Source organism: Saimiri boliviensis, chromosome 9 (assembly GCF_048565385.1).
Source record: "Saimiri boliviensis isolate mSaiBol1 chromosome 9, mSaiBol1.pri, whole genome shotgun sequence".
In the NCBI taxonomy this organism is placed as follows: Eukaryota; Metazoa; Chordata; class Mammalia; order Primates; family Cebidae; genus Saimiri; species Saimiri boliviensis.
In genome coordinates, this window is record NC_133457.1 from 122,478,640 (window position 1) to 122,617,234 (window position 138,595).

Genomic DNA, 138,595 nt, shown 5'->3' on the forward strand with positions numbered 1-138,595 from the left:
ATTCACACTCTGTTTATGAACCAGAACCACAGTCTCATATTCATTGAAAACCATTTGAGTCCCCTTGGTTAATAGTGTGATAGTGTCACACACTTGGTTAAAGCTGATAGTGTCCTTAAAGGGTAAACTTTGACCTGCCCCATTCCCTTTATGTATCTTTTTCTGCCCAATCTCACTCTCCGGCTGAAATAATTGAATCAGGTCATGTTAACATTGGGCTGAGGGACGAAAGATTGTGTGTATATGTGTGTGTGTATGTGTGTGTGTGTGTGTGTGTGTGTGTGTGTGTGTGTGTGTGTGTGTGATTTTCATTGTTAAGGGAGAGGACGGGTCCGTTAAGGTCTTACACACTTTGAAAATGTTGGTTAAACAAAGTAAAATAAGATTCTTTATTGCAGGACTTCTCAGAGCATTTACCTGGTAACGTGCTCTATGTTTATTCCAGAGCAGTATAGGATACAACATTTCCCAAAGTAATTTGACCACACGACTTCTTTTCTTTTCATGGAGTATCACATTCCACGGTGTGCATAATGTTCTGTGGGAAGAGTGTCACCTAGATGTGAAGGTACACCTTGCCCCGCTTTGTGTTTGGCCATTTCTAAGGTGGCTTTGAAACTAGGAAGGGTGAAAGATTGTCAGCTATGAAAGCCCACACCCTCTTTTGGTTTGGTGGCTCTCAGTGGCTGGATTCTGAGCAAGATCCTGGAGGCAAGAAAATCCTTCTCACATTCCTGGACATTCCCAAAACCAGGGGAGTCTGTTTGGAAGACCTGACCTCCCTGTCCAGGTCAGTAGCCATGGAAGTGGTGTGATCAGAAAAGAGGGGGCCAGCTCAGAGAGCGAAATGCCCACCTTCACCCTCCTCCTCCTCAACCCAAGAGGAGAGGTGCAAGGGGAAAGAGTGCAGAAAGAGAAAGGAGAACAGAAGTTTCCATTTGTACCGGATGGTTTTGTTTTTTTATCTGTTTGCAAATGTTCAGTGTAATGGTTTGAAACCCAGCCGTGTAGCTGCCGCCGCCCACACACAGAGCTGCTGTGGCACTGAGCTTCAGCAGGCAAACCCTACCACCAGCGTCGGCCATTAAACCCGAGCTCACACCAGGGCAGGCTGCACACCTACCCCCGGTGTCCCTCTCCCACCCCCACCGCCCCAGCGCCCTGAACACCCACCACCCTCCACACACACAATTTTTCTTTTTTTAAATTTCCAGCACTCGGTTTTTCTCTAGAGAAGGCATAAAGAGAAGCAGAGGCAGAGATGGGACGAGCAGGGAGAATGCTCCTGCCTCATCGGAGCCACCGGTTTTCGGGAGAGAGCGGCAGACCCCACCTGCCTGTGGACTGAGCACTTAAAGGTGAGAGAGGACTTTGTGATTTCTTTGTGCACCTGGAGGTCTGGGATGCAAGGCCAGATGAAGGGATCTTAATCATTGAGCCTGGTCTGTTGCCTCCCGAGTGATTCTATCAGGCAAGCATGATGGATGATTCCTTCCAAGCACACGCAGTTATCTCTGACACGAGCCCCACTCAGGTCCCCGTGAGATCTTGCGAACCAAGGGGCTTCTAGCCCCTCCTCCCCACCTTTCAGCACAGCCTTGTAAACCTCTGATGTGGATGAAGGTGCTGTCCTGCCTTTGACTTGACCTGTTGATTTCCAGCTGGGGCTGCTGGCCCTTCCTCTCTAGAGTGAGTAGTGACCCACACTTTTGGGGCCATATGGAATGGTCCTTCATCCAAGGGGCTTTGGGAAGACTTTTTCCCTAGTGGCCCCAAGCCCGGTAATCAGAAGCAATCAGACTCAGCTGTCCAGCTAATCTGTATAAAATAGGTTTCCTTCCTAGTAGAAATCAACAAAGTCTAAAATAGAAGGGACTGTAATAGGAAACGAAGCTGCAGAGTTCTCTGTGGAATGCAACAGGCAGGGACATTGGTGTGGAAAATACGAAGTGCAAATTACATGGCTGACAACCATGGGAGCAGGAGAAGGACTGATCTCCTTGCTTATCCAGCATGTCTCTGGGTCGGAGGGAAGCCGAGTGGGGACATCGCTTCTGGAAGGTTTAGACCTTTCACCAAGAAGGAGACGAGAAAGAAAGAACAACAAAGACGGAGAAGAGGGGGAAAAAGACCATAATGTAATGTACATGTAGAAGAGAAGCAGATAAAAAGCTCTAAATTCTGTGCAGTAAGGGGATGAATCAGTTAGTAAAGATCTATTTTTAGTTTCCAAGATCTGCTGTTACATTTTGCCTGGCATTAATTAATGTCGCAGGCATGTTCCATGCACAGGCTCTGAAGGGCCCTCGCGTGTCACTCCAGCTGGAGGTGCCAGCCCTTCTGAATGGGAGCTCTTCAGTCCTTTGGGGTCTGGTCTTCGACACAAACATGTGTCCAGAATGTTCTGCTCTCTGACCTTGTTCCCTCCGGGTGTATCCGTTAATCTCCTCACCCCGGCCCTCGGATGTCTGGCTACTGGCCAAGCGAGAATTGCAATTGTTATGCTTTGTTTTTTTTTTTTTTTTTTTTTTTTTTTTTTTTAAAGGAAAAGCTATACAGCTGACATTGGGAAAAGACAAAAAGATGTTGGATCATGGCTTAGAATTTAAAGAAAATGCTTTGAGGGCAGCTCTCCCACCCCGAGGAAGAAGAATGAGGCCCCCTCATCTCCAACCAAGGCTGATTTTGACAAATCAGATTTCATACCTGGAGAACTTCTTCCAATATAGTTTAGGCAAAGTGTAATATGTTAGCAAGAACTAATTACGTGACTGGGGTTGATCAGATATTGGCTGGAATTGTGTGTGAGGCTAATTCCACCGAAAAAAACCTGTTAGTATTTCAGAGGCGAGGCTGTAAATCTGAAGAGTGGCTGAAATGCAGGCATTATCGTATGCATGGAGCCTTGCTTTCTGAGGGGGTAACGGGGTATTAACAGGCGAGAGTAAGAAATCCAAGGCCGTGGAGCAGCACACTGTTGAGACAGCTGTTTTTGTATGTTTGCACCAATTATTAGATCAGTGGGAAAGTGTGACTACATCATGGACCCTAATTAGAAGCGACGTCCCTTATATTCTGAAAGTTTTGAGACTATTCTCCTATTTACCTAGAGCCTGACAGAGCCATTGACGTGAATTGTTCAGTGCCATCGGTCAAGGCCAATGTACAGCCTTCATTTTAGTTCCTAAGTCATTTGTGGTTGGCCCGTCCAAGACAGAGCACGGACAGTCTCATCAGAATAGGCTGGGAGGGTTTCCATGATGGCGTGTGGCATGGGGCTGGCCTCTCTGTTGAGGAGGGAATCCACGGGGTGTGCATGAGCTCTGAGGACCAATGGCAGAGTCCACGTTCAGTCCTCGGGAAACATCACCACTGCTACATTTCTGATGTTCTGAAGACGAGTTAGAACAGAGTGTGAGAACAAACAGGGCACTGACCTTGGGTTTCATGTCCTGAGGCTCAATTCAATCCTCTCACCCATTCAGAGGCCCTGCAGCCTCCCATGTCAGATCCACATACCTGGTGTGAGTTCTGCCCTCCTGACCACACCCCTGCACCTTGGACACAGCTTACCACATCCTTCCCCAGAGCATCTTGAGCCTTGAAAAGAAGGTGCAGTTGCAGCGTTCTGGGCTGAGAACACCCGAGTTCAGCCCTGGCCAGAGGCCATGAGAGGCGGCAGAGCCAGGGGATGGTGTCTGCATTGGTAATGAGGGTCTCCATCACTTCCAGGCTGGCCTTGTCTGTGGCCACAGGTGTACAGGATGGGTGCCCATCTTGATGGGTCAGACAAGGTAAGGGGCTCTCAGACCCCATCCTCTGTTTGAGACTGGACCAGAGGTGCCATCAGAAAGTCAACTGAAGATTAAGCAGCTTCTTTTGATGCTCAAAACCTAGGCTCTTTTTGCTGCTGTGCAGTTTCTTGCTGCATGTGGATGTCTGATGAGCCAGACGCGATAAAGGGATCTCAGTCCTTGGGCATCTCAGTCTCTGTGGCAGAGCACTGGAGCCTTGCTTTCCAGGGCAGTAACGGGGGAAGAAAGTGTGACTGTGGCTGGAGCTGGGCCGAAGATGGCCTTTCCTTGCGTCTCTTTGTCTAATCTCTGTAATGGCCCCATGAGGTAGGTGCCCTCCCCAATACCATTTTATGGAGGAGGAAATGGAGCCTCACAAATTTCATTTTGCTTTTTGCATTGCATCTTAAAAATATAAAACATTAACCTTACACTTCGTAATATATCCATTGATCTTACAATGAAATGAGATCTCCCTCCTCCAAAAAAATATCTTGAAGGAAAATGGTTCTCTCCTGGGTGAGTGCCAAAAGCCTGGGCTCAGCCTGTTGGAGGCAGAGGCTGCAGAGCCCCTGTGTGGAGAGCGGACGCCCTCCGCAGGGCCCCCGACACATGCCTTGTGTCTGTGATGTTGGCGCTGTGTGGATGGCGGGGCTGGAACTTTCTCTCAGGGCCCCCGGGAATCAGGCAAGGCCGTCTCCACAGCCTTTCTTTGTGGAATGTTCCAGCTGGCCGGTGTGCATAGGGGAAGCTAAGCTGAGGGCTTGAGCGGGGGTTCTCGTCCCACACAAGGTTGGGGCTCTCCAGGGAGCCCCAATGGCTGGACCCCCATCCAATGCCGGGGCCAGGGCAGCCTCCTGCGCCCTGCCGCGGCCCGCCTCTTCCTCTGTGGCCTGTCACGGGCCTCACATCCTGAGAGGAGCCCTAGAAACGGGCTCTGTTGATAAAAACACACATACCCTTTGCCACAGGAAACGTGGCCTCACGTTCACAATGGTAACCACCAGGGTCCTCACAGAAACCAAAGAGGAACAGATTTTAGATTTTTACCTAAATTAGGAAACACATGTTCTCTCTCTCCCCTTCCCTCCCTCTCTCCTCTCAGCAAGTCTCAATTTTCCTCACATGTAACCTCTGCCCTCCCTATCCTCAATTGGGAAGCTGCAGGTTTAGGAAATAGAGACCATGTTTCGTTGAGTTTAGGTAAAAACTGTGAGAAAACAGGATATATGTTGTAATGGAAACCAGTGGGCCTCAGGTCACAGGTAGGGTTGTCAGATAAAATACAGGATGCCCAGTTAAAATGTGAATTTCAGGTGAACAATGAATACTTTGTTAGTGTAAGCGTGTCCCAAAGACTGCACAGGATGGACTTACACCGAAAGATTTATTATTTCTTTGAAATTCAAATTTAACTGGGCAATCCTGTATTTTTATATATTTGCCATGACTAGTAACCATAGCATAGGGCGCCCGCCGCATGAGACTCAGAACCATCCTCTGGGAAGAACACAGAGGCAAACTTCTCCATCCAGGTTAGTTCCTGATCTTCTGAGAACAACAAACAGCCCACTATGGCCGGTGCTCCACACCAGCACACGCTCACATTTTGTGGGCAAGGCGCTCTTCTTGAGTCTGCCCCACGGAGGTGTGTAGTTGTTTGTTGTCCAGGAGAGAAACTGGGGCCCAGAGAGGTTGGCGTGATGCGCCCAAGCTCTCAGTCAGCTCCCGGCCTGTCTCTCTGCATAGTACTCACTGGCTGTGGGCGGGCAGGCAGAGCCAGCTTCAGAGGAGCAATAATAACAGGTTAGCTTGGAAGCGCTCCGTGCAGAGATGAGAACGGCTGTGTCAACACATGCAAATTATATGCAAATACACTTGGCCTGCCTGCCCAGATGGGAGACCCATGAGCACAGCCTCCAGCTGTCCATGGGTTTCCGGCAGGGCAGGGGTACCCGGCTGATAGTGGCTGGGCCCCCAGAGAGGCCCATGATCCTGGTGCACATGGGCTGGGACACACACACACTTGTTCTCCTGGCATGGATGAGGATGCTAGGGGGCTGGTGTGGAGGTGGATGCGTGAGGCTGGAGGGGGTGTGTTGATGTGTGCGTGACCTGCCACCGTGATCCGTGTATTCCCAGCAAGCCACATGGCTTCCATCTCCTGGGATAACCCCTCCTGAGGCTCTAGCACCCATCTCTGGAGAGAAGGACATGGCCCTTTCCCTGGGCACCCTCCTGCTGAGATGCCCTAGGACTGCAGACCTTTGAGGGGACTCATCCTAACCGCAGTGATGCTACCGTGAGCGTTGACCGGGTGTTTATGATACACCCGACCCTTTGCTGAGCGTCTTGTACTTAATTCTCCCACATGTCAGGGGTTCTTGTTGCCCTGACTTGACAGATAAAAACCTTGAGGCTTAGAAAGGTAAAGTAACTTGGCCTCCACTGGTGAGATACCGAGCCAAGATTCCACCTGAGTTCTGCAGGCTGGTCAGGTGAATCGCTGCCAGGTCAATGAGAGACGGCTTTCAACACTGGCTCCTGAGCGTGGACTTTCTGAGGAGAGCACTGTTTTGAGAAGTCCTTCATGAAGATTTGTGGTAGTTGTACCTAAGATTGTTTGGGGTTTGTGCTCTTAGAGTGAGTAGAGTTGGCCTCAAATACTGGTGCAAACCGAGCCCCATGTGTTGGGGGATGTTCTCCGTGAGGGAACACTGAGCCTTCAGGAGACCGGTGGGAGGTGGCTGCCCAGCCCCTCTGTCTGGCCGTGCGAGGGGAAGGTGTCTGCCGAAGGCGAGGCTTAGCTGAATGGTTGAATATGCTGCTGTGGGGCCAGGTAGCCTCGACCACAGGTTGTCTTTGCCGATCTCTGACCAAGTGGTTTGGGGCAAGCTGCTTCACTGCTATCCACCTCCTTTCCTCATCAGCTAAGTCATGTTTGTAATGACAGCACTTCCCTCACAACCCAGCTTGGAGGTTTCACTGGTCAATTGCCTGATCAATCATAATAGTCGTTAGTCATTGCCGTTTGCCAGGCACCAGTTTAGGTGCTAGAAAGAGCTAGCAATGAGAAAAAAGTGCAGCTCTCACTTTTGAAGAACTTAGGAGTCCAGAGAGCTAAGCTAAATCCACTACAACGTGAGACAGGCAGAGAGTCACCTGAAAGTGTCATGGGGGCCTTGCTGCTGAGGCTCGGGAGCGGAGAGATCACAACTCGCAGGGGGTTCGGGGTTCCAGAGGCCTTTGTTGAGGAGGCAGCGAGTAGGTGGACAGATGGATTTTGGGTTTGTGGATCAAGAGGAGGAAGGGAATTCCTGGCTGAGGAACAGCATAAGCAAAGCATAGAGAGCCTGGAGGCCTTCAGTTTGACTGGAGGGTGCACACATCCATCCATGCGTGCCGGTCAGTGGGCTCGGAGCTGGGGAATAGGGTAGAAAGTCCCTGTACTTATGGGGATGGCAACGTTAAGCAAGTAATGATACATTTAATTTTTTAATTGCAGTTGTGATGAGCACCGGGGAATCTGAGCTGGTCGGAGCAGGCGCGAAGGCTCCCGAGGCTTCCCTGAGGACATAACTGAAGGTTGAGTAGGAGGCAGTAGGGCATGGAAAGAGCACTTTGGGCCATGAGTGCAGCTCCCCAGGGGCCCCTGACGTGGGCCAGCATCCAAGGAACTGAAAGGCCAGCAACCAGAAATGGGGCTTGGGAAGGGGCTGAGGAGGTGGGCAGAGGCCGGCCCACATGGGCCCTGGTAGGTGGAGGACATTACCTTGTCCCAGGAGTGACGGGGCTACTACAGGGTTCCAGCTAGAGTAGGGATGTGTGGGTGGAACTTTTTGTTTAAAAAAGATTCCTCTGATGGTGGAGAAGGCTTTGCCTGCAGCAGGGGTGAAGGAGAAGGGGAACTGGATTTTGGCCAGCTGTGGACTGTACAACTTGGCCAAAATCCCCCTTTGCCACAGCCACCATCCTCAGCCCAACACACTCAACAGCTCACTCTTTCCCACCTGAGCAGTGTCTCCTGCACACCCTGTTCCCGAGCTCAGCACCCACCTGATTTTCCCACCACCCTGGCTGCCGAGCACACGTGCGTTGGCCCTCAGCCCGCTTGTGCTGTGTTCTTCCCAACAGAGCCAAATCCTGTGGAACTGGACCTGGAGAGAATAGGAAGAAGCCAAAAAGATCTTAAGCCTGCTCCAGACCCCTTGCCTGACTTTTGAGAAGGTCAGGGTCTGATTTCTGTTTGGCCCTCCTCCCTGGGCTGGGCTCATCTTCCTGGGAGAGCCTCCGCAAGGGAGCGGGAGGTTTGGCAGGAGCGTTGGATTGCTTCACCCGGGGAGTGAGTGCCGAGGCACACAGGGCCAAGTGCTTATTCATGCTGGATGCTGCCCTGGCAGCCTGGGTGTCCCGCTGCCAGGAGCCAATTGCAAGGCTGGACGGACATGTTTGATGGTCCTGGGGGCTCATCAGCACACCCTATGAAGGGCAAATGGGGGTAGGGGGCTGGCGACCCATCAAGCTGAACTCCAGGAGGTCAAGGACAGGGCAGGAGGAGGCTTTGGCCAGCATGGTCTTGGAGAGGGAATTACTGCCCTGCTACTTCCTACTGTGCCAAACTCTTTGAAAAAGCCACAAGCAATTTTTTCTCTCCCAAAATAGCTGAGAAACTCCACTGGACAATTGCTTACCAAGTACCTACTAGCTGGGCTAAGAAAGTGAAATTTTCATCTACTTCTTCAAGGAGTGCACAGTCTGGTAGAAAGCCTGATGTATAAACCCGTTGTCACAGGGCATTGTCCTGTTCAGGTGGCAAGGAGTGACTGTGGTGGCATGGGAAGGGGTGGTAGAAACTCCTGCAGCCTGGGGGGTCAGTCATGCTTCGCTGAGGGTGCTAGAAAGATCTAGCCATGGAAAAAGGGCAGCTCTCACTTTTGAAGATCTTAGAGTCCAGAGAGCTAAGCTAAATCCACTACAATGTGAGACAAAGATTCACCAAAAAGTGTCATAGGGACCCTGCTGCTGAGGTTTGGGAGCGTGGAGATCACTTCTTGAAGGGAGTTGGGAGACCCAGATCTGTTTTTTCCCACGTAGGATTGGGGAAAGACACACGCAGACTGGTGCTTCTCCGAGTATGCACACATGCACCATGCTCATTCACATGGGTTAGTAACCTGCATAGAAGGCACACATCACCCTCTTGGGACAGGACCCAGGTGGTCCAGTCCCAGAGCAGCTTTACGAGCCCCAGACTCAGAGCAGCAAGCAGAAAACACCCTGAGAACTCAAGCTCTCTGCTCAAACCCTGTGAAACCGAAGCAGGCTCCATAACAGTCCTCTGCGATGGCTGCTTCCTTTGTCATCCGCTTTCCTTCCATCCTGCAGTAACGCCAGCGGCCCTCTTCTTCAGACACCATGACAGGTCCCTCCTTCTACTCTGCCCTTGCTGCTTTTCTCAGTGGCTTTCTCTACGGAGACAAGTCCTATGCCACTTGGAACAAAACTTCTCCTGTGGCCTAAGCCGTGTGTCACCTGTCCCCAGCATGCCGCCTGGCTTCTCTCTGGACTCTGCCCATTTTGTGGTGACCCTGACAACTCATGAGCCTTCTGCTGGTTTCTCCATCACCTGGAGGAGTGCCCACCTCAGCGCCTTGGCACTCACCCTACCGTCTGTCTTGTGCCCCTTGCTCTCAGATGTGCCCCGGGCTGAATATTTCTTGTCTCCCAGGTCTGTCTCACAGGCCGCCTCCTATCCTTCGCCTGTGACTCATCATACCACTCTATTCCTTTTCCTTTATTGCGCTTTTATCTAAAATCACTTCACTCATGTATGTATTTTCCTATTTATACCCGTCTCTCACACTGAAATGTCAGCCCCGTTTGAGGGCAAGGGGGCCACTGTCTTATTCTCCCCCAATCTTACAGCCCTGAATGAAACTCGGGATGTGATGGGGACTCAGTCAGTATTTGCTGGACAAGTGAGTAACTGTTGAATACGATTTCCCTGACACCTGGGAGGGATAATGTCTTCTTCTCTCATAGCTTTTTTTTCATTGCAATCTGGCTGTTTGGTGTTTGTCATTGTTTTCTCCCCAATTATCTTAATTATGCAGCACACAAAAGACTATAGAACAGTCTAGTAAAGGCAAAACCTCTCAGAGGTAGGAGGAAGGGAAGGACGAGATTGGACACAGCCAGAACGCTTGTTAGCAGACGGGCAAGCAGGCAAGGCTGGGCACATGAATGCACTCATATTTTTGTCTGCGTGCACCTGCGTCTGTGTCTGCACATACACGCCTAGAGCACCCTGATGTGAATGGGAGCAGCTGGGATTTGGTGTTTCGAGTGATTGGCTGGGCTCTGGTGAGAGCTGGGACTGTTCCCATCTTGCTCATTAGCTGGTAAACTTTTCTTGCTCTGTGATCTTTAGAACAAGGGGGTAGCAAGTTGGTTTTATCTCAGGTGCTAAATCTTACTGGGAATGATTGCCTTGGAAGTCCAGGTAAAGCTGGCTTCAGCTGCCCAACACAGCAAGGACAAGTGCTGGGGCCAGGCCGCACTGTCCACCCTGAATGTAGGAAGGAGGGAGGGGCACCATACTGTATTTGATGTGGCTGGATTAGATAATCCTGGAAGCGCCATAGGCTCTAAAATTCCAAAAGTGTCCCCTCCTTTGGGAATGGTAAGAGATGGGTTAGAGATCCTGAGTGAAAGGAATAATTCTCCTCCTCTGGGAAGGCTTCATCTTCAGAGTCTGGTCTTGAGAAAACCCCTCCTAGAGAGGAAGAAGTGGGGTCTGCCTAAAGGGCACATGATGAGGTGTGTGCTTCCTCTTGTGCTCAACTGAAGACTGAAATTCTCAGCACTTAAAAGCGAGTCCCGTAAAATACTGTATATATTTAACATATACTCTGTGACTTTAGGGATAAGTATGTACCTGTGAGACCATCACCACCGTAAAGGCCATAGACATATTTACCTCCCAAAGTTTCCTCTTGCCTCCTTTATTATTATTATCTGTGGCCAGAAAACTTAACATATGATCTACTCCCTTAGAAAATTTTAAGCACGTGGGCTGGGTGCAATGGCTCATGCCTGTAATCCCAGCACTTTGGGAGGCTGAGGCGGGTGGATCACCTGAGGTCAAGTCTGAGACCAGCCTGGCCAGCATGGTGAAACCCTATTCTACTAAAATACAAAAAATTAGCTGGGTGTGGTGGCGGGCACCTGTAATCCCAGGAGAATTGTTTAAACCCAGGAGGTGGAGGTCGCAGTGAGCTGAGATCGCACCATTGCACTCCAGCCTGGGTGACAGGGTGACACTCTTGTCTCAAAAAACAAAAGAAAGAAAATGTTAGGTATGCAATACAGACACTCCACTGTACTCTAGGCCTCCAGAATTTAGTCATCTCACATAACTGAAACCTTGTTCCCTTTGACCCTCACCTTCCGCGTTTGCCCCCTCCCTCCCTGGTGATCACCACCATACTCTCCGCTTCTATGTGTTTGACTGCTTTATATTCCACGTAGAAGCAAGGTCAGATACTATTTTTCTTTCTCTGCCTGGCACTTAAAAGCAAGTCTCGTAAAAAGCTGTATATATTTAACATACACTCTATGACGTTAGGGATAAGTACGTACCTGTGAGACCGTCACCACCATTAAGGCCATAGACATATTCACCTCCCAAAATTTCCTCTCGCTTCCTTTGTTCCCAGCACTCAGTGAAATAACACTGAGAATAACATCCTCCGGGTCCCTCTATGTTGTTGGAAAGGCAGAATTTTTAAAAGGCGGAATAAATATCTCAAATTTTTTTTAAAAGAAGAAAGAGCTTCTAAAAATCACTTAAAATTTTATTTTTATTTTTACTTTTTATGGGCACATGGTAGATGTATATACTTATGAGGTATGTGGGAATTTGGATAGAGGCACACAGTGTGTAGTAATCACATCAGCGTAAACGGCACATCCGTCACCTCAAGCATTTTATCATTTCTTTGTGTTACAAACATTCTGATCATATTCCTAATTTTCAAATGCACTAGAAGCGATTGTTGAGTGTAGTCATCCTGTTGTGCTAGCAAACCCTAGCTTATTCATTTTATCCAACTACAGTTTCATACCCATTAACCATCCCCACTTTTCCCCCACTCCCCTACTCTCTATCTCCATGAGTTAAGTTGTTTTAATTTTTACCTCCCACAAATGACTGAGAAAGAAGAAAACAAAATTAAAAACTAAAATGAAAACAAGTCCTTCTGGAAGTGCGGGGTCCCCTGTGCTAAGGGAAGAGGGAAATGAAGCCCTGCTGGCTCCTTCCTTCGGCTGTGGATGGGATTCCGAACTCTGGCTTGGGAGGTGAACTGGTTGGCTTTTAATTTGAGCCCTGCCTCCTTCCAAAAAGGATTTGAGGGGACTTACAGTAAGAACATACCCAGAGGATAGACAGGGGGAAATAAAGCCAGAGGGAGAGGTCAGAGGCCACCAAAAGGAAGAGAAAACCAAACCCAGGGAAGGGCCAGGGTCTCAGGCCAGGACTTGGATTCAAGGAACAGTCATCATTTGGTTTCATAAGGACAAAGGATTCTTGGCTTGGAGAAGCAGCTGGCAGAGGCTAATATACAAATCTGTGTTTAAATCTGTTTATTGAAATGTTTAAACATATTGTTTTTGTAAATACATCCGAAAGACACTGATTAGCCAGCCCCCCATCAAGTGATGGATGTGGCAGGGTCCCAGCCTTGCCATTTTGTTCCCCATCTGGTCCAGTAAACTCTTCCTTCTAAAAAAAACAGTTAAGAAAGCAAACTCCTTACATAAGAAACTTTTAGGGATGTGAGGAGGGGGAACCGGCTTTTCTTGTCGTAGTTGAAATATAAACATTTTTTCTTTCTGGTCTGAAAAATGAATCTACAGAAACAGTGGATGATGCCAAAGAAATCACTTCAGGTGCTGGGAATGATTTCATTTTTACACTCCAAGATTAAAAGTCAGTTACTAAGTGCTCAGAGCCACATCTCGTTTTCCGAAGTGGGAATACAACACGCCCTGCCCTCCTCTGGCTTTGCTTCAGTTCCTAAGGCACTTTCATTATCTGTGATGTGGTAAGTCTGTGGCCTGCAGGGTAACATTGGGTGCTGGGAGGCTGTGCGCCTTTCCCCCAGGACGCCGTAGTCACAGCCTGGTGCACGCAGGAAGCCAGCTTGATGGAGCCATCTCCGTCAATGTGACGGGAGTGTTTCCAGAAAGGGTCCAGGGGGCATTTATTTCCCAGTCTGTGCTGCACTGGGAGAGGGTATGAGGTGACAGGTCAGCAGAAGGGAGGGGAGGGCAGGCTGCAAGAAACTTGCTTGTGGGTCAGAAGGACACTGTCTTGGCAAAGTTCTGCCCATTCTGTGCCCACTGAGCCACAGGTAATGGGGATCGTCCATTTTCTCTTTCTCACTTAGCCTTCCCCGGAGGAGTTTCGGCTGGAGAAACCACCCCAAACCCGGGCCATCCCTGTTGTTCAAAGTATCAGACCAATCAGGCCTGCAGACGGCCCATTTCCCAAAGGCTGGCATATAACCCCCTAGGGGCACTTTTGTTTGGTTTTTAACTTTTTACCTCCTTTATTTGACGTAAGGAGGGACTTTTTTTTCCTCTTTTTAATAAACTTTTTATTTTGGAATCATTTTAGATGTACAGAAAACCTCCACAGTTAGCACAGAAATTCCCATATCCCTTCACCCGGTGACCACCCCCCAGCCACATAGCATCTTGTGTGCCCACGGCACATTTGTCATGACTAAGAAATGCATGTGGGTACATTCCCATGAACTAAACTCCAGACTTCATGTGCATGTCACCAGTCTTTTAACTGTTGTCTCTTTCTGCTCTAGGATCCAAGCCAGGGTGGGTGGTAACTTTTCATGTAACTTTTTTTTTAAGTGCCATCATTATGGAGTTACTTTAATGAATATTACACAAAATATTAGCACACCAATTATTATAGCTTGGGACTAATTAAATGACAAAAGCAAGTCAATTTGAAGAAGTGTGTTATGAAAACAAATAAAGGTGATATGTGGTACAGCCCTTTACTTCACACCCACCACGAAACTCACTTAGCACCAAGCAAATCCCTAACAAAGTCCTGGTGGAGCTGCGATAAGGACTAGCAGCAACACAGCCCCCCTTCCACGGCCCAACAGCGCCCCTCTTCCTGTTTGGATGCCGCTCAAGGGAGGGAGGAGGTGGAGAGGAGAGGAACTCTCAGTGGAAATAAAGTTTCCATTGTAATTATTCAGCTGATCCTTGACCCCCATTACCATGGATAATCAGAAACTGACTGGATACATCATGCTTTAAATAAAAACATCACGGAAATGGCCCTGAGGATGTGCAGACAGATAATTGCATGGGTTCGTCCAATGACACTTCAGCGGGAGGCACTTTTCTATACGCACAGAGATGAGAGCAGCGGCACAATGTCACACATCTGTGGAGTGTTCCTTCCTGAGGGGCCTCCCCAGGTACAGCTTCCTGTTCCATGGCAAAGGGCTGGTGATGATCAACCTCTTCTGACAATGGAGAGAGCGTGGGGAGGATGTTAAGGGGAAACAAACCCCAAGAGGGAACCAGCTTCGGTTGAAAGCAGAGCACGTGCCTTCCCAAGACGGCATTGCCAAGCCCCAGAGAAGAGCCCTGTGTTCCACCACCTCCCCTACAGGACGAGGTGTGACAGCACCTGCATTGGAATATAGACTGTGGTTTCGAGCCTTTGGCATCAGGCCCCACCTGGTGTGTAAGTTTGTGGTCTCTCCAGCAAGGTCAGGGAAGTCAGGGGATCACAGTTCTCTGTCATTCAGCAGGTGTGGACTGAGGGCTGGCTCTGTGCCAGGCACCGTGCCGGATGCTGGGTTCGATTGTGAGGCCAGGCACAGCCAAGGCAGAGACAAACACTCCTATAGTCATTCACAGCACCAAGCTCCACAGGCCAGAGAATGGGTAGATCCATAGGAATGAGAGACAAGCTGCCAGGTGCCCAGCCCTGGGGAGCCTCTGGAAGAGGAGAGAGGGCCACCCATCATGGCTGACCTTGGGAGGACTTGGGTCTTCACACATTGTGTTCCTTGTTACATACAAGAGTGTTAGACACACGGAAATAGCCATATATTCCCATGCATTTATTTGACACATACTCTTGGGGCCATGAGTTCAATCCCCAGAAGAGGGTCATTCTGTGGGGAAGAAAGGGTGCGGCCAGGGGCCGTGCAGGAGCCCAGGGAGACTTGACTTATGGCCACTCTTGATCACGCTCCTCTGAGGCCCCAGAGGTGATCCTTCATCCCCAACTATCTTGTGAGGCTGTGTCGGCTCCCCAAGCCCCAGTTTCCTGCGGAGACTCAGCTGCACTGTTAGCCCCGGGCACACCAGGTGGCTCTACCTGGAGTCTGCTCCAGCTCCTCTCACTGGGGCTTCCTGCAATGTGACTGCACAGATGAGGTCTGGAGAAGGGCCCAGGGACTGAACTGCAAAGGTGAGGGCTGTCTTTGCTCCTCCTGACCACAGCTTCTGGACAGGCATGTGGATCTGACAGTGCGAGGCCAGAGGGGCATGGCCAGTGAGAGAGTTATTCTTTCCACCTGTGAGTCTCCCTCAGACACACAGGATCTCTCATGTCTTCTCCTGGTTTTGCTGCTATTTCTTCTAGCTGTGTGAGGTAGTTTTGTTTGAAAGAGCAGTCAGTGCGGACTGCTGTTTCCCGAATGAGGTTTGCTCTTGGCAAGTGAGTGAGATATTTTTTTGTCTGTTTGTTTCCTTCAGAAAAAAAGTGTCTGAGAGAGCAAGTTAACAATTTTTGGAAACTATTTTTCATTTTCTTTGGTGACTGTTGCCACGTGCTTAATGCATTTGTTATTGGTTATGTGCTCTAGAGAGTCTATTTGTACCATGGTGCTTAGAAAAAATTAGGAGAGTGATGGATTTGTTTGCTATATTGATAAAACTCACATACCATGCAATTCACCCTTTTAAAGTGTCGGATTCAGTGGGTTTTAGTATATTCACAAGGTTGTGCAACCATCACTGTGACCTAATTCCAGAACATTTTCAACACCCGCAAAGAAACCCATTACAATCACTCTCACTTTCTTTCTTTCTTTTTCTTTCTTTCTTTTCTTTTCTTTTCTTTTTTTTTTGAGATGAAGTCTCGCTCTGTAGCCCAGGCTGGAGTGCAGTGGCATGATTTCGGATCACTGCAACCTCTGCCTCCTGGGTTCAAGTGATTCTTCTGCCTCAGCCTCCTGAGAAAAGGATTCAGGTGTGTGCCACTATGCCTGGCTAATTTTTTTGTATTTTTAGTAGAGATGGGGTTTCACTACATTGGCCAGACTGGTCTTGAACTTCTGATCTCAAGTGTTCTGCCCGCCTCAGCCTCCCAAAGTGCCGGGATTACAGGCATGGGGTTACATATTGCTACATGGATACATGATTTTATCATTTTTATGGCTTTGTATATTCCATGGTGTATATATGCCACTTTTTCTTCATCCAGTCCACAGTTGATGGGCACCCAGGTTGATTCCATGCCTTTGCTATTGTGAACAGTGCTGTGATAAACATAAGAATGCAGGTGTCTTTTTGGGAGAATGATTTATCTTCCTTTGGGTAGATTCTCAGTAATGAGATTGCTGGGTTGAATGGAAGTTCTACCTTTAGTCCTTTAAGAAATATCCAAACTGTTTTCCATAGGGGTTGAACTAATTTACATTCCCACTAACAGTATGTACGTGTTCCTTTTTTTTCCTGCAGCCTCGCCAACATCTGTTATTTTTTGACTTTTTAGTCATAGCCATTCTGACTATTGTGAGATGGTATCTCATTGTGGTTTTGATTTGCATTTCTCTGATAATCAGAGATGATGAGCATTTTTTCATATGCTTGTTGGCTGCTTGTATGTATTCTTTTGAGAAGTGTCTCTTCATGCCCTTTGGCCACTTTTTAATGGGGTTGATTTGTTTAAGTTCCTTATAGATTGTGGACATTAGACCTTTGCTGGATGCATAGTTTGCAAATACTTTCTCTCATTCCACGGGTTGTCTCTTTATTCTGTTGATAGTTTCTTTTGCTGTATAGAAACACTTTGGTTTAATTAGGTACCAGTTGTCAATATTTGTTTTTGTTGCATTTGCTTTTGAGGACTTAGTCTTAAATTCTTTGTGTAGGCTGACATTCAGAAGAGTATTACTTTGGTTTTCTTGTAGAATTTTTATAGTTTCAGGTCTTAAATTTCAGTATTTATTTCACTTTGGGTTAATTTTTGTATATATTGAGAGATAAAAGTCCAGTTTTGTTCTGGAATTAGAGTGGCATCAATCACTCTATTCAACATTCTTCCCCTTATGGTTAGCCAGTTTCCCCAGCACCGTTTATTGATTAAGGGGTCCTTTCTTTCACTGTTTATTTTTGTTGACTTTGTTGAAAATCAGTTGGTTGTAGGTGTACAGCTTTATTTCTGGGTTCTCTATTCTGTTCCATTGGTCTAGTTTGAAGTCAGGTAATGTGATGCGTTGTTATTTTTGCTTAGGATTGCTTTGGCTGTTCAGGCTCCTTTTTCATTCCATACAAATTTTGGAATAGTTTTTTTCTAATTTTGTAAAAAATGACATTGGTAATTTGATAGGAATAGTATTGAATTGCTTTGGGCAGTATGGACGTTTTAATGATACTGAGTTTTCTAATCCATGAGAATGGAATGGTTTTCCATTTTTTTGTGTCGTGTGTGATTTCCTTCAGTAGTGGTTTGTAGTCCTCCTTGTAGAGATCTTTTACCTTCTTGGTTAGATGTATTCCTAGTGGTTTTTTTTTTTTTTTTGTGTGTGTGTGTGTGTGTGTGTGTGTGTGTGTGTGTGTGTCTATTGTAAATGGGACTGTGTTCTTGATTTGGCTCTCAGCTTGAACGTTAGTGGTATATAGAAATGCTACTGATTTTTATACATTGATTTTTGTAACCTTAAACTACTGAAGTCATTCATTGGGTCTAGAAGTCTTTTGGTGGAGTCTTTAGGGTTTCGTAGATATAGAATCATATCATCAGTGAAAAGAGATAACTTGACTTCCTCTTTTCCTATTTGGATGCCTTTTATTTCTTTCTTTTGCCTGATTTATCTGGCTAGGATTTTCAGTACTAGTTGAATGGAGTGATTAGTGCCATATCTTAAAAATAAAATATTAATTCAAACAAATCCATATTGAACAAAACAGCAACATTTTACATAAAGATAACATCACAGAGATCTTTCACTGGGACCTTCCACCATAGTCAACTGCAGTGGAAATGCTCATTCTGGGCCCTTGAGAACCTCTAGGGTTATGTGTGGAGGCTCTGCAAACACTTGTTCCATCTACATCTCTGGGAAAAAACCACCCAGGCTCTAATTCTTACTTGCCTGCACAGAACAACCTCATCTCCAATGCAGTGTATTTTTGTACACCTACATTTCTGGGCAACAGGCTCTGTTTGTAGGTTGTTAGACCAATAGTAACAATTACTAAAGAGCTGAGCTGTGGCTCTTTTTTTTTTTTTTCTCTCTCTCTGCTTCTATATCTTCCTGTTTTCTAAGGGTTGCTACTGTGAACTTAAGTAATGTATAGGAAATAATTTACTTCCTATTTCTGGGCCATACCAAGTTTCATCTCTGCATGAGTCTCTTCCAGGTTGGTTGAAATGGTGCTTTTCTCAGTTAAACGTGGAGTTGACATAAAGGCCAAGCCACAGGAGGCTGCCCCTTTTATTCTATTTTCTAAGGCTCAGGGAGCATCTCTCTGTTCTCTGAGATGCTGCCTGCAGAGTAGGAACTTGGAGAGAACACTAAAATGCCCTCTCAGCAAAAAGTAGTGAGCTCCCTACAGAGAGTGTGAGCAGGGGCCCTTGAGCTCATCTCTCCTCTGTGGGACCAGCCTGGTGGTCCTTTCTGGAACTATGGGTGTCTTTTCTGGGCAACCAGATCATTGTGTTTGAATCAGAGCATCATTGGCTGAAAATCCTCCACTTTTCATACTTTTCATAAATGTATGTAACATGCTCTATGCCATAAGCATATATAAAATGTCAGTTAAAAAAACTGTTTTACTGTGTTCTTAATGATATATTTATCTTCAAGCACACAGTTAAAATGAAAATGCTACATAAAATTGTGTCTTACCCAGCTCAAGTAATTCTCTTGTGTGCTTAATACCACTGCTGCTTTTGTCAAAATATTTACTGCAATTCATAATGGCTGTCAGAAACCAGGTCTACAATCCACATTCTACTAAATAAAAAAAAATTTATGAGAAAATTTATTGCTTTATCTGTTCCCCCCCAATGATGGACCTATTAAATTAAAAATGTGAATTGGCCGAGAGAGAGAGAGAGAGAGAGAGAGAGAGAGAGAGAGAGAGTGAGAGAGAGAGTGTGTGCGTGTGCGTGTGTGTGTGTGTGTGTATATATATATATATGTGTGTGTGTGTGTGTGTGTTTGTGTGTTTTATTAGCCCAAGGTTTTATAATATAATATAATTGAAATATCAAGGTATTTGATAGAGCTACTATTTATAGCAGTTCTACTAATCAACCACCCAAGGGTAATATTTTTCAATGAGATTTATAAGGGCCAATAGACCATGTATTTATACACGTATCTAGCTTCCCAGTGTCCAAAATAGCAAAGAGCTGGAGGCTATCTCAGATCAGCCATGGAAGCTATGCTCTGAGAGGTAACATGTTTCTCCTTTCTCGTAGCAAATCTTTCTGTAAGAATGAAACCAGAGATGTTATCTACCAAAATGCAATGAAGGACAGGATACAACTTAGAAAAATGATAACATTGGCTGACTGGGAAAAACAGAATCAACGTCAGGGCCAGTTTAAAATAATATGCCTTTTAACCACCCTCTCTTTATTGCCCCAGCTAAGAGCAAGTATTTAGGACCATGGGCTAATATTAATCAGAGACAATGCTTAGACTCTGTGGCAGTGTTAGGGCCTGTGAGATTTGCTTCCTTAGCTGTGCTTCTACTGGGAAGCTGGGGAGGGGGTGGTCATGAAGGAGGAGTGCCATGTGAACAGGATTACCCAAAAGGCCTGCCTAGGGGAGATGGGCTCACCATCAGTGGCTATGGAGTTACCAGCTAGAGAGACCTTTCTTCTGGTAAAGACCATGAACATCATGTATGCAGAGAACCAGGATTGTAAAAGGGAGGTAGGGTAGGCTGTCTGGTTAAGGGGGTAGGGTGCTAATAGACACAGGAAGAATCTACCACGCTTAGACAAATCACATCTATGGTTTTATCTAATCCTTTGAATGAATAAACAGGAGCCTCACTTTTCAAATAAGGAAAACACAGCATGGAGAGTTTAAGTGACTTATTCCAGGTCACAGGGTTTGTAGGTAGTAGAGAAAGGTTCAAAGACAGGTCTTATCTCCAAGGTCTGGGAACTTTACCCACCATGCTGCCTATCTGGGTGTGGCATGTCAGGTAAGACTGAAAGGTCACACTCAGTAATTTCTGCAGAGCTGCTTTGGGGCATAGGTAGGAAGCTTGTTCTCAGCACTGGCTTGTCACCAAGTGAGAAGTCTTTGCATCTTTTCATTGCTTTCCTTGTAGTTTCTTTTTTCTTTTTCTTTTTTTTTTTTTTTTGGAGACGTAGTCTTGATCTGTCACCCAGGTTGGAGTGCAGTGGCATGATCTCAGCCCACTGCAACGTCTCTCTCCTGGGTTAAAGTGATTCTCCTGCCTAAGCCTCCCAAGTAGCTGGGATTATAGGCACCTGCTACCACGCCCAGCTAATTTTTTTGTATTTTTAGTAGAGACAGGGTTTTACCATGTTAGCCAGGCTGGTCTCAAACTCCTGACCTCAGATGATCTACCTGCCTTGGTCTCACAAAGTGCTGGAATTACAGGCATGAGCCACGGAGCCCGGCCCCTTGTAGTTTCTTTATGACACTTGGTATTCATAGCAATGTTGGAGCTTTTCCATGTATGGTAAATGGTAGTATTGTCCATTTTCCTTTGAATATATAATGGTTCATAAGGAAAAGTGAGTTGATATAAAGAAAATGAAAGGAAAATGGTCCGTGCAGAGTCAGTGTTTCTCCAAGGGTAAGCTGTGGTGCTCATGGCTAGAGTCACGGTTCTAGATACACTGCAGTAAATAACATTGATTCACACACTGGGAAAGTTGTGCCTGTTTTGATTCTATTTGTGTATTTATTATTTTTATAAATTAGCCTCTTTGTTTTCAGATTATTGCAGATTTACCTGCAGTTGTAAGAAAAAAATACAGAGAGATCCCATGTGTTTTTTATCCAGTCTCCTCCAATAGCAACATCCTGCAAATCGCAATCAGAATATTGACAGTGATATAGTCAAGATACAGAACATTTCCATCACTGCAAGGATTCCTTGTGGACACCCCTACTCCATCCTGCTCACCCTCCTCCACTACCTCTTAACCCCAAGCAGTTAAAGATTAGTCTGTCCTCCGGTTTTATAATCTGTCATTTCAAGAATGTTATATGAATGGAATCATTCAGTGTGGTGGGTAACCTTTGTGGATTGACTTTTTTCATTCAGCATAATTCTCTGGAGATTCATCCAAATCTTTCATGTGTCAATAGTATGTTTCTTTTTATTGCTTAGTAGTGTTTTGTGATATGGATGTACCACAGTTGGTTTAAATCCGGGCTGATTCCAGTTTTTGGCTATTACAGAGCTTTAGAAACATTCATGTACAAGCTTTTGTGCGAAAGTAAGTTTTCATTTGTTTGGAATAAATGCCCAGGAGTGCAGTTGCTGGGTTGAATAATAGTTCCATGTTTGATTTGTTAACGAATGGCCACACTTTTTTCTGGAATGGCTGTGCCGCTTCACATTTACACCTCGATAATGGCAGCATGTGCGGTATTTCCAGATCCTCTCCAGCATTTGCTGTTTCACTATTTTTTATTCTAGCCATTCTGACAGGTGTGAAATGGTATTTTATTGTGGCTTTAATTTGTATTTCCCAGGTGGCTAAAGATGTTGAACATCTTTTCACGTGCTTCTCTGCTGTCTGTAGACCTTCTTTAGTGATGACTTTCTTCATGTGTTTGCTCATTTTCTAATTAGATTGGTGTGGATTTTTTTTTTTTTACTGTTAAGTTTTCATAGTTCTGTATATAGTCTAAATATAAGTCCCGTCAGCTATATTGTTTGTGAATACTTTCTCCACATTTGTAGCTAGTGTTTTTATTCTCTTATAAGCAGGGGTTTGCAAAGGGCAAAAAATTTTTAACTTTGATAAGTTCCATTTTATATTTCCTCTTTATGGCTCATACCTTTTGTTTCAAGTCTAGAAACCCTTTCCACATCATAGATCCTAAAGATTCACATTTAAGCCTGTTTTAAATATTTTGAGTTAACTTCTATATTAGGAAGATGTGAGGTTTAGGTCAAGGGTTTTTTTTTCTTCTCTTTTCTTTTGCTTATGAAAGTCAGTTTTTTCAGCATCATTTGTTGAAACAGCTACACTCTCTCTGAAGAATTGCTTTCCACCTTTTTCAGAAATCAGTTGGCTGAGGCAGGAGAATCGCTTGAACCCGGGAGGCAAAGGTTGCACTGAGCAAAGATCATGCCACTGCATTCCAGCCTGGGAGACAGAGCAAGACTACATCTGAAAAAAAAAAAAAAAAAATTGGTTGGGCATATTTGTGCAGATTGATTTCTGTGTTGTTGTTGTTTTAATTATTCTGTTCTACTCACCTATGTGTCTATTCTGACAATACAGTCTTGATTACTTTGGCTATATAATAAATTTTCAAGTTAGGTAGACTGATTCTTTACACTTCAGTATCTTTCTTTATACTTGTTGGAGTTATTTTAGTTCTTTTGCCTTTCTATGTAAATTTTAGAATAATCTTGTCTGTGCCCACAGAAAAAATCTTACTAGGATTTCGATAGGAATTGCATTAAACCTGTATATCAATTTAGGGAGAATTGACGTTTTTACTATGTTTAATCTTCTAATGCATGAACACAATATGCTTCTTTATTATTTAGATCTTCTTTGAGTTAGTTCATCAGCATTTTGTAGTTTTCAGTGTATAAGTCTTGTACATGTTTTGTTAGATTTACAACTACGTATTTCCTTTTTCCTTTAATTTTGGTTTTCAATCATTCATAGCTAGTATATATAGAGAGAAAAATGTAATTGACTTTTGCATGTTGATCTTGTATCCTGTGTCCTTGCTGCACTCATTTATTAGTGTGAGGAGGTTTTTTGCTTTTGTTTTTGTTTTGCAGATTCTTTAAGAATTTGTATGTATATAGTAATCTCATCTGCAAATAGGGATAGTTTTATTTTTTCTTTTCCTGCTTGTATTAAGTCTTTCCTTTCCCTGTATGTATTTTGTATTTCTTTCTTGCTTCATTGTACTGGCTAGAACTTTCAGTCATCTTCTAAATGGGAGGGATGAAAGTGACAGCTTTCTCTTTTTCCTGATTTTAGGGAGAAAAGATTCAGTTTTTCACCATTAAGTATAATGAAAACTTTGGTGTTTTGTAGATGCTTTTAATTATATTAAGAGATATCCCTCTATTTCTATTTTTCAAAGAGATTTTATTATGAATGGTGTTGAATTCTGTCAAAAGCTTTTTCTACATCAGTTGATATAATTATGTGATTTTTCTTTTTACCCTGTTAATATGGTCGATTACACTGAATGCATTCCTAGAATCCTTGTTCGAGGTGTATAATTCTTTTCTTATCACAGAATTCTATTTGCTGATATTTTGGGAGAGGTTTTGCATCTGTGTTCATGAGGGATATTGGTCTGTAGTTGTCTTTTCATGCTGTCTTTGTCTAGTTTGGTGGCAGGGTAATACCTAGGTGCTTAAAGTTAACTGGGAAGTTTTATTTCTTTTTCTGTTTTCTAGATGAAACTGTGTCAGTTTTGTGTTAATTATTCTTTAAAAGTTAGAATTCTCCACATCAAGGCCTAGAGACTTCTTAGAAGGGAGTTTCAAAATTGCAAATTCAATCTGATAAATATTTGTAGTGCGATTCTCGTGTGATTCAAATGATCTGTTTCACATTAGGTGGCTCATGCGTGATAGTTTGTGCTTTTTGAGGAACTGGGCCACTTCATTCTAAGACATCAAATGTATGTGAGCTGAGTTACTTACAATAGTCCCTTAAGGTCCTTTGTATGTCTGCAGGGTCTGTGGCGATAACCCCTGTTTCCTTCCTGACATTGATAGTTTGTATCTTCTCTCATTTGTCCTTTGTCAGTTTTTGTAGAGATTCTAAAGACCAATTTTAGGCCAGGCACAGTGGCTTATGCCTATAATCTCAGCACTTTGGGAGGCTAAGATGGGTGGATTACTTGAGGCCAGGAGTTTGAAACCAGCCTGGCCAACATGGTGAAACCCCATCTCTACTAAAAATACAAAAATTAGCCCAGTGTGGTGGTACGTTCCTATAGTCCCAGCTACTCGGGAGGTTGAGGCAGGACAATCGCTTGAACCTAGGAGGTGGAGGTTACGCTGACCCGAGATCATGCCACTTAACTCCAGCTTGGGCAATAGAGCAAGACTGTATCTCAAAAACAAACAAACAAACAAAACAAAAGAACCAATGTTATTCATCTTGTCTAAGAACGAGCTCTTTCTTTCATTGATTTTTCTCTATTATTTTTGTTTTGATTTGACCAATTTCTTCCCCCACCTTTATTGTCTCCTTTCTTCCGCTTGTTCTGGGTTTATCATGCCTTCCTTTTACTACATTGAAGTGGGAAACACTCCTCTTTTCTAATGCAAACATTTCGTACTATAAATTTCCCTCCTAGTGCTGCTTTAGCTGTGTGCCACAAATTTTGTGCTGTCTTTCCTGTTTTCACGTGGCAGTGTATTTTTTGGTTACCATTGGGGCTTCTTCTTTGACCCATGGATTATTTAGAAGTGTGCCATTTCATTTTCCTGTTATCTCTCTGTTGTTGATTCATAGTTTGATTCCATTGTGGTCAGAGAACATGGTTTGTATGATTTTAATTCTTTAAATGTGTTGAGGTTTATTTTATGGCCTGGAATGTGGTCTATCTTGATATAGCAGTCTGGGTCCAATCAGGAAGTAGGAGCCATGCAATAGGCTAAACAAGAGAAGCTTAATAATACTAACTATAATGAAGGGTGACTATAAGACATAAGGGAAATCCATGTGGCACCCTAGGATTGAGATTCAGCTCCCCAGTTGAGAGAGACGGCTTCCATTTCTCCCAGAAAGGGCACACGTGGAAGGAGTCAGACCTCCTTGGAGGAGACGTGATTTGGCCACCGGAGAGCAGAGGAGTTGGCTGGCTTAGCCAGACTTGAGCTTATCTGGAATTGCTGGGAAAACAGTGGGCAACTTTCTGGAGTGCATGTGGGAGGTGGCAGGCAATCTACAACCGAGATGGGGGTGTGTTTTGGGAGTCTGGCACTAGTGGGACAGAGGTCTCCAGAGCTCCCAGGAAGACAGTGTGCAGGCTATGTGTTTGCAGAAGGAGCAGATCCATGTGAGCCCCCCAGCCAAAGGGGGGCTGTGCAAGAGCTTAAGTTTTCCTGTGGGGGCTGCAGACAGGTTACTGCTGGGCTGAAGCTGGAAGGTTGCAGAGGGAGTGAGTCCTGGGGCCTGTGGCTGGGGGAGGCTCCGCAGCATATCTTCATAACCACACTACTGGCCCTCTCCTCGACCCCTCCTGGAAACTGTAGGAAGCCTCTTCCTCCTGCAATGACCCTCCAGTGTTCTCTGTTGGATAAACTTACTGTTGTGCCCACTTTAAAGGAGAAAAGCTTTAAAAGTTTGCATCCTTTATCATACAGCATGTACTGAATGGCATTTTTTGAGCTGAGAGGCAATACATTTCTACCTGGCACAGTCTGTCCCTTTGCCTGTGCAGCCCCATGTGTACCCTTTACATACAATTGAACTTTCTTACAACAACAGAATGGTTCTATATTTCCACCTAACAAGATACATCCATCCTTCTAGCGAGTGAAGTTCTCACTTGTTTGAAATAAGGAAACACAGTCATTGTACTCAGCACGGGCTGTGTCAATTGCTCCTCAAATTCAGTCACGATCTCACTGAATATTCTGTTTCCAAAAGCCTAAATTATAAAATTAACTTCCAATAACTCATGTATAAAAATTTAAAACATGAAGTAAGAGAAAGAAATAGAGAATGATTAGTAAAGATAAAATAAAACTCATTCATATAACACACATAGAGACCATATACAGAGCCCCTCCAGTCCTTGTTTGTGTAACTGATCACAGAGTTGTATTCATATCTGTGACTTCCTTCTTCTACCAGCCATTCCACATCTTCCTTGGCCTCAGCTGCTCTGGGTTCTTTACCTCCTGGAATTTCTACTAACTCCTGAAAAATTTGAGTATTTACTTTTCTCCCAAATCACAGTTGCTCTAGTACGTGGCAACAGGTCCCTTTGAGATGGCATAAAGAAAGATTCACAGTGTGTCCCCGTGGCAATAGCATAGTGTCCTTTTCAAGGGGACTTGGGTTTCCCTTCAATCAAGGGCCTGCAGGCCTGCAAACGGCCTTCGTTCTGAAAACTGGGTGAAGGGCCTTGAGTCTCCACTTGGCGACTAAGTCAGGTTACCTGCTACCACACTTAGAACTTTTCCTGCGGTTTCCTATGATATCAGGTGATGTTCTAGTAGGCTGACTAGTCTTTCCCTCCGAGGGACAACGTGATCAGTCAGCTACTGCTACAGATCTCTGCAAGCCAAAGAATTCAGATTCCTGGCATTGCCCGTTGCTCTTGTAGTTGGCATGCTCACCTTGTCTTTGGCAATTAAGTGATGCCACTTGGTCATCTGCTATTCTAGGACCCCCAATATCCACAGTGAAATGAGGGAGCCTGTCTCCATAGTGGTGTCTCCTAGAGTTCTTCCTGGCCTGGAAAAAGAGCAGTCACAGATCTTTTTGGGGATGAGGTGCTCCAGTACCCTCCTGAGGAGGGGGCCTTCGGAGTCTTCGTGAGGAGTGCCGTTGGGAGAGTTGAAGGTTGCCTGTGATGCGCCTGGCCCAGCAGGCGTATTTACCATAGTCTTTAGAACCTCTCCTCTGTGCCATGCCAGGGAGGCTTCTGCATTTCAGCCCTACTAAATGCAGGTCACCATCATTTCCAGATTTCAGTCAACCAGGCTAGGAAGCTGTTAAAGCCACATCCAGCTGCACAACTAATGCATTAAATTGAGGATCTCTGGTAAGTGCACTCCTGTTAATGAATTTGGTCCAGTGGCTGGTGGTGGTTTCTGCCCTCCTTGGTATAAACCCATGGAGTCCATTCGCACACTCATGTTCCCTAGGTTTCTGCTGACACATTAGCAAGAGCCTTCAGCTCTTCTGGTGCGAGCCATTTACTCCTAGGTCGTAGTGAGCACCTGTCTCCACGGGCCATGCTAAGATTTTGCTCTAGTTAAATCTAGGTAAGTCTAGAGGGAACAGGGCCTGGTTGTGGTGGGTTCTGAGAAGGATCAGTATCCTCTTTAAAGGCATCTACCCCAAATGAAGCCATCATAAGGTTTTCCAGCTCCGGAAGTCTAGCCTCTGTGGACAGTGGAGGGGAAGCTGCTGCTACTTAAATGGGAGGCTCAGAACGACCCGGAGGCCAATGTCATCAGTTTCTCTAGGTCCAGTAAGATGTCCTCACCTCAAGTTTTAGAATCCTATTTTTTCCTGATTAATGCTTAAACTTTCACATGGGAAGCTTGGCATGACTGTGAATTCAGCTGCCATTTTAATTTAGTAACTTGCACCATTAAATATATATATATATTTTTTGAGACCGAGTTTCGCTCTTGTTACCCAGGCTGGAGTGCAATGGCGCGATCTCGGCTCACCGCAACCTCCGCCTCCTGGGTTGAGGCAATTCTCCTGCCTCAGCCTCCTGAGTAGCTGGGATTACAGGCACGCACCACCATGCCCAGCTAATTTTTTGTATTTTTAGTAGAGATGGGGTTTCACCATGTTGACCAGGATGGTCTCGATCTCTTGACTTTGTGATCCACCCGCCTCGGCCTCCCAAAGTGCTGGGATTACAGGCTTGAGCCACCGCGCCCGGCGCAACCATTAAATATTTTGTTGATTTTCAGCAACGTCAGCCCTATAGGCTACAAAAAATAAGAGATTATTTTGGGACTGTCATAGAAGCTGTCTGATTCTCAGACCATGACTTGAGGTAGGAATTAATGGGCCTGAGCTTGTCATTTTCTCTCTGTAAGCGCTCAAGGACACAAAAAGAAATCCATTTCATACCACATCCCATATGGTCATCATTCCAGCCATACAGCAGGAACAGAAGCCGCTTAAGCTTCCAAGGCACATGCTTGAAATTGGCACTTTGCCACAATAGACTACAGGTGATGGCTTGATTAATTGTGATGCTGTTGTATATCACACATTACAAGAGTCACATATCTCATTGGCAAGGAGCTCAGCACCGTGCTCACATCCAAAAGCACAACCACATCAGTCCCTAAATCCCATCGTTAGGGATTAATGGGACCATTCCCAGTGCCAATTCTGTAGACGTCTGTGCCCAGTCAGAAGACAGAAACCACCCAGTTGGTTATGCAGGGGATATTTAGCACAGGAATGATTAGTTACAATGAAAGAGTGACTATAAGACACAAGGAAACTCTATAGGGTGCCCTGGGGTTGAGGGAGAGTACTCAAGGAACAACACGCTTGGAAGGCATTTGGGTCTCATTGGAGAGGCTGTGATTTTAGCCACCAGAAAGCAGAGAAGCTGGCTGATTCAGCTAGACTTGAGATTGTGTGGAGTTGCTAGGCAAACAGCTGACAGCCCTCTGGGGTGCTGCTGAAAAGCCGAGCATGCACAAGCAGAGATGCGGGTGTGCATCTGGGAGCGTGGGCACCAGCGGGATAGAAAGCTTTGGAGCTTGTGGCATGCATAGAAGAAGTGGGGCTTGCAGAGGAAACGGCTACTCTGTGTGGACTTCTGGCCACTGGAGGCTAAGTGCTGGCTACACGCGGCTTTAGCTTCTCTGTCTGGAAGGCTGCAGATGGATTATCCCTGATCCAAGGCTGTAGGCTGCCCAGGGAATACTTTCGCAGCCTGCAATTCAGGCTGGCTCTCTCAGATGCCCCCACATAATGGTTGCTCTAGGTATCACTATATGTACATATATGTATGTATATGTGTGTGTGTGTGTGTGTGTGTGTGTGTGTGTATGTATGTATATGTCTTATCACAGTCTGCTGGTGTTACTATTTTACCAGTTGGAGTGAAGAGTAGAAATCTCACCTTTGTACACTCACATTTAGAATTATCTTAAATATTTCTTCTACATACATTTAGAACTGTTATCAGACAGTGTTATAATTTTTGTTTCAACCACCAAACATGATTAGGAAAACCTGACCAGGAGTGGTGGCTCACTTGGGGGCCCAGGGCCAGAGGATTGCTTGAGCCTAGGAGGTTGAGGCTGCAGTGACCCAGGTACGCGCCACTGATCCATGTATGTACACTGCAGCCTGGGTGACAAAGCAAGACCCTGTCTCAAAACAAAGACACAAAAAAACACCCAAAACAAACAGACAAAAGAACTCAAAAGGAAATGTTGTTTTTATCCACTTTACTCTTTCCATTGTTCTTTTTCCTTCCTGATGTTCCAAGTTCCTCTCTTTCTTTACTTTCTGTTTAGAGAACTTTCCTTCCTTGAGGGTGGGCCTACCGGTGACAGATTCTATTTGTTTCCATTTATTTGAGAATATCTTGATTTCCCCTTCATTCCAGGAGGATATTTTCATATTTTCACCGGATATAAAATTTTGGGTTGACACTTCCTTTCCATCAGCCTTGAAAAATACTGCGCCCTTTTCTGCTTGCCTCCACGTTTCTGATGAGAACCCTTTCATTAGAATTGTTTTCTCCATACCTAAGGCATTGTTTGTCACTTGCTGCTTTCAACGGTTTTTATCCTTAGAGTTCAGAAGGTTGACTAGGACATGTTTTGGTGTGGATTTCTTTGGGTTTATCCTGGGGGAGAGGGGGCTGGTGGCTCACTCAGCTTCCTGAACCCGTAGCTTTATGTCTTCTGCCAAATTGAAGCTCCTGACCATTATTTCTTTGAGCACTTTTTCTTCCCATCTTCTTTCTCTTCTCCTTCCCGGACTCCAATGACATGAATATTAGACCTTTTGTTAGTGCCATGGGTCCCTGAGGCTGTTAATTTTTTTGTCTTTCATCCTGTTTTCTTTCTGTTGCCCGGATTGGGTAATTTCCTTTGTCCTGTCTTCAAGTTCACGGATTCTTTTTCTCTGTCCTGTCCATTTTGCTGTGGGCCCCATTATTTCTGTGTTCTTTTCTCATCTTTGATGTCTTTGCTGGGGCTTTCTGTTTTTTTTTTGTTTGTTTGTTTGTTTCAAGCATATTTGTAAGTGTTCATGGAAACATGTTCGTGATGGCTGCTTCACAGCTGTCAGGGAATCCCAGTGTCTCTGGCATCTTGGTGTTGGCATCTGTGCGTTGTCTTTTTTCATTCAGTTTGAGGTCTTCTTGGTTCGTGGCATGACAAGTGATTTTTAATTGAGACTTGGACATTTTGTGATGAGTCTGGGTTTAGTGACCCTTCTGTGTTAGCTGGCTTCCTTTGCTACTGCTCTGGCTGGGGAGGAGGTGAGTGAGTGGAAGTCCAGGTTCCCCACTCAGCCTCTGCTGGTGCTCGTTGGGAAGGTCCTGTTACGTCCTCGGAAGGACAGGAGCACAGGCTCCCTGCCAGGCCTTCACTGACATTTCCCTGTCTGGAAGAGCTAGGAGTGTCTTGCTATCGCTTCCCACAGAAAGAGGGAGTGGATTAACACACTGTGGCATACCCACACTGTAAAGTAGGACTTGGATGGCTCTCAAAGGTATTGTCCCGAGTGAAAGAAGCTAGACCAAAAAAGCCACATAATGTGCGGCTGCATTTGTAGAACATTCTGGAAAAGACAAACCTGTAGGGACGGAAAACAGATCTGTGGTTGCCAGAGGCTGGAGGTGGAGGAAGAGATTGACTCGAGAGAGGAGGGATGATGTGGAGGGTGATGGTCTTCTTCATTTTGCTTATGTTGGTTGTTACAGAACTGTATTTACTTGTCAAAATTCATAGGACCATACACTAAAGAGGGTGAATTTCACTGTATGTAAATTGCACCTTAAATAAAAAAATACGTCCTGTTGAGAGATGGAGAAATTTGAGGAAATGATCTCTTGCTACCTCTCAGTCTGCAGCCATAGAATGGCCTTGGGTCCTAACTGACATAGCTTTTATGAGTAACCCCCATTCCCCTGTAATATGCATGTGCATTTTGCTTTAGTGCGTGCACTGTGGCCATTTACCTTGTAGTTCCCACATGGGCAGTTTAAGCGTTAACTCATAGAGTATTCTGAATCGTGTCAGCATTTGGGATGCTTCCTCCTACCCTTTCTTTGAATTCAGCGTTGCATCTGTTTGCTATTTTCCTGGCTAATTATTGTAATTATATAAAATAATAACCATCACCAATGCAATATTCTGAATTCATTATTTCACATCATAAACAAATCTGTTGATAGTCTGCTAGGCGATGGCAAATTGTGGTGCTATGTAGCGTTTTATTTTATGTTCTAAGTCACGAGGAATCAAGATAAACCTCCAACTTAGCCAGGTCCATACTCGGAAGAGCTGTCCTCGGCACACACGACAGCCAGCAGGTCACCTCCAAAGTGGCCTTCGGTGGCAGAAGAAGAGCAGTCCTGGATGGCAGTCCTCATCCCTGTGCTGGCTTTGTCTTCTATCCGGCAATAAAGCTTTCGGCTTTGCTTTCTCCATTTGCCGTAGAGGAGAGTAGCAGTCACAGGAGTAATAAAGACAGGCGTCTTGTCATTTAACTAAGCATGGCATCTCTAGTATCCATAATTTCAGGTCATTATGTACCCAGACATTGTTCTCTCCATTTTGCAGATGAAAAAACAAAGGCCCAGGGAAACAGAATACTTGCCCAGAAAGAATTAAAAAAACACTGTTGAGCTAGGCTTCATTTTTTTATGAAGAGAGTTTTACTATGTGTTAAAATGCTCCAGATTCAGTGTGTCATGGCGCAGACGTGCCCAGCATTCCCACCTCGGGGCCTTTGCACTGGCTGTTTGCCTCCATTGGCCTTTGCACTGCTGGAAACACTCTTACCCCAGGTACCAGCACGGCTCATTCCACCACTAGGTTCCCATGTTAAAACCAGGTAAGTCTAGGGCAAACTAGGATGAGTTAGTGTATAGTACACCAGTATGTGAAACAGTGGGTGTTACGGAGCTGACCTTCTTGTTAGGGATGCTCACCTGCCCCATCTCATTTAAAATTGCATTCCTCCCTCCCTTCCTGACCCTTCTGATGTTCCTCCACCATGCTCCTTCTCCCCTTTAGCCTACTGTATTTTTTCCATGTTACTTACCACTTTTCAATATATTATATAATTTATGTTTAAAAACTGTTGCTTGTCTGTCTTCCTAACTAGAATATAAGTTTCATAATATAAGCTCTTTTGTATACTGATGTACTATACCCAGGGAGATCAACTCATTCTAGTTTGCCCCGAACTTGCCTGGTTCTAAAGTGGAGAGTCCTGCATTCTGGGAATCCCCCTAGTCCCACGTAAAACAGGACCCTGTAACTTCTAGCACATAAAACAGCACCTGGCATGTAGTAGATGCTCAATAAACATTTGAGTGAATGAATAAGTATTCAGTAGTTGGAAACTAAACTAGAACAATTGCCTTGGTTTTGCAGTGGTCCTATGCTCCATGTAATGTCATCCTGAAGAGTGTTAATTTATTCTACCACTTTTTGTTTGAAATTGTACTAAATAGCCGGGCGCGGTGGCTCAAGCCTGTAATCCCAGCACTTTGGGAGGCTGAGGCGGGTGGATCACGAGGTCGAGAGATCGAGACCATCCTGGTCAACATGGTGAAACCCCGTCTCTACTAAAAATGCAAAAAACTAGCTGGGCATGGTGGCGCGTGCCTGTAATCCCAGCTACTCAGGAGGCTGAGGCAGGAGAATTGCTTGAGCCCAGGAGGCGGAGATTGCAGTGAGCCGAGATCGCGCCATTGCACTCCAGCCTGGGTAACGAGAGCGAAACTCCGTCTCAAAAAAAAAAAAAAAAAAAAAAAAAAAAGAAATTGTACTAAATAAAACCTACTGCTTTGTTAATGTTGGTGCCCCAAGCACTACCATACAGCCCCCAGCTAGTGAGACCTGGAGAGGCAGACCCTGCAGTGTCCTCTGAGCCAAGGAGAATGGAGGCTCCACGTGCCCACTCTCTCAGCCGGTGAGGGTTCTGCTGTACCATCAGCATCCCGTGGCCTTGCTTTCTCTTTATTTTGCATTCCAGCAAACACTTTGGACCTAAAATAGGTGTCAAAGCGTATGCAAGTGCTTGAGCTGGATTGACCCAGCAAGCAAATGAAGAGAGTTTTGCTATGTGTTAAAATGCAAATCTGGACTGTCTAGGCTTTTCAAAGAAATGGTTGACAAGGCAGAGGGGAGAGACCAGCTGACTACAATAGGCTCAGAAGAGAAGCAGAAGAGACTCTCATCTGAGCTGTGTCAAAGACTGGGCGTTATACAGAGACAAGGAAAGCACAGTGCCATTTCCAGAGGGGTGAAGCAGTAATGACTCCTTTCAATGCTGATATCATTGTCCATTCCAGTTATGCACTCTGGGGAAAGTGGGTTGTCTGTGGAGTCATAGGCTGTAAGGGCAGGTGGTTAGACAAAAATCACCACGGGGCAAAACTAACCCTAAAATTCTTCAGGCAGGCAGCATGTTATTAGGCAGCATGTCATGCTATCCAGTTGCCTCAGCTGCCTAATACACCCACCCATAAAGCCGTGGCTTAGAATAACAACTGCTTATTTGGCTCATGATTCTAGGGGTCAGTATTTTAGGCTGGGCTTAGTTAGGTGGTTCTTGTTGTGGCTGGATTTGTATATCTGTGGTCAACTGCCCAGCCTGTTGGGGACCGGCTGGACGAGGAGGGTCTCGCCTGGGGTTGCTCGGCTCAGCTCCACGTGCTCTCTCATCCTCCTGGGGGCTCCCCTGGGCTTGTTCTCATGACAGAGGTAGAGCAGAAGCATGCAACCTTCTTGGGACTGAGGCACACCATCACTATTGCCACATGGTGTTGCCCATGTGGAGAAAAAGTCTCCAGATCTTGATGGGAGGAGTAGCAAAGTGCCCTTGCAAAGGCTGCAGAAACAGAGGCGTGAAGAAGGGGTGCTGTTCTTTCAGTCTGCTCACAGTACTTCTCAGTACTTCAACTCAGCCAGTTTTTCTTTTGGTCTTCAATTTTGTCTTGTTTCCTTGTTTAATCAACAGGTGCAGCGAGAAGCTTATATTTCTGGTACATGTTGCCCCCAGAATACCGCAAACACTGGAATCGTGTTTAGCAGTAGCTGTGAGGGCCACGTGGGGCTGAGCCTGCTTAAGGGAACCAGGGCTTCAAGCCCCCTCCTTTCACTTGGGCATGACTGAGTTGACAGCCAAGAGCATGGCCAAATTGTTATTTTCTTTTCTTGTGCAACCTGTGAGGTTGAATTCAAGTGAATTAAATTTGCCTGTGAAGGGACTCTGCTATATAAACCTTTGGGAATTTCTGAGAAATCATAGACTAGAACAGTACGGCTTGGCTCAAGTAAGTGAGGAACCTCGTCAGAGGAGTTTCACCTAAAAATGTCTTCCCTGAGCTGGGAATGTCTTCCACTTTAAGCTCTCACTGACCCTGACATCGTGCTGAGACAGCTCTTATCAAAGTCAGGCCATTTCTTTATAGTCTTATCTAAGGATTTAATTCATTCACTCAACAAATATTTATTGAACACCTACTATGTGCCAGGTAATGTGCAGGGCCCTGGGCCATCCTGGGCCAATGATGGATTTTATGCAGTCATTCAGTATAATGGTTCAGAAAGAGTCTCACGGCTTGAAAAAAAAAGTATTAATAACTCAATCTATAACTTTGATATACTAAAATAAAATATTCCTTTACTTTGTCATAGCTGATCAGACTTGTCTAAGATTAGTGGGAGGGGAAGAGGAAACATGTATTTATTGATTCCATCAGGCTTTTACTTTGGACCAGGCATGTTTCCAGTTCATTTGAGTATCACAGGATGCCATGGGGGAGGTGTCAATATTTTTCCATTTTGCAAACCAGAAAACTGAGTCCCAGGGAGGCCGTGCATCCCATCTAAGTCACAGGACTTGGAAGTGGATGGTGGGATTTGGGTCTTCCTCCAGAGCCCGCTCTGTTTTAAAACACTCTGCAGAGCAAATGAAATAAACCCCCAGTCTCCTTACGTCCTCAGCTGCTGTATCCTTTTATCCATCCTCCACCCCAGCATGAAGGACTTGAAGAGGGGGCTCCAGCCTGGAACCCTCGTTACAGAGAGACTCTTCCCACTAGTTGCCCCGGCCCTGGCACCCTGCGAGCTCCATGACAGACTCTGTTCACGTCATAGGAAGACCACGGTGGCTCAGGACACTGCAGCCCTGGGGTCCCCACTGCCCGACCATGCCTCACCCCAGGTCACACATGGACAGCCTGTGAGGATGACTCTTTAGAGAGTCCATCAATGAGAAGTTGGGGGCAGCCCCTGGTGTTACCCTCACTTATGCCTGCTCCTGCCCTGGTTGAAGGCTGACCCTCCCACTGGCCTTCCTCCTCCACACCCATCCCCTTCTCCTACCGTCCAGCACGAGGAGAAGGGTAGGGCTTCCTTTCACATCCTGGATTTGTTTTCTGTGCCCGCAGTAACAAATGACCACATTCTGGGGGGCTCACAGCAGCAGAATTGATTCTTACAGTACTGGAGACCAGTGGTCTGAAATCAAGGTGTATTCAGGGCTACCCTCCCTTTAAAGCTCTGGGGGTGGAGGTGAGGGGGTCCTTCCTGGCCTCTTTCAGTTCCTGGTGGCTCCAGGCGTTCCCTGGCTTGTGGCTGCATTGCCCCAGTCTCTGCCTCTGTCCTCATGTGGGTCTTCATGTGGCCTCCTCCCCACGTCCTCTCCTTTTCTTATAAGGACACCATCAGTCACTGGATTTAGGGCCCCCACTAAACCCAGTGTGATGCCATCTTGAGATCCTTAACTTCGTGATATCTGCAAAGACCCTATTTCCAAATAAGGTCCCATTCACAGGTAGCAGGGGCAGGACTTGGATGCTGTTTTGGAGAATACAATTCAGCCCACTGCACTTCCCTTACATAAAGCTGCCCTCATCGATCAGGCAGCTAGGCCCATATCTTTGCTGTGCCACTGTTAGAGGGGCATCTTCTCTACAGGAGAGTTCTGGGTGCAGGTCCTCCCTCCTTGGAGTGTGAAACATTAAACAAACAGTAAAGGTAATTTTGAAAAACTCTTCACTCTCACGAACAATATCTAGCTTTCTAGATGATCGTTTTATTTTATTTTATTTTATTTCGAGACAGTGTCACTCTTGCCCAGGATGGGGTGCAGTGGTGCAATCCTGGTTCACTGTAGCCTCAACCTCCTGGGCTCAAGCAATCCTCCCGAGCAGCTGCGACCACAGGCATGCACCACTATGTCCACCTAATTATTTTCTATAGAGATGAGGGTTTCACTGTGTTGTCCAGGCTGATCTCAAATTCCCAGGCTCAAGTGAAGATGACCATCATACAAGAAATCTTTTTTACTTTTTATTTTACTTTAAGTTATGGGATACATGTGCAGAACATGCAGGTTTATTACATAGGCATACATGTGCCATGGTGGTTTGCTGCACCCATCAACCCATCATCTAGTTCTTAAGCCCCACATGCATTAGGTATTTATCCTAATACTCTACCTCCCTGTGTCCATGTGTTCTCATTGTTCAACTCCTACTTATGAGTGAGAACATGTGGTGTTTGGTTTCCTGTTCTTGTGTTAGTTTGCTGAGAATGATGGCTTCCGGCTTCATCTATGTCCCTGCAAAGGACATGAACTCATTCTTTTGTATGTCTGCATAGTATTCCATAGTATACATGTGCTGCATTTTCTTTAGCCAGTCTATTATTGATGGGCATTTGGGTTGGCTCCAAGCCTTCGCTATTGTATGTTGCACTGCAGTAAACATACACGTGCAGGTATCTTACAGTAGAATGATTTATAAACCTTTGGATGTATACCCAATAATGGGATTGCTGAGTCAAATGGTATTTCTGGTTCTAGATCAGGCATCCCCAAACTATGGCCCGCGGACCGCATACGGCCCCCTGAGGCCATTTTTCCGGCCCCCACCGCACTTCAGGAAGGGGCACCTCTTTCATTGGTGGTCAGTGAGAGGAGCACAGTATGTGGCTACCCTCCAATGGTCTGAGGGACAGTGAACTGGCCCCCTGTGTAAAAAGTTTGGGGACGCCTGGTCTAGATCCTAGAGGAATCACCACACTGTCTTCCACAGTGGTTGAACTAATTTATACTCTCACCGACAGTGTAAAAGTGTTCCTATTTCTCCACAGCCTTGCCAGCATCCGTTTTTTTTAAAAATAATTGCCATTCTAACTGGCATGAGATGGTATCTTTTTTTTCATATGTTTGTTGGCCACATAAGTATATTCTTTTGAGAAGTGTCTGTTTATATCCTTCACCCACTGTTTGATGGGGTTGTTTTTTTCTTGTAAATTTGTTTAAGTTCCTTGTAGATTCTGGATATTAGACCTTTGTTAGATGGGTAGCTTGCAAAATTTTTCTCCCATTCTGTTGGTTGCCTGTTCACTCTGATGTTAGTTTCTTTTTGCTGTGCAGAAGCTCTTTAGTTTGATTAGATCCCATTCGTCTATTTTGGCTTTTGTTGCCATTGCTTTTGGTGTTTTAGTGATGAGGTCTTTCCCATACCTATGTTCTGAATGGTATTGCCTAGGTTTTCTTGTAGGGTTTTTGCAGTTTTGGGTTTTACATGTAATTCTTTAATCCATCCTGAGTTAGTTTTTATATAAGGTGTAAGGAAGGGGGTCCAGTTTCTGTTTTCTGCATATGGCTAGCCAGTTTTCCCAGCACCATTTATTAACGGGGAGTTCTTTCCCCATTGCTTGTTTTTTGTCAGGTTTGTCAAAGATCACATGGCTGTAGATGTGTGATGTTATTTCTGAGGTCTCTGTTCTGTTGGTCCATATATTTGGTCTATATATTTGTTTTGTTATCAGTACCATGCTGCTTTGATTACTGTAGCCTTGTAGTATAATTTGAAGTCAGGTAGTGTGATGCCTCCAGCTTTGTTCTTTTTGCTTATGATTGTCTTGGCTATACTGGCTTTTAAAATTTTTTTTAGGTTCCATATGAAATTTAAAGTAGTGTTTTCTAATTATGTGAAGAAAGTCTCTGTTAGCTTGATGGGAATAGCATTGACTCTACAAATTCTTTGGGCACTATGGCCATTTTCACGATATTGATTCTTCCTTTCCATGAGCATGGAATGTTTTTCCATTTGTTTGTGTCCTTATTTCCTTGAGCAGTGGTTTGTAGTTCTCCTTGAAGAGGTCCTTCACGGCCATCATATTCCTCATGCCAGCTTAGGCTTCCCTGTTCTGTCTTCCTTCACTAGAAGGAATATCCTTCTCAGCTCCTTGATTTTGGGTGAATCCCTCCATCTCTCAGCACCTTATTCCTCTTGTTAAAGTGATAACAGCACCTCCCTGCTGTGCGGATTAGATGGCTTGGGACAGGTAAAGGCCTTGGGCCTATGGCCTGCACGTGATGATGTCACATGAAGGTCCGCTCCTGGCGCTGTGAAGCTGCACAGCTTAGGCAGATGTCTCAGGCGAATCAAGGTAATGCTGCTGGGTTTGGGAAAAAGGAAAAGAGAAAATTATCTGAATAGTTTTCAGCAGATTCTTCCTATTTTGCATTATGCTGTGATCAGTGCTTGTAGGTAGCGTCTGTTTAAGCCTCGTTACCTCCATTTTACAAATGAAAATCCTGAAGTTAAGGAACTTGCTGAGCCTCACCAGGAAGGAGAAAGTGGCAAAACCCAGGCTTTTTTCTTCTTCCACCAAGAAGACAGGGGACGGGGAGGACTGAGCGCAGCGAGCAGCACCTCTGACTTGCCAAAGCCAACCGGACAGCAGGCTTCTCCCTCCACACATCCGTAGCCAGTTGACCATCTACAGGGAAACCACATCATTTGTGTATGAAAATGAGGCAATTACAGGAGACACTCCTTTGCTCCAACTTGCCTAAGCTTTCTGCACACTGTGTTTGTTTGTAAACTCTCTTCTGGCCTGCTCCGTTATCGTAATTGTTTAAGCAAAACATATTTCATCACTAAATAGAAGTAATTTGGCTGACGTCATAGTGGGAACTAACATGTATTTGGCCCTGACAGGAAGCAGGCAGCCTCCCCTGCTTTCAGAGAGGTGTTGTTTATAACCAGCCACTCCCACCCTCAGAGACCCCCTTCAGACCCTTCTGGAATCTGACAAAAGTTAGGGCTGCTCTTGCTCTCTAGGAACATTCACCTGTGCTCCTAAGGTAAGTTGTAATTTCACTTTGGGTCCTGGCTGGCCTAGATGCACATACAAGTGGGCAGGTGACTGAGAGGAGTCTGAGAGGGGGGCCATTTACAGAGTGTGGGCCTGGTTCTGGGATGTCGGGGCACGCGAGGGCTGGCAGCAGTGGGAGATTGTTACCTACCTTAGAGGAGAGATAACCTAGCAAAAGTCTGTCCTTGAGTAGAGGGACAAAGGCCACCTTGAAGCCAGGCCTGACCTTACCCTCCTGCCTCTGACTTTCCAGCACCTCCCTTCGGGCAAACCTGGCTGGGTACCAGAGGACCAGGGAGCATGTTGCTACAGCCTTGCAGGTACAGGATCTAGGTCAAGGGTGTATCGGGTGAAGACTGTAAGTTAAGGGAGGGGCTCCTTGAAGTAGAGGCTTGTAACACTCAGGTGTGTGCGATCATACGCAGTGGCCCACAGAAACAGATTTTTAAAAATGTAACAGGAATTTGTTTTCACGGTTCTTAGGGAAAAATGATCATCTTTTTTTGGTGATGATTTATTTAGTGCCCACCCTTTTATGCCCAGTTACTACAAGTATTTATTTCTTTTGGCTCCCTTGTTCCTGCAATAGGCCAAACATGACATCATGGTGTATACCTTGCATTTCTTGGCTGGAGAGGATAAATATCTTTTCATATCTCTTTTTAAAAACTTTCAACTTAAAAAAATTTTTTTGAAGTTGATAGACAATTTTTAAGAGTAGTTTTAGGTTTGTAGAAAATTGAGGAGAGAGTACAGAGAGTTCCCATCTGCCACTTTCATTCTGTTTTCCCTGCCCGATACATCTTGCCTGACGGTGATGCATTGGCTGCAATTGGTGAACCAAATGATAGACACTGAAGTCCGTAGTCTACACAAGGGTTCTCTCTTGGTATTGCACGTTCCATGGGTTTTTCCAACTGTATAGTGACACATGTCTGGCATTACAGGATCAGAACAGCCCCTTTCACTCTACCTACCTCTTCATCCCCTCCTCCCCTGACCCCTGGCGACCCCTGATCTTTTCAGGGTCTCCATAGTTTTGCCTTTTCCAGAATGTCATACAGTTGGAACCACACAATATGAAGTCTTTTCAGATTGGCTTCTTTCACTGAGGAACATGCATTTAAGATACCTCTATGTCTTTGAGGCTTGCTAGCTTGTTCCTTTGGATCAGTGAATAATATTCCACTGTCTGGATGTGTGTTTACTGATGTTTGTTTACTGAAGAACATCTTGCTCACTTCCAAGTTTTTGCAATTACAAATACAGTTGCTGCAGACATCAGTGTGCTGCTTTTTGTGTGAATGTCAGTTTCAACTCACTGGGAAATGATACAGTTTCCCTTCCTCCCATGTTTTTTTTTTAAACTTTTTGAAAATTGTGGTAAAACATACATAAACTATAACACCTTAACCATTGTGAAGCATACAGTTCAGTGGCACGAAGTACATTCACATTGCGTACATCCCTTTTAAAGTAACAGTGTTCCAGCCACAAGGCTCTGAAAGGCAGGGTGGGGACCGGGTAAGAGTGTAAGTGGTCCCCATATGGGGCAGAGTGAGTGATGGTGGTCCAGGATGACCAGAAGTTTGGGAAACTTATAACTGTACCAGCTGCCTTAGCACCCAAGTTCCATCTGCCTAACGTGTCTAACAATAGTATTATTAACTTGTCCATGGCCTTCTCTTTCAGGACCCCACATGTAAATTCTAAAAACCTACTTATGGCATTTTCATGTTCTCTCTTTGCCCAGGCTCATGTATGGGTTGCTTCTGCGAAGGAGGGCTTGAGAAATTGTCACTTCTTCTCTTCAAGTTTCTTTCACCTTTTTGTTCCTCTTTCCTCCATCAAGCTGCATATTTGCACCAAAAGCTATGACTGTTTGTGGGGGGAAATTGGGAGGAGGTGGGGAGCTGCACACGTGGCAGATGAGGGATGTGCCAAGTTCCCTGCAGGCGGGAGTCTGGGGATGGCGACAGGGCGAGGACTTGGCATTCAGTCCAGGTGACCAAGGGGCTGTCCTGGACCCTTCCCTCGCTTGTATGAAGAGGTAAGCCTGGTGTGCCGCCTTCCCAGCCCCGGCCCTCGGCTTCCCCATCAGTCCAGTGGGGACAATAGGACTTGCCATCTCCTTGATTCAGAGTGAGCAAAATTATCTGCAGCCTTTTAAGGTTTTCCTGAGAAAAGTGCCATCTCCCTGGAGGAAAGTGTTAGTCAGCTGTCATCTTGCCGGCAGGGATCAGCTGTTCCTCAAAGGCGTCAATTTTGCTGTGATCACAGAACAGGCTGCAGAGAGCACAGAATGATCATCGCGGCAGGTGTGTCAGAAATGGATCGCTCTTTTCCTGCCTTTCTATTTTGAAGCCCCAAGACTCCCACTCTATGGCAGTCAGTTCTGGGCTCCTTTTCCTCCTCCCCCCACCCCCAGATTGGGCTAAAGTGTGTGTGTGGGGGGCACATGACACTCGACCCTCAGCTCCTCAAGGAGACCCCCACTGAGAAACCTCTCAGGTGGTAACCTCCTCAATTCGGCACCGTTTTCCCGGCCACTTCAGGGCCCTCCTGGGTGCTCTAGAATTTGTCCTGCGGCGAGAACTCTGTGTGAGCCTCGTCCTCCTGCCTGGACATGTGCTCTAGGCTGTTGATGCTCTGCATCTGGCACCCCTGTTTCCAGACTTCCCTGGGGAATGGAGCAGGAATTGCCACTGAGGCGGGAGCTGGAGGGACTGACTCCTCCCTTCCTCTCTTCCACGACCTCCCCACCCACAACCATTAGAACTAGGGGATCAGGACAACAGGCTCATACTCATCCAGTTTCCTTAGGGTTTAGGGCTTTGGGAATTAAAATGCCTTTACTGAGTTTCTGTCACAGGAACAGACACAAGCCCTGCCCACCTGTGCCCGACTCAGCATTTCAGAGCCAACTGCAGGCAGCACTTCTGTTCCGATGGCTCCGTGCGGCCACAGAGTCTGCCCTGGGCATTCACACGTGGCTGGAAACACCAAGACACAGCTGCTCCCAGAGGCAGCCTCGATGCCGGCAGCTCCCTCACCCCAGGATGCGTGTTCTACGTCATCTCTTGGTGTCCCCTGGTGGGATGAAGCTCCTGTCACCCACAGTAGGGACTTGCTGGACATTTGTAGCTTCCTTCTCATCCAGCTTTCTCATTTCCCTGCTAGTATTTCCTGGGATCACCTCCCAAATAAAATACTTGGATCAGAATCTTTTTCTCAGGAACCCACCCCGAGACAGCATCCCTTGCTAGAGGCGAGGCATGGAGACTGCTGAGCTGACGGATGGGGGAAGAGACAAGGGGTAGGAGGAAGACAGGGTGGGGGAGGAATCGGTAGTTAATAGTTCAAAATATTATGGCATATCACTGCAAACTGAAATAAATGGAGCTCTTATTCTGTGCTGGGCACAGCACTTGGTGTTTTCACATAATTTATTTCATCTGATCCTCCTAAGAATAGTGCCCCAATGCCACTATTCTTAGAGCCAAGGAAACAGTCTCAGGGCCACCCACTAGCAAGATGGTTAAGCAGGGAAGGAACTCAGGCCTACTGATCTCCTGGGGAGGTTTCTGAAATTCTCAGCTAGTAGAAAGGTTGCCGTGTCTTGAGGTAATCCTTTATCTTCCATTCCTATTAGCTCTTACCCATTCTGGTAGCCATCTACTCATCTCTAAAGGTTCCTGCCTTTCCATCTCTCCTTAAAAACTTATCATGTCTCAGATTGTTTGGAAGCCAGGGGCTCTTGCAGATGGCGTGCTGCAGTGAGATTCATGAGACTGAGATTGAGGAGAGGGACAGAGTGTGGTTGTAGTGGTCTTCTGGGTCCTCCCTTCTGCTCATGGTATGCAGGTAAATGTTGAAGCCAGTTTCAGGATTAAAACAAAACAAAACAAAACAAAACAAAAAACTGACTTATAGCATTTGTCGATTCTTATGGTGTCAGGGCTTCCACTGCGGCCAGTTCAAGCTGTGAGCATGACACTACTGACACTGAGGTTGGTAAGAGCCAGAGGTGTGACATTCCACACCTCCAGGGAGCTCCATACTGCCAGGGAGTGTTCCCACCACACCAGTACATTCCACATAAATGGCCCCAAGATCCCTGAGAATGGAAGGTGCCATAGAATCTTTAGCAGGTGGTGAGCTCTGAGTATGTAGGAGCTGGTATGAACTGGATGTTTCTTCCCCGCACCTCCAAATTCACATGTAAAATTCTCACTCCCCATGTGGTGGTATTAGGAGGTGGGGCCTTTGCAAGGCTGTCAGGTCATGATGTGGAGCCCTCACAAATGGAACGAGTGCCTGATAAAGGGGATCCCAGAGAGCTCCACTGGCCTCTCCATGATGTGAGGGGCAGCAAGAAGATGGTCATTGGGGAAGCAGGATGCAGGCCCTTCCAGGCACTGAGCCTGCCTTAGAATTGGACTTGATCTTGGACTTCCAGTCTCCAGAGCTGTGTGAAATAAATACTTGTCATTTAAGCCACCCAGTCTAGGGTATGTTTGTTATAGCAGGCCAAAGTACTTTAAAAAATTGAGTACCTTTGCTCCATGAAGACAATACCTTTTTAAAAAATTGGGGCAGTACCTTTTTAAACTTGACGTAAAATTCACATAACATTAAATTCATCATTTTAACTATTTTAAAGTGTACAATTCTATGGCATTTAGTACATTTATAGTTTTATGCAACTGCCACCTCTGTCTAGTTCCAAAACGTTTTCATCACCGCAAAAGGAAATGCTGTACCCAGTTAAAGGCTCCTTCCCCGTCCTCCCTTCCTCTGGCAATCACTATAATTCCAGGTTCTTCATACAAATGCAATCATAAAACATGGTCTTTTGTGTCTGGCGTCTTTCACTTAGCCTGACGTTTTCAAGGTGGATCCCTGTCTTAGCATGTGCCAGCTCTTCATTGCTTCTAACGGCTGAATACGCACGACCCCACTGCACTGTGTGCTGCCCTTTGTCTATGCACTCATTAGCTGGTGGACATTTGCGTCATTTTTCTCTTTCGGCTATTTTGAATAAAGCTACTATGAGCATTCATGTACAAGTTTTGGTGTGAACACCTGCTTTCAGTTCTCTTGGGTATATACCTAGGAGTAGAGTTATTGGATCACATCGTAATACCATGTCTAACTTTTTGAGGAACTACCCAATTGTTTTTAAAGTGGCTGCATCATTTTATATCCCCACCAGCCATATTTATGGGTTCTAAATTCTCTATGTCCTCACCAACACTTGTTATTTTATTGCTTATTAGTTTGTTATTATTATTTACTATTGCCATGGTTGCTTTGAAGTCCTAGCTCACTGTGGTTCTGATTTACATTTCCCTAACACTGATGGTATAAAGCAGCTTTTTATATGCTTTTTGGGCATTTGGAGAAAAAAATCTATTCAAGTCCTCTGCTCATTTTTAAATTGAGTTTTTACAAAAATTAACTGGGTGTGGTGGTGCACGCCTGTAGTCCCAGCTACTCGGGCAGCTGAGGCATGAGAATCACTTGAACATGGGAGGTGGAGGTTGCAGTTAACTGAGATCATGCCATTGCACTCCAGCCTGGGCAACAGAGTGAGACTCTGCTTCAAAAAAAAAAAAAAATTGTGTTGTCTTTTGTTGTTGCATTGTAAGAGTTCTTTATATATGGATATATCATGCATATGATTTGCAAATATTTTCTCCCATTCTGTGGATTGTCTTTTCACTTTCTTGAAAGTGTCCTTCGATGAACCAAAGTTTTAAACTTTGAAGTCAAATTTATTTTTCTTTTGCTGTGTGTGCTTTTGGTGTCATGTTTAAAAATCCATTGCTAAATCCAAAGAAGTTATGAAGTTTTAATCCTTTGTCATTTAAGAGTTTTATAATTTTAGAGCTTACATTTAGATCTGTGTCAATTTTGAATTATCCAGTTGTCATTTATTTGTTTTTAATATAATTTATTTAATTGTAAGCTTATATAATGTATATTTTAATTATGGCTGTGTTTCCCACAACTGGCTTGCACAATTTTTGAAACTAACCATCTGCTCTCTTGAGCCAGCATGAATGGTGTAGCTGCTCAGTGTGCCACTACTACTATTTTTAAAAATTTATTTATTTATTTTTATTTATTTTTTGAGACAGAGTTTTACTCTGTCACCCAGGCTGGAGTGCAGTGGCATGATCTTGGCTCACTGCAACCTCCGCCTCGCTGGTTCAAGTAATTTTCCTGCCTCAGCCTCCTGAGTAGCTGGGACTACAGGCTCCTGCCACCATGCCCAGCTAATTTTTGTATTTTTAGTAGAGACAGGGTTTCACTGCGTTGGCTAGGCTGACCTCAAACTCCTGACCTCAGGTGATCCACCTGCCTTGGCCTCCCGAAGTGCTGCGATTACAGGTTTGAACCGCCATGCCCAGACATGCCACTACCATGACACCCTGCTTAGAACACCTTGTTGCTAACGGCTGGAATGTGGATCGTTTCCTTGGGGAAAGGAGCTGGGCGTGGGTGAAGTGTGCTTATCTAGCTCCTTGGGGATGGGTGTCTGTGGAAAAAGGATCTGAGGACCCCTGATTCTCTAGTGACAGGCCAGTCCAGAATTTGCTTCTTGCACCTGGCTTTTCCTTTGTGATATGAAGAGCACAGCTGGACCTCTCTTGCTCCCTCCCCTAGCATTTGCCAAGTGACTCCTCCTGGCTTAGAGGGAACCAGTTTGTCCTAACTCAGTCTGGAGGGGCTTTGGAAGCCCCACCTTTGAGCAGAGTCCTAAGTCTTGTCTTGAGGCTGAGGAAATATTCCTTTCCTGGTGGTGTCACCAGATCAAATACAGGATGCCCAGCTACACTTGAATTTCAGATACTCAGTGCTCCAGGTTTCAGTATAAGCACGGAACATGCGAGATTTGGAACATACTTATATCTAAAGTAATTCTCATGCAATACTTGGGACATACTCATACTACAGAACTATGCATTGTTTATCAGATTTAACTGGGAGTCTTGGATTTTTGTTTGCTAAATCTGGCAAGCCTTTCTTTGGGTCAGTTTTTTTCTTATTGTCTTCATCGTGCAGCAGACTCAGAACCTCAGAGTGGGAAGGCCCTGATTTCCTGTGCATTTTGCAGATCCGGAAACTGAGTCCCAGAGAAGAAAAGGGATTTGCCCAGGTGCATGGAATCACTGTGAACTTGGAGGACCTTGACAAGCTGCATGACTTTTTCATGAAGTCAGCACATTTTCTGAGTGTCTTCTCTGCATGGGGCACTGTGCTGGTGCCCGGGGATGATGGTGACGAGCCTGCCGTGGACCTGTGTAGGTGGCATGTTTTAAGTAAGAGGTAGGATTCAGACAGATCTGGGTCCAAATCCCGCTTTGCTACATGTCAGCTTGCACAGTTACTTCTGCTCTCTGAGCCTCAGCTTTCCCTTTTCTCACTTGGGATGAGAGGACATTCTTGGGGGATGGTCAGGCTTCCGTGGGGTGAAGTGCTTGGTGCAGGTAGGGACGATTGACTGCATGAGGAGAGAGGAGAGGTACCCGTGGTAAAGTACGCTTGTTTTCTGCAGGTTGTCCAGCATCCTGGGCCGTCCAGATGATGTGGAATGGAGGCTCCAGAACCCACCTGCCCTGCCCCTCCTGCCAGGGACCAGCCAGCTCCCACTCCTGGCCCTCCAGGGGCCCCAGGTGGCCAGGCCTCACCTCACCTGACCCTGGGCCCTGTCCTCCTGCCGCCAGAGCAGGGCTTGGCCCCCACTGTGTTCCTAAAGGCCCTGCCTATCCCACTGTACCACACGGTGCCTCCCGGGGGCCTCCAGCCACGCGCCCCCCTCGTGACAGGCAGCCTGGATGGAGGCACCCTGCCGTTCATCCTCAGCCCGGTGCTGCAGCCTGAAGGGCCTGGCCCCGCCCAGGTGGGGAAGCCGGTGGCCCCTACGTTGACAGTGAACATTGTGGGCACTCTGCCTGTCCTGTCGCCAGGCCTGGGGCCTGCGCTGGGTAGCCCAGGCAAGGTGCGGAATGCTGGCAAGTACCTGTGCCCGCACTGCGGCCGCGACTGTCTGAAGCCCAGTGTTCTGGAGAAGCACATCCGTTCCCACACCGGCGAGAGGCCCTTCCCGTGCGCTACCTGCGGCATCGCCTTTAAGACCCAGAGCAATCTCTACAAGCACAGGCGGACGCAGACGCACCTCAACAACTCCCGGCTGTCCTCTGAGTCTGAGGGGCCTGGGGGTGGCCTCCTGGAGGAAGGGGACAAGGCCGGAGAGCCCCCCAGAGCAGACGGCAAGGGCGAGAACCAGAGCCAGGGGATGCGCGAAGGGGCCTCGGAGAGACCCCTTTCTCCGGGCGCCCACGTGCCCCTTGTTGCCAAGAACCTGGATGTGAAGACCGAGGCTGCTCCCTGTTTAGGGTCCCCACTGGCCGACAGAGATGCTCCTTGGGACTCTGTCCCCACAGCATCACCCGGGCTCACGGCAGCCGGCACGCAGCCCTGGCGCAAGTTGCCGGAACAGAAGTCCCCGACGGCCGGGAAGCCATGCGCCCTGCAACGTCAGCAGGCCACGGCCGCCGAGAAGCCCTGGGATGCCAAGGCCCCCGAGGGCCGGCTGCGAAAGTGTGAGAGCACAGACTCCGGGTACCTGTCGCGCTCCGACAGTGCAGAACAGCCGCCCGCGCCCTGCAGCCCCCTGCACAGCCTCTCGGAGCACAGTGCCGAGTCCGAGGGCGAAGGCGGCCTGGGTGCAGGGCCGGGGAGCGCGGGGCCTGAGCCCGGGGTGCGAGGAGCCGGCCTGGAGCTGGAGAAGAGGCAGCTGGAGGAGCGCATCTCGCGGCTCATTTCCCACAACCAGGCGGTGATGGACGACGCCCAGCTGGACAACGTGCGGCCCCGGAAGACCGGGCTGTCCAAACAGGGCAGCATCGACCTACCCACGCCCTACACCTACAAGGACTCCTTCCACTTTGACATCCGTGCGCTGGAGCCGGGCCGCAGGAGGGCCCTGAGCCCCGCGCGCTCCACCTGGACTCCCCCTGACAAGTCTCGGCCCCTCTTCTTCCACTCCATCCCCAGTCAGCTCTCCACCACTGTGGAATGTGTCCCTGTCACCAGGAGCAACTCGCTGCCCTTCGTCGAGGGCTCCAGGACGTGGCTGGAGCCCCTGGAGCCCCGGGATCCCTGGCCAAGGACGCAGAAGCCTCTGAGCCCCAGGCCCGGCCCAGCCCGCCTGGGTTGCAGCTCGGGGCTGAGCTCAGCTGACGTCCCCGGGCACCCCCGGGCCCTGGTCAGACAGGCCGCAGTGGAGGACCTGCCAGGCACCCCCACTGGAGACGCCCCGGTGCCTGAAGAAGACAAGGAGGCAAAGAGAACTGTTGCACGGGAAGCCGCGGGCAGCAAGGGCAGGGCGGGCGGCAGGAAGTGCGGCCAGAGGAGGCTGAAGATGTTCTCCCAGGAGAAGTGGCAGGTGTACGGGGATGAGACATTCAAAAGGATCTACCAGAAAATGAAAGCCAGTCCCCATGGAGGCAAGAAAACTAGGGAGGCGGGAGTGGGCAGTGGGGCAGAATCGGGCCTTCCTCTGCAGAAAAAGGCAGCGGGGAGCTCGGGCACAGTCCCCACCCAAGACAGGAGGACCCTTGTCCATGAGGACATATCCACAGGGGTCACACCAGAGCCTTGGGGAAATCCACCTGCCGTAGAGGCCTCTTTGGTGACTGAGCCCCCTAAGCATGGGGAGACAGTAGCCAGGACAGGAGATGGTAACCGACCCAGGGTGGAAGAGGCTGTGTCATCCCCGGCACCGCGCAGCAGAGACAGTCCCTATTCAGGCAGTAGGAGCCCCCTGCTCTCTTCAAATGGGAGGCTGGAATTGGGGTGGCAGTTGCCCCCAGCACCTGGCTCCCTCAAAGGGAGTGACCTAGAGGCTCCCAGGCCAGTTTTGCCAGACCCCAAGCTGGAAGGAGGTGGGGGGAATGTTCAGGAGACCTGCCCGTGGGCCCAGACTGTCCTGAGATGGCCCAGCAGTGGTTCTGGAGGGGACAAGCTCCCCTCGGAGAGGAAGAAGCTGAAAGTGGAGGACCTGCACAGCCAGGAGCAACCGGAGCCTGTGGGTGCAGAGAGCCCACGTGGGCCCACGCAGGCTGCCTCTCTGCCATCCCAGAAGCAGGATGCTGATCCTGGGGAGGTGCCAGGGGGCTCAAAGGAGACTGCCAGGCCAGCGGCCGAGCCTCTGGAGTCCTCTGGAGCCTCCTTGGCTGCTGTTTCTGTTGCTCCGAAGAGGCTGAGAGACAAGGCTCCCCCACTGCATCCTGCAGCCCCAAGCCCCGGGGAGCAGCGCCCGCTGGCCACTCCGCCTCTGGCTTCTAGAATCCTCCCTGCCCTGGCAGACAATGCCTTTTCCCCCAAGTACCTCCTCAGTTTACCTCAGGCAGAGACCCCCTCACCACTGCCTGTTCCCGGGGGACCCAGGCACAGCCAGGACTCTCTCTGCAGCAGTAGGTGGCCTGAGGAACGGGCATCCTTTGTTGGGTCAGGACTGGGGACCCTTCTGCCTTCCAGCTCAGCCTCAGGCCCCTCCCCAGGTGAGGCACACAGCATCCTGGAGGACCCCAGCTGTTCCAGGCCATGGGATGGGAGAAAAGGGGCACAGCTGGGAGTGGACAAGGGAGACAGGATGGCTACTAGCAGGACAGCAGCCAGGGAGTCGCACGTCTCAGCCTCAGGGGCTCCAAGGGAGACCACCTTCTCCCAGCCCACCCCAACGTGTGAGGCCCATTTGGTCCAGGACACGGAGGGTGACCGCCACCGTATCCATCGCCTCTGCATGGGCAGCACTTTGGCAAAGGCTAGGCCCTCTGGGGATGTCCCAAATCCCTGGGTACCCAGCTGGGAGGTAGGGGAGCCTCCTGAGAATGCCCCAGAAGACCCTCCTTCAGAGTCCCTGGCAGGGCCTGACCCAAGTTCCTCCCTCCAGCCTGGCTCTTTCCTCACTGCCCTCACTCGGCCTCAGGGTGTGGCCTCAGGTTGGCCAGAGCTGGCCCTGTCTTCCCACTCAGGGACATCCCGGAGCCATGACATCCACAGCCTCCACAGCCCCTTCCCCTCGCTGAAGGCCGAGCCGAGGCTCACATGGTGCTGCCTGAGCCGCAGCGTCCCTCTGCCTGCGGAGCAGAAGGCAAAGGCGGCATCTGTGTACTTGGCGCTGCACTTTCCTGGCAGCGGCCTCCGGGATGAGGGTCCGGACGGCCCTCCTGGGAGCAATGGAGGATGGACCCGGACAAGCCCTGGAGGAGGAGGGCCGGTGCAGATGTTCAAGGTAAAGCTGGGCTTTGCCCCCGGGGGCCCGGGGTTGAGGGAGCATGTCGTTAGCTCGCAGGACCTGTCGTGAGGGAGGGAAGTGTGAAGCCATCCCATGTAGCATCTGCTGTGCACTATGTCTGCTTGCTTGTTTCTCGGGGAGGCTGGGGATGCCACATACACAGCAGGAAAGAATACAGGCCCAAATGCAAACCAAAACAGAGTGGTGGAAAACAAACGCTCCACAGGAAAGAATTACTGTACTCGAGACACTGGGTGAGATATTCTCCATAATCAAATGTAAAATTTCCCTGAGCTTCCTAGTGACAGGCAAAAAGTAAAATGAAACACTCCACAGAGAGGCGGTTCTCCGGATCACTCTAAGATTAGAAAGCAGGAAGTCTTCTTGAGAGATAGACTCCCAATAATTGAGAGAGTCATTACCCTGGGGATTCTGGAGAAGGAATTACTGTTGATTGGACTCAGACCTTCCTCTGAGGTTCCTAGGAGCACAGATAAAAGGGGGAATGTGGTGGATGCTCACGGGTGTTCTTACTTGGTGATGAAATAAAGCATAGCTTCCTCTTGAGACGGAGTTCATGCACCTGGTTGTGATGACTGAGGGCTTAGCTCTGCTCTGGGGTAGCTTGGGCCACGGCCACTGAGGACAGTCCTGGAGGCTCAGCTCTAATTTAATTCTTGTGGACAGTGACAAAGGCCTGGAGACCAGAGCCTTGCAGGTTGTTCAGCTTTCTCTAGGTGGAACTCAGAGTTGTGGGGAGTGCTGTTTCATCTAAAGAGTAGCAGGTAAATCAGGAGGGACCCAGAGTGTGGGGGCTCCCAGAGAGGTGGGGTTAGCGGAGTAAAGGAGCTGGTCACTGTGTTCTTTGGCCTCCAGTTAACACTGATGGCATAGGCTTTCCTCTGTGGTTGAGCCCAGGTGGGTTTCAGGAGGTTCTGTCCAGGAACGCTCTGAGTTGCCTGGTTGGCTCAGGCCACTTAGCAATGCAGTATTTCCGTTTTGATTTCTGAAGACAGGCATCCTGTCTGCAGAGAGAGAACGCTTCTGAGTTGTCTTCCTCATGATGCCAACATGCTTGGTATTTTCAGCTCCCCTACCCAACAGTCTCAGGGGTGATGTCCCAGGACCAGGTGTCTGAGCCACAGCAGAAGAAGGGCCTGCCTTGTAGGAGGACAAAGATGTCTTATGGGAACAGCAAGCAGAGAAAACTGAGGATCAACCCCAAAAGGTAGGGCGAGTGGCCACCTCTGTCATTTCCACACGTACCCTCAGCTCACAGTTTTGCAAAATCTCTGGAAGAACTTAAGACGGGATTCAAAAGGTATCTGTGTGCTCCAGAGAAGGAGTTCCTGTTTCCTAGGGTTTAGAGTTTCGTGATTAAAGGACTGAATTCATTTCCCCGTTAGTCCCCCCGCCCCTTACAACCCAATGCCTGTGTGTTTTTCGATGGCACCTTTCTAAGGCCAGAAATCCAGGAAATCTTTGAAATAATTACATTGAAAACACATCCATTCAACTTAAGTCTTGAAGAGACAGTGTGTTAATTATTTATAGCTTTTATTGCTTTCTTAATTATGCAAGCAATGAATGTCCTTTGCAGAAAAATTAGACAATACAGATGAGCAAAGAGAAGACAATAAAACATCCTAGTAATCTCACCACGCAGAGATAATCCCCAAGAACATTCAGGAGAGTGCCCTTCCAGTCTTTTCTTTGCGATATGTGCATGCTTGTGTCCACTGCTAACGAACGGGAGGACCTTCGGATCTTCCTGCGCTCAGTCATTGTGTCTTTCTTGGTTTGTCTTTCTCCTTTGCTCAAAACCTGGCAGGCTGTGCATTGCGTACAAGTTAAAAAACAGATTCTCTAGCCAACCCCTGCCCTCTTTTCACCCTCATTTTCCCTGTGACCTCCTCCTGTCCTGCTCCCCCTCCACCTTAACCCCATTCTTTAATCCGCATTCTAATCCCAGATCCCTGATGCATTCGTGCTCCACACCTCAGCTCTCAGCATTCTCCCCTAGACTCCTAGACTGTCAACCCCCTCCCACCCCCCCTTTTTTTTTTTTTTTTTTTTTTGGATGGAGTCTCACTCTGTTGCCCAGGCTGGAGTGCAGTGGCACAGTCTTGGCTCACTGTAACCTCTGCATTTGGGGTTCAAGCAATTTGCCTGCTTCAGCCTTCTGAGAAGCTGGGACTACAGGCATGGGCCACCACACCTGGCTATGTTTTTTTTGTTTTTTTTGGTTTTTTGTTTTTTTCATTTTTAGTAGAGATGGGGTTTGCCATGTTGCCCAGGCTGATCTCGAACTCTTGGCCTCAAGCCATCCTCTCACCTTGACCTCCCAAAGGGCTGGGATTATAGGTGTGAGCCACTGCACCTGGCCTGTCAGTAATTTATCCAAAGTCTGGATATTCTTCAAGGGGCAATCCAAATTCCTAACTCTCCCCTGTAGCTGCTCAGACCCTCAGTGGCTAGAGATGACCTCTTCTCTTCTGGCTCCCCCTCCCACCTCTATCAATGGTGTGCCGGCACCATGTGTCCAGAGCTAACATTACAGAGCACTTGCTGCGTACCAGGCTTTCCCTAATCACTTTCTGGCATGGATTGTTTCAGGAGATCCCACAAGGTACTGCCCACAATATGGATCGTATTATTAGCCCCATTTTTCTCATGAGGAAATGGTGACACAGAGAGCTTAGATTACCTCCCTAGGGACCCATATTTGAACGAGTCAGTCTCCTTCCATAGCCTGTGTGCCAACTGGTGGCTTGTCTTGTTGCATCCCAGCCTGTCCTGGGCACTCTAGTGGCCTGGCATTTTCTAGATTTTTCTTGCAGTGCCTGAGATTCTGCATTTCTGACACAGCCAGGTGATGGTGCTGGCCTGATCCCCAGAGCAGGCTTGGAGGAGGGGGGCTTTCCTTTTCAGCATCCGTCCTTTTTCATCACTCAGGGTCCTAAGACAGAAGCCCAACTCAAGGTAGTCTGAACAAAAGAAGACCCCCTCCGGCCTGTGTCATCGGGGCCTCCAAGCCTCATCATCAGCCCTGGCCCAAATTTGGTGGTGTGGGAAGGATAGGCTTCCAAAGGAAAATTCAAATACTGCTCTCGGGGAAAGGGGAACGCATTGCATTCAGATGGAGGGGCTGCATGTGGGTCTCTGAGAACTAAGGGACATTGGCCCATGGTTGCTGGTCCTCCCCAGTATCTGACCAACAAGGAGGAAGCACTCAATTACATCTGACTGGCAACTGATGAGCCTGAAGTCTCCAGGCATCATCGGGAAGATGTGGGGAGGTGAAGAGGGTAGGATGCCTCACAAACAGCTCCCACTTTCCCAAGACTTCAGCTTGACTAATTTGACAAATATTTACGATGCACCTGCTATGCACCTGGTGCCCACACCTAGAGGTGGCTGGGGAAGCTTTCTTAATCCAGAATTGGAGATATCTCTCCAGGACATCTTGCAAACTCACTAGCAGCTCTTGGGCCAAACACAGTGCATCTAAGAACCGTTAGGCCAAGTGTTCTAAAATTTTTGACACTACCAACCACATGATTAGAGGAAAAGATTTCTCACAAAAATCTGGATTTCTAACTTTTCTTGAAATATGGGAAGCTTTGAAGACACTGGCCCTGCCTCTTTGCATGGCAACAGCCAGCTGGAGATGAGCAGTGGCCACAGGTGAGAGCAGGGCTCTGCACTGTGCTCTCGAGCTTGCCTCTCCTAATGCCTTACCCTTGGCCAGCCTCTTTCAGTTATGCTATCTGCCTGGACCTTATAGCATTTGAGTTTGCAAATTTTGGTCTCAATAGTGGGTCTTGTGAGAATAGACTGCATCTCCACTCAACAAATCACAGCAAGAGTCCATGGATGGGTACAGGAGGGAGCAGGAGCATTGCAGAACAAGGAGGGGTCTGAACAAGGACTTGAAGCTCTAACCAAGAACCCCTGGCTGGGTGAACTGAGGAGGAATCTGCTGAGCTTTTTAAGTCCACAAACATTTATTGGTCAATCATGATTCAGTCATCACTGATACTTTTGTTGGTTCATGACTGTCTTTTTAGTTAAGTCCAGCTTCAAGGCCTTTGCATCTGCTAGTCCCTGCACCTCCACCTGCACACTCCACCTCTTGCTCCTCACATGACTTGCTCCCCTGTCTCAGAAAAAAACATCAGGACCGTGAAGGCATGGATATCTTTGACGGGAGATATTATTCTGCCCACCACACTATTATTCACCCACCCACACACATGTATTTGTAGCTCTTTATCCATCCTTCTGCTTACCCACCCACATATCTATCATCCATCCATCCATCCGTTTGTCAGTCATCTAACTCTTGTGTTCTCTCCTCAAGAAGGAAGACTACTTCTTGATTCATTTTCCCACTTTCACTTTAGTTGTCTTGATATTCTACAGAAAATGAGATACTGTAGCAGAGATTGCTCTATAGTCCTTAGCTCACAGAGAATGATAAAGTTCATGTATAAGAGTATTGGTTCTCTTCTAAGTAAAGTGGCATTGTGGGAATAGACTGCATATAAAGTATAACCTTATATGTTATATAACAATATATAGAAAAGAAAAATTAAAAAAATAATTATGTTGTTTTATATATTTGGCACCAGCTGTATCAATCTGTTTTCATACTTTGCAAATCACCAGTAATATATCATATGTTTTATATCTTTAAAGTACATATAAACGTATCATACTTTTATCATTCTTCAGTTTGATTTTTAAGGTCCACATTGTGTTTTTGAAGATCTCATCATGACAGGACATACAGATCAAATTCATCCATTCTGATTGCTGTAGAGTGTCTCATCCATGAGTGAGAGTTTGCCCTTCATTCATAAGCTTCTTATGTTTGTGATTTTTAAAGTGATGAATATGATTTATAGGATTCTGTATATATCCTAGATCTGTATGTTTTATTTGCCTGTTATATATACTGTAAACACATTTCCAAGTCTATTACTCGTTTTTTTTTTTTTTTTTTTTTTTTTCTGTTGCACAGACTGGCCTCGAATGCATAGCCATACTTCCTCAAGAACCAGGACAACTGGCCTGAGCCACCTAGGCTCTATTACTTGTCTTTTTAAGCCCATTTATTAATATGTATCCACATAATTGCCCATCTCTTGTCTTTTCACTTGTTTCTTCATGTCACATCTTCCTTCTGGGATTATTTTCATCTGCCTAAATCATATTCTTTAGAATTTCCTTTAGAGAAGAAAATTATCTTAGCTTTTATTACTCTGGAAATATATTTATTTCATCATTGTTGTTGAAAAATATGTTTGCTGGGTACACAATTCCAGGCTGACAGTTATTTTCTCAGCACATCAAAGCTATCATTACACTATCCTTCAGCTTCCTTTTTGTGGTAAAGAAGCCAGCTGTTAGGCTACTCATCTGTCATTTGAAAGTCTTTTTGTCTCTGGCTACCTTTAAGATCTTCTTTTATCCTTTGGTGTTCCATAGTTTTACTTTGATGTATATAATGTATGTTGCTTTTTATTTGTTCCATTAGGAATCCACTGGACTTTTAAAATTTGTGGATTAGTATCTCTCTGTAAAAAATTCTTAGCCATTATTCTTCAAATTTTGCCACATCCTGTTTGATCTCCTTCCTTTCTGAAATACTGAAATAATATATATTAAGCCTTTTCTATCTTTTATGTCTCTAAACTTCTACTTTTAATAACTTTGTTTCTCTGTGCTATGATCTGGATACTTTGTTCAAATCTGTCTTTAAAAGTTTACCAGTTTTTTAATCCACTGAGTTATTATTTGTAAAGCTTTGTTAAAGTATAATTAAATTTTAATAAATTAAATAAGTGTTGACATATGTATATACCTGTGAAACAAGCAACATAACCAGGATCATGAGCACATGTTTCAAGCCCAAAAGTTTCCTCCTTTCCTTTTGTAATTCCTCCTTTCTGCCCATCCTGGAGTCCTTCTATCCCCAGGTAACCACTGATGTGCTTTCTGTCACATAGGATAGTTAGCTTTTTCTAGAATTTTCTAGAAATGGAATGATATAATACATGCGCTCTCTCTCTCTCTCTCTCTCTCTCTCTCTCTCTCTCTCTTTTTTGGCTTGGCTTTATTCAGTCAGCATTACTATTTTGAGGTTCATCCATGTTGTGTTTATCAATAACACATTCCTTTTTATTGCTCATTAGTGTGCCATTGAGTGAATATGTCACAATTCATATATTTGTTCACTTGATAGACATTTGGTTTGTTTCAGTTTGGGGCTACTACAAATAAAATGACTATAAATATTCATATGCAAGCCTTCGTATGAATAAGCTTTAAATTATCTTGGGAAAATACCTAGAGGTGACAAGATGGGATGATATGGTAGGTGTATTATTAGCTTTTTAAGAAGCCGCCAAATTGTTTTCCAGAGTGCTTGTATCCTTTTACATCTCCACTAGCTGTGTATGAGAGTTCCAGTTCTCTACATTATTGCCAATGCTTGGTGTGGTAATTCTTTTTAGTTTTAGTCATTTGAATAGCTGTGAGTGGTATCTCTTTATAGTCTGAATTTGCATTTCCCTAACAAGTGATGATATTCAGCATTTTTTAAATGGGCTTATTTAGTATTTGTATATCTTCTTTGGTGAAGTGTCTCTTCAAATCTTTCGTACATCAAAAATGGGTTGTTTCCTAATTACTGAGTTTTGAGAATTTTTTAATATATTCTGGTTATAAGTTCCTTATCGGATATATGATTTGTAAATATTTTCTTTCAGTCTGTTGCTTATCTTTCTATTCTCTTAGTAGCATCTTTTAAAAATAACTGTCTTTCACTTTGATGAAATTTAACTTTTTTTGTTGATTATGTTTTTAGTGTTATAGCTAAAATAAATAAATAAATATGTGCCTAAACAGAGCTGCAAAGCTTTTTTTCTAAGTTTTTCTCTAAAGTTTTATACTTTTAAGTTTTATATCTAGGTTTATAATCCGTTTTCACTTAATGTTTACATATGGTCTGATATGTGGATCGAAGTTCTTATTTTTGCATGTAGATATCTAGTTGTTCCAGCATCATTTGTTGACCTATTTGTCTATTTCAGTGCAACCATCACACTGACTTCATTATGCTGCTTGACTCTAAGACTTAGTATAGAGCTAAAGTATTCCAAAGAGTGTGGTATTTACATCAGAATAGTAAATAGATCAATGGAGCAAAATAGAGAAAACAGAAATAGACCATGCTGTGGTCAATTGATTTTTCATACAGGCTCAAAGGAAGTTCAGTGGAAAAAGTAAAGTCGTTTCAGCAAATAGTACCAGACCTGGAAAATTTCTTCATCAATAAGTTGAGATATCATCAGGCTTACCTCATCTATTTCTCTTCTCTCAGGATCACTGCCTTTATTGCTCAATGCCCAATGCTCTGAAAACTATTTCATATCTTTATTCAGTTCTTTTACTTGGGATGGTAAATCTGGTAAATGTTCCAAAGTCTTGGTCAGAAGGCCCTGGCCTATTGCAATGCCTCTTAATTGATCTCCCTTACTTTTATTGGTCCACTAAACGTTAAATTTAATTGTTAATGTGTATTATGATTTATTTCCAAAAAGTTTTATTTAATTATTTTTCTAATTTGCTTGATTACTTTTATAGTCTCTTGCACTTGACCCTTACTTTCAAGCTTTTTATTTAAAAAAAAAATACATCTTACGTTTTGTATCTGTCAGTGACGACGTATGAAGTCTTGGTGCACCTGTTTTATATATTAGCTCTCACTTATGGTAACTTATTTCCTTGTGTTAAAATTCTTGACTGTGAGTTGGTATTTCTGAAACTTTGAGACTTGGGTTGAAGATGGATTCCTCCAGTAAATATTTGTTTTGCTTCTGCTGGGTGCCTGTTTGTTTGTTGTTATGTTCCCTGGGCAGGTGGTGGGAGTAGGGATTATTTATTTCTAATTCACACACATGTTGAGAGTATGCCTTTCAGAGGTCTCAGCTTTCTGCAGGAAAGAAGTTGGGTCTTTCACTTGCCTCTCACTGAAGAACATTCTGGCCTTTAAGTCCTGTACCCTGAACTGCATCAAAGGATGAAAATGGAAGGTCAGCCTCACCTGGTTTGGCAGAGGCCTTAAAGTAAAAGCAATTGGCCGGGCGCGGTGGCTCAAGCCTGTAATCCCAGCACTTTGGATGGCCGAGGCGGGTGGATCACGAGGTCGAGAGATCGAGACCATCCTGGTCAACATGGTGAAACCCCATCTCTACTAAAAATGCAAAAAATTAGCTGGGCATGGTGGCACGTGCCTGTAATCCCAGCTACTTAGGAGGCTGAGGCAGGAGAATTGCCTGAACCCAGGAGGCGGAGGTTGCGGTGAGCCGAGATCACGCCATTGCACTCCAGCCTGGGTAACAAGAGCGAAACTCCGTCTCAAAAAAAAAAAAAAAAAAGTAAAAGCAATCTTCCTTTTCCAGAGTATAGCTCTCACTTGGTTTTTGCTTTTCTTATTTTTAATCAGAACATAAATAAATTTAAATATAAATTTTAATTTTTTGTTACATTTTATGCTGCATTTTTAATTGTTTTCAGTATAAGGATAAGTTTGGTGGTAATCAGTCAGGGTATTGAGTCCATTGTGCTGTTGGAAATGGAGTTCTTATTTTTTAACCTTGATAATGATTCTTTTTTCATTAAGAATTTACATACTTTGATGTAGTCAAATGGGGCTGCCTTTTCCTTTATTGTTACTACATTTTGGTACATCTAAGAAATCTCTCTTTACTCTCAATTTCCTACTTTCACAAACAAGCAGATATATTCTCTTATGTTTTCTTCTTATATGAATTCATATATTCATATAGAAGGATTTATTTTTATTTTTGTTTATAAAGACAACTATGGACCATGGGTTAAATATGGTTTTTAACTTATTTTAACCTCTAACTAGGCATTATTTATACATACATGCATATATTTGATTGACAGGGTCTCACTATGTGCCCAGGCTGCAGGGCAGTGACTATTCAGGGGTGTGATCATAGCCCACTATAGCCTCACACTTATGGCCTCAGTGGTCTTCCTGCCTCAGCTTCTGGAGTAGCTGGGAGTACAGGCATGCACTACTATGCCTGGCTTGGTTTTTATATATTTAAAAGCTTATCCATATAAAAACAGAAGAAGAATGTGTGGCACAGATCGTCTGTGGCATACAAAGTCTAAAATATTTATTAGCTGGACCTTTGCATAAAAATCAAGCAGACCCTTGCATTAATCCACTTTTGCTCACTTACATGTTAAATTTTAGCTTCCCGTTTATAGTTGATGTTTTTTTCGGGGACTTTCATTCTACTTTCATTCATCTCTTTGTTTTTCGCCAACTACAAATACCACGCTGTAATGAAAATGGCTGTTTTCATTAATAAAACTATATGAGTTAAAGGAGAGGGATTAGAAAATGCAGGATCCGCTTTCAGAGCGGAAATGGAAAAACACAGAAAATTCACACCCAGAAGCCTAATTGCCCTGACATTAACTAGAGGCATAGAGATCTGGAACGCTCACAAAATACCTCTCTGCCTTGCCCAAAGCCAGTGTGGGACCATGGAATTGGATTTTACTGATTCATTTGTAACTGTGTACCGTGCTGTGTGAAGCATGAAACACTCAGACTTGTTCTAGGAAGCTTCCAACAAATGGAACAATGAATTGTGAAGCCCCTAGTGAATGGAAACGAGCAAGGAGGAGATTGTAGCTTGAATGGGAGAAGGGCACTCTGTAAAACCCTAAAATATACATTAGTCATTGAAGGGTAGAGCGGAGAAGAAAAAAATCCTGGGCTCTTGAGAATGCAGTTCTGTTAGTAGATAGTGCTTTTCCTTATGGAGCGGATGTTTATCTGTCCAAGCCACGTGTCTATTCACTTTAGTCATCACACAACTTACCTATTCAGTGAGATAGCACTCTTAGTAATGAGAACACAATCTCTTCACTGAGGTAAAGACAAAGACCTACAGATGTGGCCCTGAGTCCACGTGGCCTCTGCTGCACGTGGCCCCCACCACACGTGGCTGAGACTCTGTCACGTTGGCCACAGCCTCGGAGCTTTAACAGCGGTCCCAAGTTCTGCTTAGCAGGATACAGAGGCTTCGCCATCCACACCTCCACTGCACTTCTCTTTGCTTTGTTTTTCCCTGTGGGGTCAAAAGAGGAAAGTGAGGGAAATAGCACATCAGATCTCATAGTTTCACTCCAGAAGGAATGTGTGCAGAGTGGGCTGTGTATACCTGCAAGACCCAGTCCGTGGGTCTACTGTCCCTCCCTGAGAGAGCCTGATGAGCGTGGCAGTGGGGTAAGGAGCATGTGACTCTCACAGCCTGGCAAAAGCACCCTGGATAGGGTGCCAAGAGCACCAGCCACACCTTCAGGGGCCTTGCCTACTTGGCAATGGAGATGAGCTTGCAAAACCTTCCTAAGCCAGGTTGTGGCTTCTCCAGGAAGGGGTGTACATAGAACATTCTGGGAGAACCAGGAGAGAGAAGACATACCCTGCCTGTGACAAAAACTCAACAGTGCTTTGAAGACATTGCCAAGGTCTGCTTGGGCCCTTCTCGAAGGCAAAGGTTGGAATTCCACCTTGATGAAGTGTGAATTCAGAGGCTGGGCTTCTCCTAGCTCTCTCCTCGTTATTTTGCTTGAGTAGAAAGACCCCTGCTTGCTCCTTTTCTAAAAGTAAAACGTCCCTGCAGTTCAAACTGTGCTGTTCTTAACACCTGCAAGTGCGTGGCAGCCAGCCCTTGACTCTCGGGCAAAGGTGACCCGGCAGCAGGTGGAAGAAAAATTCTCTCCCCCTGCCACCCCTCCCTTCCTCCCTTTGTCCCTGCACTTTGAAATCTCTCTCCTCCCAGGCCCCACAGGGGTCCTAACTGGTTCAGGGGTTTGTGATTATCGAAACAGCAGCCTGTCGCTCCCCACCCTGGCTCAGATAGCTCTTTCAGAACCTGTGGTCTTGACAACTGCTGCAAAGAACAAACCAGCATCCCCCCCTCCTTCTCCCCCCACTGCCGGGGAATGACAGCTCCTGCCCCAGGCAGGGGAGACTATCCTGCCCAGATGAGGGGAGCGTCTCCCAAACACAGAGGCCAGAAAAGATGAACAAAATGTCACTTTCTCATTGTTGCTGCCAGGAAAAGCCAGCGCCCAAGAGGATACTGCATTCTGCAGATCTTATTTAAAATTCTGTGAGCAGCCCTGGTGATCAGGGGACTGCGGCTGGATCTTGGCAGCGGCTCAGACAAATGGGAAAGGAAGATAGCCAGTTCTGAGGAGCACTGTAGAGTAGAAATATTGTAAACTGAGGCTTGTAAAGGGAAGGGATTACTTGTGGCTTGACCAGGCAGTTAGAAGCAGTGCAAAGATCTTGTAAAAGAGCTGAAGGCATGTTGCAGGCCTGGCTCTTCACCTCCTTCTCTTGCCTGTATAATGGGGACACCAGACTAGCTTGATGGTCTGTGGTTGCACATTCCTGTCAGTAAAATAATTTACAGCCTGCACTCTATTAAATGTCAATTTGTTCATTTAGAAATTAGCCATATATTTTACTCTATGAATGTATTATATACATTATAAAGGACATGAAACAATAGAAATAAAAAAGACTAGATGAAGATGAATGTAAATAGATGCTCTAGTATTTTTCTGTCTCTATCCTCATCATGCCTTCCCTCCAAGATGTGAATACTTTGCTTTGAAGACAAACAAATCAGATGATCTGGTCGGGCTCCTTCAGATGGAAGGTCTATGAAGAATGCTGTCCAATATGGTGGTCACTAGCCACATGTGGCTATTTAAATTCATTAAAATGAAATAAAATTTTAAAACTCAGTTTCTCAGACACACTAAGTACATTTCAAATGCACAATAGCTACGTGGGGTTAATGGCTACTGTATTTGTCAACGCAGATTACAGAACATTTCCATCATTGAAGAATGATCTGTTGGATAGGGTAGCCCTAGATTCTCACTCTGCTGGCCTAAGCTGTGAAAATGATGGGGCTCTGCAGCTGGAGCAAATCCCCATGACAGAGCTGACTTGTGACACAAGTCAAGACCACGAAGCTTAAGATCTCATTGCAGCAACTATCCTTGACTAAGTACTTGCTATGACAAAGCATCCTGGGAAGCATTTTGTGACCACCTCATTTAGTTCCTACAACGACTAAATAATACACCTCTGAAGCTAGGCACATTGTCCTAGGGAGGTGGGGGATGAGGGATGGAGGGATCGGGAGTTGCTCAGAGCTGACCAGCTAGTTTAGATGTTGAGCCGCGTGTTCTCCTAGGCACCCCACAGGGATTTTTCAGATTTTTTCCAGGCCTATGCTCTCTGAGGTGGTTACTGCAAGTATGCTTCTCTCTTCTACAGGTACAAAGGGAATTTCTTGCAGAGCTGTGTTCAGCTGAGAGCCAGTAGACTTCGCAAAGCAACCTGTGTGCGAAAAAGAAGCCACCCCGCTCCCCCACTCGAGGGACTGAAACCATGCAGGACCCTTGGGCAGGCTTCTTCAGAAACAGCAGGTAATGTTCTCTTTGGAGGTGAATCCAGACTGGGCACTTGAAGGCACCTGCTTGAGGCACAGACGCTAGGATTGTGGGCTGGGCAGAAGCCAGCCCCACATGCCACAGGGGTCAGGCACAAAAGGGAGCGTAACAGAGGCATGGTGTCCATGAGACAATCAAAGTGACCCTAAAATAGTGGGAAGGGCATGTGGTGGAAGACGGATCATTCAATATTGAGAAGTAACCTGCATCCTTGAGTACTGGCCATGTGTACCAAGCTCTGAACCAGGTGCAGGTTCCTTCTGGGACCCAAGAGAAAATGAGTCACAGCTCTTAGTGCCTCCACTTTCACCGAAAGAAAGCTCACTCGGTTCTGTCTGCAGGGCTATTATAAAAGCTAAAGTGGGTCTGTGGATAGGCTTGAGAGCCCATGTGAAGTACAAAGACAAGTAGTTACGTGAAGCTGCAGGGTGCATTGCTTACATGTGACGCAGTCAGAGACACACTCTTCACCATGCTCAGAAATAAATAAACGGGGAACTGAGAGGGGCTGCTTCCTGGAAAAATGGCTATTTTCAGCTGCAATCACTGGGCAACAGGGCAAACGGCACAACTTCTCTGGACCTCAATTTCCTCTCCGTTTCTCCCCTCTCCCCAGCAGTAATGAGCACAGCCTTAGCCTTGCCTGCCAAGTGTTGATTGGGAAAAATGAAGACCCTGTGGGAAAGGCTTCCGGGTTCCATCTGGCCAGCAGCACCTGAATTACCATCCTTCTGTGGCTCATTGTTTTCTGTTTGGCTCAAGGGCTAACCCTGGGCTCTGTCTGAGCCTGAGGTCTTTGGCCCTGGGGCCTCCTGTGCTGGGGCAGCTCTGCTGCCACCTTTGTGTAGCTCCAGTGCCCCCTACAGGCAGATGGCGCTTGCATGCTCTCCCCACACCCCTGCTCCCCAACCCCCAAAGCCCTGCAGGATAGGCAAGGACAAGGACTAGTCTTGTTCCCCAGAGAGAATTTAAATCCAGGCAGGAATTTATCTTACAGTTGGGTGGCCAGTTGCTGAAGAAAGGTGGTTTTTTGTTAAGGAATGTCAAGGGTCAAGCCCCATGTGGGAGATACTGGGATGCAGGGGGGTGGGTAGGTGGAAATTCCATCAGGGAACTTTCTTCCTCATCTGCGGCTCTCATCTTCACCTCCATCTCCCTCCTCTGTATCCAGCAAAATTGCCTTAGGCTGTGCTTGATACCACTGCCATCCATGGAGGGCACAAGAATGCACATCGTCTGGGCTCTCATTGTTTGTTAAATCATTTTTGCAGGATAAACCTAATATAATTAAAGCAGATTCACCCCAGCCACTGCCAGCAGGACACGCTCCACACTTGGGGGAACAGTTGTCCAAGTTACCATGGGTAGCCTCGATGCTGATAGCTATGGGGTCCACTGATTTCCCTTCAGGAAGAAGGCCCAGTGGCCAGCTGGGTGGGGCTGGATGGGGCTGCCATGTTTGTAGACAGTGTTTGTTGGAACTGAAATCCGGTTGCGGTCTGGCTTGTCCAGCTCACATGCTGGCTCTGAGCAGGGGGCTGTGTCACCTGCAGCAGGGACACCTGCTCCTCTTTCTTCCTCCACAGGGGACCATGGAAGTGGGTGCCCCTGCCTCATCGGCACCTCTTCTGTCCTCCTCCACAGGGATACATTTCCCTATGTCCTCCCCATAGACTAATGGAGGAGTCCCAGAGACCCTGGGCTCCCTCCATGTGCGGGAAATCCCACTTCCATACACATCCTGTTTCAACATCAGTATTTCATTGCTTTCTTCACACCTAAATGAGCAAACTGGGGGTACCAGTGAATGGTGAATAAAACCAAATCCAAGCAGAAAAAAAAAATCAGAAACAAAACCTGAATATAGATCTAAGTAACAAGTGGCTTTCCGTACTCAGATGCCTGCTGGGAACACAGCTCCGCCACCCCATCCCTTTGCATAGGTAGCAAGGCCCCAGCAACAGCCTGGAATGGTGACAAACGTCTGTGCTTTCATGTTTGTTATTTGAGCAGCAAGTTGAACCAGGGGCTTAGGTCCCTGGTGCCCATTTTCAAAGGCCCTCCTCTCCAGCAGTTATGAGGGATGTGGAGGATGTCCACTGCAGGGCAGCTGTGAGCTGCAGGACGTGGTAGAAGCCCTAGCCCAGGGAATATCAATCACCACCTGTTCCTTATTGAAGTGTCAGAGAGGGAACTGGGAAGGCTGGTAGGGCAAACCAGCAAGCTGGGGTTGACAGGTCATGATGGACACCATGGAGTCGGAGGGTGGAAGAATGCTTTAAAATAAATAGCACTGGAAATCAAAGGGGCATAGGGGTCTTATTACCAGCACTTGCCAATTCTAATATTTCACAGTGGAGTGACAGGCACTCTGAGGGCACTGGGTGTTTGAAGACAAAGCACTGTCACTTCAAAGGAACACAGAGCTGAGCCTGGCCATCTACCAGTTATAAACAACTTGCTCGAGTCTCCTTTGACCTGGCAGGTCCTGGATGGAGAGATCAGAGCTGGGTCCTCGGTGAAGGAGCTGATCCTGCCTGTGCATACATGTGTGCGTGTGTGTATGCGCATGGATGTGCTTTTGAGTGTGCCTGTGTTTTTTTCTTTCTGAGGAGAGAGGACCTGTTTTCCATGGTGCGATAGTGATGGGGTAGTCTGTTTTGGGTGACCCAAGGGGCTGTAAGTTGGGGAAACTTGGTAGAATCCACAAAGAAATTGAGAGGGACCTTTGTGTAGATAGGGGTGGGTGGGATTTTTCAATTCAAAGGTAGAGAAACACCTTAGATCCTAAACTTTATAGGCCAACTAGAATAGGTAAAACATTCAGAAATATGAAGTCAAGAATACTTGTGTCCAGGGACTGAAATATGATGTGACAGCTGAGTTTCTTGTCTTCTTTATTTTTTGGAGACACTTCCTGTCAATAATTTCGGAGGATGAAGGAAAAAGGATTTTTAAAAAATATATTTTTTAAAAAAGATGTTTAATTTCCCTCTCTCCTAAACTATTCCAAAAGCTTGATACTAATCATTTGAATTAACAGATGGCTTGGCAGTGAAGTCATCTGCAAACAGAAGGCCAGAGGAGTTATGAAGGATAAAGACCTAATTTATAAGATTGTACATTGATTGGAGTCTGTGAGACTCCCCTGACAACTGAGGCTTTTTTCCTGAATCCGAAATCCAGTAGTCCATCTCATCCAAGTTTCCATCTAGTAGGTGCAGGAAACTTGAAATTTCTTTTTAGATATTAACTAAGGTATATTTCCCAGACAACCCAACCAAATGTGACTAAGAACGGACAGAAGTGCCGCTGTTTTAAAGAAAACCCTTCCTCTTCACAGTCGCCTCAGGATTAGGGCTGAAGGGTGCATTTGATCTCATAGACTAGGGCTGTCTCATTGAAGGGGCTGGCCAAAAGGAAGTTCTTAGATATCACGTCATTGACTGTCCCAGGGAAAACAGGCATCTACCTTATAATCCAGATGTTCCTTATGGAACATTCCAGTCATAAGGTTCGCTGGTTAGCTGGGAACATGAAAACCTTCCCTAATAGACTGACTGCTGGTAAATTTAGACCCCATTCAATTCTCTCTCTCTCTCTGCCTACCATCGTATCCATCCATGCCCTTCAGATTCATTTTTGCAATATCATGTAAATTGATTGCTAAATGAAATTGCAAATTGTGCTCAAGCTGCTGCGTTTTGTGGAGTTGGTAGAAATGACCGTTGGAAGCCTGCTGATTCACACCCATTGGCAGAATCAGACTAGGTGACAAATGAACAAGAGGAAAGTGACAAAGATGATAACTCCAAGAGAGTGACTTGACTATCAGAGGCTTAAGGGGAGTCTTTGGAAAAATTGATAAAGCTCTGTAATATTTTCTTGGGGTGGGAGGAATTCTTCTTGATGATCTTGCAATTAAAGTAAATGCAAGGTAAATAGTCCATTGGTCTACCCTACAATTTTATGTCAAAATGTATATCCTCATCAATACTTGACTAAGTTTTGTTGATTTTAACAATTAGCTCATAGTTTGCCATTATAACCTCCAAAATGGAGGTTTATTTTTATTTTATCTTAGTAGGCTTATTAGCTTATTTTCACAACTTTTGGTTTTGTCATTTTTTTCCAGATAAATTCTCAAAGTCCTTAATACTATTTACTGTGAAATTGTGGTATTGTGAATGAATTGGGAATGAATTCATTTTAGGTGGCCTAATAAAAACAAGGTCTTTATTAGCACTGATCTCAACTAATAAAGACTTTGTTTAGCAAGCTGGTAGGTCGTCTTCTGCACGTTTGCATCCGGGGGCGTAGCATTGTAGCAGGTCCTCAATAAGTGTTTGTTGAATGAAAAATTTAGCAAACCTACGTTTCTTTACCTTGACGTTCCTGAAGCTTAGTCTCAGATGAAAGCACAATCAAAGACCAGCCCCCAAATCTTCTTTGAGCATGAACAAGAAAGAGCATGCCACCTGGAGTCTTGGTTTCTGATTGTACATTGTGTCAATAACGGAAAGGTCCAGTGGTATCCAGTGGGATGGCAGTGGAATAACCGCAAAATTCACCTCAATGGAATCGCCATTTTCAACCTTTGGAGTCATCTTCTGTCACTTTGGTTTTCTGGATGGAAGCTCTGGGGAGGTAAAAGTAGTGACTGTGAACCTGCGAATGTCCTTTCCATGCCTTTTAAACTGACATCCTGTCCCACACTGGAGTGGGGCCATGTTGTATAGGGTGGTGAGGTTTGTTTCCAAAGCTGGCCCCCAAAGCATAATCCCTATAGTCAAAATTATCCTTGAAACCTGCAAGTCTGTCGTAAGGGTATGATTTGTGTATACAACTCTGAACAGAAATTCTCGTGCAATTTCTGTTGGAGGACTGCTGAGATAAAAGGAGGAAAGAAAAAGGCCATCCATCCATGCAGGCTGCTTTGAAGATAAACAGCAAATCCTCCCACTGAATAGGGGTGTGAGAAGTTCTCAAGTGTCCCTGCTTCACTGCGTGGTGTGTGCCATTTGGTTTTAGCATTAAGCCTCTAAAACTGCTGTGACATCTTAATGGATTGAGTTGTTTTGGTGAGGATTAATCAAGATAGTGGAGGTGTGTCTTCTTGGGTCAGAGAAGGGTGAGCTTCAAGAGTCAGGGTGTAGGTTAAATGTAAGTTTGCTGGGAGTGTGCTGCTGTTTCATTTCTCACCTGGAACGCCTTTCTTACTCCAGCACAGGAGCTGGGGGCCAGTTTTCCACTGGACAGCTACTCCATGTCACCTTGAGTCAGCTGGCAGCACTCAGTCGAAAACCATCCCTTCCAGCCCACGGGGAGATTCACAGCAAATCGTGCCTTGAAAATGTTCTTCCCATTATTTTCCAAGTTAGAGTCTCACGTAGGAAGCCAAGCTTCGCATGTCTCTGTGTGTGCGTCTGCACATGCACTCACAAGCTCTCGTGTCATTTTTCCATTAGAAAAAGCAGTTGAAAAACTTACACATCCATACAAAGGGTAACGTCACTTAAGCAAAAGCTGCTGACGATTCTCTATTGTTGTGGTTACACAATTTCTGATGAGGTCACTGCTCTGAAATGAATATTTTTCAGAATGTAGGGAGGTGGGGGGATGAAGGCAACATCACTGATTTTGTTTGTATCCAAGTGGGACGTTCTGTTCTCTGTGATGCGAACACCCGTCAACATACAGCCTTATTATCATTCTCCTAATATCACAGTTATTGACCTTTGGGCTACAAAAAAAGAATCTCATAATTAGATTTGCCCTGTTTTTATGTTTATGGGCACATCTCTTTCTAGCTGATGACATACCAGCTTTGTAAAAAATTATTATTATTGAAAACCTTTGTGCTAAAAGGACCTGTTCCATTAACTGAGACCTGTTCTATTTACTTGAATGCTTGGGTACATTAAAACATTCCGTGGTATAAAGAGTGCTCTTATATATTTCCTTAGAAACACATTTTGCGGAACTGAATGAAGAACATTGATGTGGTCGAGGTTAATTATTTGGGCTTTCGCTGGGCACATTGGATGGCGTGCTGCTTCTCCTGGTACAGAGACTAAAATTGGAACAGTGAAGAGGAGCTGAGCGTGGCCCTGTGCCCAGATGACACACTGAAGTCATATTGATTGAGGGAGATGTTTTATTGAACGATAAGAACTACATTGACTTTATGGTTTTGCAATTTCCTGCAGCTGGCATGGTTTATAACAGTAAACACAGCGAGGTTCAGGGCTACATTTGCAATGGAGATTTTAGAAAAGTCTCACAATAACTAAACTCAGGAGGCACCTTCAATTTAGGAAGTTCATGTACATTTAGTCCCTTGGGTAAACCTGCGATGAGTGACTTTTATCCTCTTTGCCGATGGAGAAACTGAGGCCTAGAGAGTTGTCCAGTCACTTGCCCAGAGGGACCCAATGATTGATCTGGGGATCAACACTGGTTCCTAAATTGAAATCATCCAGGTGCTGCCTTGATGATTTCAATCCAGGTGCAGACCTGCACGTCACCTCTGTGATTATTTACTTATTTTTTCCTCTAGGTGCACTTACCAAAAACTTGAGTACATTTATTTCAAAGAGAAGCTGTTTATCAATACTGAAAACAAAAAGTTAATTTTATGAGCCACTATGGGAACATCACAAAAATATAAACACTACAATGTTTTTGGTAAATAAGTTTTAACCGGAATCTGTGATGAGCCCGGAAGTGCATGAGCCCTAGGAATACTCCTTCTGCTAGAAAGAGATTCGGATGTGTTAGGAAGGCATTAAAGATACATTAGCACCTAGTTGAGACTTCCTTCTTTCCTTAATCAGAAGATTAAGAGAGAACAGAAGAGAGAATAGCTTCATCGCTGTGCAATTCAGTTTTATTTAAGTTTTTGCTTATGAATCACCTAAAATAACCACTAACCCCCAGACCCTTCCCTGGGCACCTCTTTTGTAGGACCATACCCCCTGTTTTTCTGTCAGTAGGAGCCTCATTGGTTTGCATTGTCTCATCTAGTGTTGCCTCAACTTTTGTAAGGCCTTGAGCTGCATGATCTAAACCACTGAATGTAGATTCCGCGGAACTGACTGCAGAGGCCATGGCAACATTCTGCGAAGACCCTCCTTGAAGAGCCTTGCCTTCTCTGCCTCACTGGGCTGGGGTGAGAGGCACTCGACGAGTTTGAGAGGCTGCCTGAAACCCTGAATTTCTTATTTTTTTTTTCCTTTTTTTTTGAGATGGAGTTTCACTCTGTCGCCCAGGCTGGAGTGCAGTGATGCCATCTTGGCTCACCACAACCTCTGCCTCCTGGATGCCCTGCATTTCTAAGATTCTGGGACACTGATGTCCCCAAAATTTCAGGCCCCGACTGGGGGGTGCCCAGTCCCATGGGCCTCCACTGTGCCTGCACACATCCCTCTATGCCCCCTGGCACACTGACCATCCATCAGGCATGTACCACCTCCTCCTGCCGCAGACAGCACGCTGACGATTGGGCACACTGGATGTCGTGCCGCTTCTCCTGGTACACAGACTAAAAGTGGAACAGTGAAGACAAGCTGAGCGTGGCCCTGAAATTTTTTCCAGAGAACAGGGAGCCATTGAAGGGTGAAGGGCAAGGTGCAGATAAGCCCATTTCGCTTTCTAGAGACCACTCTAGGCGCACGGTGGAGCAAGAACTGGGGTGGATACAGAGTTTATGAGGAGACTGATTAGAGGGCGGCTGACACAGGCTGGGCAGCTTGGTTCTTAAAAATCACTTGGAAAAAGTGATGCTCCACCTAGAGGAGCAAAAAAGTTAACTCTTAGTTAACTTAAGCATTAGTTTTTAATTACACATGCAATCATGAATAATACTTAACACATTAAAATGTGTTCAGGTGTTCCGTTTCACCACTACCCCCACCCCAGTAGCATCTCAGCTAAAATAACAGTTTGGAGTCTGGGGTGCATCTGGCAGATCTTCATGTCTCTCTCCGTGTGTGTGTGTGTGTGTGTGTGTGTGTGTGTGTGTGAGAGAGAGAGAGAGAGAGAGAGAGACAGACAGACAGAGAGAGAGAGAGAGAGACCACAGTATCATCACACTGCACATCTCATTGCACAACTTGCTTTTTTTACTGAAAACTATTTTGTCGTTCCACACTGTTAATTCATGTAGATCTATCTCAACTGCCTAAGCAGGGACAGAGACCCTCTGGGTGGGAATACTCTTGTTTATGAAGCCATCCTCCTAATAATGAAGAGTTTGGTCATCACAGTGTTTCAGGCTTACGTGACGCTCCTTGGAAGTACTGTTCATATCTTCTTAGCCCAGGCAGGATTTCCTCTAGGGAACAGGCAAGAAGAGAAATTGCTGTGTCTTCGAGTGTTGTGTTGCACATTTTAAATAGCTATTTTCAAATTGCTTCCCAATTTGTATCCCTACCAGTAGCATATTAAATACTTCTTTCCTCAAGCTTATAAAACTTTTTCTTCTTTTCCCTTTGGCTGAGTAAAAGATGCCACCTTCCACGCCCATGGACAGGGGGGCCTTTCCAAGCCTCCTTACTTCTCACTAGGAGTCTGTTATCCATTCCATCCATGGAAGGCTGACATTCTCTAGTAGAAAAAAGAACATGGAAGGATGATAAGACTTGTTTCTTTTGTTTTTTTTTTTTTTGTTTTTTTGTTTTTTGTTTTTAAATCACAGAGAAGTCAGTTTCCCTTGACCAAACTTTATGTCCACTGGGTACAATTTGATGTTCTCACCAAATATTAATAGATTTGTTCCTCAGCAGAGGCACGGTAGATCAGCCTGCTCTGGGAAAACTCTGTTTCTGCAAAGGACACCAAGGCCTTCCTCTGTACCCAGCCAATTAACTAGATCCGGTTAGCAATTTGCAAAAGAGATGAGTTGATTTGCAGGCTGGTGAGCCCCAGCGTTCCTCAGCTACCTCCCAGAAAGCTCAGAGAAGCCCCAGCCTCCTGGGAGCCTGGGAGAGCAAACAGTAATATGTGAGGTTTTAGGCAGAGGCTGAGCAGAGTCGTCATTCCTCATTACAAACAGAAGCCGGAGAGATGAATTTCTCAGCCCTTCCTGGTTAGGGTGGGATTTGGGGTCACAGTCCAGACTCCCGGGATAAAATGAGAAGGTTCACAAAGCTGTGGCTGCCACTATGAGAGCAGTGTTTTTTTTCAAGCTTTTATTATTCTCAAACAGATACCCTGGTTATCTTATTTTGAAATGTTGCTACCAGAGGCAGAACTTTAAACTCTGCATGACTGTATGAGGAGGGAGTCTTTGGGGTGTAAGAAAAAGAGACTCAATTCAAATTGGCTTAGACAAACAAACAGAACCCAATTCATTATCTCACGGAACAGAGAGAATTGCTTCAAGCTCGGCTGGATCCAGAGGCTCTGTGGGTGGGTGTTCATCTCTCTCCGTCTCTGGGCAGCTCTGATCCTGCCCAGCTATTCCATGCTTGTGTGAGTGTGACCATTTTTTAATAACCGAGTCTCCAAACTCAATCTCACGGCCTCGTTTGGTCATGTGGCTGTCTTTGACTCTGTCACTGGGGATGCTGAGTGGCCGGGTCTGGGCCCTGCACCTTGTCCTTGTACTGAGGGTTGGGTTGGGGCCATCTGTCCTACAGCCATTAGGAGGAGGCCGAGGAGGGCGAATCACAAAGTCAGGAGTTTGAGACCAGCCTGGACAACATGGTGAAACCCCATCTCTACTAAAAATACAAAAATTAGCCAGCTATAGTGGTACACACCTGCAGTCCCAGCTACTCAGGAGGCTGAGGCAGGAAACTTGCTTGAACACATGAGGCGGAGGTTGCAGTGAGCTGAGATCATGGTACTGTACTCCAGCCTGGGTGACAGAGGGAGACTCTGTCTCAAAAAAAAAAAAAAAAAAAATAGTAATTGAGAGATGGTTTCCCCTAAACAGGAGGAGGGGGTCAGGCAGGTAAACATGGCAGATGACCCCTGTTCCTCCCTGCAGACATGGGGACAGCATCTTACTTATGGCTTAATGCAATTAGGTATGCATTTGTGAGCCAGAGTGTCTTTTGAAGCCCCATGAGAGGAGAGAAACAGAAGATGGCTTGAGCCCTCACCTCAAGGAGCTTAGGGACCGGTTAGTGGACTGAGACACCTTTGTGACACAGATGAGAGTCACGCGGCCTGAGGGTCCCAAGCAATTACTGGGGCCTGTTCTGTGCCAGGCAGTGTGTGTGGGAGGAGGAAGAGAGGCAAACAAGAACATGATATGGTCCTTGTCCTTAGGGAGAGCCCAGCGGGGCAAGGGGAGCCGGCACAGACTGGTAAACAAGTCATTACAAATGCAGCGCGGTGAGCTCGCTGATATGATTAAGCTTCCAAATGAGAGATCCTGACAAGGCTGGCTGGAGCGGAGAGGGAGAGTGGGCTAGCATAAACAGGAGCTTGGCGGAGGCGCTTCCGACGCTCACCCCAAGGCCCCTCCATCCGGCCCCCCGCGGCGGAAAGGAGTGCCACAGGGCATGTGGGAGAACTGAAGGCTGTCACTCTTTATCATGCCTTCTTTCGTCCCTGGATCATAAAGGATTTTTGCTATATACTCTAAACTGCTGGGAATGGAGCACTTAACTACTATTTACTTATTTATCTAAAATGCTAAGTGCTCCCCTTAGCAATCGCTAATAGATTCCTGTAGAAACGGAGCACACATGGAGAATTCTGATTTCTGTGCCGACAGAGGTGGGAAGACAACAATAGCTAGTGTGCTAATGGCGGGTTCAGTGGGGAGGTGGGTGGGAAGGACGAGAGTCATTGAAAGAGAAGGCTGAAATATGGGTATTTTAAAGATAAATGTGTGTTTATTTTAACAGTTGAGAGACAGGAGAGGGAGGGAGGGAGAGAAACTCTCATACCTTCAGTCCATACCTGATGGGGACAGTTCTGCATTTGAGAGACTCTGAAAATTGTTTTCACATCTGAGTTGGAAGAACCCACTGAGAGTGCCACAAATGAATCCTGAATTTTGTTCCGGAATTTTCTTATGCAACGTGCTAGAACCAGCAGCCAAATAGAATCAGAGGCTGAGGCAGGCAGAAAAATGAGAATCTCAGGGATGGAACTCAACAGGCTACAAATGGGATGCAATACAGGGTGATCATCCTCACCCTCAGGACAATCACAGAGGCACCAGGCGCCCCTCGCTGGGTCTGTTTCCCTGACACCCACCTGGTGCCTGGTCTTGACAAGGGGCCAGCTCTTTTGGTTTGGGAGACAGATGATCCTGTAGGATTAACTGTAAGGTGTGAGTGGAGCCTAGGGGAGAAGTAACTTCGGGGGCCCCAGAAGGAAACCTTCAGTGACACTGACTCATAGTGGGGAGGTGATTCTCTTCGTAGCTCCCTCTCAAGCCTCTTGATCATGCCATGGAGAAAGTCTGGTTTTGATCTCGTCTTTAACACCTGCCTAACCCCTTCCTAACCCCCCTTTTCATCAGCGAAAAAGAGGTTAGGTCTCAACATCTAGCTAGCGTTTGAGAACACAATTCTGCTTTTATTGTTATTTTTTGCAGAATAATCTGCTACTTCTGATGCCAGACACTCCGAAGTCTTCTCAACTCTCTTACTCCGCTGACCTTGGAAAGCCAGTTTCCCTGTCTCTCTCTCAGCCTCTGAGGCTAAGGCTGGTACAGGATAAATAATTTTGCTTTCTGGATTTACAGGAATGGCTTTGAGTCTTGACTTTTACTAGTTCTTTGGGCCAGAGATGTTGCTTCTCATTGTCTCAGGTCCTCATCTGTATAATGGGGCTGGTGTTTCTGAGTCCATAATTCATTTCATCTGGTGCCCGAGAGCCCCATGAAGCCTGTCTGGGAATACCTGACACATGTGCCCTTGAGATTGAGGAGAGGCTCAAGTTCCATGAGACAGTGACTGTGAAGATGCTGTGTGAACTACAAAGGACTTTACAGTGTGTGGTTATCATGGCTGGGAGGTGGCGGGGGTGAGCATGTGCTGAATTTTCACCCCAGGTCTGGACAAGACGTCTTCAAGCCAAAGGAAGGAGTCAGTGAACAGTGCAGTTCCGTACTTCCCAGAGCAGGGAGCTCATGGGGATTTGAGAGTATATTCAGGGCCCCAGAGTTTATGGTACATGCATGCACACGGTGCTTTTCCTGCCGGGGAAGTTCCTGCTCTCAAGGTTGAGAAAATAACGAAGCTGGAACAATCCTCCAAGCTCCAGCTGCCCCAGAGGCCTCCCTGGCAATGCTGTGTGCTCTGGTAGGGACCCCACCTTCCTCTAGGTAAATGGTTCACGCTGGCCCTCACCCCACTGCTGGCTGCTGGCAGGGAGCATGGGGAATCTGCTCCAAAAACAAGCATTGCTTCCTGCGGTAGCATTTACAGAGTTTCCTCCAAATGTTTTTCCTCATCTAATTTTCAGTGTGGCCCCGTGGGGTCAGGAGGTGATGTGTGGCCAGCCCCATCCTAATTAGGAACCTTGCCCAACTTCATACGTTGAGGAAAAGAAATGCTAGCTCAGTTCCAAGGTTTTTCCCTTGCTAAAACTCTTACAATATTGGCTTGTTTATTTCCTTAACTTCCAAAGGACATGAAAAAGTGATTTTCGTACCACCTTCCGCATAGACATTAGCGATCATTTTCAGTCATTTTCAGCTTTCCAGTTTTGCTAGGAGGCACCTGGCGAGCCGGGACGGACAAAAGCCATTTTTCTAAGCACTAGCGTTTGAAATTATTAAGTGTTCATTAAGCACCCCCGGGTGCAAAGCACTCTCAGAGATGTTTGTTTCTCAATTTTCCATAATTTCCTTATTTTTTTTTTTCCCCTAGCTAAAGGCAGATTGAAAAACGAACTCAGTGCATTGGCGTCTGAATCATAGTTAATGCGCGACGCCCCCTCCCTTAACTGCGCTGTTTTCTTTCTGCCTCCTCCTGTCTCCCGGCTTATCAATGTGATAAAAGTTCTTCTTCTTTTTCACCCCTACTCAGGGGCTGTGACTTTTGCTTTGTTCCCACCCCACCGGCATGCCCGGAAGCGAGCGACGCAGAGCCCCGAACCCCGCTCGCCCCACGGGATGGGCCGGCGGGGGTTGAGTGCAGAGAAGCCTCGAGAAGACTGCCCGGCGCCTGGGCGGGTGGCGGGGCGGGTGCGGGCCCCTGGCGAGGGCTCCCGAGACCCCCCATCCCGGGGGGAGGGCGCCCGGGGGCCTGCGGAGCCGCCTCGCCACGTGGACGCTTCTGGAAGAACACAAAGCCCCGGCCCCGTCCGCCCCCGCGGGCGCCGAGCCTCGGTCTTGCAGGAGCAGAGAAAAAGGCTCTGTTTTTTTTTATTTTTTTCTCTTTTTATTTTTTCTGACAGCAGCCTCACATAACCTCAAAAGTTGCCCATGAATTTACCAAAACTTTTTATGAAACTATTTTAACCTCTGGTGGGGGTTAAAAAACAAGCCTTGCGAATTTATTACCCGGAAAAAAGCGCAGCGGGCTGGGCTCTGCAGCGAAGCCGCCTTCCAAGCTCCGCGCGCGCCTCCTAGCGCCCGTCCTCGCCCCGCGGCGCGGCTCTGCCCGGGCTCGGCCTGGGAGGGCGGCGGGCCGGCGGGCGGGCGGACCCCAGACCCGCGCCGTCGGCGGGGCGCCGCCTCGGAACGCCGGGGACCCCTCGGCGCGAATGTGTGTTCGTAGGCGTTTCCCTGGTAAACCAACAACCAAGGGGCAGGCTGAAGCCGAAGGAAGGGCGAGCAGGGTTTTGATCCAAGCCCCTTGGCTTCTGGAAATGGGCTGGGACCCCCGCGGACCCTGGGTGCTTTGACTGTGGTCACGGCCCCGCACAGACGACCCCAGCCTGTGCCTAACGTGTCCTTGCCCGCACACAAAAGCCCTTATGGAGAACGCCCGTAGGGAGAAATGCGAGAGTGACAACGTTCACGAGGAGGCTGCAGCCCCAGCTGAGAACAGAAGGCGGGAAGGGGGCCTTGGAGGAAGCTGGGGCGGGGGGATTATTTCACTTTCTCAGGACCAGGGTGAGAGACGGGGGTGGAAGAAGAAAAGGGACCAAACGGGGTGCCGAAGGCGCCACTGGGTGCCCCCTGCCCGCAGGGATGTGAAGCAGAGCGCAGGCTCCCAATCGCTGCCCGATGCCCAGGACTCCCGGACCCTGCGGTGGCCAAGTGTGCGCGACGGCTCCATCCTCTCCGACCTCAGACACACCGGTTCTCTCTCAGAACTAGCCATGTCTTTTGAAAGCACACGGAAAAATATTAAAGAGCAAATGTAACATGGAGATGCAGGAGCAGCGAGCCGGCGGCAGCCTCCCAGCAGAGGCAGCGGTGCGCCGGCGGCTGACCGCGGAACGAGCTCAGGCTCGCGGCCGAGTTCCACCACCTGTAGTCATGTCATCCTAGGGACGTGTCTCAGCCCTTCTCTGCCTCCGTTTCCCTATCTGTAAAGTGGGGGTGATAATATATCACCCAAAATATACCTAGAATGTGAAAGAGTGCTCCGAATCCTACAGCCTCGGCTGTTCTGTGGTGAGAAGGCCAGGTGGCTGCTATGACTCCAGCTCTGCAGGGAAGGCAGAACCTAGAATTTTACGTTCAGCAGAATCTCTCCATTTTTACAGGGTGCTGATTTAAACACACACACATGGATGTGCACTTGCAAACAACGCCCCCCCCCCCCCCATCTCCCAATCTGGGCCCAAAGACAGTCAGCTAGTTTGAGACCTTTCCTCTAAAGGCTGCCAGGAGGCCACGGGACAGGAGGGAGGAAGGAAGAGGGTGTCATCTCTCCCTGTCATCCATCACCCCCGCATCCAGGCCACTTGAGCCAAACACTGAAACCAGTGCGGCCGGCTCTCTTTTGGGGGTGGATGGATATGGGGAGACATGCCCTCTTTTCTGTTCCCCCTGGGAGGATATAGGAGGGGGGACTGTCGCACCAGGAGGTCTTCAGAAGTCACGTTGGAAATGTGATGGTGTGTGGCGAGTGAGGGGACTCCCTCTTGTTCTTGGAGACCCTACTTTCCCTCCAAACCAGTGTACGCTCTGCACGCCCAGCTTCTCACCAGACCAGGCACCTTGCCACTTGGGTGCTTTGAGATGCCCATGGGCTTCTCATCTGTGGTCTGGTAGCATCCTCTTCCTCTTCCAGGCTGACTTCTCATGTGTTCCAGGAGGTCCAGGCAGCCCTGCATCCTAGGGCAGGAGACCACTGGCACGGGTGGCGCAGGGTGGGGGCTCCTCTTCTGCCTCTTCTCCCATCCCAGCCTTTCGTCCTCTCCTGATGGCTTACCCTGATGTTCTCATCATCTCATCTGCTCCAGTCGCCCCACTGCCTTGACAGATCTCACTGTTCTTTGCACATTATCCAGCCCTGGTAGCTTCACCCCTTCAAGCATCCATGCATTCAGCAGCTGTTTGCTGGGCAACTACTGGGCATTAGACATTGTTTCTTGAGGGGCAAATCAAGCACATTTCTCTGACTTCCCATTGTCTCCTAAAACACTTGAGACTTTAAAGTTTAACAGACAAGGTTTAATAGAGTCATTAAATCTGACAGAGAAAACAACAACAGGAATTACTTGCTACAGTGATTCCAAAAGGGCAGTCCAGAGAGACTACTGAGAACCGAAGGCATGGACTCGCATTGGTCTTTGCCCACAGTAAATATGTTATTGATTTTTAAACATTCACACACTAATGGTTGAAAAGTAATTAGTTTTGTATGTTTTAATATGAAAACAATATTTTAAAAATTGCTTCCTGGATTTGTAGGGTTTTTAAGTTTTATGATTTTTTTTTTTTTCCTTTTTGCTCTGTAGAGTAGAATACTGCATACTTTTAAGTGGTGGGGGAAAAGCACTTTACTTTTATTCATCTGTATCTATTGTGTTCTGTTGTGTTTGATTTCAATAATCTGGATTCATTTTAGTAAGATTCCATTATAGCTTCAATGCATATATATATTTTTTTAACGTAAGAAATGGGGAACATTATTTTGGTCAATTTTAAGTAACCCTGAATTAAAGCTAAGAAAACCCACTTAATGTGGTTTACTCTGAAAGTTCTCCTTGAAGAAGAAGAGGTTCTTTTTTATTTTGTAAGGTTTTGTGTTTACCTTTCCCAATCTTGCCTTGGATTTTCCACAGCTGGTTTAGTGAGACTTGCTTTGGCCCTGACAGCTCGAGTCTTTCAGTGCCATTGAGGACTCAGGGCATATTTCTTCTTTGCTTCCAGTTTCACCACTCAATAAATTTGAGGAGTCACCAAGCAGTCATCTGTGTAGTTAGATAAGGCAGAAAATGATGATTTCTCTATTATTTTGCTTAGAAGGATGAGGAACTAGATTAATCAATGTCTGTTGGAAATGCCTTTTTATAGAAAAGACTGGCTTCTTTCATCAGAGTCATGATTTGTGGCTCCTATGCAGACACATTGGATGGTTTTCCAGGGGACAGGAGCAGGCAATCAAGCTTTGAATTTTAAGTCCGTCGTTAGATGACACGAGGTCAGCTTTAGTCCACCTTTAATATCGTTGGGAGGGTGGTGGGGCCAGCGGGCCCCCATGGGGTCCACCCATCTCATTCTCTGGGGCATCAGGGAAATCGTGCAACATCTGTAAGAGTTAGAATGTTTTGGGATGGATTACAATTCTTGGTAGAAAGAGACTAAAATCTATCTCACAAAGGTTTAAGCACAAAAGGGAATTTGTTTGCTCATGTGATGGAAGAGCCCAGGGTAGCTCCAGCTGGATGCAGGGATGTCAACAATGTGACCAGGGCTCTGTTGATCCCTCTTCAAAGCAAGTGGACTTTCCTCTGGGTTGCCTTCATCCCTAGGCATGTGGTGGCTCCGTGGTCCTGGCTTATATCCTACCCACTTTCTATTCAAAATCCCAGCATCAGTTTGGGTCTCATGCCTGGCCCCAAACCTTCTCCTTGGCCAGGTGGGTGGAATAAGCTCACTCCAAGAGATGGAAAGGAGTGATCGTAAGTCAGCCAGCTTATATTGAGGAGAGATGTTCCCTGAAGGAGACCTGAGGTGGGGCGTGGCGTGGCTGTGAGTGCAGATGCCGATCACAACCTGATCTGCTTTCTAATGGGTAGAGGTGCTCAGTGAGTTGCTCCGCCAGCAAGCTGCCTTCTCCATGTTTTGTGCTACAAGTGACGTTGATAATGGATGCAGTTGGTGCCCTGCCTAGAACTCCTCTCCAGCAAGCCAGACCTCCACCCATTCCCATCTTTGTCTCACCCCTCACTGCTTCTCTTATTTCCTCTACATTTCTCCCGGGATTTCCCCCTTAATAAACCACTGTCACAAGAGCCCAAGTTATATGTAAATCATGAAATGCAGCTCTTTCTCCTTCATCCCCGATAGAAGGCTATCCCCTGTTTTCTCAACACAAAGGCTGAAAGTTGTGGAGCCAACCCGAAATAGGTAAAGATGTAGATGAAAAAGACAAATTTCTACTTACAATATTTAGTTGATTAATCTAGTTGCCTGTGTCCCTTTAAATCACACGTTACATAAAGTCTTAGCTTGGGGACATTATGTTTTCTGCTCACATTTCACAAAGCAATTCTAGCTGAACTTGTAGCATGCATCTTTGATAATGTCTTTGTCATCACCAGAGCCACTTGTTTGAGTCATCTAATAGAGTTTTCAGAGCAGAGCATTTCACTTTCATCCCAGCTCTTTGAGATTTAGTCCTTTTAGAATCCGAGTACAATGCCGTCATAGAAATCCATCCATAGCCATAAGCACCCATTCACCTGACATTACGACTGTCGCCTTCATTTCTCCCGTAGGTGGCTGTTTGTAATTTCCAGCAAATAAAACATGTTCTCTTTTGCTTTTAAAATCAGCCTTTAAGAGATTTGTTTACAATAGCATCCAATGCTCGCTTATAATTGTATCTCAAATGCTCAAGAATAATGACTGCATTTGTGTTAAAGGTTTCCTGTCCATCACCTTTCTCGAAACCAATTTTGTCAGATGATGTCTATAATGACCCAGACCAGCACTGAATGGCGTCATTTCAGGCTAATGTATCTTCCCAAACAGTATTTTGTAATTTAAAATGAAGTAATTGAGAAAGTTCTCTGTAAAATGGGAGACTTTGTACGAATTTGATTTTAAGGTAACTATTTTCCAAGGGACAAATTTTGGAGGAAAAATCTCTTACCCTGAGGCATATCTGCTCCTTAGTATAATGGATGCTCTGAGATCTCATTACAGGGGCTGAAATGGGACCAACTCTGCCTGCTTGACTCAGATGTAACATTTGGAAAGGAAAGTAGCATTTGCCTGGACATGGAGAAATGCCTTCTTTATTTTAATGCAAACAGAAGTGGAAAAAGACCTAGTATCTAATTGAAGGAGCCAGACACACAGGAATATTTGGGAGCAACTCTGTTTTTCATGCATGATTTTAAATAGTCATTCATTTTAACCTTCTCTGTTTTGAATACCCTCAAACTTCAGTCATATTGATTCCTCATCCATATTATAATTGGTTACCATTGTCTTATGTAATAAGAATAGTAATAGGAATAATCCTAGCTAACACCATTATAAACACCTCAGTGGGGTGTTTATGATGGATCAGTCACTATTATGGGCTCCTTTTTTTTTTTGTCTCTTTTTGAAAAAAATATAAGTACTATAATGATAGTCATTTTGAAGATGAGAAAATATGCATAGAGAAGGTAAGTGACTTTACTGGAGGTTACAGAAAAAGCAAGAGGTATGAATCTAGGAAGGCTGACTCCAGACCCTTGTTAGGAAATGCTGGGCTTTCTATTTCAACCACTTAGGTTATAGTTGGAAGTTCCAAAGTGCAGTATGCTTGCTAGTGATCATTTGTAAATAAATATTCAGAAAAAATTTTAATAAAAAATATGCATGTTAATCATCATAAATATGTAACGAATCCATGTTATATATCAGAGGCACCATAGATATAATTGTAACACAGCAGTATCTGCTATCAAACATATGTTTACCTGTGAAGTAAGTTAGATATTGTTGTGTTGCAAACTACCCCAAAACTCAGGGCCTCATGACAATATGTATTTATCATGTATTTATTTGCTGCTCATGGATCTTTGAGTCAGCTAGGTATTGCTCTGGTTTTAGCCATGCTCAGCTATCTTGCTGGGCTTGCTCATTCATCTATGGAGCCAGCTGAGGGAAATGCTGGCACGTTGCTGGGGAAATTGGCTGACAGCCAGCCAAATTCCATGCAGCAAACCAACTTACATGCTTGTGAGTGAGGCCATCCTAGACCGGCCAATGAGGGTAGAAAACCAGCCAGTGGGAACATCCTAGGTAGAGTGAGGCCATCTTAGACCAGCCAATGGGAACAGCCTAGGTCTAGTGAGGCCATCTTAGACCAGCCAATGGGAAAAACCTAGGCCTAATGAGGCCATTTTGGATCAGCCAATAGGAACATCCTAGGCCTAGTGAAGTCATCTTAGACCAGCCAATGGGAACATCCTAGGTCTAGTGAGGCTATCTTAGACCAGCTAATGGGAACATCATAGGCCTAGGGAGGCCATCTTAGGCCAGCCAATGGGAGTGGAAGAAGCTTATGTCTTCCATCCTCCCATGAAGGCTGGGCATAGAGAGAGAGAAAAAAAAGACAAACAAGTGGGTGCAGGAGCACAAAGACCTCTTTAAAAATTGATATATATTAGAACATTTTTGGCAGTCCATGTGATATTTTGATACCTGCATACAATGTGTAATGACCAAGTCAGGGTCATTGGAATTTCCATTTTCCATCACCTCAAATGTTTATCTTTTCTTTGTGTTGGGAACATTATAAATCTTATAGCTATTTTGAAGCATACAATACATTGTTGTTAATTTGAATTTCGTTACTATACTGTCACATACTAGATTTTATTCTTTCTAACTGTAGTTTTGTATGCCTTTACCAGTTTTCTTTATCTGCTCCTTCCTCTTCCCTTCTCAGCCTCTGGTAACCACTCTTCTACTCTCTACCTCCATGACATCTACTTTTTTTTTTTTTTTTTTTGAGATGGAGTCTGCTCCATCACCCAGGCTGGAGTGCAGTGGCATGATCTTGGCTCACTACAACCTCCACCTCCCGGGTTCAAGCGATTCTCCTGCCTCAGCCTCCCAAGTAGCTGGGACTACAGGTGTATGCCACCATGCCCAGCTAATTTTTTTTAATGTTTAGTAGAGACGGGGTTTCACCATGTTGGTCAGGCCGTTCTCAAACTCCTGACTTTATAATCTGCCTGCCTCAGCCTCCCAAAGTGGTGGGAATACAGGTGTGAGCCACCACGCCTGGCCAAGATCTACTTATTAGTCTCACATGAGTGAGAACATGCCATATTTTTCTTTCTGTGCCCTACTTATTTCACTTAGTATAATGACCTCCAGTTCTATCCATGTGGCGGCAAATGATAGAACCGTACTCCTTTTTATGGCTGAATAATATTCCATTGTGTATACATACCACATTTAATTTATCCATTCATCCAGGTATGGGTTCTTAGGTTGATTCCACATCTTGGCTGTTGTGAATAGTATGGCAGTAGACATGGGAGTACAACTGTCTCTTTGGTATAACAATTTCCTTTCTTTTGGATAAACACCTAGCAATGCAAGGCTCTTGAGACCTCTATTGGGAACTGGCATGTCAACTCTGTTGCATTCTCCCCTTTGTCAAGGCAGCTATGGGTGCTGCACCTGGTGAGGTTAGTGTTCACCCTCGTCACTTCCAGTCCGTTATTGCTGCTTTCCTGCTATTGCCCACTGAAGCATTCTCAAATTATATGCTGAGCTACAGTAATAACAGTAGGAAAAACACCTTGCTGTGATTTACACAGAACGAGGTGTGAGAGACCGTCACCACTGCATGAAAGTGTCCCATTATTTGTATAAATTTTGCTTTTCCTTCCCAGTGGACCTCACCGATCACTGGGGGAAAGCTTATGGGTAGACCTTTACACCCTTCCAGAAAATTAATTATGTAGCGAGAGAAGAGAAACTCCGGCACAAGGAATGCGCAAACCTGGGTTGGCTCTCACTTTCTGTTACTGCAATGCTCCCTGCTGAAACGGGGCTGAAATTTATGGACACCTTTAATCCATGTCTTCTTGGAAATACCTCCAAAATTCATATTTAGCCTTTAAAAGGGAACTATCTTTTTAAGGAAGAAAAAAACCTTGATGAATGCAAATTGACATTAAATGGAGTTTAAAAAATGCTCAGGGTTTTAAAATATGATTATAATCAGTGAGAATAGTGGAGCAGAGTCAAATCATTATTGATCTCGCTCATGGGGTTAGGTGGAAAGAACTGCTGTGAATTAATCAGAAAAGGAGATTTTCTGTAAAGCACGTCCATCTGCGAATCCTCCCCAGAGTCCACTTCATCCTTGGAACCCCTGAGACACTGGACGCTTAGTTAACCCTTTGATAAACCTTCCAACAGGATCTACAATCATGTTAAAGGAGAAAACATCTCTGTGCAGAGATTGTCTCTGAGATTTTTACAAATGAAGCAGAAAAGTAGCCAATGGTATAAGTTTTGGAGTCAGACTAGGTTTCATTCGTTCATTTCGTTCAATAGATAGCTAATGAGCATCCATTATGTGCCACACACAGTGTTTTAGGTGTTAGAAAAACTGATGATTGTGACAAATCACTCATGGAGCTGATGTCCCAGCTAATGGGAGATGAGCCACCAACCACAATGAATGAATCAGACAACATACAATGATGTTATAAAGACAGTACTAACAGGAATAACAGCCCCACGTTTTTGGAGCACTATGTTTCAGATCCTAAACTTGGTGCTTGTGGTATCAACTCATTTAACTTTCTCCACCTTCCTTGCAGGAAGTTTTAGGATTCCTCTCATTTATAGGTGAGGACCCTGAGGCACACAAGAGAGTGAGTGATTTTCCCCAGGTTACATGGCTTACTGGTGGCAGAGGCAGGATTTAAACCCGGCAACTGGCTCTAAGGCTCAAGTTGCTAGTGGCTGCCTTGTTACCTGCCTGTGCATGAAGATGAGAGTCACCGTTATCTTTAAAACCCAGAGGCACAGGAGCTGCTGTCTCTTCCCTTCCCATTCAATTCTGGGCACAGGAAGTGGCTGGCGCAGTGAGCCCACCCAAATGACGACCAGGCGCACCATTTTGGGCAAGGTTCTTCTCTCAACTGTTGCCTTTGAGTTCCTGCTGGTGCAGTCGGGGAAAAAAATCTGAGTAGCAAGAACACAGGTGGCCTGAGAATGAAGGGAAACGCAGTGGCGTCCGTTTCCCCCCAGACAACGGGAGAGCCAAAGTGCAAAGCAAACGACAGACCAACAAAAACACACATGGAAAAAAACCTCGGTTTTGTCGGGAAACAGCAAAGAGCTGAGATTCTACAAAAGCCAAAGCCTCCACAAACGATTATTTCAGTGGAAGGAAAGTAAACAAGTGGCCATCCAGCCTCTTCCCCATCCAAAATACCTTGCATTCAATAAATATGGAAGTATCATGTCCCCTGTAGGGGACTGTGGCCATTTGGAAGTTTTATTTCTCAGACTTGAGTCACTCTTCTGGTTTATCCCAAACGTGACAGGAATCAGGACGAGAACCTTAAAGAATTTTCTCAAACCCTCTCGAACTTTCCTGGGGATCAGAGGTGACAACTAGGTTCATTGCATGCCTGTTGTTGATGAGCTGATCCTAGGGTGGGCCACACATGCACTCGGCGACCCACATCCCCACCTACTGGAAAGGAATAGAAGATGAAACAACTCCGATGGGCCACGCTCTCCTGTCTGCCTCCTCTCTTCTGATCGTGAGCAGCTTTTTCTACTTTGGGCTTCTGGGTTCCTTTCGAAGAAGAGAAGTCAGCCAGGGGTCATGGTGGGCTACCTTGGGGTAGTCGCAGAACGCAGAGGGGTGCAGTGCTGTTGGCTGGCGGGGCTCGTCTTTGAGGAGAGCCTCACTTTGCTGCACGCGCTTTCACGAGCGTTTCATTCCTCTGTTCCTCCTGTCTTTGCAGAATTGTTGGACTTGTCGTCATGGTTGGTATTGAGAACTGCCTCATACTAAGCAATAAACATCTTCCAAACTAGAACTTAGAATGGTATCCAAGGCCATCTTGATGGGTGTGTGACCAAGATCCCATGCTCAGTTTGATGCTCCCCTGTTGTGGGCTTGAAATCCTTAATAATGTTGAGAAAGGCCCTCCATTTTCATTGGCACTGGGCTCTGCCAATTAGATAGTTTGTCCTGACGGTACAATACCCCAAATACTGTTAGAGTGGCTTGAAATGAGAGAACTGAAAAAATCATTTGTTTATTTCAAGGCCTATCGGTGAAGGAACGATACCCTTACAGTAACATCCTAAAAGAAGAGCTGTATTGTCCAAGTACCAGACAGTAAGGGAAAGAGTGTGGACTTCCAGAAGGTTTTTAGAGGTGGTCTAGGTTTTGAGACACTCAAAGCAACAGAAGTGAAAGATCCCCTCTGCAAACACAAATGCCTCTCCCAAGAGAAAGGAGTTTTTTCATCGTCTTTTGAAGACCACATAAGGAATCGGGTAGTTGTTGTTTTTAATAAACTTTTAAATTTATAACAGTTTTCAATGTACAGAAAAGTGGTGAAGATAATACAGGGAAGCCCCATGAAGTCTGCTCCTAGCTGCCCCTATTGTTAACGTCTTACATTTGTATGGTGCATTCGCTACAATTAATGACTCATTAACTATTGACCCATGATTGCTGACTAACCTCACTGTTTGTTCAGATTCCCCGGTTTTCTCCTAATGCCTTCTTCTTGCCATTCAGTGTCTCATGTGCCATTGAGTGGTCATGTCTCCTAAGGCTCCTTGTCCCTGGCTTTTAGTCACTTATTTTTATAGCACTTGGGAGGACAGGTCAGGTATCTTACAGGATGTCCCTCTACTTGGGTTGGTCTGATATTTTCCTCATGATGAGTCTGGGGCTGTGAGTGCTGAGGAAGACCATGGGATGAGGTGACATTTTCATCATGTCACAGCCAGGGTCGCTGCCACCAATATGACGTTTCCCTGTTGTGATGCTGACCTCGAGCACCTGGCCACGGTCGTTTTCTGCTTCTCTTGTGAGACTTTTGACCTACAGGGGTTCTGCTTTTCTCTGCTGAAAGTGTCTGGTGCCTGCCTCATCTCTCTGCTGCCACACGTGTTTCCTTTCGTCTTAACCTCTGCCCCCTGTCCCAGGAGTTTTTCCGTTCACCCCACTTATGTTTCCTGTGATGCAGGGTGCAGTTAGTGTTTCCAGAGCAGATTTAACCCAGGCCCTCATCAGAGCTGCTGTGGGAGACCAAGTTCACCACAGTCTTTACCCAAACCAGAACTTTATTGGAGACATAAATTGCTTTTATTTTCCTTGAAAATATTTGAGATGAATTCCATTAGAATCCTCATTGAGAAAATCTATCCTGAACCTATAATCAGAGGAGAGATGCCACCTACTAAAACCAACCAACCAAACAAACAAAAACCATAAGCTATACTTTTGCACTGACACCTATTTTAAATTTTATTATTTGCCCTGTACTGTTTTATCAACTTGCATCTCTTCTGGTATTTATTAGCAGGTGGGCATAGCTCTCTCCCTGTCAGAGAACCTTCAAAGGAGTGGAGCACACGACAGATTGTCTCCCAGGGAGCAGAAGGCCAGCTGATGCTCAGTGCTGAAAGACAGATAGCCTTGGGTCCTCACATGTAGGGGAGAAATATTTCCAAGGTAAATAGACTAATAATTTTTTAAGATAGAATTTTTGAAGGTTGCTTTTGCATAGTGAGTTTAAAAATGTCTCCGACAGGAAGGATATAGGATACGAATTTTTCACCCTGGCCATCTATCTGTCAATGTACTGTGGCCTCCTGAGTCCATCTGACAACCTTGTAAATTCATTCTTCCTTCCTGGTCTGTTCGAGATCCCTCCGAAGTCAGAAGGCACCAGTGATGTGGCTGCACCTTTCTCCGCCTCTGTGTAGCCAGGTGAAGTACAGAGCCCAGGGTGCTGTCTGCCCCTGCCCAGCCAACGAGTCTCTTGGGCTAAACATGCCCTTTGGTCCTTTTGTATTTCATCTCTCTCCTCTCCCAGGAGGACAAATGAAAATGGAAGGGTCTTCCTGGCTTGCTTGATTTCTCCCTTTGAAGAGCTTTTCCTTGAGGGCAGATTACTTTCCTCTTCATGAGGGGCCATTTTCTTTTTTCCTTTTTTTTTTTTTTTTTTGAGACAGAGTCTCACTGTGTTGCCCACTCTGGAGTGCAGTGGTACAATCTACAGGTGTGCACCACCATGCTTGGCTAGGGGTGTGTGCGTATGTTTTGTGTGTGTGTGTGTGTGTGTGTGTGTGTGTGTGTGTGTGTGTGTGTTTTAAGAGATGGGGTTGCACCATGTTGTCCAGTCTGGTCTCTAACTCTTGGGCTCAAGTGATCCTCCTTCCCAAAGTGCTGGGATTGCAGGCATGGGCTGTTTTCTTATGAGCCCTTTGCCCTCAAGTGGATGACGAAGTTTTTAGTGGAAAAAGTCAACTCCTGCCCTCTGAAGTCCATGCTACTGACAACTTTAATAATAAAAGCCAAAGTTTTTCTTTTTTTCCCCATCCCAGCTTAAAATGAGAAGAAAAAGATTTTTTCCTCCTCTTTTTCCCTTCCTTTTAAAATTGAGGGAGAAGTTATGAGCCTAACAAAACTCTCATCTAGAAAATGTCCCGGAGCCTGCAATTACGGGAGTGTGGCCACCTTATTCAGAACTCCAGGACACGTTTCCACATAACGTCCCTTTTAAAGGTTATTATCTGCATTGTGCCATTTCTGCTCCTCTCACCCTTTTCCACTGTCATTTGTTAGAGGCTAGCTAAGGTTTCTCACCCAGAAAGAACCCTCATAATAACGAACTATACCTAAAAGCCTTTCCTAGTTAGGGGACCATTCAGGGAAGAAAATGGATAGAGTGGGGGAAGTAGTTTTGAGATCAGATAGACTAACGATTTTTCAAACTAGAGTTTTTCAAGGTTGTTTTTCATAGTGGCTTTAAAAACTTTCTAAGGGGATAGCAGGGCTGTGGGATGCTGGTTCTTTCCACGAACCCGTCCCTGTCTTACCTTTTGCCTGTGAGTGGTTTTTTTGTTTTGTTTTGTTTTGTTTTGTTTTGTTTCTGAGACAGAGTCTTGCTCTGTCACCCAGGCTGGAGTGCAGTGGTGCAATCTTGGTTCACTGCAACCTCTGCCTCCTGGGTTCAAGTGATTCTCCTGTTTCAGCCTCCCCAGTAACTGGGACTGCAGGCACCCACCACCACACTTGGCTAACTTTTGTATTTTTAGTAGAGACAGGGTTTTGTCATGTTGGCCAGTCTGGTCTCGAACTCCTGACCTTAGGTGATTCACCTGCCTTGGCCTCCCAAAGTGCTAGGATTATGGGTGTGAGCCACCACGAGCTTTGTCTCCTGAGTTTTCAGGAGCTCATGTAAGTTATTCTCCTGTGAGGACTGTCGGGATGGTCTCCATGTTTGGGATATTTGTGAGGTGCTCCCTCCGTGAAGATGTCTTTATTGATGATAATTCCTCATCCCAAACCAACTCTGCACGCTGCAGCCATCCTTGATGGACAGCTTATAGTGCTATAATGCCTGGAGCTGGGAGGAGGTGGCACTGCCCGGCCTGATGTCTACAGACAGGCTTGTCTAAGCTTGACTAGTCCCCACCCTGCTTTCTCTTCAACCTCCCGAAAGTTAGATGGCCAGATTTTGCAAATAAAAATACAGAACTCCAGAATACATAATTTTTTAAAGCATAAGTATGTCCTGAACATTGCATAAGACATACTTATGCTAAAAATGATTCATTGTTTACCTGAAACAACTCAAATAGAACCAGGCATCCATATTTTATCTGCCAACCCTTCCCTAAGGCAAAGTGGTGGAGACCTGGGACCCTCGTTCTTTTTGGGATAGTCCTCTCTGGGGGACTTCATCTGCTTGAAAATTCCCCAAATCTTTTTTTTTTCTTTTTTTTTTTTTTTTTTTTTGAGGTGGAGTTTCGCTCTTGTTACCCAGGCTGGAGTGCAATGGTGCGATCTCGGCTCACCGCAACCTCCGCCTCCTGGGTTCAGGCAATTCTCCTGCCTCAGCCTCCTGAGTAGCTGGGATTACAGGCACGCGCCACCATGCCCAGCTAATTTTTTGTATTTTTTAGTAGAGACGGGGTTTCACCATGTTGACCAGGATGGTCTCGATCTCTCGACCTCGTGATCCACCCGCCTCGGCCTCCCAAAGTGCTGGGATTACAGGCTTGAGCCACCGCGCCCGGCAAATCTTATTTTACTTCTTAATCCTGATGGGGTTCCTGTTCATCCCTGCTCAGCCCAGGCCTTTTCCTATACCTGGGTTGACTTCTGGGCCTTCTGTTTTTCAAACACTAAACTGGCTACCTCGAAAAATCTGGGAAGCTGGTTCCCATCTACCAAGCGTCCTGATCCCCCAGTTTCCCCTGGAATCAGTCTGTCTCGATGTCCCTCTCTCTTCCTCTCTACCTCTCGTGTGATCTCTGTCACTCCCTCTGGGCTGCTTGGCTTAGATAAGGCCTGGCCTTTTCAAGACCTGTTTGGCATTTTAGCCAAACACCCTGACCAGAGGGGAGGAGCGCCCACTCGCCTAGGCTCTCCAGCCATGATTTCACCACAAAGGAAAGGCCACGTTTGCTTTGTTTTCAAAATTAATACATGGAAAAAAAGGGGTTAACTTTCTTTTCTCTTTGAAATTCGTGAGGAGACAGCATCAAAGCTGCACCCTTCTGGCTTAGAAAATACACTGAGAGGCTATAATGAGCGCAGAGATGAGATCTTACAGACAGGGTACGTTTCTACGCTAAAACCTATTTTAAATTTTATTATCCACCTCATGCTATTTCATCTCCTCTAGTCCTCTCCCCCTTGTTTTTATTAAAGCCTGGGTATGGATTTCTTGCCCTGAGAGAACTTTCATAATAATGAAGTATACTTGACAGTCGCGCACAGCGGAGGTTGGGCCGGAAGGTGCTCAGCAAGGAACACGGTAGCTTTGTTTTCATCTCTAGGAGAGAAAGAGCGAAGGCAAAATAGATGACTTTTCCCCGAATAGAAGTTTTGAAGGGTGCTTTTGCATAGAGAAGTTGAAAACTTCATGAGGTAACAGAAGGCACGTGGATATTGCAGTTATTTTTATTTTGCCCCCAGCAGGCAGTGGGTTTTCTCTCCCCTGACCCGGCATCCTCTAGGGCGCTGCCCACTTCCCATTTTTCTTCCCCTTTCTCCACATTGACTTTTTTTTTTTTTTTTTTGAATAAATTTTCATGATTGCCTGACTGAGGAAACCAAACAGAACCCACTCACAGCGCTTTTAGCCCTCAGGTTCTGTTGGATGTTCATGCAATTTTCTCATTATTTTTCTGTCAGTGTTCATAGAAATGGTGTAAACTACTTTATTTCAAAAGCATTATGCGAGTTTACTCTGTGATCATTTAAGCTGTGTATTCTTTTTCTGATTTGAATTTAGTAATAACATATTTTAAACGATTAGCCAAGAAGATTTCTCAAATACATTTTTTATGACAACTGCTTAAGTTTCAAGTTTCCCACCCTTCATCTCTTCTTACTGGATCTTCATTTTACATGTTTGACTTCTTAGTTATTATTTCCTTCTGTAAGCATTTTTGTTTTTCTTTGATGTGGAGTCTTGCTGTGTTGCCCAGGCTGGAATGTAGTGGTACAATCTCGGCTCTCTGCAACCTTCTGCTTCCTGTGTTCAAGCGGTTCTCCTGCATCAGCCCCCTGAGTAGCTGGAATTACGGGAATGTGCTACCACACCCAGCCAATTTTTGTATTTTTAGTAGAGACAGGTTTCACCATGTTGGTCAGTGTGGTCTTGAACTCCTGACCTCAGGCAATCTGCCTGCCTTGGCCTCCCAAAGTGCTAGGGTTACAGGCATGAGCCACCATGCCCAGCCATCTGTAAGCATTTTAAGCAGACCTTGTGACTTCTATTGAGAGAAGATTCTGGGTCAGCAGTCTTATTTCTCTAGTTTTTTATGGTGAACCTGTTCCTCCAGCCCCAACCCCTGCCCAAGACACCCCCACGGGAGGATTCAGGGAAGTACAAGCTCGGAGGACTTTCTCCCAATTGTCTTCTCTCCCCTTGGGAAAGGTTTGCGTATTTTTTCTTCTGTTCTTCTCATGCCCCCCAAGCTGCTGCCTCATCTGTGCAGAACTGTGTGCCAGCCACAGGTTCCCCTCCTGCAGCATTCTCACCCCTTCTCCAGTTAGAATTTTCTGCATGTGTGACGTTGTTTACCTTCATCTTCAGACATGAGTTAAAGGCTACCTCCCGTTTTCTATCAGATCATAGCGGCACGTTTCTATATTGCTTTAGAATTGCCAGACTCCTTTTGTGAGTGGTAGAGCAGAATTCTTCAGGAAAGATGTAAAAGCTTTTTCTATGCTTCAAAAAGTGGACTTTCTAGGCAGTTCTAATAAGATATCAATTGCTATCCTTTAAAAAAGAATCTAGAAATGAGAATTACTGATTGGTTTGAAAATTATTTCTAGGGGAGTATTCTTTCTTTTTTATTCTCTTTCCTAAATGTTGCTTTTGTAGTCCTGCTTGTATTTTCAGGTAAGCTTTTGGGTTTGTGTATAACTGGGCTTGTAAATGTTCAGTGCATTTTAACCAGACTGATGAAATGTATGTATTTATTTATTTTTATAATGACAGGAGTTCACCATGTTGGTCAGCCTGGTCTTGAACTCCTGACCTCAGGTGATCTGCCCGCCTTGGCCTCCAAAGTGCTTGGATTACAGGCGTGAGCCACCATGCCCGGCCCAGACTGATGAAATTTACAGGAAGATAGAGATGCTGCTGTGTGTCTAGGAGATAGTCACAGTCTCTGAGGTTTAAAAAAAAGTCCTAAATTCAACTTTCATCTTATGACAGCATTTCTACAGATGGTATGAGGACAAAAGAGTGGTTTCTTAGAACTCTGTAAGAATTTGGCCCCTCTCTTCCTATTATTCCTCCATTCCTCTTTGTTAGCCCACATCTCAGCTTCCAAGTTATGCACGACCTTGAGATTCAAGTCTCCATGATCCCTTCATAGCAGGGCAGAGCTAACTCTTGATATTTTATTCCTTGCTTTGGTCTAAAAGAACTCCTAATCGGCCCCCTTTATTTTTTATCAGAATCCATAGAAACCATGGAGAGGCTTTTACTGGAAAAAAAAAAAAATGCTACTTGAGTTGCATTGCTGAGGATGGAAGTTTCCACAGTCTTCTTTTCTTCTGAGGTGGAAATCTTGAGAAAAGATGAAGCAAGCTGAAAGTATTTCAGTGACCCCAGGGTCTACCAGTTGAGTTTCTTTTATTATGAAGAAAACCACACTTGTAAAATAAACCAGGAAGCACAGATTCTTGGGTAAATGTCCGTATGAAAGTTTTTAAAGAGTATTTTGGGCCATGTTTATTTCTTTCTACTTTATCTCAGTCCTCTTGCTCTTAAATAGTATGTAAGGAAGACTGTTGAATTTGGTACCTGTATAGGATTTTATATTGCTGAAATATTCAAATTGACTGTTACACTAATATTGTTTAGAAGAAATATCTGGGTGAAAGGGAGTTTTCTGCTTCATTTTCCAAATGCTTCATTTTCCTCTACAACACAAAAATTAAGAGAACTGCAAGAGGAGAAAGAAAAGAAAAATCGCCTAAGTACCCCATGGACAGAATATCTAAACGTGTTATGAAAACAGAACAGTATTCCCCCATCTTCTTTTGCTGGTTTTCTTGTCGAATTAAGTTTTACTAGTCTGAAATCTTGGTTTGGGCAAAGACCTAAATGCTCTTTCAACATTTGTTGTTTCACAGAGGCTGGACTTCGAATGTTTTCTTTCCTACGATGATTAGAAAACCGAAATCGATGAGGCCAACTCGAATATTTTCTTTCTTGTTTCTGTTTCTAGTTTGACAAGAGCCCATTTTTTTCCCCCTCTCAGGATTAATGAGGACGAGAGGGGAGATCTTTCTTCCTAGCTATTATCATGGAAATGGATCAATTTCTCCTTTTTAAGGATGCAAATCTAGAGGAAAAATGAGCTCTCTCCAATACCTTAATTATATTTCAAGAAGTGGGCTGTTGTTTATGAACCCATCCAGTATTGAGAAATATTGAAAATAATCATTCAAACAGTAGATACTCTTGACTTCAATTTTGGCATTATATATTTCAGATGGTATTTTCAATAATTATATTTTTTTTCTCCTCGTCTTATATGTCCTTTGGCTGTCTAAATTTTAGATACATACTTGTGGTCTGGGCACAGATTTTAACTTAAGGATTGATTTTTAGATATTACTTTCCACTAAACATTGTTCAGAAAAAAAAAATCTCTAAATGAGAAATCTTAAATTGATTGCCTTTCACCAAAGAACTAAGAGAAATGACTACCACTGAGAAAAGTAATTTATGAAATAAAATGTATGATTACTTAGAAGAGACAGACTTTCAAAAAACTGCACTAGGAGAGAGAAATATCCTGGCGTGGGTTGCTAGATTTTTATAAATGGATTTTTCTTTCAATGAGTCCTGCAACAACATCTTTCTGAAGAAGCAGTGCTGAGGCTTCATCACCAAGTCAGCCCTTCTTGGACAGTTTTATGAGGTGGCATTTTAGTGATTCCTCAGGCTGGCCACCTCTGACCCTCAAAGCAGATGAAGCATCTTTGTGGGATGGGATGATTCATAACCCATCTCCTCTGTGGCATTTACCATAATACCAATCGTTGTGTAATTCTGTCCTAATTTTCTTCTTTTCAGCTACGTATATACTACATCAAGTACATAGAATAGAGCTTTTTAATTACTAGCAATACACCTGTATTTAACTCCAGGACAAGGCAGGGTCGGGGGTGAGGGAGACCTCTTTCTCCTTGTCTTATTTACTTTCCGTCTCACTGGAATCTCTTCTTTTGAATTCAGCACATAACTAAGATTTTAAGTAACTGAAATATTTTAACTGGATTTTTTCCCCCACCAACATAGTTTAGGAAAATTCCTCTGAGGCTGAAGCTATCAACGCAGCTGCCTTCTTTCATTGAAAAAATAGAAAAGCAAAGAAAACTGCTCAGACAGGTATTTTTCAAGGTACAAGGTTTACCTAATTATGTTTAAGAGGTCGAATAGGTTAAGTATTATGTGAGGATGGTGATGTAATTCTCTGAAATCAAGTAGATGAGAGTTATTTCTTCTTTTTACCTTTTACACTTGTGTTACTCTGCCATGAGTAGATGGAGGATGATGGGAGGAGGCTCCCTTGGTGTTACTTGTGCCCTGATCTCTGTCACAAATCACCTCAAAATGTTTTCCCAAGGAGAAACAAAATGGCGGCCTGAACTCGAGGACTCCCTCATCCACTCCCTCCTTCCTTGTTTCTCTGACTAGAACTAATGGCTCTGTACCATTATTTTTCCTGTCAGAATTAATAGGACGATATTCTTTTCCTAAAGCCATTAGTTAAGTAACATTGCTTATGGAATTTGCTGAAACAGGGTAACATCTCCTTCCCCAGGGTGTAAAGCTTAAGAAGTAATAAGGCAATTGCTTAAACACATCAATGATATTCCAAAGCCTGTACTTTTCTCTCTACAATTTTCATTTAGAGTTAAAGTTTGAAATTAATGATCCATAAAGTAGATTCTTTTGATTCAATTTTGGCACTAAAGAATGCAAGTAATATTAGCTGTTTTTCCTTCATTTAGTTTTCTTTCTTCCTCACAATTTGTCCCCTCTTTATTTTAGAGCATTCTCTTCTTATCTGGGCATGATTAAAACTTTGATTTACCCAAAGATTTTAAGCGTACTTTCCCCACTAAAAGTGTTTTTTTGGAGGAAATGGTAAGTGAAGTGTTCTTCAACTGATTGCCTTTCATCAAAGGAAGAGAAGACAAATGAGAACCATAGAGAAAAGTGGTTTCTGGGGGGGGGCGGGGGAAGGAGATTTAAAATTATTACTCAGAGAGACAAAGTTTCAGAAAAAATAGGATAGTACAGAAATGCTCTAGATTTGGCTAGAGATGGAAAAATATATTTTTTACTTCCTTTTATGAATCTCTCAGTTTTTCTGTGCCTGAAAAACTAAATTTTAGTTACTGGTATATGAGGATTTATCTCTTTCTTTCTACATCCTGTTCTGATCTTCTGGTAAGGGGACTGACTTGACTTTTAGTTTGGCCTGAGCATATTCAGGTATAATACGTTCTGGGGGTTTTCCTCATTATTTTGAGTCTGAATTTTAGAACCAATATCATTATGTGTCTCTTATTTTTCTTTCCAGCTGATCATGCAATATCATGTTTGTTGCAACAAAGAAAGCAGCATTGACTTCTCCAAGGCAAGCCTGATAGCTTCCAGCCTCACTGCCCCTGAGGTCACTAGAGTTAGGCTGGCACACATCCTACTACATCTTTCTCTACTCACATACAAATACAGACAGACACCTTTTTGCTGTTTTTTACACAAAGGCTCATACCAGATGTAGTAATCAGCAATTCTTTTCTTCTTAATATATTTTGTATGTAACTGTAGGCCAATATGTATATAGATTGTTTTCATAGTGGCATACAATCCCCAAGTTTGGATACACTACTATTTATCTGTTCAACCCTTCCTTTATTGATGAGTATTCACATGATGCCTATGGTTTTCCTACTGCAATATTGCTGCAGTACACATTCTTGCCTAATTTCCCAAAGAGCAATTGCTGGATCAGTGGTTTCGTACTTAAATTTATTTCACCTTATAAGATACCACCAAATTACTTTTCAAAAACAAGTTTACTCTCCCATCAATATTTTTTAACGGTACTTTTAAAAAGAAACTTTGATTCAGCAAGAGAGCAAACAAAACCAGGGTGAAGCTTTGCTATCAGAGTCTGTGCATGTGAGTTTCTTAAATAACAAGAGATCACCACCAACTGGCCTCTCATCTGCAAATTCAGGCCACAGATGTGTTGTGTGGCATAATGCTGCTGTTGTTTTGAAAACTAATTAAATATGAACGTTTGAAAGCACATGAAATACCTATTTCGATTTTCTCCTGAAAAATGAACAGATCTGGTGAACTGGGCCTTCCGGCCTTCATTGTCTCAGTGGGCTGGTGCTGAGGGTCGCCACCCCTGTGGCCTGGGCTTGCTATTTGGCCATCCCCAGGCAGGTTCCTGAATTATGGGACTTGTCTGGCTCCTGTAACATATGAGTTTGTGATCTTTGGTTTAAACTAGGGTTTCTCAACCTGGGCATGGCTGACATTTGGGGACAGACCATTCTTTGTGACATTGTAGGATGTGTGGCATTGTGGGATGTGTGGCAGTGTGGGATGTGTGACATTGTGGGATGTGTGGCAGTGTTGCTGGTCTCCACCTACAACGTGCCAGGAGCATCCCCTCCACTGTGAGAGATGTGGTCTCCACTGGAGACCACCCAAAATGTCTCCAGACATCACCCTTGCTTCAGAAGCACTTGTTTTGTAACAACCCCACAAAATGCATTTTCCTCAGCCAATTTTGAGATAAACTTTTTAAAGACTGTTCCTGGGCAGTTTTCCTTGCTCTGCTTGATGAAGGAGCACTGTTGAATTCTGTATACGACTAAGCTTGAAAGTCACCACAATGTTTCAGTCCAGGCCCTTCACTGAGTTTGGAGAAAGTGTCTGAGAGGAAAAAGTGATGAAAACACGTGCCTTTCATCTTAGGAATATCAATGTGGAGACGATGGCGATTCCAGGTAGTTTCTGAAGTAAAAGCTTTAGCTGATTACACACGGAAAAGATACAATTTCTAAATACTGCGTGAAGAGGGTCGAATAAACCTCTGGCACAAAGGTAGACGTGGCCTTTGTTCACTTTGGTTTTCTTCGGTGGTTTCTTCCATTTGTTCCTCACAGGCCTGGGCCAGCTCAGCTCTCCCTTGGCAGATGCCCTCCTTGGGCTCACAGAATCCTCCTCCGAAGGGATTCCTAAGGTGTTTGGAGCCAGCAGGAGGCCGGGAGGGGTCTCTCCAGTACCCTCTTCTCTCTCTGTGCCTTCACTCTCCTTCTCTGACAGGACTTTCGGCATCTTTTCTCATTAGAATTAATGGAGAAGTATTAATTCTTTCCCCAAAGCTATTAGTTAAGTCATAGTGCTCTGAAATTGCTGAAACAGAATAATTTCTCCTTCACTGTGGGGCATAAATCTTGAGGAAAGATGAGAAGCTGTTTCGGGTATATTGATTATGTTCTAGGGAAGAGACCCACGTAGACTATTTTCATTTAGCAGCAAGAAATTCTAAAATCGTGATACCTAAAGTAGACTGGCCAGGTTCTGTTTTGGCGTTCAGTCTTTCAAATGGCATTTTCTTTTTTATCATCTTCTTTTTTCTTCCTCCAATTTCCTAATCCTATTTTCACTCAGTATTTTAAGGGCATGCTCTCGATGTCTGGACATGACAGAAGTTTTAACTTAAAGCAAAATTTTACACACCACTTCGCACCGCATTCAGGATTTCTGTGAGGGGAGGGTGCTTCTCTTGATTGCCTTTCATCAAAGAAATAGAAAAGAGATGAGAATTACTAGGAAAAATGGTTGCTGAAATAAAAAGATGTGTTTATGATTACTTAGAGGCAAACTTTGAAAAGATTGCATTAGGATAGTGCAGAAATACCTGAGGCTGTACTTGATGAATCCGTCTTTCTGGTCCACACCCACAACCCTCCCTGCCTGTGCATCTGAGGTCGGGGCTGCTTCTCACTGCTAACTACCCACTGACTTCTGATTATTTTTTGATTGGCATTGACATCCGACGTCTCCTATTCTCTCTGCCTTTCTTCCATAATTTTTAGCCATTTTTTTTTCCCAAAGAGGTTTTATAAACAAAAAATGTAACAGGATTGCAAATGAACTTTGCAGAAACAAATGAATTTACTGTCCAAGAAACTTTAACATAATGTCAGGTATGCAACAGAGACTTAAAGAAAATTGGTCAAACAATTCCATGAATGGATGATTCGGACTTAGAAACCCATCCAGGACAGGTGTGATATCAGATGATTGGCTGCGCGTGTGGTTTCGCTGTTTTCCATAGATAGACGTTGTGTTAGGTCCCATTTTGTGGCCACCTAGCACCTTTGTGCTTTTTCTTTCATGGTGTTTACATTTGCTTGGTGAATTTGTTTAATGTAATTATTTACTTACTGAATTTCTCTCCCATTGAACTATAATTACCATGTGGGTGTGTCTGCCTCGTTTTCCAGGGAACAAATTCCCTGTGTTTAGCATGGTTCTTGGCATGGTTGTGGGCTGTACTCGGTGCTCAGTAAATATTTAGACTCAATAACATAGGCTCGAAAACGGGCTAAAAATATTTGAATAAATAACTGTTCACAAAGTGATTACTTTTAGAGATCTGCCCAGCTTTCTTTAAGTAATTGCTAGCACATTGTGGATCTTTTAATTGCAGGGATGCTTCTAAACAATTTAATCACAGATCAATTAATAGTCTAGGAATTAATCCTGTATTCTTGTTTATATTTGTAGCTTATTCAGAAGGTCTATTTTGTAGCCCTTTTTTAAAAAATAATAATTCAGTCTTTGAAATCCAAATTCATGGAGTTTTGGTGTATTGGGATAAACCAAAAGAAATAAATGGCTTACATTTTTAGTTAATGATATTTGAGTAATGTATTTACAGCATTTTAATAATGCCTAGACGTTGGGCAGCTGGAAGGAGGTTTGGCATTAAAGGTGTCTGCAGTTGTATTGTCCATTTCATCGTATTGTTTCTTTATTTCGTTTTCTTTCTAATTATTTTAGTTTCTTATAGCCTTTCAAGATGGCCACATTTAAAATTGCTGTAACACTTTAAGCATCCTCTTCCTCTGAACGCAGTCGGGCAATTATTTCTGAGGGAAATTATTAAAAAGGCAGCCTTTAATCAGGGAAAGAACAGAGTGGCCCAGAGAGCTGTGATGAGAGATGGTCTCTCTAGTAAGAGGCACATAATTGTATAAGAGTGATTGAATTTCCAAAGATTGCATTAAGACAGTGGAATTTGTAATTTCTGAAGATGTAGGAGGTGATTCATACAGTGATGCTGAAGCCAAAACAGAATCATATTCTTCTGTGATTTAAAATTTGGCTAGGGAGCTACTTACTTTTTGAAAAGGGCCATTCATTTAAAAGCAAGTTAGTGTGCTTCTTTAATAATCCAAATTGGTTTAACACAGTTCAGTGACATTATTTGGGCATTTTTCACAATTATTAAAGCTAACTCAGTTTTCTCTGTAGACTGTAGGGTCAAAAGCAAATTAGATTAGTGAATTGTCTTCGTTTGCTTTCATAGATGAATCAGAAGTTATTGGTCAAATGTGCATATGACCTTTCTGCTTAAACTTAAAAACCAAAACAACCTGTTAGGAAGACATTTGGCCAATCTGATTATTTTCTCTACACTAATTGGTTTTACTTCTTCATTGAATTGAATGAATTGCCTGGTTGTTTTGTCACTGTGGGGCAGAGCTTAATTCACTTAGAGCAGGCATGATGGGATGAAGGAAATGCACATCATCACCATTAATTTGCAGTAATTTTTCATGGGTGAGAGTGAAACATATCTTGAATCCATTCTTTTTTTCCCTTTCTCCTTCCAGTGTCCTAGTCAAGCCATCTCATCTGGCCCCTAGGTTATTCTAGGTTATTCTAGTAAGCTTATAACAGTTTTTTTCCACTTCTACTCACCTCTCTCCCCAGTTTGGCTTTGAAATTTAAACTTCTTACGTGGTCACTTGTACTTTACGAGGTCTGAGTCCCTGTTGACTTCCCCACTGTCATTTTGCCCCTTGCCCCTTCATTCACGACCCTCCTTCCACATTGGCCTCCCATGGGTCCCCTACTCCAAGCTGCTTTCCCCTTTAAGGTTTCTGTATTGCTCCTTCTAGAACATCCTTTGTCGACTTGTTCTTTCTCACCCTGAAGGTCTCATTTCTGATGTCGCCTTTCAGAGAGGTCCTCCTTGATTATACAAAACAGTCATCCCTGGTATAAGGACAGAATAAGCCCCCTTGTTACATTCTTCACTACTCCCTGCTTATCATGACTCTACCATTTCTCATTAGTCTCTGGAATAACGTCCTGCTAATTGTTGCTACCTGTAGTACTCTCATTTTCGATCTCACTAATATCCCCATCCTCAATTCATTTCCTTTGTGACCTCGTCACAATATGTGTCTGCTTCCTTTTCTCTGCTTCTCTTTCTTCATCATGGTAGAAGTTCTTGAGGGCCAGTGCCACCTTTGCTTTGTTCTTCTCCGATTCTTCAGGGCGGAGCAAGGTAACGTTGAAGGGGCCCAGGATGTGGTTGTTGAACAAGTGAAAGGAATACCAGAAGCCTGGTTCTGTGCTGTTAGATTACCTGAGTACATGGGAGGGTCAAGGAAAGGTTGTGTGGAAGAAAAAGGCATTGCTTTCTTTCCCAAACCATGCACTTCTCTGTGGATTTTCAAAGTTGATTTGCTCAGGATTAGCACACTTGGTAATCTAGTAACCTACCCCTTGAGATATAAGAAATGAGACTGTTCTTTTGGTTTAAGATGACAGAACACATTTATTTACCTCTACTTTTCTTTCTCTAACAACCCATGAGAGGTTAGTCATTAAAGGTGTTTGTAATGTACAAGCTCACAAGGAGAAACAACTTGGAGAGGAAATGATGCCACTGGTTTGAAAGCTGGAGTGTAGAGTCTAAGTGGGAACTGATGTAACAGACCCCAAGGATTGGAATTTTGATTTAACAGTGGAAAGACTCCCCACAACTCAGATATCGATGGTACCAGGTGTGGCTGAAAACAGGATTGAATGAAAGACTAAGAAGCAATCAGACTTCAAATCCCACCCCACTTGTACTTCTCAGAGCTTAGGAACTTCCCTCACCCTTGCAGAAGACTAAGGACTCAGTCTCTGGACAGCATACAAAATGCTGGGGGACACTTGGCATAATTCGTTCAGCATGGGAGTCAGGGGACTAGATTGAAAATGGGGTTTGAGCAAATGTGAATACTGCATATGAGCCCCCAGAATCTCTTCTCTAATTTTGACTCCAGAATGTAGCCTGGCTTCTATTTTCCAGTCAGGAGACTGGAGGACTCTTCCTGTAGAAGCTGACCAGTACACGTGGAGATCTGCAGATAACTACTTTGGGGTTTCCACTTAAACAGGGCAACCACATAACCCAACAGGAGAGCCCATGCTTGATAGATTGCACTTGTGAAAAACACCAAGTCGGCCTTTGCAGGCCCGTTTCCTAAACATAAGCAGCTAAGATTGCTGTATTTCACAGGAAAGCCGCTAAGCTAAAGAGAGAAATAAAAACAAGAAAACGGAAACAAAGAAACTTGGAAGAGGGACTATATAGGGGGAGGTAAACTTCAACAACAACAACAGACCATTATTAACATGACTAGGGGTAAAAGAGATGTTACAGCCATGAAGTAAGAACAGGATGCTCTAAAAAAAGGAACATGGGAAAGGACTCTTAGAAATTAAAAGCATAATAGCAGACATAGAAACTCATGAATTGGAATATAAAGTTGAGGAAATTTTCCCAAAAGTGAAACAAAAAGACCAAGAAATAGAAAATCAGAGTGAAAAGATAAGAAAAATAGATGAAAGGCCGGGCGCGGTGGCTCAAGCCTGTCATCCCAGCACTTTGGGAGGCCGAGGCAGGTGGATCACGAGGTCAAGAGATTGAGACCATCCTGGTCAACATGGTGAAACCCCATCTCTACTAAAAATACAAAAAATTAGCTGGGCATGGTGGCGCATGCCTGTAATCCCAGCTACTCAGGAGGCTGAGGCAGGAGAATTGCCTGAACCCAGGAGGCGGAGGTTGCGGTGAGCCGAGATCGCACTATTGCACTCCAGCCTGGGTAGCAACAGCAAAACTCTGTCTCAAAAAAAAAAAAAAAAAAAAAAAAAAAAAGAATAGGTGATTATACCAGGAGATCCAGTAACCCAACAATAAGGGCAGTTCTCGAAAGAGAAAAGACAAAACAGAAGGGAAAAAAATCAAAGAAGTAACAGATGAGTTCAAGGGTTCTATTGTACAATATGGTAACTATAGTTAATAACAATGCTTTGTATTCTTAAAAATTACTGAGAGTATATTTTAAGTGTTCTTGCCACAAAAAAGATAAGCATATGGGCTAATACATATGTTATTAATAATCTAAATTTAGTCAACCTACATTGTATATATATTTCAAAACAGTACATTGTACATGAGGAAGAAAAAGGAAATAAAGAAAAACAGAACCATGTTTTTCTAAAACATGAAGACATTCAGCTTGAAAGAATCGATTGAGTGCCCAGAAAATGAATGAAAATATACCCAGACCGTGATGACACCAGAAATAAAGAAGAGCCTCAGGGAATCCAGAGAGGGAAAAACGAAAAGATTTCATCCAAAGGATCATGAATCATAAATCATATTGTCGCCAGACTTCTCAACAACTAGGACACAATAGAGCCATGTTTGCAACCCCAAAGGGAAATGATTTCCAATTCAGAATGTCATACCTAGCCAAGCTGCCAATTACATCTAAAGAGTTGTACTTCAGGTACCCTTTCTCATGAAACTACTAGAAGTTTTGTGTTAGGAGAGCAGGAGATTAAACCAAGAAAAAAGAAGTTGTGGAGGTTCAGGAACCAGGAAGGAGGCGAAGAGAACCAGGAAAGAAAGAGGTGGAGAGAATCAGCATGGTGGGAATGAATGTAGACCCGGGAGCACAGCCATGCCATAGAGAGCAGTGGTCTACTTGGAGCAAGTTAGAAAGTTTCAAGGAAACATTTCTTGGGAAATGAAATGAAACCTCAGATAATTGGAGAAGTGGTTGGAAAATGATCTTAGATATTTAAGTCTGGCTCATGCCTATAATCCTAGCACTTTGGGAGGCCGAGGCAGTTGGATCAACTGAGGTCAGGAGTTCAAGACCAGTCTGACCAACATGGAGAGACCCTGCCTCTATTAAAAATACAAAAAATTCGCTGGGTGTGATGGTGTGTGCCTGTAATCCCAGCTACTCGGGAGGCTGAGGCAGGAGAATCTCTTGAACTTGGGAGGTGGAGGTTGCAGTGAGCTGAGATCACGCTATTGTACTCCAGACTGGGCAACAAGAGTAAAACTCCATCTCATCTCAAAAAAAAAAAAAAAAAAAAAAAAAAAAAAAAAAAAAAAAAAACACAAAGAAAACAAAACAAAACAAAAGAAGTCCATAGAAAACTCAGTGAAATTTTTAGAAAAACAAAATCATCATTAATTCCAGGGTAAGCAATTTTGGCAGGAAAAGCAACATAATCGTAATATACTACACAATTCAGTGCTAACGGTATTCTCCTAAACATAATAATATAAACATGGAATATTCTCCTAAACAAAAGCAGGCCATCAGAGTTAGAGAACTGTTGAGAGGATAGAGGGGTAAAAAGTGTGCTTGTGTTTGGGGTCATGAAGGTTGAAGAGGAGGGAAGCTAGAAGAAGAGGGAAACCTTCCTCTCTCCCCACGAGAAGTCACAGCTACTAATTCCACAAGATGTAGTTCTCTAACCGTGTTATTAGACTTTTAGGAGGTAAAAATCAAAAGACTCCCAAATGGGGAAAGATGGATAGTTTGGCAGGGGTTGCTGTTTTTTTAATGTGTAGATAGGCTTGACTTTTCAACTGCACATGTGTACCTTTCATCACAATCAAAGCAAATTGAAAAGTGGGTCTAGTGCTTCTTCTCTAGTGACACAGTCGTTTTGGATGTTTCTCTGATCTCATATCATGATGGAACCTACCCTCTCTGAAATTTTGTGGTCCTTTTGACTTGTATGCCAGATCATTAGTGCAGGTGAAGGATGAGGGAAAGACAGGCATGAGAAACCCAAGTCATTAGTGCGGGTAAAGAATGAAGGAAAGGCAGGCATGAGAAATGCTGTTTTGTGGACAGTGTCAGGGCCCTTCTTTCCTTCCACGATCACAACAATAACCACTGCAACAAAACAACAGCATCACGAAAGTCAACCTCATCCCCTGCTGCCCAGCACTCCAGTGGGGATTAGGACATGGTTTATTTCTAGGTTCCCACCATACATTGAGTGAAATGTCTATTTTAGTTAGTTGGCAGTATGGCCAGAGAATTCAAACTGATCTAAATGTACGTAAACAGACATGACTAGGAAGACAACTCTCATGAGAAGCAACATGAGATATAGATACATTTTATAATATGTATCATTCAGGAATTTTTCTACTTTGGGAATTGGTTTCGCCATTTCCTTCCTTCATAATATATTTTACTTGACCCAGTGTGAATTGGTTGGAGATACACTGAGTTCTTGCCCACACCCTGTGAGATGAGGATTAATGAGCTCAGCGGTGGTCATGAAGTCAAACAACCTCCCAGGAAATTACTCTTCGCTAATTTTATAATTCCAGATGTATGTAAATGTGCCTGTCCTGTTTCAGGTCTGTTGCTCGAGGAACCATCTTGTGCCACCTCAGAATCACCTCCTTGTTGTCGGAAGGAAGAGAAGAAGGAAGATGACTGCAGGCAAATCTCAGGAACCCTCTCTCTTGGTACAAGTTCAAGGACTGTCAGGGAAATGGACAAACGAACTGTGCAGGTGGGCGTGATGATTTTGACCTGCCTCTACCTATTCCTGGTCTAGCTTTATAGCTCTGCTTGTTCTTGTTACTCTCGCTCAGTGTGGCAGAACTTGCGCAGATCACCTCATGAAGATTTGCAGCACAGAAAGCCCATTAAGGCAAACAAATACCTCAGAACATTTTTTGTCAAATGACTGAGCAACTTTGGTAGTGAAAACATTGGGATAGTTTCTTTAAAAAAACCCAAGTATCTTATAAATGCACACCTGCATAGAGAGATGGCTGACAGACGTCATAGCAACATGAAGCACCCCCCGGCCCCAGGGCAGATTGTGGGGCTGCGTGTTGAAAACCACTAAAATACGTATCCAGACCGCACTTGGAAAACCACTCATCTGGGGGAAAAAAAAGCCCTTCAATACACAGTCCTATAAAATAGTACATCATGAGCTTCATGAGCAGTGATAACTTAAAAAAGGAAGCTGAGAACTGGTTAGATAATTGAGTGGTTTTGTTTTTCACAAAGCCGGATAAAAGCACATAGATTCTCAGCAACCTATCTTGTATCAGTCAGGAGCTTTATTCGAGTTAATGCACCAATTAGTTATTAATGGAAACTTATTGAGGGCATCATATTGAAGTTCATGCTTGGTAAAGAATCATTAAGACCTCAAGACCTGTTTTCATTGAGAACCACGTTCTGACCACATTTTTCTTTGTACCTATTAACCTTCTTTCCCCCCGTTTTTTTCCTTTGTACTTTGTTGCAGGGTATTTCTCCATCTGCTGGTGAGCATGGTGATTGTACTCCTCACAGCACTGCTGCCACATCAGGAGTATCTCTGCAATCTGACACCAACTTGGCAGTGGTTAATGATACGCCTCTCCCTCCTGGCAGAGGTCTTGACCTTGGGTTGCTGGAGACTCAGCTGCTTCCTTCCCAGGATCCAGTCTCAACAGATCCCACACCATGCATTTTCTCAGATGCTCAAGGGCCTTCTTCCTTTGGGTCCAAAGGAACTTTTCCCCGCCATGGCATTCCTACCTCTGTGGCTGCCATTTGTGTTTCTCTGACAGCGAGAACGGATCACATAACCCAGGGAATTCACAGTGCTGAACCACAAGACCACAGCCAGACCGCGGGGAGGAATCAGATACCACGCTCCCCAGACAGCAGAGCCACAGAAGAGGGCAGAGCACAGACCCTCTTGCCAGGGAGACCTTCATCTGTACAAAGAATTTCAGATTTGGTTCCACTGGGGTCAACTGAAAAAACTCATCTTGAACTACCAGCTTCAGGACCAGGTTCAACTAGTTCACACCAAGAGGAAGGGAGACCGAAGACATATTTTCCTCCCAGAGGCCAGTATGGGTGTGGGGAAACGACTGTCCCCTGCCCCTCTTTAGGAAGTGACAGTGGGAAATGTCAGGGATCTGAATTAATCACTCGGAAGGGTTCTGTGGTTCCTTCTAACCCAGGGCAGCCCATAGGAATTCCTGAAGCCCCTTCTAAATCCCTCAAGAAGAGGAATCTGGAAGGAATAAGAAAGCAAACTCGAGTGGAGTTCACTGACACCAGCAGCGATGATGAAGACCGATTGGTGATAGAAATATGAAGCTTCCAGAGAAAGATGGTGTCTTTGGTCAAAGTCTGTTGTTGACACTTCACAAGTAAATGTCGTCGGGCTGGCAGAAGAACTAAACTCTATCTATGTAACACCTACAGATTAGGAGAGCCACTTTGAGTTCTTTATAAGCCAACTCCGACTGACTCCAGACCCCCAGCTCGGCCACAGCCTTCCCTCGCTCCCCTTGGGTGTGCTCTGCTCACGTTCACGTGGTGCCAGGCAGGGAAGACATGGCAGGAAGCAAACTCTGCAAATGGCCAACATACACAGTGACTTTCAGGCTCGTCTTGTGCACCTGTCCCCCACTGTCTCTCTGCAATCAATTGGCACTAACCAAGAAAGCCACGATCAACACATTTCTCCACAAGTGGACCCCACAGAGTCGAGGCAACTGACTTTCTCCCTTAGTAAATTGAGGGTTTGCTTCCCAGGTGGAGAGCATGCTTGGGATAATTGGAGAAGTTTGACAAAGAGACAGGGGTGTGAATTGGGCAGGAAGAGACTTCTGTTCATTTTGGAGACAAAATTCAGATACATTAAAAAACCGAAGCTTGTTCAGGGTAATTCACATCGTTAGTGGAGTTGTAAATATCCTTAAAAATGCCTATGATCCAGTGAAATGCTGATCGCTTTTAAATTTTGCACAAACGGTCAATGCCTATTGTCAGATGACGCAAACAGCTGCTCTTTTGCCTGGTACCTTTCCTGTGGAGACCTCTGAGACCGCTGGTTTTCCTAGCTCTTGCAAAGGAACATTGTGTTAAAAGTTAATAGAACTGTCTCTCTGTAATGAGTCTTTTTTTTTTTTTTTTTTTTTTGAGAGGGAAAAAGTCACTTATTTTCCTCTGATTCTTTTTGTCACATTGTGCTCTGAGGAATTTCAATTAGAAGGTTACATTTTAGTAATCTGTACAGCTTAAACTGATGCCTGCTCATCGTGACGGGAGCCTTTTAGATTTCCTCCAGAAGCTTCAAGGATACAAAACTAATTGGAGTTTTGACGCTGTTTTACGTCTCAGTAATTTTATTTTCGGGGCTTGGTGTTACTTTGCTGTCAAATTAAATCAGCTTCTGTATTGTGCAAGTCAGAACTGCACAGATAAAATTCCCCAGTATTCCAAGCCAGTGCATCCCTGTGCAGAAGAAAATAGCAGATCTACGCCAGCCAGCCCAGTGAGCAAAGCTTCAGATCCACTGCCTTCCTCTCCCCCTCCTTTCATGGGAGAGGAGAAACTTAAAGAGGTTTACATTGCTACATTTCAAGAAAATTTTATACTTGCTTTTGGTATGACTTTGTACAATTTGAAATTTATAGCTGAGCTCTTTTAACGTTGATGTAATGATGTTCATATGACATCTTGTACTTCAAAGACACAGCAGCAATGCAGAGCATCTCACACATATGAATACACTTTAGTCAGTCTGTGCCTGTGACTAAGTATGGTCAAATTTCAAGTATCTTCATGTGAATTTTCCAATTTTGGTGTTATTCATAGAAAACTTCAATGCCAGACCAGCTTCCCCGGTTACTTAGCATATGTTTGTGGCCATTTCACGTGCACTCATAAATACCCAAGGATTTCAGGACCAGCCAAGAAAAACATAAGGGAGGTAAAAAGGATGTTGGACATTCACTTACTATACTTTTAAACCCAGCAAAAGCAATGTGGTAATTATCTCCCCTTTCGAATGATCCGTGCCACTGTAATAAGAGAGGCAGTGGAGGCAAATGGTTTGAGCCTTGGATGGAGACTGAAGTCCTTACTTTAGCTCAGAAATCTTGGTTAAGAGTTTCTCTGTACCTCAGTTTCCCTAAGTGAGTGTAAGACAGTTGGACAAGATGAATTGAATGTGTCTCCAAGTTCCAATGTTTCTGAGAGTGGTTGAGAGAGAAGCTGCTCTCTCCTTAAAGTGTGTGGACTCAATGGCTTGAAGACATTCCCCATGGGGAACAACTGCCACGGGAATCTTGCATGCAAGAAGTTTGGGTGGGGACAGAGAGGAACTGAAACACAAATGCCTTCCACCAATTATTGCAGTGAAGAACCTGAGCCTGAAGAAGCTTCATCTAATCTTTTCCCCAGAATTCAGATTTTAGGGTGCAGCCATCCAACCTATACATGTGGCTCATAGTTCAAAACTTAAAAGCAAAACCAGAATACTCCACTATGAATGGAGAAAACCTATCTGTAGGCTGAACTGGCTCCTTTGTCTTAGGAGGCACTGGTCAGAAGGGGAAAAAAGCTGTCTTCCAGATCCCTCCTTTCTGAGCGACTACTGTGGCATCAATGGGATCACTGACGTAAATCAGCAAGTCATAGCTCCAAATAGCAGCAACTTGAGGGTAATGGTGGAAGCTCTGTCCTTCTAGGAACCACTGTTGCTGGCTGTCCCATCCCAACCTAGGTCAAATATAGCAGAAAGTTGATTTCATCTCTAACTCCCTGCGTCTCTTACAGAGGTAGAGTAGGTTGCCAAACCACCTTGCCTCCCTGGTCTTTGGTAGTGGCTGGCAATGTTTACAAGTGTACCTTACTTTATATCAACATGAATTTGTGGAAAAGTTATATTTCAATGGATTTTTAAAAATAAAAAAATGTATTTTGAATGACCCTAAGGGAGTTCGCTCTTGAAAAGCATCCTAAGGTAAAGCGTTTTATTTTTTTGTTGTTGTTTGTTTTTGTTTTTGTTTTTTTTTTTTTAATGAAACTTTTTATAAAGCAACCATCTCTGAGTTTTTAAATCTTAATTTTCTTATGGGCTTTCTTAAAGTGAAATGCAATTATAAGAACACATTTTAAGGGTAACATCAACAACCTGGAAACCCAGCTTGGGTTACTGAAAATAAAACATCAGTATTATCAATTGATAACTACCCCAGTTTTATACTCTGCTTGATGGCTAAGGAAAAACAAATTTACTTAAGAACAAAGCAAACCAGAGTTTAAAGATCAGGATTTCCTTCTTTCCCCAGTGCTGTTAATTTTATTATATCTTTAGGGAGGGGTCTAAACCAACTGGTGCCTTAGTTTCTTTCACAGAGAATAGTTCCAGGGATGCTGGCATGAACTAAGGCAAAGGGCACTGATTTTTTTTTTTTTTTTTTTTTGCCAATCTCAAAAGTGACATTTCCCCATAATGTTCAAGACTCAGCAGGTTCCTCTCTCCAGCTGTACCTACACCCAGCGCCGTCTTGTCGTGAAAGATGTATGGAGGTAGGCTTCAATCCTCCTTCCTTGACAACCTACACTGTTAAGTGACTCAAAGTCATGTGATTTTTGGTGGACAACTAGAATCCTCCTTCTTGTAAAACATGTTGAAAAACAGCCCGTCTCTCCTGTTAGGCTTAACCCTTGAGATTTAAGGCAAAGCTAATAACCGCTTTGGTCCACATCTCATAGTAACCAGGAGAACCTATGGTTCATTTGCCAAGTGATTAAAAAAAAAAGATGGAGGAGGGTATCTCTGAATGTAGTCAAAACACTGCCAATAGTATGATGAGTAATGTAGGGCAAGTCAGACTTTTTCTTCCTCAAATTGCTCTTGTAAAGCTGAGATCGGAAGGGTAACCTTGCAGATGCGTGTTATGACCACAGTCCTTGGCATGAAAGATAAACGATTTGATGTCTCATGCCAAAAAGTATTTCCTTGCATTTACATTCATTACTTAGAATGATCACATTATTCATTTTTTTCCCTAACACAGAAATTTGCATTTTGCACAGAATTTGCCTGGTGCAGCAGATTTTTATAGTTATGGAAACTGTCATCATTATCGGAATGTGCTGCTGCTCAACTCCCCAGACATAATTTAATATGGTGAGGAGAAAATCGCCTGCCTGGTTCTATGGGCGATCATATTTCCACTGCTGCAGCAAACCAGGCTTGTGTATTTTTCTTCAGTTGTTATTCCCGTAGTTCATCAAGGGAGACACTTTGGCTTTGGAAACACTACATTTCTCAATACTTAAGCACAATTTCTTGTCCTTATTTTTCGGAAATCATTAAATGTAAGGGTCAGGACCTAGAAACTCTTATGTGCTAGATTTCTACCCTGTATGATTCTTTTCATCATCCATGCTTTGTACTTAGGTAGGAATATATATACATAATTTGGTCTGAAGAAGTATAGGAACATTTGAGCACATTACTTCACCCCTGGAAGAATAGGAGCCAGGTGAAAATATGAGCCTCTGCCACTTGGAGCGCTAGAGGATGATGGACTATCTTAGGTGGGCGGTCAGCTATTGAGGATTTACTACTCAATCGGTTGTTCACAATCAGGGAAGTGATTGGTTTCTTGGTTGTCGAAATTTCTTTATGTGGTTAAATTATTTTGTTTCGATAAAAATAAAACTTAAAATGCAAGTGTCTCGTGATTTGTCAACATTTTAAGCAAAACCACTTCAAAGCATATCCTATATCAATTGGACATCTGATTATTCCCAGTCATTGACCAAACAGTTCATCTGCTATACTGGTATCCCATTACACTCAACAAAGGGATTTGGTAATGTCAGATGATCTCCTTTTCTCTTGACGTTTCCTTTTCACACGTGGCTTGTCATTATCTGCTGTATTTTATAGTCCATAACGTAGGAATCTGGTTTTAAATTCTTAAATGTAGTGTAACTTTGAAGACACAGGAGTGCACGATCCACAGTGCAATAATCCAGAATCTTTTCCTCTTGGAATTGATGTTTTTTGGACATTTAACATTATTCATTAACAGAAAAAAATCCTTAAAATCTAGCTTCTTGTGAAGGTGATTTATGTACTCCTTGCAAGAATAAGTAGACTTACTTTGACAGCCCAATACAGTATTATTAGTCTATGTACATACTTCTTGAAGACACTTGAAGCCAATGGAGCACAATTCATTGAAAGGAAAAGTGGGACTGAGAATGTGGAAGGAGCAGATACACTAATTGATAGCTCTTAATAGCTTTTCTCCAAACTCGTCAAACTGTGATTATTATGATTAATCTATTTGTTCCAAACCTCAGTCATCTGAGAACCATCTTAATGCTTTTTGCTATATGTAGCAACATGACACATGTGGGTATATTAATACTTTTATTTAAATTATTTCTCTCCAGAATTCACAGTTGCAGTAGGACATGCTTCTGGAGCCTACATGTAGCAGGACATTAATTGGTGATAATTTAATTAAACTCCAAAATCATCCCCCTGCCCTGCTCCTTTTCACCTTGAGGAGAAAGAGCCAGGAGAAAGGATGACATGTCTATGAGCCCCAAGCACACTGGAACACTGAGATGTAGAGAGCTGGAGTAGCCCACCCTGCTGGGGGAATCAGCAGCAAGCCTGCTGTGAACTTTGGTTGAACTTCAGAGAAGTGAAACCATAATAGGAGGATATGTATGTCTTGGGGTAGAACAGACGGACTTAGAGAGAGATAAACTAGCTTTCACTGACCTTGCTGCAAGATAGTTTTTAGCAAAAGGATGTTAACTAAAGTATGAGAATAATAACCACAGGCTATTCTAAGTAATTGCACTCTCCCTCTGCCATGTGCTTTGTGAACGTATAAAATAAAGTACACTGAGACGGGTTGGGGCCAGAGAGACTGACATCCTCACCTCCCTGACCACCTGGCCCAGCTTTCTCTATGTCTGTGTCTGTATCTTTTCTTTATCCCCCACTGTTCCCTCTTAGGTTTTTGAACCCTTGTGCAGCACGGGATACAGCAAGTAGACACCAAGGAAATATTTATACAGAAAAGGATAGGATTTTACTGTGAAAGTAGATGCAACCCGAATGCTCTACAAACTGCTATAGCCAACCGGAATGAAAAAGAATGAACATCAGTGCTGGGTACCAGGTTGAGACAATCCAGAGCATTGGTTTGCACCTTCTTCCTTTTAAGGGAAACTGAGGACCAGAGGGTTTTGCCCAAGGTTGGGTCAGAGGCAAAGTGGTGACTGACACCAGGACTTCACCACTAAAGTCCAACGTTTTTGCCATGACACCACCACCTTCTGTTTCCAGAATTTTCCATTATGCTCTACTGTCTTTGCTAGAAGTGGAAGGAAGAACACGTTGTACCAAGATTTTCTGCATCAGGGTTTGGAAATTTTGATGAATTTTTGGTTAACTGAAAGTTTCTTAGAAAAATTATCTAGACTGCCCATCCCTAAATGTTCTACTAAATCAAGGTTTGATTGTATTTGTTTCGCAAAAAGAAAACTGGTAATACATTTAGACTCAAATAGATATGCCTTGTGCCTATGTGGTCTCATAATTTATGCACTTGAGTTGCTGTTCTGTGGGCAATTTGGCAGGGATCACAGGCATAGACAAAGAAGATGTTAACAGCAAAAAAGACATCACCAGAAAGCCTTTGGAAGACAAACACTTCACATCTTCAATTACAAGACAACCTGATGCAGAAAGAGAATAAATTAATTTAAAAACCTCCTGCACAAAGAAAATAGTGGAAAAATACAAGTAGTTATCCCTTTTGTGCTAAAAACAAGTGATTTGGAGGAGATTAACTGCTGGGGCTGAATGTGTTAGTCTTTTTATCATTTTCTAGTTTTAAATTCTTAGGAGAGAAACAGAGAATAAGGAAAAAGAAGCTTTCATTGTTTCAACAAACATTTATTGGATATTTAGTATGTTGCCAGTCACCAGGCTACACTTTCTGTCACTTTTTCTACTTTGAAAATTACTTTCAATCATGTGAAAGAAACTTCTAGATGTCTCATTACTGATTCCAACAGTGGCTCTAAAAAGGCCATTTTTTTTTTTTTTTTTTTTTTCCTGAGGTTTGGCTCAACTTAGAAGTGCAGCTGGGACTATAACTTGGTGCTTTTTCCTCTGGGAGCCTGAGTTCTGGGGGAGTGGTTTGTCCTAAGCTTTGGGGGCCACCTGTTTGCTAGGAGAGGGCCTTAGATTACTTGGGGATTATGAATATTTCATGTTGAATTCTTTGAGAAGTTGGCTGTGAAATGGGTTTATTAGGGAGTTACCATGGGCATCCACATGTGTGGAGAGGATGAGGAAGTGGATAACAGCATCCCTGGCCAACCCATGGGATGCTCTGCAGCTAGAATGGGTCTTTAAAGTTGCCTAGACCAGGACTTTAGACCGCTGCATTCATCAGTTACTGGATGTGGGCTGCCTGGGCCTACCTGAGAAAGTTGTGACCTTGGGGCGGCCGCTCTCTGCGACTGAAGCAATCTCTGAAGGGTCAGACTGCTGAAGACTGCTTACTGACAATCTTTCACTAAAGGGGTTCTGGGTGGCATGTACAGCATTCGCTACTGCGAGGCTCCATTGAGGACGGAACTTCCTTCCTTTCCTTCCTTTCTCCTTCCCTCCTTCCTTCCTTCTTTTCTTCCTTCACGTTTTTCTTCCTTCCTCTCTTCGTTCCTTCCCTCCTTCCTTCCTGCCTTCCTCCTTTCATTCCATCCATGCATCCAACATATATTCATTTTGTGTCTGCCATCTGCCAGACACAACCTGATGGAGAAGACGTCATTAAACGAAATATTATACATGATTTGTTTACAACCTGATACGTACTAGAAAGGGACAATACCAAGTGAGATGAGGGAGGATAACTGGGGGAACAAGAAACCAACAGAATCGGGGAATGTTTAGGCTGAACTCTGAGGAATGAATTAGGATGAAAGAGAAATGGATTTTCCAGGTGGAGGGAGCTTTGAGTTGGAGGAACTGGAAGGACAACAGGAGTGGCCCAGGGATAGTATGGAGGGGAGAGAAGCAAGAGATGAGACAAGACTTGGGGATTTCGTAGACAGAGCTCAGGAATTTCATCTTAAACACTGGGACCAAAAAGTCTATATTATGTCTGGAGATATAGGAATGAGGTTCTTCTGGGACCAGAAAGCTAGAAGTTAGTTTAAAATTTAAATATACACTGCTACCTACAAGGTTTGTATTGTTCTTGGAAATGGGAGGTAACTAAGATAGCTTCATACAGTGTAGCTCAAGAGGGAGCTCTTCCGAGCTGCACAAAGTTCCACACAGACTCACTGGGTTTTTGTCTCAGCATCCCCTTTTCTTGAGCTTTGTAATACTCAACCTCATCTTCATGGAATAATCCAAACTGAAATGAAATGTGTAAAGGTCCAGTCAACCACAAGATTTGAGAACAGCAGTCCATAAACCCTTGGATAAAGGAGTAGATGCCTTGAATCACCAATTTTTGCCTTCATGTGGTGAAAAGATAAAAGAAAAGTCTCAAGAACACATCCAGATGATCCAAATGTCTGTAGAAAACTGTTGTGTCTATGGAATTTACAGAGAAAGGAGTTTCTCTTCTGACTTATTTAGAAATGAAATCTTAATTTTTCTTATTTTTTTCAGATAGATAAGATGGTAAATTTTATGTTACATGAATACGAACATATATATTATATATAAAATTTACCATCTTATCCACTTTTAAGTCTATAGTTCAGTGATATTAAGTACATTCATATCATTGCAAAACCATCCATCTCCAGAACTCTTCATCCTGGAAAACTGAAGCTTTATAATCATTTAAACAACTCCCAACCCCTCCTTTCAGGAAGGGTTGACCTCCCTCTCCTTTAAGGAAGGAGGAGTTGGGGAGCTGTTTAAATTATTTCCCTGGAAACCTCCCTTCTACTTTCTGTTACTAAGAATTTGACAATTCTACATCCCTCATATAAAAGGCATCATGCAGAATTTGTCTTTTTATGACTGGATTGTTTCACTTAGCACAATGTTCTCAACGTTCATCCATGTTATAGCACATGTCAGAACTTCCTTTCTTTTTAAAATGGAATATTCCACTGTGTGCATATGCCGAATCTTACCATTCATCTGTTGATGGACAATTGGGTTGATCTTCATTTTCACGATTGTGAGTAATGCTGTGAACATGGATGTACAAATATCCTTTGGTTTTCAATCTATTCGTGTGTTTGGATCTAAAGTGTGTCTCTTGTAGACAACATATAGATATAGCATGTTTTTAAATGCATTTTGTCAATCTCTTTGATTGGAGTGTTTATTCATTTACATTTAAAGTAATTACTAGTAAAGAGGAACTTACTTCTACCATGTTGTGATTTGCTCTCCATATGTCTTAGAACTTTTTTGTCCCTGATTTTCTGGATTACTATCTCTTTTGTGGTGACTTTTTTTTTCTTTCTTTCTTCTTCGTCTTTTTTTTTTTTTTTTTAATAGAGCGGTTCTCCCTCTGTTGCCCAGGCTAGAATGCAGTGGTGTGATCATCATTCATCGTAGCCTCAGTCTGCTGGGCTCAAGCTGTCTTCTCACTGCAGCCTCCTGAGTAGCTGGTACCACAGGCATGTACCACCGCATCCATCTATTTTTTAATTTTATTATTTATTTATTTATTTATTTATTTATTTATTGGTACTGAAAGTGTCTTCCTGTGTTGCCCAGGCTGGTCTCAAACTCCTCTTGCCTTGGCCTTCCAAAGTGCTGAGATTACAGACTTGAGCCACTGCCCCCAGCCTGTGTTGGTTTTTTTGTAGTGAAATGTTGTAATGCCCTCCTCATTTTCTATTTTGTTTTAAGTTCTTCTTTCCAACTTTCACTTCAGGTTCAGGGAATACATGTGCAGGTTTGTTATATGGATAAATCGTGTGCCATGGAGGTTTGGTGTACAGATTCTTTTGTCGCCCAGGTAATAAGCAGAGTACCTGACAGGTAGTTTGTCAATCTTTACCCTCCTTCTACTCTCCACTCTCAAGTAAACCCTGGTGTCTATTATTCTCTTCTTGGTGTCCATGTGTACTCAACGTTTAGCTCTCATTTATAAGTGAGAGCATGTGGTATTTGGTTTTCTGTTCCCGTGTTAACTTGCTTAGCATATTGGCTTCCAGCTCCATCTGTATTACTGTAAAGGACATGATTTCATTTTCTATGGCTGCATAGTATTCCATGGTGTATATGGACCACATATTTTTTATCCAGTCCACTGTTGATGGGCATCTAGGTTAATTCCATGTCTTTGCTACTGTGAATCATGCTGTGCTGTGATGAACATATGCAGGCATGTGTCTTTATGGTATAATGATTTATATTCCTTTGCATATACACCCAGTAGTGGGATTGCTTGGTCAAGTGGTAGTTTTGTTTCAAATTCTTTGAGAAATTTCCAAACTGTTTCAGAATTTAAAGGCATTGGGATTTGATACAATTTTAGAAACTTTGATTCTTAATTTGGTGTTTCTCCCCACCACACTCTACCCCCATCTTGCTGTCTCTGATTCCCTCTTCCTTCAGAGAATGGTGGAGGAGCATTTGAAAAACACACTTCTCTTAGTCTTGAGGAAGAACGGGCAAGAACAATTTTGCAATCTTGCTTGGGCTTCCCTGGGAACTCCTCACCTGCTGGGGCTGCTTTATTTTGTTCATCAGTTGCAGTCCTTATTTAACATAAAGTTTGAAAAGCTTAACCTTTTCAATTAGTAGCCAAGCTCTCCCCCATAGAGATCATCCAATTAAAAACCCAATTCCTGGGTTGGTGTCTACATGTCGCCTTTTATTTGGTTCTTATGAAAAAGGTCCATATCCAAGAAGATGCCTGTCAGGGAAAAGCACCTCAGAATGTCCTGTCTTCAACGTGTCAGAAGATAACACTTCGGGCTTGGAGCCTGGGAACAGAAGGTGCCTGTTGGTCTTTAATTAAGGAAACTGTTGCAAATGAAGGGCATTTAACATCTTAAACCACCAGTGGCTCTGAGGCAGCATGAAGCCCTCGGGCAACAAAGATGCATTTGTTGTCCCAGCTGTCCTGGTACCTTCATTGGCCTGTACAGCTGACCTACAGCTAAACGCTTACCAGCGGGGGGGATTATAAGTGATCTTGGACTCCCTGGGCTGTGACAACTCAATTTTCACAAGTGGTAAAGAAAGTCAAGCCGCTGTCCCCTCCCGTGGGACACATCCGCCATAATACATTAACAGAGTTGGAGAAGAAGCAGGTCTCTGTCAAGAGAGACTTGTAGACATAGGGACATGCAAAGAATGCTGAAGAATCAGAACGTCACTGGGCAGATTTCATTACTGTTTCATCTGGGGGAGAAAGGGCCTGTAAGGAGAATAGAGCAGGAAAAAAAAACCCCTACAGATTGTGCTCTGATTTTATAACCAGATTGTTGGAAATTACTGACAGATTGAATAAAATAATATGCTTTGGAGCAGCTGGGAACATAAAGGTGGAAATTTAATTGACTTCTATCCTAAACCTAGTAGCTAGGGGATAGGGGAAGCTATATTATTAATCACCGCTGTGGTCACGCTTGGCGGTTTCATGTGTAGTGAGGAAATGCAGCTTTCAATTACATACATATGAATTTCAAATGACTACCTGGTGTAGGAGAGAGGAGAAAGCATGCAGACCAGGAGCTGCACCCCATGTGTGTATGCGCTTGAGCAGAACCACACCACCCTGTAAAAAATGCAGTTAGAGAACGGGGGTAGGGGCGGTGAGTGTCATGGTGGGGGTGGCGGGGGTGAAGCCCTAATCTGTAAGGGCCCCACCTTGTCTGCTATCTTTGAGTCACGTGTTCTTTTTCTTCCTGCAAAGCCCTTGCAATAGCCCTAGCCTGAATGGATTTCAGATCTGCCTCGAATATGAAATACCTCTGGATGCATTCAACCATTTTCTACCCGGAAAGTCAGAGGGACAAAAGGTGGATTGTGTGTGGCCTTAAATGATATTTCAGGAGTTCACTAAATGTCAAGATAGGATTAGGGGTAGCACAGGAAGGGAATTCTCCTAATTAATGGGAATTCTTTAGCATACAGAATTGCAAGATCTTCCTTTGTTAAGCTTCCAGAGTTTTTCCTCTGGTATTCAAACAAAAGACAAGATTTTTGTGTTGGGGTTGATATAAGAACCATTGAAATTTTTCTTTAACAAGAAATGCTTTTACTTTCACAGAGAAGAGACCACCCCAACCTCTGACCCTCCAAAATTAAAAACAAAAAAACAAAAAAACTTTGTCTTGCTTATTTGCACACTGAGTCGCTACTGTGAGTCCAGCCTGTGCTGGACACCCGAGTCCTAGAGGTCAGTGAAGATACGTCCCCGCTCTCAGGTATTTCAGTCCCAGTGTCGGCACAAAATAAGGTCTGCCGAATTACATTGCCTCAACTGGAACTCTCACACATTCACTGGTTCATTCAACAAGCCTTTCGGAGGCCTAATACATGCAGACTAATCGTCAACTAGCCACCAGATAAAACAAAGAATTGAATTAGAGTCAGTTCCATCTCTGACTAAACACACAGGCTTTGGACTGACAGACCTGGCCCTGAGTCTGGCTCTGCTCTCAATCTGTCTGGCTTTGCAACTTCTCCATGACTCAGTTTCTCCTTCTATACAATGGGGACAGGAAGAACCACCTCCCATGTTTATTGCATTAAATGAAATCCTAACACCTACTGTTAGTACAGTTCTGTGTGCTTTGCAGCTACTGTTAAATATGAATGACTTCTTTCTCTGGCTGCTTCTTATTGAACCTGGAGTGTTTATTCACGTTGTGGGGGCAGTTCTGGTCTTTGATACCTTGAAAGTAATTGAGAACTCCAAAGAGCTCCTGTTACACAATCTCTGTTATAAAATAGCTACCCTCCAGCCTGGGTAACAAGAGCAAAACTCCGTCCCAAAAAAAAAAAAAAAAAAAATAGCTACCCATATTTATTGTATTATAAATTAACACTGAAAACATTTGAAACTACTTGTTAATTCATTAAAATATAACAATAATAAACCCATTACATGTTTTTAAATAAAAAGCGTTTTTCAGAACAAGGATTTAGGAAAAGGGGGCATTGTTTTCCAAGCTCTGCCTATCTCCTTTAGTGTCTGTTGTAAATCACATTTCACGTTGTCTCTGAAAATCTCTGCTGTGAGCTCCAAAGAGAATCTAAGTACAAATGGCCAATTACGTCTTAGCATTATTATGAGATGGTGTGACAACTCCCTGACAGGGTCTGGAAGACCTCAGGTCTAACTCTGAGAACACCTGTATTAAGTCACCTGCTCCGCACCGCAACCCTCCAGGGTAAGTGCTATCTTCAGTCCCATTTTACAGATGAGGAAATAGAGGCACAGACGTTTAAGGAGCTTGCCCAAGGCCATGCAATTAAGAGTAGGAGAGCTGGCATTGAGACCCAGCTGGCAGTCCTCAGGGTCTGTGTCCCCACCACCACGATTCACACAGAGAACCCAGAACAGTACCAGCCACAGGAGGCTCTGGGCAACTGTGAGCTGCTGGATGTCCTTCTGCGATGGAGGTGAGCTCACGCCATTCTCCTATGGTCAGTTCACTTCCTACCAAAGGCACCGGCATAGCTCTTTGAAATCCACGTACAGGGTTTTGAAATCGTCATTCATATTCTGAACATTTCTTTGATCTCCTGAGTATTCATTCTAAAGCATCTACAGGGGCTGCAGCCACTCACAGAGGAAGACAATGTCTGTCCGATCACCTGGAGATCACTAGAATCCCCTGGCTTTCAGGGCAGCTCTCCTCACCTTGTGGTGAGGCCAAACCCTCATGCACGTTTGCAAACAACAAAGAAAACAGGTACATTGAAGGGAGAATGTGGAAAATGTCACTCAGTGCAGACCTCTCCAGCTTTATCTCATGTGACCTAAAAGGTGGGAGTTGATTGAAATGACTTGCATCTGGGTCTACACCAGGAGGTCAAGCAGAAACAGGAGTGTTTCTCACTCTTTAAAAAAATCCATATACCATTTACTCTTTTTAGCTCAAAATACTCCACAGATTTTGCAACTTACCTCTTCCCATTTGCCCGTTAAAAAGGAAAAAGGAAAAGAATGGGCGGGGGGAAACCACATTAGAATTCATGGGAAGAAATGAGATTGTTTTTAAGACACAGGCAACTGGCTTTCTTTGTTTTATTACCATCAGTGAATTATTGCTTCAGCATAAAGAAGCATAAGCTCTTTGTCATATAAAAATCATCAATACCACAAAAGACCTTCATAAACCAAGATGATGATAACTTACTTATATTTGCACAATGCTCTACAATTTATAAGGTCCTGTTCTGTGCCCTATGGATTTAACTCTGTTAACTGTGTGGAATGAAGTTTTTGCCCTGGCTGGAGCCAGCAGGACAGCACAGGGATGTTATTTCCTCATCATTACACCCCAAATTATGGAGAAACACTCCAGATTTCATCAGAAGTGCCTGGGAAAGGAAGTCATTAATATTCAACAATTTCATAAAATTGCATTCCAAAAGATGTCAAACTTTTGGAGAATCAAGAGGTGCAGGCCCAGCTTTGGGGAGTGATCCAAGCAGGGTCTTCTGTGAGCTTCGTTCTTTTCTTCCCCAAGCAGATGCAGCTATTCGCCAGGGTGAGGTGACGGATCTGTCCTGGGTTGCTTGGGATTTCCCCACTTTCAGCACCGAAAGTCCAGTGTCCTGGATCCCCCCACTTCCGAGTCCTGGGCAAACCAAGATGATTGGTCACCCTCTGTGCAACAAATGCTTGAAAGCATCACGCACTCAGAGTCCACGCTGCCTTTTTCTCCACCTCTGTGGCTTTTATCCTGGCAGCTGTTGCTTGGAGCTTCACGTTTGACAAGTGCATTTGGCGTTGCTGGCCAGCACTGGCCTTACAGCCTAACCCAGGACCCGTGCCCTTCCAGTCTCTCTCCCCAGCTCTGTCAGAGCAGTGAGGCACACTCATCCTCTTTGGGGAGATCCCCTTAGTGTGTCAGTCCCGACCAGAGCCGAAGGGCAGTAGAGGCTCTCATTCCTTCTCTGAATCCCTGTGGCAATGGCTACACCACCTGCCTTTGCTTGGCCGATTGTACACTCTCACTGAGGACTTTGCATCTTGAGAGTGCCAGGTAAAGACTTCAGGACCGCTGGAGCCTGCTCATGGCATGGCAGTGGAGTTCTGAGTGCGCAGCGCCGGCTGCGGTGTCCAGATCCGTGTTCTCTGTGTCAAGACTTTAGCGACTCAGCTTCCTTGGACTTGACTTGCTTTCTGAGTCCGATACAGCAGCATTTTTGTCAGTTCTGTGAGCTCTTTGAGGTCCTGCTGATCTATTTCTTCAATACGTAAGCTAGCTGGAGTCAGTTCTGATGGCTGCAACTTCCAACCCCGCCAGCTATTCAGGGTGGAGAATAGTAACATTATCCGTCTCCACCAACTAGCTTTGTCTATCAATGTATCCATCCACCAGTCTGTCCATCCATCCAGTCATCCATCCGTCTGTCCCCTTTAATATCCTACTCCAGTCTCTCTCCCCTCTGCTCCTGACCACCATGCGGATACATTAATTATTTGTTTGCATTTTTGTAAAATGTGCATTGTTGCTTCGTCTGCATATACATATTGACATACGAATATTAAGTGTATCTCTTGATGAACCTCATATATATATATATATATATATATATATATATATACTCACAACCACCAACCAGATCAAGATGCAGAAGACGTCCAGCATCCAGAAAGTTCTCTCACGCCCCGTTGGTCGATCATTACGTCCCCCATCCGGAAGTAACCACTTTCTGACGTCTATCACCATAGATAAATTTCAGGTATGTATTTTTTATTTACATACGTGGCCTTGTTATCTAACTTGCCTGTTTCTTTGTATTTTGCAAGCCCTATGTTGTTAAAACACAATGTGTTGCTAGGTTTTCACCTTAGGCAACTCCTGACTTCGAACTCATGTATACTGCTCAGCAGGGAGGCTTTACCTGCTTAGCCTGGTCCAGCCCCCAAGCTGCCTCCACTGCCGGTCATGCACTGTGATCATCTCCGGAGTCCTCGTGCATGGGAGTCTGCTGGTTTTCTCAGTTTACTGACACTCCAGAAAGTTTTAAACCTGGGGGAAGTGGGGAAGGGAGATTAACAGGTGAGCCTTTTTTGAATTATGTCCTTGATGCTTTTGCTGAATCTTCAGTACCTCCAGACAAGGGTGGTGTGGCCACTTAATGGATGTAGACTGCTCCTCCCACTCTTCAATCGTATGCAAGAGTCTTCCACTTCCTCTTAGGCATGCTGCAGGATGGCACTAGTGAGCCGTAAGAAGGTCAAGGGTGTCTGCTGGTCCTTCCTGTGAGGGGCTGCTCATCTTTCCTGACACTCAGCAGCCTGGAAAGACTAAGAAAAGTCTTTAAATAAAGCCACAGGCAGAAAACAAAAGTGAGGGAAAGTAAAGCCATGTTTGCCTATAAAATCTTTCATGTTTTCCCATTCTGTGTCATCATCAGAACCACTGGCTGGGAACATGGTTCTCACAGCCTGGGAGGGCACAACTTGTTTTTATCAGGTTTCAGAGGCATCCAGTTTATGGAAGAGTTTATGGGAGTGTTGCAGCAATGGTTTTTCCCTGTGGAGCCAAAAGTTTGTGGACAAAATAGTCCAAAAGACAAAGACCATGGAAGTGTCTCTCTGTCTGACCCACCCTGACGGAGCTGACTTGCTGAGGAAACAGCAAATCCTTCTCATCCTGTGCAATTTTAGGAAGATCAGGAAGGTTGTATGAGGAGGATTTCATAGCCGAAGTTGATAGAAAAAGAAAATAAATGAATAAAAGAAAATAATCACTGTCATCTGAGTACAGCATGAAAAATATCAACATGACCCTGATTTCATAATTCAAACCAGATGAAAAAAAAACTTCACATCCAACCCCATACCAATTCCTCTGATTTCTTGCTTTTTTTTTTTTTTTTTTTTTTTTTCTTGAGACAGAGTCTCACTCTGTCTCCCAGGCTGGAGTGCAGAGGTGTGACCTCGGCTCACTGACACCACCGCCTCCCGGGTTCAAGCAATTCTCTTGTCTCAGCCTCCCGAGCAGGTGGGATGACAGGCACCCACTACCATGCCCAGCTAATTTTTGTATTTTTAGTAAAGATGGAATTTTGCCATGTTGGCCAGATTGGTCTCAAACTCCTGACCTCAAATGATCTGTCCATGTCAGCCTCCCAAAGGGCTGGGATTACAGGTGGGAGCCACCACGCCCAGCCAATCCCTCTGATTTCTAATCCACTTTGTTCTGGTGGCATTAACAGATTTCATGGAGGTGGGGTGGACTGTGTCCGTGAAACCAGCTTCAAAGCACACAGCCGCCAGGAGGGACAGTGTGGGTGATGGGCCCAGGCTCCAGGGTCAGGCATGAAGGCAGCCAAGTCTGTAGTTTTCCATGTATCAGCTACATGATTTTGGGAAAACTATTTACCTTTCCAGACCTTCAGTTTCACGTCTGTAAAATGGGGGTTATCATTCATGTCCTTCACAGAGTTAAACACACATGAATTTCTAGAAGCAAAGAGGCATCAGAGAGCCTGACATGCAGAGGTGCCCACTGAATGTGAGCTCTGTGTTCACAGGGCAAGCTGCGAAGTTCCATTGGGGAGTGACCATGGAGACCCAGGGTCAAGGTGAGGGATGCTGGAGCCACCTGGGGTCTGTCCCTAGGGAGGTACTGCACATTTTCCCTTTCAGGTGATATGCCCTTCCACTTCGAGACATTTGTGCTACAGAAACAAGTGCACAGAGACTTTTGCAGGAGGAGGCAGCACTGTTTGTAACGAGTGAGTGGAAACGACCCAACAGTCCATCCAAAGGTCAATGTTAGATAAGCCACGATGTGTCCATTCAATGGGATACTCTGCAGTGTTCAAAAGAACAAGTAAAGCCATAAGTACGGCAGGGAAGGGTGACTGAGTCCAAAAAGAAAAGTGTCTACAAGAAGTAATAAAATGTCTGCATTTTTAAAAATGAGACAAAGTCTTGCTCTATTGCCCAGGCTGGAGTACAGTGGTGCCATTACAGCTCACTGCAGCTTCGCCCTCCTAGGCTCAAGTGACCCTCCCACTTCAGCCTCCTGAGTGGCTGGGACCACATGTGCACACCACCATGCCCAGCTTATCGAAAAATTTTTTTTGTAGAGATGGACTTGCTGTGTTGCCCAGCTTGTTCTCAAACTCCCTGGGCTCAAGTGATTCTTCCACCTCAGCCTCCCAACTTGTAGGGATTACAGGTGTGAGTCACTGTGCCCAGGCCAGATGTTTGCATTTTGGTAGAAATGAGGAAGAAACAATGTGTTTAAGCCGAGTTTGGAAGAACATAGTGAGAAGAATGTTTATCAAGCAGTTGGTGGTGGTTTTCTGGGAAGAAGGTGGTATTCTAAGTAACATGGTAACGTGGTCATGTAATTGGCCCACATGGAGGATTTCAGGGAATGAAAGAGGCAGGCACGTTGTGCAACCCGTGCAACAGGTACTGACCTGCAGTCACGCAGGCAATCCGGGAGGCTTCATAGGGGACTTACCCTTTGGGCACAGAGCACTAAGGACTCTTGTTTGTTAGTGGCAAATCCAAGTCAAATCTGCTTGGGTCATAGTCCCTCTCCTTGAGTCCGGCATTCACTGGGACTGTGAAAAAGCTGGGACTGGACAGGAGAGGTGGGACCTTTTCTATGAGAACCTCAGAGATGAGAGCCAGCTCATGAGGGATGCAGTGTTGACCAAGTTGCTATGGGAGGCAGGGAGAAAGGATGCTGAGAAGGTCAAACACACAGACGCCTTGCAGTCCACCGCGTATCTGAGCAGCATGGGAGTTTATAAAGGCTGAATGTTATGGGGAAATCCAGCTGGCAGAGGCGAGCACCAGGACAAAGCGCACCTTTGGAGAAATCCCTGTGTGTGATGCCAGAGGCGTCTGAGGACTTAGGAACCCCGCCACCCCCACCCCCACCCCCCGCCCCACCACCACCACCACAATCCTGCAGCCACCTACTGTGAGAAATGCAACATCGTTAGTGAAGAGAGGAGAAGAAAGGGAGGCAGATGGCCTGGGGATCTTAAGGGTTTCCTTCCCTGCACTCGGTGTGCAAGAAAACTGCTTAAAGGGCTGGCAGTGGGAATGTGTGAGAATGTGGTGCCCTGGACAGTTTGCTTTCCTTGATTGGAAGCAGCTGTGGGCCTTTGACTTTTGAGAGGGACAGAAAGTTTGGTGTCTTTATGGTGTTAGAGGTTATGCCCGACGATTTCCTGCCTCCCCGGCCCCACTGAATTGGAACCATTTTTCATCCCACCCAGACATCCAAGACTTACAGGGGTTCTAAGGAGGTCTCCAAACGCCCCTCTAAATCAGTCTCCAGACGTGTTTTCCCTGAGAGTGTTCAAACGGTTCAATTACGGTGTGAGACTCTCATAGCCAGACCTCACAGGCTCCTTCCCTCACTCCTCTCCCAGTTATTTGGGTCACTCATGATTCCGAGCAGACAAACTATCCCTTCAAGATCTTTCATGATCTAATTCTCAGCAGCGCAGCTATAAACAGGAGCCTTAGAGCAAGGTCCTAGAAGTTACCAGAATGATCATCAGCTTAGGAGACAATGATTCTGAACTCACCTGGACAGTTTCCTCACCCATCAATTGGGAAAAACAATAGTAGCTGCCTTAGAAGGTTATTTTTTTTAGCATATGTTTTTACTTAAATAAATTTTAATTTTAAAGTCACTTTAGAGTTACAGAAAAGTTGCACAGGAAGTACAGGGAGTTCCTGTAAGCCTGTCACAGAGCTTCCTCTCTTGCTGTATAGACGTCATCTTACATTTCTCCAGCACATTACCATTCACTGCACATCATGGCGTATTCCAACTGCACTTGGTTTTTCCAACTGTCCCTCTCTGGTCCGGGGTCCCATCCAGGACACCGCCTTACATTTAGTCGTCTCGTTAGGCCTCTTTGATCTGTGACAATTTTCTCAGACTTGTCTTGGTTTTGAAGACTTTTTTTTTTTTTTTTTTTTTTTTGGAGTCTTGCTCTATTGCCCAGACTGCAGTGCAGTGGTACAATCTCGGCTCACTGCAACCTCTGCCTCCCAGGCTCAAGCAATTCTCCTGCCTCAGCCTCCTGAGTAACTGGGATTACAGACGCCCACCACCACGCCCGGCTAATTTTTGTATTTTTAGTAGGACATGGCGTTTCACCATGTTGGCTAGGCTGGTCTCGAACTCCTGACCTCAAACTACCTCGGCCTCCCAAAGTGCTGGGGTTACAGGTGTGAGCCATTGCACCTGGCCAATGTTGGCAGTTTAAAAAGATATACTCAGGTGTTTTGTGGAATGTCCCTTAATTTGGGCTTTTGCCAGACGTTTTCCTCGTATTAGACTGGGCTTGTGGATTTTGAGGAAGTGCACTCCTCGTCAGCCTATCAGAGGTCCAGGCTGTTGACGGTAATGTTGGCCTTGATCATCTAGGACTATGTTGAGAATTCAGGGACATCACACATGTAAGATACTTAGGGCACATAGCAAACCCGTGGTTAGACAGATGGATTAAGTAGATATTGAGGATTTTGACTTTGTCAGGTAGTGTGTCAGTTTCAGACAAAGGAGAAGCAGACTCCATTCCTGTCCTCAAGGACCCTTTGGTCTGAGGTGTCGACGCCTCCTTCATCTCCCATCCAGTGATCTTGGGCCACTTTGCTTTGTTCAGCAGCCTTCTTTCTAGCAGTCAGTTCTTGCTTGGAGTTAGGGCTACAGCTGCTGGCAAGCAGGGTGTGTGGAAAACCCGAAAGCGAAGCACCATGGCAGTTTCTGGCTGGGGTTTACAAGCCCAGTAAACAAAGGGACAGAGTCTTCCAGAGTGATGGCTCAGCATGTGGCAGGGAAGGTGAGCCGCGAGAAGGGAGGAGAGTCTCAGAACAATGTGGCCAAGACAGAGACCCTCTGTGGATCTTTTATGACCTTCCTATGTAATGTGGCAGGATCCCTCCAAATGCCCATTTTTGGTTTTCTTGTATGGGCAATGAGGACAGTGACATTTGACTGGCCTTTCTCAGAAAGTTCTACTCAACCCAAGTCCAATGTCCTTGGGTACACAGAGGTGCAAAGCCTCTCAGAATGTGTCTCAGAATGTTGTAAGACTGCAATGGCCATGGAAATTCCATGGCCACTGAGTGGCCGGTCATGCAGAATGAGGAAAAATGTCCTTCATCTTTTACAAGAAATAGGTGCTTTTTAAAGGACAAGCCTCCAACCAAGCCACAACGTGGTCCGCTTGACTCCTCAGAACTTCAGTGCTTCATGTCCTTATGTTTTTCCATTGAAATCTCTTAGGAAGCATCTCAGCAATTTGCTTCAATTCTGCAAAATTTATGGTTTCCAAGAAGGCGTCTAAAAAGTTCCTGATACTTGTTTTCATGGATTCTTTTGTTCCAATGCACGTCTGGTTGAACTCAAACGGTTTTTTGTGTGTCTGAGGAAGAAGTGGTGGTTTGTATGTGTGTGTGTGGCCTTTTGCACTTTTCAATTATTGGAACATTTTTAGTCACACCCTTTTAATCAGTGAAGAGTCCACAGCACATTTAGGGCCGTAGGTGAACCATGGAGACTAGGGAAAACCAGTTTTTTGGTGTTTTTGTTTGTTTGTTAGTTTGTTCTTTTACTTTTGAGGGAAAGAGGAAGATGCTGCCTTAGTACTTACTATGGCCTGATCTCCTAGGACTTACAGATGCTCCAAAGCTTACCAGCTAGCCTCTCAGCACTGTGCTGCCCAGCAGGGCTGTACATGACATCTCCAAGTGGTACCATGTTGCACAGTACATGTGCTGAAGCTCCAGAAGTTTTAAATTTTTGCTGTTTATAAATTGCATTTATGTTAGCCACTATTTACATAGAAAAGTTCAAACCCCAGAGGAATATTAACCAGTCCTAGGGCAAATCTATAAGACAATAGAAAATCAGAGGGCCCCACACTCTTTTTTCCTCCTCTTCCATTGATGAGAAACACAAGTTCTGCTTGGAGAAGGCAGATGGCGTCAAAAGGATAACACACATCAAAATGTACATACCTGAGTTTTCCTTTGTAGACATGTTGATGCATCTGAACAGAGTCCATGTGCGGAAACAGGTATACTTAACTCATTAAAGGTTCCTGACCTGTGTATTAATTACTAGGTCCAGTGGATTCCCTGTTCTGCCTGAGCTTAAAAGTTGAGTTTTGTCCTTCGTAATCCACAGTCTCTTCTGAGTATTATACACAGTGCCTGGCATACAAAGGGTTGCTCAGGAGGGTTTGGTGTCTGACCAGCTGAATTCTCTGAAATATGCAGTCCAGGGAACAAGGGTTTTCCAGCCTTGGCACATTGACACCAGCGCCAGATCCTTCTTTATAGGGGCTGTCCTGTGTGTTGCAGGATGGTGAACAGCGCCCCTGGGCTCTACCTTTTAGATTCCAGCAGCCAGCAACACTCCCTTCATACTAGTGACCATCAAAAACATAGGCAGACATTGCCAAGTGTTCCCTGCTGGGCACGCCACCCTCAGCTGAGCACCACTGATGTACATAAATCTACAATATCTAATTTTGAAGAATTTATTGAACATCTTCTATAAAAAAGATTAGATTGGATGAGAACACTAACAAAATAAGATGAAATGAAAGTCAAGATTTTGCTCTCCACGTTACTTATGATTTAGAAGAGATTTGTATCCTCAAATGCTGAAGCAGAGCCAAACCATGTGCATTCCAGGAGCTTCTAGGAGATAAATTGGTTTCATTCATCCTAAGCCACCAGTCACCATTCACTCGCTTGTCTGTTTGGAGTTATTTGATTTCTTCCTGAACGCTTTCGTCTTGCTCAAATTTGCACCCTGTCTCTGTCCTTCTCTCCCTTCATAATAAAGGAAGTTGAAGTAGGTAGAAGTTTGCTCATCACCCTAATCACACTTATTTATTTAGAACAGCGATGTCCTCTTGAGATGACAAATTTGCTTTCTGCCAAAGTTATGCAGCTGACTGTTTATAACAGATCCTGTAATTAATTGGATTTTGTCACTAGAATGCATGGATTTTTCCCTTTGCTTTGCAGGTGTGAAAATCTCAGAAACGGCCTTGCAAGGTGAAGCTTTCAGCCACATCAGCCAGAGGGGACCAGACCTTCAGCACCTTCATTTTTTAATTGGCTTTTGATGTGGGACACTTCTTAATGACACAACCATCTTGAAGTGGGACATTTCTTAATGACACAACCATCTCCTCTGTTGAATCTGCACAGCCTTTGGACATTCATTACACCACATAATTGGTCTCAGCTTATTTGTGAATTATTGTTTCTCTAGGCTTACTTAGACCACCTGTGGCCTCCTTTTTGGTGTATGTAATTATTTTCTCATGCAACCCATGCCTTGCTTGCCCAAGTGTCTAAGGCTGCTACTAACCATGAAATGTTATTCATAAGTCTATTGTGAGGCAGAACAAAGGCACCCAGTCTACATAACCTCACCAGAGGTAAAAAGCAACTCTGTCCTTACCCAACCTTTCCCACAAGACTTTTCTGCTTGCCAGAAGTGTCAGCGTTCTTGGCTCCATTGGGGAAATATACCTATGGCAAAAAACAAACTTAAAAATCGCATAGCTGACTGCACTCCTTCTGTTTTGCCTTAAATTTCATTAACTGTGCTTTGCCCAGAATTTTTTAAATCTGTGGAGATAAGTTTCCAATCATCTCCCCTCCCTCCTTCCGACCCCAAACATGCAAACTTTGGGGAGAAGGGAAGGAGAGCTGTGTCAAGAGCAAATGTCAGGCAACATCTATCCCTCAGTGCCACATTGAAAGATTGATTTTAAATTAATTAGCCAATGCAGGAAAACAACGACAAAATCCCCAGCAAGATAAATTGCTTGATGTGCCATGTTTTAAAACTGATTTGATCAAATCAGTGGTTGACCTGAGGTCCTGCCTAGATGAACCCATGTAAATATACATAAGAAAACAGATTTTTCAAGGAAATCTAAGGGGCTGGTACATAATAAATATTTAAGTTAAACCAAAAGCTGTGTAAGTGGCAAATGATTTTGTTTCCTGTCACTGACAACTCTCTGGAATAGTTTACTGTTTAATGTATCTGAACATCAAATGAATCCCTTAACTTGAAATATTTTCCAGAAAGTCATCAAATAACGTATTTCTTCAAATCAAAACCCAGGCTGAAATGGAAGCCCTCATGAATATACCTATTGGTTGATTAAGGTTAAGATTCCCTCAAGAGAAAGGAACTTGTCAAAGAGAGGTTGGTTCTGTCCAAAGACCAGATAAGTTTGAACATTATAATTCAGGTGACCCCAAAGGAAAGAAGAAGACCTGCCAGAGGACTCTCAGTCACAAGTTGGCGTAGACTTTTTTTTTTTTCCTGCTGCAGGTGTGAAATGGAATGGTAGTATCCTCTCACTTGTGCAGAGACCATTCTTCCCAGGACATCAGCTTCCATGCATCTATTGAACCAACACCACCCAAGTTTGCAATGTTTCTCCTAGAGAAAGAAAGAGTTTGGTCTGTAACAAAATGGGGTGGGTTTGATCCTTGGGGGCACAGATCCACTGGAGCACCTCAGCTTCCCACTGTGCAGAGAGGATGCCGGCAGTCTGATACAGGACTTAAATGCAAAATGAATGACACATTGGGGTTTGTGCCCTTTCATTTAATAATCACTGTGTAAAGAGTAAATAATTTTGTTTCCTGTTGCTGACAGCTCTCTGGAACAGTTTACTGTTTAGTGTATCTGAACATCAAAAGAATCCCTTAACTTGAAATATTTTCCAAAAAGTCATTAAATAACATATTTCCTTTCTTTTCTGCTGACAATTTTTTTTTTTTCTGAGAGATTTGCAGCAACTCTTTAGCTTGCAACTTCTATTATCTTTAAAACCTCTGCCTCCATTCTCCCTAAGACTGCCTTCAGAAGAGCTGCAGCTGATGCCAGCACATCACTCACATAGCATCCACCAGTCACATTCCAGTGCCTCACTCTGTGCTGGGCATCAAGTGGCAGCATGAACAAGGAGGCCCCAACCAGGGTCCCATGCTTGGCCACACCTTCCCTTTTTAAGAGTTGGTGGGAGCAAGATTTTGAGCGAGGTCACCGCAGAGAGTTATGCTCTGTAGGAGAGCGAAGAGAAGGAAGAAATGCTTTGCCTTGATGACTTTTTCAAAGACTCAGGATTTCCCTGGATGCCTTTCTGGCTTTGAACTAAAGTGCTCTGGAAAAACAACTTGCTTGACTACAATTGCCCTTGGTAACTTTTTTGAGGGAAGACAGGAATCTTTCTTCCCTACCCCGGCTTTTTTTTTTTTTTTTTTTTTTTGAGACGGAGTTTCGCTCTTGTTACCCAGGCTGGAGTGCAATGGCGCGATCTCGGCTCACCGCAACCTCCGCCTCCTGGGTTCAGGCAATTCTCCTGCCTCAGCCTCCTGAGTAGCTGGGATTACAGGCACGTGCCACCATGCCCACCTAAGTTTTTTGTATTTTTAGTAGAGACGGGGTTTCACCATGCTGACCAGGATGGTCTCGATCTCTTGACCTTGTGATCCACCTGCCTCGGCCTTCCAAAGTGCTGGGATTACAGGCGTGAGCCACCGCACCTGGCCTACTCCGGCTTTTTTTAAAGAATAAAATAATTTAAATGTATTTTAAAAATTGTGGATAATACACATACACACACACACACACACACACACATATAAAACTTAAAATTTACCATTTTAACCATGTTTTAAGTGTACAATTGGGTGACATTAAGTAAGTTCACATTATTATACAGACATGCCTTGTTTAATTATGGTGTCCCATTTTGAGAAATGTGTTGGTAGGTGATTTTGTCCTTGTGTGAACATCACAGAGTGTACTTACACAAACCTAGATGGTACGGTCTACTACACACCTAGCTGTGCAGTACAGCCTAGGACTTCTAAGCTGCAAACCTGTTCAGCATGCATCTGTACTGAATACTGCAGGCAAGTGTAACAAAATGGTGAGCATCTGAGGCTCTAAACATATCTAAACATGGAACTTTGCGCAGCACTTTGCACAGTAAAAGTACTCTTATAAAAGCATTATACTCTTCAGACCACTGTCATCTACGAGGTCTGTTGTGGCCTAAATGTCTTTATGCAATGCAAGCCTACAGCCATCACCAACGTCCATCTCCGGCGCCTTTTCATCTTCCCAAACTAAAAATCTGTACCCATTGAACACCAACGTCCCCCTTCTCGTCCTCCCTCAGCCCCTGGCAACCACCCTTCTACTTTCTGTCTCTATGAATTTGACTGCTCTAAGTACCTCACAGGAGTGGAATCATACAGTATTTGTGATTGGCTTTTGTGATTGGCTTATTTTACTTAGCACCATGTCTTCAAGGTTCATTCATGTTGGAGCAGGTGTCGGAATTGTCTCCCTTTTTAAGGCTGTATGTATGTATTGCATGTATAAATCACACTTGGTTGATCCATTTATTGATTAATGAACGTTTGGATTGCTTCTAACTGAGCGACCGTGAATAACACTGCTATAAACATGGGTGTACAAAGATCTGTTCCTGTCCCTGCTGTCATTTTGGGGGGTGTATAATTAGAAATGGAATTGCTGGATCATATGGTCATTGTTCTATTTTCAGTCTTCGGAGGGGCTGCCGTACTGTTTTCGCAGCAGCTGTTCCGCTCTGCAGTGCCACCAGTGGTGCTCAGGTGTTGCCATTTCTCCACATCCTCACCACCACCGGTTGCTTTCCGGTGTTTTGATAGTAGTCATCCTGATGGGTGTGAAGTGGTATCTCATTGTGGTTTTGATCTGTTTTTTCCTAATGAGGAGTGACTTTGAGCATCTTGTCCTGTGCTTATTGGCCCTTTGTGCATTTTCTTCGGAAAAGCCTATTTGAATCCTTTGCCATTTTTATTTTTATTTTTATTTTATTTTTTATTTTTTTGATACGGAGTTTCGCTCTTGTTACCCAGGCTGGAGTGCAATGGCACGATCTTGGCTCACCGCAACCTCTGCCTCCTGGGTTCAGGCAATTCTCCTGCCTCAGCCTCCTGAGTAGCTGGGATTACAGGCACGCGCCACCATGCCCAGCTAATTTTTTGTACTTTTAGTAGAGACGGGGTTTCACCATGTTGACCAGGTTGGTCTCGATCTCTCGACCTTGTGATCCACCTGCCTTGGCCTCCCAAAGTGCTGGGATTACAGGTTTGAGCCACCGCGCCCGGCCTTCCTTTGCCATTTTTAAACTGAGTTTGCTTTTCTGTTGTTGCGTTTTGGTTTTCTACATATTCTGGATGTTAATCCATTAAGAGAGAAGCAATTTGCAAATACTTTTTTCCGTTCTGTGGATTGTCTTATTACTCTGTTGATGAGTCCTTTGAGGCACAAGTTTTTAATTTTGATGAAGTCCAATTTGCCGATTTTTTCTTTTGTTGCCTGTGCCTTTGGTGTCCAGAAATCATTGCTAAATCCTTTGTCACGGAAATTCATGCTAAATCCATGACAAAGGATTTATCCATTGAAAAAGCTTTCCCCAAATGTTGCCTTCCAGAGTTTCAGAATTGTAGCTCTTACAGCTTAGGTCTTTGATCCATTTCAAAGGGTGTATGGTGTTAGCTGAGGGTGTAGTTTTATTCTTTTTCATGTGGATAATATACTCTTTTTCCAGTACCACTTGTTGAAAAGATGGTCTTTTCTTCTGTGGAACAGTCTGGCATCCTTATTGAAAATGATTTTCACACATATTTGATTGGGCATGCCATCAGGAACTCTTGCTGTATTCATGCATTCTTTCTTTGAATTGCCATATTTTTATGTTATCCGTGTTCTCTATCTAGCTCTTCCACCAGATTACAAACTTCTTGAGAATGGCACCTGGATGGTTTTCACTATTTTCTGTGCTGCCATTGCCCAGTGGCTTTATTTATTTACTGGGACTAATCTGATCCATGTAGTCAGGCAGGCTATACTGGCATAAATGACCTGGCGAGTGGGTTTGCATTGATCCCCATTTGAAACTTGCCCATCCTGAGCACGTTATAGGACGATTATGAGTATTCTAATGATTCTGCTCTGCCAGCCTCCTTCTCTAGCCAATGAGCATCCTGGTGGTGCCTGGTCCATTGCTCACTTCTTAATAAGTGTTTTGAGCAAACAGATAAGCCCATAGATAAATAGCTGTGGAGAATACAGAGTGGCCACTGGGGTCTGCTGCACTCTTCAGGGGAGTGTGGCCCAGAGGATTGAATCACAGGTGGATTCTCCTTTGCAGTCCCCTTTTCTGGATCTTCTTTCTCTTTCTGGATCTCAACTTTGGATCACCTCGGGTCTCATCTTCAGATGTTTTCTCCATCTACATTTATTTCCAAAGTAAGGTTATCCTTAAGCTTTAAGTGCAATCCATTTGCTGACAACTCCTGAGTCCAAATATCCAGACCCACTCTCTCCCTTGTAAGACTAGTGAAGTCTCTGAGCCCTTCTGAGCCAGAGTTTCCTCTTCTTCTATCAACAAGGGATGATAGGATCTTCCTTGCTGTGTATTACAGATACTGTGTGCCAATGCTGGGCATCCAGGAGGTGGTCAGCATTATTTCAGTTTATCTTATTAAGAGTCAGCTGTAGGAAATCCCTTAAGTGTACTTATATTATCAGATATTCCACAATAAAGGACATTTGGAAATAAAAGCAAGAGTTAAAATGTGGAAATCTGCATGCATGGCAGGCAGCTCAAAGCCACCCCAGACTCCTCAAAGTGTGGAGGGTATATACTGCTTGTACTTTTCCATGTTAATCTGTTTTTCCAACGGCTTTTTGTTCGTCAGTTCCTTTTGTCTTCAACCAGTTGAGAGCAGCAGCATGAACAGAGGCCAGGGTGATTTCAGACTGAAAATGGCCATGGTGTTGAGATGTAGGCATGGTGATGCTGCAGGGCAGGAGAGCCCCCAAACTGGGGCTTTGCCCTGGAGGTTTCTTGCCTTAGCTCAGGAAAGACTTTAAGGGTGAGCCAGTGGGGTTAGACAGCAGCTTTTATTGAAGTGGCCATGCATAGCAATGGCAGGCGGACCACTCCCTGTGGAGCCTCCTCCGTGGGCAGTGTGCCCGGAGTAGCAGCTCAGAGTTCTGCGGTCATATTTATACCCACTTTTAATTATATGCAAATTAAGGGGTAGACTGTGTAGAAATTTCCAGGAAAGAGCGGCAACTTCTAGGTTATTGGGTTGCTGTCATGGAAAGGGTGGTAACTTCCTTGTGCTGCCATGGCAATGGTAAATTGACATGGCATCCTGCTGGGCATGTCTTATGGAATGCAGCTTCCACCCTGTCCCTCTTTTAGTTAGTTCTCAATTTGGCCTGGTGTCTAAGCCTCACCTCCAGTCGAGTCCCATCTCCTACCTCAGTGAAAATGAGTGGGTTCTGTAACCAATGCCCGGAGTCTATTTGCTGGGCTGGTGGTAGTGCATTGGGGTTGCCCAGCCAAGAAAAGTGTCTCTGAGGATGAAAGTGGGATGGGGAGAGGGCCCAGCAGCTGGAGGGAGGTCCTTTCAGCATGCTGGGTTATGGGAAGACCTCCAGGAATAACTTTTTTCCTCTTTTTATCCCCAAAACTCTTCTATGAAAAATGTGCTTTGAATTTTAAGTAAAGATGAAGATTTGAATAAAAGAGAGAAACTAGCTGAGCTCTAAAGGAAAGGCTTTTGAGATATGACCTTATCTTGCGTGTAGGGGCTGCCTACTCTCTAGCTGCAACGACTATGGGGTATGAAGGTTTCTCCTCACTCACACAGAACTTCTTACATTTAAATGCACTTCCACATCTTCCCCTCTTAACAAGTTGTCCACCAAAATCCTAGAAGGCATTTTGATTCCTCTTCATCACTATTCTCCTGCTTCCAAACTTTAATTTGTTGCAAAATCTAGTCGAGTCTGCCCCCAAAATATTTTCTGAATCTCAGCTGGCCACAATTCTTTACCCCCTGTCACCATAACCTCAGATTAAGCCAAGTCCTATTGGTCTACACAAGCATCCAAGCTGATTCCCCGGCTTTTGTCCTTAACCAATACAGCCCATTCTCCGTATGCAGCTAGAGGGCCCAGAGGGCAGAACTGAGAGCCATAGCAGATGGAGCCTGGGCCCAAAGGATGGAACTGAGAACTAAAGGGGCAGAACGTGGCCTAGGCAAGGGAGCAGAAAACCACAGAGTGCTGTTCCAAGTCCTTGCCGCTTCTCGAAATGTGTCCTGCTGAATCTCTAATTTGCTTGGGCTAAGTGACCCCTTTACTTAGTGCAATTTCTCTCTTTTGGATTGGAAATCTCTATGTTACCCTATCATTGCATTTTGCCTGTCCTACCACAGTATTCTGGAAGCAGGTAGCTTGTTTTCTAGGTTCACAGGTGCAGCGATGAAGAGGAATTTTGCTTGAGGATGGATTGTACCCAATGTCTCATCCATAATGATTTAGATGAAGAGATTTGGCAGTTTTGACCTGACGATATTTAGATGAGATTCTGGACATAGAGTTGATGATGTAATGGGTTGAGCTTTTGGGGATAGGATGTTTTGCACGTGGGAGAAACATGAATTTTGGGGGGCCGGAGAGCAGACTCTAGAGGATTGAAGGGTGGCCCCCCACAAGATATTGACAGGTTTCACCTGGAATCTGTGAATGTGACCTCATTTGAAGAAAGGATCTTTGTGGATGTAATTAAACTAAGCAATGAGATCATTCTGGGTAGGAGAGGGACCTAAATCCAATGACAAATGTTCTTAGAAGAAAAGAGAAAGAGGAAGGATGGAGACGAGCAGGCCACGTGAGGATGGGGGCAGAGATTGGAGTTTTGCTGCCCTCAACCTGGAATCACTAGAACTTGAAAGAGGCCAGGGAGACTTCTCCCCTGGAGTCTCTGGACAAGTGCAGCCCTGCTGACACCCTGATTTCAGATTTCTAACTGTGAGAGAATACTTTTCTGTTTGAATGCCGCAACTTTGTGAAAGTATGTTGTAGCAACCACGCTAACACATTCCCCGTCAGCCTAAAACTGGCTGCCAAATGTCAAGCGTGTTTCTAACCCTGCCTGGGCCTTTTCACCTGCCGTCTCCTTTGCCTGGAATGCC

At 44.7% G+C, this 138,595-nt stretch overlaps 1 protein-coding gene across 2 annotated transcripts; it reads left to right on the top strand.

The window, feature by feature from the left end:
• Positions 1-1,088: 1,088 nt before the first annotated feature.
• On the top strand, positions 1,089-112,217 carry ZNF831 (zinc finger protein 831). 2 transcript variants are annotated; one of them, XM_074406720.1, is made up of 7 exons: positions 1,089-1,358; positions 46,510-46,721; positions 46,951-50,694; positions 51,786-51,925; positions 63,116-63,267; positions 105,887-106,044; positions 106,798-112,217. In XM_074406720.1, the coding sequence occupies exons 3-7, from the start codon at positions 46,987-46,989 to the stop codon at positions 107,641-107,643; spliced, it is 5,004 nt and encodes a 1,667-aa protein (XP_074262821.1). In that variant the 5' UTR covers positions 1,089-1,358; positions 46,510-46,721; positions 46,951-46,986; the 3' UTR covers positions 107,644-112,217. The 2 variants fall into 2 exon arrangements, with proteins under 2 accessions (XP_074262821.1, XP_003932690.2); XM_003932641.3 differs by lacking the exon at positions 46,510-46,721.
• The last annotated feature ends 26,378 nt before the right edge of the window (positions 112,218-138,595 follow it).

What these genes read in the sequence shown, in the direction of transcription:
- ZNF831 (XM_074406720.1), top strand. Translation starts at nt 46,987, where the DNA reads ATGGAGGCTCCAGAACCCACCTGCCCTGCCCCTCCTGCCAGGGACCAG. An exon ending in GGCCGGTGCAGATGTTCAAG is followed by an intron (nt 50,695 to 51,785) that starts GTAAAGCTGGGC and finishes TGGTATTTTCAG; the next exon opens with CTCCCCTACCCAACAGTCTC. An exon ending in CTGAGGATCAACCCCAAAAG is followed by an intron (nt 51,926 to 63,115) that starts GTAGGGCGAGTG and finishes TCTCTTCTACAG; the next exon opens with GTACAAAGGGAATTTCTTGC.